Below are 120,318 nucleotides of genomic sequence, written 5' to 3'. Positions count from 1 at the left end.
TGCACGTGGGCTGACCCTCCACTGAGGCCACCGCTCCGGTGTGGAGCTTGATCCAGTTCAGCACTCCTGGGAACTGCTCCCTAGCCTGGGTATTCCGGGTGCCGGGTGCAGTGGCTGGGGTGGGGCGCTGAGTACTCCTTTTAGCCTCCTTTAATCCTGCTCCTTAAACTCCCTGCTGCCATGTCCTTCGAGCATCCTGGCTGACACTCATAGTTTGACCTCAGCGGTTTCAGTGTCTGTGTCTCTTTCCCGATGCTTCTGTTGGCTTTCGAGAGGAGACCACCATATACAACAGCAAGTTCTATAGATGCTTTTTACTTGAAAAGCTTCAGCATGAAAGTTGTTTTTTCCAAAAGGCATGTTCTTGGGAGAACAGTTCATACCTATTTGAAAGTGCAGGGTTTTATTATTATTATTTTTCAAATTATACAACTGGACAGCAAGAGGTCATCACAAAGCAGTTTTGTATTGGAGAAACAACTTCATTGGTCACAGAAAAGAAGTAGACCAAGAGAAGAAATAGAATTAAAAGAACAGTTTATTCATAATCATGCAAATTAGGAGTCCTTTTCAAATGATGGGGAAAAACCTTGTTTTTGTTCCTTTCCAAAATCCAACCACCATCACCGCAGCACAGAACCTGCCGCCACTGCCCAGGGACACGGACACTCTGGGCTATGAAGGTTGTGTTTCTTGACTTTTTGGTTTTTTGTTTTTAACAGCACAAAAGGACATGAATTCAGAGATTTCTTTCCACGGGAAACTGAAGGAGGGAAAGCAGAAATCCACTTGTATTTGTAAATGGGCACTTGCCTTGCCCTCTTCCGGCCCCTCTAGGAGCCTGCCATTCTCATCCCCCGGCCTGGAGGGGCTGTGACCATCAGACCTGTCACATTCGGGGCCTGGGCAGCAGAGTGGCTCATTGGAAGTGTGCTGGGCCCATAACCCAGGGCTCTATGGAGCGAAACCATCCGCGGCTACAGGCTCATCTTTTTCCAGGAAGCAGCCTGCAGACCTCACTCTCCGTGTCCCCTTCTGTCTCCCTGTCAGGGTGTGCAGGGCCCACGGCAGCAGCCGGCTCCACGGTATGACGGTCAGCACTCTGGACTCTGGATCCAGCGATCCGAGTTCAAATCTCGGTGGGACCGACACAATTCTTTTTTGTCCCCCTTCCCTTGATCCCCACTTTGGCGTCTCTTCCCTCAGTGCCCTCAGACCAAGGGTAGCCTGACGGCAGCCCTGGTGTCTTATGGTTCCATGGTGTAACGGTCAGCACTCTGGACTCTAAATCCAGCGATCCGAGTTCAAATCTCGGTGGAACCTGCCTCACCTGTGACCCTTCTGTGTCCTCCCAGTGCCAGGTAGTGGGCAATGCAGCCCTCAGCAGGACAGCCTGGTGCTTCCCAGACCAGGGTCTCCACTTTGGAGCTCACGCGGAGACCCCTGGCTGCAGTCTCCATTTGACGCCACTGGCCCCTCCTCAGTCACCGGTCACCTTTTCCTTGTATGTCCACCAGGACACCCCTAGTCCCTATGCGCTGCTGCCTGTGGCTTAGAGGACATGGTCTGGTGCAGGGGCGAGTCTGCCCTCAGGGTGCACAGAGGCCTGGGGCTCTTACTGCTTCCACTTGGGCACATACCTTTCCAGGGACCCTCCAGGTCCAGACCTCTGAGTGGGGTTGTGTGGGTGGCCCAGCAGGGCTCCTGCCCATCCCCCGACCCCCGCAGAGGGAACATGTTAGAGATTTCCTGATCTCTGCTCTTTTTAACGTGTACTTCCTCTCTCTAGCTTGGCTTTTAAAAAGGGAGACCAAAAGGGGCTCATACTGTCACCGCCAGGAAGCGTGAATTCTTTTCATTATTAAAGCAGATCCATACAAATCCTGAGTTAAGGGCCGGGGGCCTACCTCTGTGTCTGTTCCCACGTGACCTTGGCAAGACCCTGTCCTCTTGAGGGGAGCGGGAGGAGCTGGTCCTTGGGTCCATGACAACTCTGCTGCACAGATGGGATTTCAGTCCTGCTCCTGCCAGCTGCAGAGCCCCGGGGCTCAACCTTCTCCTCATTCCTGTTCCCCCCTGGTCTTTGTGCAAATGGGCTCATGTCTGGTTTGAGGCCCAGGCAAGCACCCCAGAAGAGCCCAGCCCCCACATTTGCTCGTGGATTATGACAGGGGCCTACTGTGAGGGCTCCTTGGTGACGTGCCTGTAGAGATTTCCCTATGTGTGCATAAAAAATCTGTTTTAACTGCTCTGCCTGTTTCCGATTGGGAACAAAGGCAATGCCTGAGGGAAAGGAGGTGATGTTGTAAATACCAAGTGTCCAGAAGCCAGAGGCTCAGCTTTGGGCCAGCAGCTGAGGTCAGAGAACACCATCAGGTCAGCAGCACAGGGGCCGGCACACAGGCACAGGGGCCTGCTCCACACCCTAGGCCAGCATCAAACTGATGGTGTAGACAATGGCTGAGTTCCGATCCGCAGTCCAGCAGAGTCGAGGAAGAAGAACCAGGGTCTACAACGGCTGGGACTGGCCCACGGGCCAAGGCCAGGCGGAAGTGCAATGGAAAAATCTGGGCTCTGCAGGGCACTGGAGAGCAGAGCTATTCAAGACGGCCACCATGCACACAAAGCTGCCGGACACGGTCATGGTCCACAGGAGGTGCTAGCAGCACCACGGCTCCAGTGACAGCATTCTGTAGAGCGGGTCCTGGGTGCAACGTGAATCTGGACTTACTCGGCCCTCCTCCTCATGGTGGGCCCCACCACTGCCCACCAGACACTGTGAACCAGCCCAGTTTGACTGTGGGGCCTCCCCCTCTTCTCTGCACGTAGGGCTGGAGTTAGGACAAAGGTGGCCATAACCCCAAGATGTGCTGCAGATGAGACCCCACACCTCGTGTGATCACACCTGGTCTGTCATCCTGGGCCCTGGCCACCGGGGGGCTTTGCTGCAGCTGGAAGAGACTGCTTTTGAAAAAAAAAAAGTTTTTAATGTTTACCTATTTTTGAGAGAGAGAGAGAGAGACAGAGTGTGAGTGGGGAGGGGCAGAAAAGAGGGAGACACAGAATCCGAAACAGGCTCCAGGCTGTCAGCACAGAGCCCAACGTGGGGCTCGATCTCATGAACCGTGAGATCATGACCTGAGCTGAAGTCAAATGCTTGACTGACTGAGCCACCCAGGCGCCCCTGGAAGAGACCGCTTTTGAAGCGAGAGGCGCAGCCCCCACACCTGACTCGTGGCTTTCTACGCCCCCTGAGAGCAAGGACAGCGCTCCTACTCTGGGCCACGGTGAGGCGAGGGGGCACGTGGCCCAGCGGGAAGGGGCATCTTCTCGACACACTCTCCACACTCAGACACATTCAACTGTTTATTCCGCAGTCAGCTCCGTGGAGGATGACACCGGTCGTGACCAGATGGAAAGGAAAAATGTACGATTTCACGCCCTAGCCGGCTATCAAGCCGGACAGGATACGGAACACGATGAAGGAAATGGAGCCCACCAGGGCGTGACGGCACGGAGGACTCAAGAGGATCAAATCACTCGTGTTTACCAAATCCAAGTGCTTTGAAAAACCAAACCCAGGCCACTCGCAGATGTCTTTCTTTTGGAGGACGAGCCCAGATGTGGAGCGCCACGGTTCTGGAGGTTTCTGGCTGCTTGCTAGCCCTTGTTTGTATTGCGGGGAAACCACATTCTATCCCTTCTTTAAGGCGCTCACAGGAGCGGCGCGGGCCGCAGGATGACAGTCACTCAAACGGCAAAGGTCGGGGGGGGGGGGGCTGTCCCCTGCCAACCCCGCTGGGGAGCGACTGAGGCGAAAGCCTCCCGATCACACACCCTGGCCCGAGCGGGGCAGCCAGTCTGTCCTCCGTCCTTCCGTCCCCCTTGCCAGGCCTCCCCGACCTCGAGGGGAGTTCTCCTTAAAGGCAGAATGTAAAAGTGCAAGTCTGGGGCCCCCTGGTCAGAGGTCTGGTCCCAGGAGGCAGTTGCTACCGCTCTCTGACAACTGCAGCGGCGAGGAACGTGGCCCACTGCTACCAGAAAATCCGGAAATCCAGCTTTGTACACGAGCCCCCCGATTCCGAAAGGATGCAATTTATTCACGTTCTGGCAAAAATGTTTTCAGGAGTAACGTAAGTGGGTGAAGTAAGAGCCAAGTCGGGCAGCCCGGGGACCGTGGCTCCACCACCCCCGCAGCCTGCCCGCCTCTCATCTCTTTTCCACGTCACATCGCTCTGAGGCACATGAATCTGAACTTCTGGGGTCTTAGCTCTTCGCAGGACACTTTTTAGATTTTTTTTTTAAGCCTAAAAGATAGTAGTCTGTCTCTATTTTTGTTCTTTGGGATATTTTTCACTCTTAAGATAAAAGGGTACTTGAATTGGGGCAATCCTCCTCTCTTGTTAAAATATGCCAGTTGAACACACGTTACAAAGATAGCACCACGTCAAACCGAGTGAGGGAGCCGCCTACACACAGGGGGAGAGAGCTCCGGAAAGCACAGTAATGACTGAGAAGCGGAGCGGTTCTCCTCCAGCGTCTCCCTCCCTGGGCGGTGGCGGGGCCCGCTTCCCAGCCTTGCCCACCTTCACCACTTGATGTCTCGGCTGGCGGCAGGGAGCCCCGGGCCCTGGTACACGGTGTGCAGGGCCTCCCGGACCCTGGGGGAGTCGGCCCCGTCCAGCCACTCCCGGTACAGCTCCTGCACGTGGGCGCTGGTCTCAGGGGGCCGCACGGGGACGTCCGCGTACTTGCCCTCCATCTGCCGCAGCAGCGCCTTGTCTGCGCGCCCATCCTCCGCCTGGGCTTGGCCCCTGCCGTTCAAACACCCTGGAAGACAAGCAGGGAGCCTATGCTTTTTCTCCTCTGCGTCGAAGGGAGTGGCTCTGGGGCAGAGGAGGAACGACACCACGCGCGGCGTCCCGTGGCCAGAGTCTGGAGCTGGACTCGACGCGCGGCCCCCAGCTCCCAAGGACAGCAGCTTACAGGCTCGCAGCCCCGGATGCTTCCTAGTCTTACCTACTTATGCTCTCCAGGAAACAGTTTTTACCTAAAACCGAATAGCCTGCCAACCTTTAGAACTGGATGGCTGTACATGCAAATCCGGACCTCTGGTTTCTCCTGAAACTCATCAGAACCAGAAGAGCACGAAAACCGCTAACGGGCAGTCACGCCACTGCTGTCTCGTAAAGCCTCTGGGTGCTGGTCACCGCCCCCCCCCCGCCCCGGGCGGCACTGGGGAGGGGACGGGAACCCGGGAGCCCGCACGGGAGCCTACCCGCCCAAGTACCGCAGCCGGGATGAAGGGCGTGCCTCTCACGTAGGCGTGCTGCTTACCTCCAAATGTGTTAGATGATGTCACGATTTATAGGATGACATTCATGGAAAAGAACTTGGAGCAAACTTCCACCCTGGTCAAGTCCCCTTCCGCCTTCCCTTGGCAGCACCCAGCAGCTGCACTTTTGACCCCAAATCCTGAAGACGCTCAGTGGTGGCGGAGGACCCTGCCCGCTCTCCCAGGGTCTGCTCCTCTCCTCAGACCCCCGGCCCCCGCCCCCGCCCCCCTGCCTCCTCACCTGCACCCGCACCCGTCTGCTCCCCTGCGCCCCCACGTGGCCTCCCCAGACGCTGGCGGGTTCTCACTAGCGCCCCAGCCGCGCCTCCTCTCCGCAGGCAGGTTCGAATCTCGTGGGCCCTCCCCACTCGGGGCACGAGTGGTCCCACTGCCACCCGGAGGCCACAGGATCCTCTCCCCCGACACCCACACCCACTGCACCAGCAAGTCCGTGGCCTCTGCTGTGGGAAGCCGCCCCGGCCCCTCTGGTTGGCCTCTGTTTCTCTGTCCCTCAGGTGGGGCCTAGCCACAGGCGGGGCCTCTGGAACCGAGAGCAGACCCTCACCTGGTGCCACCCCAGGTGCAGCTCTTCTCTGGGACTATGTCCCAGGGCTTTTCTAAGGGGACACCTGGCTTTTCTGCTCTGTGGTGAGAGGAGGACAGGGACCACCGTGTCAACCACCAGGGCGGCACCCACGAAGTGTCAGAGTTGGGCGAGGCCTGCGGGCGGAGCCCCCGTGCCTTACCCCCGGCGCAGGCGAGCACCTCCACAAAGTGGTACGGGAACCTGCCCTTCTTCAATTTCAGAACCACATTCTGGATGTTTCGAAAGCCGTACGCAGCAGCAAAGCGTAACAGAACCTCCCCGTTCTTTTCAAGGGTGACCTCCTGGAAGTCTTTGTTCCTGTAAGATGAACAAAATGGGTTTTCATCTACAGAGTCCTTCCTCTGTAGCTCGACAATTGTTTTCAAATCTAAGTTGGAAACGTTAGCAAAACGAAAAGTCTGCGAACGAAAACAAAGAAGGCTTTTTAATCTTGGCTGTTCTAAAGCCTATACCTAGGACAGCCCCCACCCCAACTCTCACACACACACACACACACACACACACACACACACACACACAGAGGCCTGGCTGGCTTTGGGCAGTTTGCCCTGGACAGCAGCGCTGACCACACAGGCAGACCTCAGGGTGCGGTAGGTGACCTCCCCCACGTCCTCGTCAAACAGCTGCTTGGCGGCGTGTCTGAAGACGTGCGCCAGGTACCCGTCGGAGCTGGCTCCATCATGGCGCCTCACCTCCTCCTCCTTCAGGCCTCCGAACCTTCCCAGGGAGGAAAGAGCATCAGCAAGATTAAGTCAGATGTCCAAAGTCTTATGATCCCCGTGAAGAGAGAAACCCCTCACAGATATTTATATCTGGGGCCACAAACTCACGTTCCTGAGTTTTAACGATCGGACAAAGCAGCAGGCAGAGCCCCACTTGGTGCGCCCACATCAGGCACGTTCCCCTGGAACCCTGACATTTGGGGATAGAGCTGGGAATCTCTGGGCCACTCGGAAGCGTGTGCACGTACCCAGCGGGGACAGGCGACAGGCACCGGCTCTGGCCACGGGCACTGCAGCCAGCTGACTAAACTCTGTAAACCTCAGGACGACCGTCCACGAAAGGGCCTCGCCGGCTAAACAGCCCACACTCGCCCTGCGTGGAGCCCAAGGGAGCCACTCTTCCCAGGAGGTGACCCAGCCTCGGGCAGGTCCAGATGCTCAATGTCGGGAACACACGAAGTTCAGAAATGGAGGGTGCTGGCATGTCAATGTCACCATGGAAACCCCCTTCCTCCAAGTGGCATCTCACACCAGGCCCCGCCCACATCCCATGGAAGAGCCAGGAAGAGCGGGTTGTGGTAAGGGCTGAGCGTCAACACAGGAAGGGGAAACCCAGGTCAGGGGCCCCCACACCCTGTCCCCTGGCTGCACGTGGCCTCATATAGGAGGCTCCACCCACAAGGTGCCCCTCCCTGAAAGTCACTTACAGAGTATCAACGGCAGCATCTTTTACCACGAGGTCGCTTTGCTCCATTATCTGAACGACTTCACCTGCAGACAAAGAAGGGGCATGAGGCACCGAGGAAGCTGTCTTCAGGAGCTGTTTCCCAAATCATCTCCCCACTGGAAACCTGCTAAAGCGACCCCGGACGCCGTCATGCTCACAGAGGCAGGAACCCAGCTCTAGTGCAATGTAATCCCAATAAAATGAAAAACTGATGAAACGCGAAAGAAGAGTCCAGTTCCTCCTTCTGCCCTTGAAATGAGGGATTTTGCCATCTCTCCACATTTCTGTTTCTGAAGTAGAAACTTTTTGCACACAGCCTCCTGTGGACAGATGACCAAGGCGCAGTGGCTGCCCTCACATGGTATCAGGTTGTGTGCAAAGAGATGAGCTGAGAACCGGAACTGTTCTCCTACTTCCCTCCACACAGCGGCCTCCGGAAGGCTTTGTGGCAACAGCTAATGTTTACATCAGCCACCGAGGCATCACGTGCGCACGAGTGGACTCAATGTCTGAGAACGATAGTAAAATGGACTCTGCATCTCAAGAAAACCCACTATCTACCCTTCCTTGGCTGCTAGGGCTGTCCTGTCTCCCTCCCCCGGGGACCCGGGGGTTCTTGTGCTGGAATTTCAGGTCAGGGGACCCACGCCCAGGAGTCCCTGCCCCCGAGAACTGGCCTAAAGTATACCCACGTCGGTTCAGCAGACGTAAGCCACCCGCAGACTGCGATGTTCTGCGGAACGGTCCTGGAGGACACCGAGGAACCACCCCCACCCCAGCACACAGGCTAGAGCAGGCCCAGGGCGCTGGAGCACCGTGGGTCCCCGCTCTGTCTCCAGGTGAAGGTTTGGTTTGTCCGCAGAGCCTCTGGGCTCACACGCGACTTTTCCGCGCTGCGTGAGCGCTGCCTCTCTCCACTTTCCTGCCGTCTGGCCCTCGGGGGCCTGTCGTGACCTCAGAGGATGACGGGCCAGAGGCCCCAGCAGTCCCCAGCTCTGCACCCCCCTCACCTGAGGTTAGTACGCAGTCAGCACCCCGGGAGCCGTGCAAAGCTGTGGGAACGTCTTCTCGAAGGGCCTCCAGTTTCCTATCGTAGCAAGGGGCCACGATAACATGGAAAATCTTGTCTGGGGACAGGTTCTGGGGAGAAAGAGCAAACCCAGGTTGGGGCTGTGGGAAGCGAGGAGGGCAGCTGTGTGCCAGTGCCCACAACACCCCCCGGGGCCTTCCTCAGACCAAGTTCCGACCTGTGCCTGCCTCCCAGCTGTACGGGGAGACCGTGCCCTGGAGACCCGGGCGGATTCACCCAGAGCCCATAAGGCCGATGGCCTGGAGATGCCAGGGAAGAGCTGTAAAGCTGAACCCGTTTCCCCTGAAACCTCTGCATACAGTGACCAAACATGGTTAAGAGTAAGCCACACGGATGGTTGCTCGACGCCTGGCTGGTTTGCCTTTGGACCTTCTGGAAACTTCCCGAGTGACACCTATCGGAGCTGCCCCTCTGGTGCCTACGGCTGAGCTGGAGTTGGTAGCCACGCCAGGAGCTGGCACAGTTGCTGAGTGACCTTTGTGGAGAGGCCTCGGTGGAAACACCCTACTCGGGGCAGTGTGAGGAGGGTGCCGGCCGGCCCTCAGCAGACCCACTCCTGGACTCCCGCAAGCAGTGGGGCTGGGGCAGTCCCACAGTTCATTTTTCTGTCCCCAAAGTGAACACATACGCACTGGCATCACATTTACGATTGACAAGCTGTGGTGATGTCATGAGCGAAGGAATGAAAGGGGAACATTCCCACTGCTAGGTTAACGAGGGTGCCAGGACTGTGTGGCTTCCTGAAACTGGCTGTGTGTCTGGGGGATTCCTCCAGCTCCTGCAGGGCCAGACCTTGAGGGCTCCCTGGAGAGATGTCTAATCTGACTGAGGAGGGCTGTGGGGGCTCTGGCAGCTGGAGAGCAGGCCACGGGAGGGGCCGCATCGTGGATGGCAGGAGAGTGTCAGGGACCTCCGGAAGGACCCAGGCCTGGCCTCCACTAGGCTCCCAAGGCGGCCCGGATGGCATGCAGGGGGTCTGCGTGGGGAGGGACGGCACAGGGACCAGCTGGTGATGGGGCACCGTCCACGGTGGGGGAGCCGGGGCAGGTGAGGGATGTGGAACGGCCTTCAGGGGCCTGGCTGGGAGATTTCCCGTCACGTGAAGGCAGATGCAGCCAAGAGATCAGACACTAGCTGCTCGCTGTGGCGACAGGCCAGGGACTCCCTCAGCAGGATGGCAGCATTTCCACTCGGTCCGGGTCTGACACCACCCTGGTCGTGCGTGGTGGAACACTCCCTATCTCCTGGCCCACGTGCTGCCCTCTGGGAGGAGGCTGGCTTACCTGCCGTCTAGCGAAGTAATCCTTCACCAGAGAGCCCATGATCTGTTGGGGAGACTTAGCTGTGCAGAGGTGGGGGGTGACAGGGTGGCCCAGCACCCGCTCGGCATATCGGACCCAGCCTGGGGAGAGAACGGGTCCCCTGTCAGCTCCTCACAGTGGCTTCCTCCTGCTTTCCGTCACACACAAGGAATTCAGCGCTCCCAGACCCTGTCACTTGGGGTAAAGCCAGACACCTCTCCTGACCCTAGGAGCTGGTGGCGGATCCCCCCCTAGGAGCTGGTGGCAGATCCCCCACCAAGCTGCTTTTCCTCAGCAGCTTGGGCCACGCAGACCCCAGCCGCATTTGCCCCGGACGGGAAGACGCCCCTGCCGGCTCGCCAGAGAGGACGGAGTGGAAGGAAGTGAAAGCTGGTACAGGGGGGTCCCCCAAAAGAGGAGGAGCACAAGCTTAGAGGAGCAGGCACGCGGCAGCGTCCTGGGGGGACAGGGCCCCCCTCCACCGTGCCGGCCACAACACCGTCCTTGCAGCCGGCAGCCATGCTCAGATGCTGCATCGGCCACAAAGCCACCGGCTCCACTCACCTATCAGAAGTTAACGGCCAACTCCTCACTTAGGGCGAGGACCACAGGAGGATTTCACGCCCCAGTGACAGTAAGCGACAGCACACTTGCTCTCCACCTACTACGTGCCCAGCACGGTACAAGCATTTCCTGAGTGGCTGACGGCCACTGTGCCCTCTGGGGTCACCCCTGCTATGGTTTCCAGGGGTGACAGGAGTCAGAGAGATCAGTGAACTACAAGGCCAGAAGCCTGGTGAGAGGCCTGCTGACCCCCAGCTGGGCGTGCGCACCACGGCACACGGGGGAGCACAGAAGCCTGGCGGTAAAGCTGCTCGTCAGACCCTGGGGACAGCCAGCCACTGTCCTGTGACCGCCCCCGGTAGGGAGAAGCGGCAGGCACCAGTTGACACGACAATCCCGTCCGAACAAACTCAAACCACAGCTGTCACCTCCAGGACAGGAAGTGTCTGCCGCGGCCCCCAAAAGCCCCAGGAGAGGGGGCCCTGGAGGAGGGCTCTCCTCGTCCCGGCCTCCAAACATTAAGATGAGAAACTGCCAAACACCGTGGCACCTTGGGGGCCCCAAGGCCCTGCCCCCCGGCCTCAGTGCCCAGGCCAGCAGCTCGAGACACGGCTCCCAGGCAGGTGGCACCTCTGGGCTGCGGGCAGGCTGCTGTGTGCTGGCCCTGGGCGCCCCACAACATCAGGCAGAACACCAGGAGGTAAGGGCCAGGGCCCACGGAGGACACCCGGCCTTGGGTGAAGAGGGCTGAGCAGGGACAGAGAGGAGGAAGCAGGGTCCCAGGCCCCACGGCTCCCTGCATCTGAAACCAGACAGGCTAGCTTTTCCTGAGGGTTCCCTTCACCTCCCCCGGAGACAGAGAGGCTGCTGCCGGCTTCACAGCAGCACAGGTGTGACAACGCGCTACCTGGACGCTGGCACTTTCCTCGTCGGACCACGGACGGGATGGGACGAGGGGAGGTGCTTGGAGAAGTGGCCTGCAGATACGCTGCCGGGTGCCGGGCAAAGGTACACCCAACAGGAGGCGTTCTGTCAGGCTGTGGGCGGCAAGGGTACCCCAGGACCGGGGGGCCCTGTGAGCCAGCAAGGACTGCCCCCGGCCCCGATTCTATCTGCCAGGTCAGATCACCTGACCTTGACATTGCTTCAGTTTCCTCACCTTGTCACAGGGAAGCAAAAATGCCAATGCCAATCGTAGAAAAGGGCTAGGTTTGAACCAAAGCTCACCTCCTCTCCCTGAATTTGAGAGAGGGTATGGAGCTGAACAACTTATAGTCCTGACACGTTTAGGTAGAAAGAACTCCAGAAGGAAAGTGCATCATTATCTAGGAAGAACATTCCAGAAGCTCCAAACCTACACGTAAACAGACTTGAACAGCTTGAAACCCTGAACACAGCAAGTATCAGGCCAGATCGGGGGTGGGGGCCGGTCTGCGTCAGTCAGTGGCTCAGTGAGAGGGGGCTCGGGCGGATGTGCAGGGGACCCGCGGGCACTTCACTCCCTCCTGACCCAAAAGCCCAGGGGGCCTGGGACCTCTGACCTCACCCACCTCCTCTCCTGCCCCCAAGGCAGACCCACGAGAAACGCTGCCTCAGGCCAACGGAGGCACAGCAGCGGGCTCTGGACGCTCACCCGGACAGGCGGAGGTGAGCATGGGCAACGCAGGCTCCTCCTCGCTGTGCTGGCGGAAGCGACGCACAAATTCCTTCTGACTCTCCAGCACGCTGAAATCCGCGGCTATCGTTGTGTCAAAGACATAGTGCACCCCTGCAAGAACGAGGGGAGCATTTAGCTTCTCTTGACCTGCAAGGGTCTGGAGAGTCGAAGATCAGACTCAAAGGACAGACTCCATGGCACCCCTGCACGATCTCCCTCACTCTCGCCTCACAAACCGCAGAAGCCCAGGGCTGTGCTTTAACTTTTCCTTGAAACAATAAACATGCATCACTTTTCACAATAACATACACGTATTTTCTCTCTGGCTTCTTCTTGTTCTCTCTACACCTACATAAACGCTTCATGGTAGCTCATAAAAGTAACGGAATATTGCAAGATACCAGCACCACTCTCTTCCAATCAGTGGCTACGTTTCAGTCTGTGATGATCCTTGATGTCTTGAAAATAAATGAGTAAGTTGGCAGGTCATGCCTTTTTGATGGCTGCAATTGTTATGATTTGTAACCATCTATCTTTTTTCAGCGATCTTTTAAAAATAAATTTTCTTAATACTGGCTCGTAAGGATGATACATTTTTAATAATTACAATAAAGTTAAAATAACTTTAATATCTGCAGCTAGTCTAAATCTTAAAAGCAAAGTTATTCCTGAAAAGAAACATTATAAAGATAAGCATCATCTTATCACTTAAAGTATTACCTTAAATCAGTTTCGCTACAAATATATTTTATTAACATATAATGCCCATTATTTTCTTTCAAAAAATTCTCCCGCAAGTGGAGGCTGGGTGGCTTAATCAGTTGAACGTCCGACTTTGGCTCAGGTCATGATCTTGAGGTTTGTGGGTTTGAGCCCCGCATTGGACTGTGTGCCAAGAGTTCAGAGCCTGAAGCCTGCTTCAGAGTCTGTGTCTCCCTGTCTCTCTCTCTGTCAAAATAAATTTTAAAAATTCCCTCACAAGCAGTGGTGCCTGGGTGGCTGTCGGTTAAGCATTCGACTCTGGATGTTGGCTCAGGTCATGATCTTGTGGTCCATAAGATGGAGTTCCGTGTCGGCCTCTGTGCTAACAACACGAAGCCGGCTTGGGATTCTCTCTCTCCCCTCCCTCCTCTGCCTCCCTTGCTCAAGCTCTAAACCTCTTTGCCAAAATAAATAAATAAACTTAAAAAAAAAAAAAAGTTTCCTCCCAAAATAGGGCCTTTCCCCATGAGAAGAGAGCTCTGGCCTTCGGTAAGGCCGAGCTGACCTGAGGCGTTCTCAGATCACACGTGTGAAGGGGTAGCTAAAGCCGCGCTCGCAGCTGTGGCCCCACCGGGAGCAGGCAGTGTGCGGGGAACCCACTCCACGCCCAGCGCTCCGAGGAGGCGGCCGTCTTTATTCTGAGCGTCACCTTATTCTGTTAGGAATCCCCCATGCGCTTGGTCTCTAAAAACCACTGCAGAAAAACAAACTCGTGTTGGCAAACGGCCCCCGCTGTCCTCTCCTGAGCCCACCTGGCGGTGGTGTGCACGAGGGCACACGGGGCGGCAGATGCTCTGTGCATGGTGGCGTGGGGGGCTGGGGTTGGGCAGCTCTGGTCCGACGACAGCGGGTGACACAGGAGCCTTCTTACCGCCATTTTGCACAGTGCCATTCTAGCTCATTCACATCCGAGCTCCTAACCATGTCTGAAAGGGACCACCTTCCTGTTTTGTGCACAGGACACAGCCCATTCCCTCGCTGCTCTGCTCTTCAGAGCACATCCTGGGAACTCAGATGCCAGTCATCTTGCAGGAATGAGGCTCTACGAAACGCCTTCCGTGGGCCCTGGGAGCCGGGACGAGACCACACTCCTCGGCAAGTGCAGGAACCTCCAGCGTGTCCCCGGCCACCCCTTCCCTTCCATCCCTTGCCACTCCTGGAGGCCAGGCCACACCTGTCTGCACAGCAAGGGGTAAGGGACACCCGCGGGGTCTCCTCTTACATTCCTCAAGGTGCTCATGGAAGTCCTCGTCTACGCTGCGCCCCTGCGAGCTGAACTCTGGAGATACAAAGGGCAGCTACAAACTGGCATCCTCAATGCACAAACAACACCAAGGAGCCTCACCAAGACTTTTGAGGAAGCCGCAGAGTCTTCTGGATGCATCAGTCACACTGAGGCGGAATTTGGCAGCAAAGTAAGGCAGAGACTGAGGACACACCGACACCACCAGCACCTTGTGCTGTGAGGTATCACATTTCTGGAAGAAACAGAGTAGAGTGTCATTCATGGGGGGAGTACGGAAAGTAAGTAAGACATTACGATAAAAAGGTCAGAAGAGACAGAATGTCATAGATGTTCTGTGGAAAGCCTCCTAAATATACAAGCACTAGCAAGTATGATTAAGGACATGGAAAAAGTTAGGATTAAAGAGTAGGACGTCCTGAGATGCCTGGTGGCTCAGTCAGTTAGGCGTCTGACTCTTGATTTTGGCTCAGGTCATGAGCTCACGGTCGTGAGATCAAGCCCCCTGTGGGGCTCTGCGCTGAACGTGGAGCCTGCTTGACAGTCTCTCTCCCTCTGCCCCCTTTCCCCTGCTCACGCCTTCTCTCTAACTAAAAAAAAAAAAAAAGCACATCCTAAGAGATTTCGTCAATTTGATTTTTTAATGTTTGTTTATTTTTTTGAGAGAGAGAGAGACCCAAGAAGTCTCTGTGCTGTCCCACAAACTGTAAGCTCATGACCTGAGCTGAAACCAAGAGTCAGACGTTTAACCGACTGAGCCACCCAGGCGCCCCTGCCAATGATAACCTTCACATCTTCTGACCTACACAGTTCTGATTTCTTTTTCTGATTGTATTGTCTAGGTCCTTTAAACTCAACCTCCGATAACAGTGCTGATAAATGGTACTAACATCTCGATTCAGACCTCGGTGGAAATGCTCATAAAGATGTACTATTAAGTAGAGGTTTGCAGAATTTCTGGTAGATACCCATAGGCGTCAGCATTTCAGTTGCAGCAAATGGGTACGCAACTCACTGGAATAAATAACAAGGAAATGGTTGTTTTGTGAAAGTGGGCTGGTGAGCCAGCCACTCGAGTTGTGGTCAGGGACACGGCAGTTTGTGGAGTTTGAGCCCTGCCTCAGGCTCTGTGCTGACAGCGTGGAGCCTGCTTGGGTTTCTCTCTCACTCTCTCTCTCCCTCTCTCCCTCTCTCTCTCTCTCTCTCTCTCTGCCCCTCCCCCGCTCATGCGGTCTGCCTCTCTCAAAATAAACTTAAAAAAAAAAAGTTATCCCTGGCAGACAACACACCTACAAAACTGGAAGTAACCTAGGAAACTAGGAGAATATCAAGCTTACAAAATAGCTACATACAAATGATACATGAAAACCAAAAGCTTTCCACCCCAACAAAAATCAGTATTACAGAATTTAACAGATAAGAGGCGGTATGTGTAACGAAACAACCACAGAGACCCAGCCACACCAAGAACACATCACAGTTGCAGAGAACAGACAAAGAGGCAACATGAACACTTGGGGGGGGGTCACACAGCCTAACCAGAGGCACAAACCACGATCATGGACGAAAAGATTATTCAGTAAAATATAAACTTCTCCCTCATTAACCTATCGACTCGATGCAACTCGTATCAGAGTCCCACAGTTAATACCCAATAGTACAAGGTCAGCCGAGAGAGGAGAACACAGAACAAAGAGAAGGATGGGGTCTACCAGCAGCTGGGGCCTGTTAAAATAGAATCCAATAAACCGTACGTGCGCCTGGCAGTACAAAAGCCTTCTTATGACAACGCAAATTAAAAGCTAGTGAGGAGAGAGCGCCCTGCACAGCTCCAGAAATCTAGTGACTCAAGTGTGACGGGAGTGCGCACACACACTACGGGAGACGCTCCACCCGGGAGAAAACACCTGTGCCGTGTGAGCCGGGCCCAGGGTGCTGCGAGGGGGTGGGGGGGAGGGGCTGGGAATGGCTGAGTCTGGACTTGTCTACACGAGGGAACGGCCCTCCAAGCTGTTCAACGCCTGGCAGCCGAGTGCAGTCTCGAACTCACAGAGCTGTGAACAGGCGGCATACAATATGGTCAATGAGCATGTTAAAGATGTTCAGCCTCACCGACGATCAAGAAAATGCAAACGGGATCTTCTAGCGATCACACTGGAAAAACAAGGAGTTTGAGAGCAGGTGTGGTCAGCATAGCGGGACGTGGGCGTTCTCACCTATCACTTGCAGGAGCATAAAGGGAGATTCTGGCACAGAGTACCGCCACTAAAGAAGAAAAGCCCGCAGTTGTTCCGTGGAATGTGCCAGTGTGGGGGGGGACCAAGATGCGTCGTAAGTGAGCCGAGTCTGCTCAGTGTAATAAGACAGCTGAAGCCATCTTGCTCGGACAAGGACAAGGGTGAGCAGGCAGGGACGGGCGAGCACGGTGACGGGAGCCGACAGGGTGAGGTCTCCCGGCTCAAAGTCCATCCCGCTGCTTGCCCACAGACCTCCCAGGGAGCCCGAACGCCAGGAAGGGGACGGACAGACACCATGCTGACAACCCAACATGTTATTTCTATCTGAAACTGTGCCCCCAAAATGCTGAAGGACGTACCCAAGAACACGCCACAGGGTGGCAAACACAGAGAACATCGCTTGGCTCTGTCCTGGGCCACGTCAAACCCATGTTCCTCCCGGCCTCTGCCCCGCTCGGGCACACCGCGCATTGCGAGGGGCAGACCCAGGTGTGCCTTCCAGCTCCCCTGCCTCCCTGGCCATTCCTTTCACCTGTCTTCCTGTCAGGAAAGACACTGTTCACAGCTGAGTGACACAGGTCTACAGGGCAGCTGAGGCACCACACACTGGCCCAGACTGATGAGCCCATTAGACCAGAACCCCACCTCTGTGAATAGACCGGGGACCTTGCCTCGTTCCACGTCAGTGGGGGAGCGTAGCCCTGGGTGGCGATCGTTCTGGCTGGCGGCGGACTCTGGAGAGGGCAGAGTCAGGCAAGGGACACGGGGCCAGGGCCAAGACCTATGCCCTGACCCCAGCAGAGGCTTTCACGACTCACCTGCACCGGCCCCCTGGGCCGCAACACCAGCAGGTGCCCCGGAAGCCTTACCTTATTAAGGTTCAGAACTCGAAAGAAGTCCTTGGCGTTCTGCTGGGAGACCTGGAGCCCTTCCTCTGCAGTGACACAGCTGTCACACGCCAGGCAGTCACTCAGAAATATCTTGGCATCAGCCAACTTATGGAATTCTCCCTTCTACAAAAGAAAGATGAGGTAGGTTTTGGTCTGATATTTCAGTAAAAACTCTAACATGTGCTTCTCTAGGGAGCGTGGCAGCATGAGACCAGCACAGGACATGGACTCCCTTGAACAGCACAGAGCCAGGCCTGCAGCTCGAGGGGCTGGAGGGGCACAGAACAGGCCACAATGACACCAGGGAGTCTCACAGAGGACAATCGAGGGTAGGAGCAGGACGGCACTGTCGTGTGGTGGGAAAAAATCTCCATTCCTGTGTCTTGGGAGCTGGCCCGGACCTTCTCCTCCCTGTACCCCTTCTGTGTAGCCCCTGAGGACTCCTGCTTGGCCGGGTGAGCTCCCCATGGAAACCCGTGGCCTGGCCTCAGGTCTGAATGGGGCCCAAGAGGTTGCACTTCTAACGTGCTCCCAGGTGGGGCCAGACCTGCCACTCCCAGGGTCTGGAGCACACGGCCGGTGCCTGGTAGATACTGCTGTGCTCCACCGAGAATACGGCCTCTCCGTGCCTGCAGGGGTGTCTGTGAGCACGCTCTGCACTGTGCCCAGCAGGACCTCCTCCCTGCCCGGTGCACCACCCCGTCCTTTCTGCAGGCTCTCCTGGGCCAGGTCTGGTCCTTCCCCTGCCTCTTGTCTCCTGAACGTGTGCCTGTGCGGAAGACTGCCCAGCACCCCTGCTCTGCCATCAGCCTTACCTTCCAGAGCAGTGCCAGCTTCCCCACCCCCAACACCTCCCCAGCCTTCACCTCCAGCGGGGCTCTCACCCTCCTAAGCTCCAGACGGCCATCCCATAGAAAGCTCAGCGTCTGTGGAACCAGAACTGCCCTCTACTGCCTGCGCTGCGTCCTTTCCTGCTTTTGCCACTCTGGCGGGCCTGCCCAGGCCCCACCACCCTGACTCCCATATCGTTTCCTTCATCCTCCCCTGCTCTAGCCACCTTAAGCCACCTGCCCCCAAACACACATACGACCTGTCCCCTTACCCAGACGCCCTCGATGGCTTCCACTGCCCCTCCCCCAGAGCACTCTGTCCACACCTCCCTTGTGCCTGGAAAGCGCACCCCACCCCTGACCTGCTCACATAGGGGGTACCACCCACCGTGCTGGCAGGGCGTCCACTGAGGCCGTGTGCACACCTTATCTCTGTGTCACCACGGCCCTGGGAGGGAAGTAACTCGACTCTCCAGCTCACTGATAAGGAAACTGGGGCTCCAGGGTTTAGATGTCTGTCTGAGATGACGAGGCCAGCAGGTGGGTGTGGGAGGCACCGGGCACTCCCTGCCTCTTCCACCTTTGTGCCCTGGGTGCCGTTCTCACCTACTGCTTGCCAAACCCTACGGCCGCCGGACCACAGAGGGGTGCCAATACAGGAGGGACGAGACCAGTTCCTGTCGGGCCAGACGTCGAGACTACAGAGAACCCTGCTGCTCTTCGCCCCACGTTGCCAGCTCTCCACTAGTGAGGTCGGTACCAGGACTTTCCAAGGGAAGAGCGACCTCCCCCTACCCGGTAAACACAAACCGTCACTTCTAGCTGAGGAGGATGCAAACACTCAAGAACGGACTTAGAGAAGAAACCATTAGAAAAATAACCTTACAGGATCAGATTTGAATTATTTTATAAGTTACCTACCTAAACTCCCATTTTACAGAATGAAGCTTTTCATTACATAAAATTGGATATTCCAATACTATAACACTCCTTCTAATAAACGATTAAGGAGGACGCTTTTCTCTGTTCCTCATGCAACTTGCTCTGGCTCGGTGTATTCTCGGAAGGCTGGCTCTCAGGCACCTCTGTCTCAAAAGGTCATGTGCCTCGGAATGACGGACCTGTGTGTGTGTGTGGCCCCCGGCAGGGCACCACTTCAGTACCTTCTTTCCTAGAGCATGACGTGCTGGGGACAGGAGCCCTCGAAGAGGACAAAACCGGCCACAGCCGTTCACTCCAGGCGAATACAACACTGAAAAACTACTTGCCTCTCCGTTCTCCAGGGCCAGACTTGGTACGTCGACTGATGCATTCTCTTGGTCATCGGTTTTTGTTTTTTTACTACATTCCTTGAAAAGGCAAAGGAACATATAAAAGAACAACTTTTAATTTGACTCCCTGAATTTGCAAAGATGCACATAGTCTCCGCTCCGTTAACCTCATGTGTAGAAGTTTTTTCTACAAAAATAAAAGCGGCCATACTTGTGGACACACGGAGACAGACAGACAGAGACACACACACACACACACACACCCTCCTCTATCTGTATCTGTATCCCTTTTAGTAACTGAGAACTAGAAACAATGGGGCCTTCCATCCACAGGTAAATCAACACCGACTACCTGCACACATCATATTTAGAACACAATGGACTAGAACTGTACGCGAAGCTCTGAAAACGCACTTGCTGTATGTTAAGTAAAAAAAAAAAAAAAAAAGTGATGGAGTATTTATATGAGCCAATTTGTGGAAAAACAAACCAAAAACCCCATTCATGCACTGAATGGCTATGTATGTTCCGCTGCCTAGAAACAAGTGTGGAAAGCCATCCCAGTTACCATGGTTACGCAGGTGGAGAGGACCAGCCCAGACCTTCCTGCCTGTATAGTTTTGTTACTATAAGCATGTTAGCTGTAGAAAAGCCTCCTCAAAAACATTTTTTGATCATGGTTTCAATCATCCACATCAAGAATGGTGTTTTCCGTGACTGCCCTGAGTGGTTGCAGAGGTTGGTGTTTTGGGGGGTTTTTTAGTATTCTTTTTCTGGCTTCTAAAATACTTTGCGAGCATGGACAAGTGCACGGAAAACTAGAAAGACGAAGCATGACCCCAACTGTAACATTAACTACAAGGCACCTGAAAACGTCACCTGACACGCAGTAGTAGCTCCAGACACCTGGCAAGGTGCAGCGCCTGGAGCTTACCAACCATCTACAGTCTCCCTCCATCCAGTTAAAACCCCAACTAGTTCTGCCAGACACGCGATCAAGGGTGCATGTTGACGCGGACGCAGAGGCGCCCGGAGCGGCGATCCGGAGAACCGGGAGCGAGGACCGCGCAGCGGCTGGCGCTGCCCGCTCTGGGCACCGGGGCTCCCGCATGCCCGCAGACGCGGGCAGCCCCGAGCCCCCGCAGTCCCGATCCCCTGACCCCAAGCAGCCTCGACCCCGGACAGGCCGACCCTCGACTCCCTGACCCGGAGCGGCCCATCTCAGCCGGGCCGGCCCCGGACCCCAGCCCGGCCGGCCCCCGACCTCCTGACCTCGAGCAGCCGGGCCTTTCCCTGCAGCCCCCGGCCCCCCACGCCCAGACCCCCGACCCCGAGTGCGCGGAGCCCACCTTCCGCGTGCAGTGCTCACACTTCATCTGGAGCGGGGCAGGCGGGGGGCCAGGGCTCGGCCTGAGAAGAGCACCGGGAGACGCGGTCACTGACGCCCGCCACCCGCCGCCCTTTGTTGTAGTCGCCCCCGGCCGGCCCCACCCCCGGAGTCTCCTCTCGACCAATGAGAGCGCTGGGAAGGGACAGGCCTCACCACTAAACCAATAGAAGTGAGAAAAGGGCGATGCGGCTCCCTCCCGCACGGCTCCGCCTAGGCCAATGAGAGCACCGGGAAGGGGCGGGCCGGGCCCCGGAGCCAATCGGAGTGCGCGGGGGCGGGGTGCGGCGGCCGCCCTGGAGGCCCGGCAAGTTCTCGCGCCCGTTTTGGCAGCGCGCGGGTCGGGGACGGGTGCGGGGTGGACGCGCGGACCCTCTCTGTAGGAGGCAGCCCCGAATTGTCCTGGGGCGCTGGGCCGTCAGCTCGGCGCCGCCTCACGCCCGTTTCTAGGCTTCGCCGGGCCATCGCCATTGCCGCCCCGAGGCGCGTCACGTAGGCCGGTCCCGGTGGCAGTGCGCACGCGCAGGTGTGCACCACGTGGCGCCTTAGGGCGCACGAAGTTGGGTGTGAAATGAGTCCTCCGGAAGTTCTCGGCAGGTGTGTGGATGCTTGCTTTACAAATAGAGAGCAGTTACTGATTCTGGGAGTGATGACTCCACCTGCGGGGCTAAAATGAAAATGTTTAACTCTTAATAATGAAAATAAACACTTTACAAAATCAGCGTCTGCTCCTTACAGGATGATCAGAAACGAGAGGCATGCCTAGAAAACTTGAGTAGAGAGTAGGAAAAGTAACTGGTGACCTTAAAAATAGAGTTGCCATTTTACCAGAAAAAATGGGTTTATTTGGGAATAACAGAGAATTGCAATTGGGGCTAAGCTAGCTGTACCAAAACCATAATAGGCAAGTCTGGAAACAAAGGAGATGAGCACACTTTTATAGAGGAAAAGGGGATGTTGGCAGAGGCTATTGTAAACAGAAAGTCCAGTGGAGTAAAGTAGTGGCCTCTCAGCACCGAGCTTGACTGCTTCTCCTGGCTGGGCTGTCCTGCTGCAGTAGCTGAGTACCTGCAAGGATCCTGCGGGGTCTGCGCTGGAGACCAGCGGTCGTGGACGGAGAGCGCCCCTGCCTGGCCCCAACCCAGCCTAAAGAGGGTTTCCTTGATTCAGTTTCAGGATTTCTAGTGCTTCATACAGCTTTCCACAAATGCCTCTGTTAACTCAGGAGGTCTTTTTAAAAATGTTTTATTTATTATTTTTGAGAGAGAAAGAGACAGAGTGCGAGCGGGGAAGGGGCAGAGAGAGAGGCAGACACAGAATGGGAAGCAGGCTCCAGGCTCAGCTGTCAGCACAGAGCCCCATGCTGGGCTCACACCCATGAACTGTGAGATCATGACCTGAGCTGAAGTCCCACACTTAACCAACTGAGCCACCCTGGTGCCCCTAAACTCAGGAGGTCTTAAATGGCTCCCAGATTAACTCTGCATTACTCAAATCTAGGTCAGCAGCTCTCAGAAAACACATTCCTTCAGTTTTAAGCATGAATAACAGGGTATTTTGCGGTTGTCACTTGTATATATTTCTCATTATTATTTTAAAAACGTAACCATGATACCATTACCGTAATGTGTGAAAAAAGAAAATTGCAATTACTTAATTTCATCAAATATGTAGTGTCTAGGTTTCCCTAAATTGAACCTTTTTTTTTTTCCAGTTTAAATCAGGACCTAAATAAGGTCTAATATATTCATTGGTTTGAGTGTTTCTTGTGTCTCTTTTTAAAAATTTTGTTTTAGAATAACTTGCAGCTCACTTAGAAGTCGCAAAGACACCATGGAGAGCTCCTGGTCTAAAGGCTTGTGTGTGCGTTTGAATTTGTAGGTTCCATCCACATCCTGCTGGCTTGCATATCGCTTCTTGCATATCGCTATAAAGGAATCCGGTGATTTGGCTGTAGGGCTGTAGGGCTGCCTGTGTCCTTGTGGAGTCCTTTCATATATCCTTGTTGTCTGAGTTTCCAGTAAAGAGTAGGTAGAACATTCTCATGCTTTGATCACGGGTTAAATTTGTTGGCAAGCCTATTTCATATATATTGTAATTCCTTCAGGAGTTTATACTAACCATCTGTTTTGTGATATTAATTAGCGCACATTGATGAAACTGCATGGATCCATTCATTTATTATAGCAATTTTTAACCCTACCGTTTCTTCTTTAAAAAAAATGTTTATTTATTTTGAGAGAGAGTGGGCACGAGCAGGGGAGGGCAAGAGAGAGAGGGAGAGAATACATCAGTGCAGAGCCCAGTGTGGGGCTCTATCCCATGAACCGTGAGATAATGACCTGAGCTGAAATCAAAAGTCAGACACTCAACAGACTGAGCCAACCAGGGGCCCCAGTTTCTTATTAATTTACTAGTGGGAATACTTTCATAATGATAAATTCCTCTCATTCACTATTTGGTTACTCTGTTGTAAAAAAAATTTTTTTATTATTAATGTTTATTTAATTTTGAGAGAGAGGGAGACAATATCTGAAGCAGGCTCCAGGCCCTGAGCTGTCAGCACGGAGCCCGATGCGGGGCTTGAACTCACGAGCTGTGAGATCATGACCTGAGCTGAAGTCAGACACTCAACTGACTGAGCCACCTGGGTGGCCCACTCTGTTGTAAATTTTATAAAGAAAGGCAGGATGAATGAATCTGTCAAAAAAAAAAAAAATCCAAGTTCCTTTCTTAGTATCCTCTGAAAGTGAACGAAGGATTTAAAATTGATCATTATGAATTATGGATTTAAACCCTTGAAGATTTTTGATTCATATTTTTTAAATGTTTTATTTTTGAGAGAGAGAGAGAGAGAGCATGAGTGGAGGAGGGGGAGAGGGAGGGTGACAGAGGATCTGAAGCAGGCTCTGTGCTGACACAAGTGAGCCGGATGTAGGGCTTAAAACTCATGAGCCTTGAGATCATGACCTGAGCCAAATTTGGACGCTCAGCTGACTGAGCCCCCCAGGTGCCTTGATTCATTTGAATTATTGTTCTTGTTGATGCTCAAATCCTTTTTTTTTTTTCCTTTTTTTCTTTTTGGCATAGAAAATCTCTTCAGCTAGGGTCCAAAAATTTTTTAACAAGATGCTAATAGTCTGTTTGTTTTTTGATACATCTGCTTGTGCATTTCTTGCTTTAGACCTGAAATCACTCCTTTCTCCCAAAAGCCTGGTTCCTTTAGTAGCAACTGCTATTTAAAAACCACAAAATCTGTACTAGTATTGTTCATTGCTACTGCATTGGTTATCGTTTCCAGGACTTTCCAGTGGACAGCATTGAGACATTTTTTTTTAATTTTTAATGTTTATTTTTGAGAGAGAGAGGGAGAGGGAGAGGGAGAGAGAGCAGGGGAAGAACAGAGAGTGAGAGGAAGACACAGGATCCAAAGAGGCCTGCAGATCCCGCAAAACACAACCAGGAAGAAAAGCTCTTCCTCCTGCAGTGTCTCTCCAGCACCCTCTACTGGCAAAGCTTAACACCATGCCAGAGAGCACACAAAACTAGGGGTTCAGGTCCATTTTCAGGGATCAGGCAATGAAGTTTGAGTTTAGAGCGGATTTAATGCCTTGGTAATTGGCACAATATACAGGTTTATTCACTCAGTACCCTCTTTATGGATGCTGTATTTCCAGTCTTGCTTTTGCCAATAGTCAGCAGGATTTTAACCAAATTGACTATCATTTGGTTACACATCTGACATTTGTAAGAGTCCGGCGCAGTCTTCATTTTTAAACACCTTATAATCTAGTAGAAAAGGTCAAATTACGCAAATAAATGTAATGCAAAGTAGAATTTCCTAGGTATCATCCCAGTTCTACCCAAATTCTAAGACCACTTCCTGTTGCAGTTGCAGTAAGCAGGACGAACTTAAAGGAAGTACTAACAATTCCAATCAGTCTTCAAGAAGGAAGTCCACTTCAAGAAGGAATGTGAGCTGAGGGCTCAGGTCGGCGAGGCTATGCTCAGACAGAGCCCAGTTTTGCTACAGCTTAGAGGAGACGGTCTCAAAGTGCTCAAGGTGTGGTTCCTGGACCAGCGGTATTAGCAACATGTGTATTTTCAGCCCCACCCATGACCGGGCACAGGTACCAGCCGTCTGTTTCAGTAAGTCTGCCAGGTGATTCCGATGCATGCTCAGGCTCGGGAACCACAGCAGAGAGTGTCTGAAGGAGACTGGTAAAGTATAAAAGTCATCTCCAAATTTTTGATCACGTGCCTATATTGGTAAACTTGTAGGGTTATGCATACTGATGTTCATATATTTCTTTTTTTTTTTAATTTTTTTTTCAACGTTTATTTATTTTTGGGACAGGGAGAGACAGAGCATGAACGGGGGAGGGGCAGAGAGAGAGGGACACACAGAATCGGAAACAGGCTCCAGGATCTGAGCCATCAGCCCAGAGCCTGACGCGGGGCTCAAACTCATGGACTGCGAGATCGTGACCTGGCTGAAGTCAGACGCTTAACCGACTGCGCCACCCAGGCGCCCCTCATATATTTCTTTATAAGGTAATATGCAGTGTTATACTGTTATGCATGTTATAAAACACCGAGAATAGATATGAAAAAAGAAAAACAGGAATACAAACTCTCCTATGGCCTTTCGGCACCCCACATATCGCTTGGCCTTACCACTTTGGAGATCACTGAGGCAGATAGACAGTGACTATACGGTGAAGACATACAGGTAGGGTCCTTTCCTCATCTGGTCAGAATTAGAAAGGCAAGTTAGGATCCTACTCGGGTCCTCATCTGGCCGCAGTAAGGGAAGGTGGTGTTTTGGTGGAGAGGGAGCAGAAAAGGCCACCTATGCGGGCATCACAAGGTTTTCCTGGAGAAAACAGTCTCTCTTACCACAACTCTTTTTCGCAGACATCAGGGCATGTTTATTAGCAATAGATAAACTATCATCACAAACACGTGAGTGTTTCGTTTTCCCAGCTACACTGGGAAAGTTGTTTTGGGGTTAAGGATCTCTGGTTTACACCTACCCTCCCCCACTTGCCTTGCATGGGCTGTTTAGATTTAAATTTTTAGCCTGTTGAGGGGCGCCTGGGTGTCCAACTTCGGCTCAGGTCATGATCTTCCAGCTCCTGAGTTTGAACCCTGCTTGGGGCCTACTTTGGATTCTGTGTCTCTGGCTCTCTCTGCCCCTCCCCCACCTCCTCCCCTCTCTCCCGCTCTCTCTCAAAAATAAATATTTAAAAAATTAAAAAAAATAGCTTAAACTTGTAGTCTGTTAATATACTTGGGGAAGTATAATAAAAGGAAAACTTTAGAGTGGAGTTAGGAGGCAGGCAGGGGGAGCTGTTGGCCCAGCATTAGTTAGCAATTACAGATGTTATGCCCAGAATTCATGATCCCCAAAGCCCACCAGGGAGCCGAGTCCAATGCAAAAGCAAAGAGCCTTTATTCGAGCTAGCTCGAGCTCAATCCCCTACCTGCACCGACACAGCGGCGAGATACCTGGGAGAGAGAGTTTCAAAAGCACAAAGGTTTTACAGGGGTCTAGGGGCAGTTGGTGAGGTAATGGCTGTGGCCTCAGCCGATTGGCTGGGAAAGGGTCGTGGCCTCGGTGATTGGCTGGGGAAGGGTTGGAGTCCTGTTACGCAGGTCACCAGGTGTGTTTTGATCTGGAAATTTGAACGGGTGAGCAGGTTACTCAAGGGGAGGAGGCGTGGTCTGAGGTTTCTGCGATTTTCCCGGAAAGGGGGCATGTCAGGGGCATAGTCACTCAAGGTGGAGGACACAGAACAAGATGGAGTCGGCCGGCGTAGGTCCGCTCTTTCACAGACTCAACAGGAGGAGAGGCACCTTGCAGGTGGACGCTACTTACCCAGCAACAGGAAGGTTTCCTGCTGCTCCGGCAACAGCCCAGCCAATGAGAGGACACTATACTCCCAGCTCCCAGTTTAGTCCAATGGACATTCTGTTTACAACAGCCCCGCCCACCCACCGACTGTATAAAAGAGCCTCCACGTCCTGGTCTCCAGACTTGCTTGTTGTTCTGGGTTGGGATTCTCTGCTATTCTCAAATAACCCCATCTTTACTGGTAAAATAGCTGGCGGTGTTATTTTTAAGGTTAACATCTTAATAGGATACATTGAATCTATAGATCAAAGTAGCAGGATTTATTTTTTACAATAACTTTTCAAACCATGAATGATTTTAGCTGTACTTCAATATTAAAGTTTTTACATTTTTTGCCATAGTCTGTATACATCTGTTGTTACATTAACTTCAGAGACTGCTTTTTATTGACATCGTAAGTGAGGCTTTTTTGAGGCATAATTTACAGACTTTCTAGGGCTCAGTTACCCCCAGTTAGAGTGGTGTCCTTAGCACGTGGCTGTCAACAGCATAGGCGACTGCTTTCTGACTGCATTTGCTAGCTTTACTCCCGCACGACACCTAGGTGCCTTAATGGCACCCCTTTCACTCTCCCTCCAAGCGGTGGAGGAACCAGAGGGCCTGAAGGCCTACCCCAGCCCCACCCCAGCTCGGGAATCAGCCGCCCTACTCCGCCCCCGGCAGTCAGGGAAGTCCGTCGTTCCGCACCTCGCAGGGTGGAAACCTCCCACAGTTCGCGCCCAAACACCGGAAGTCAGTCGCCCCGTCCCCGGAAGTCCGGAAGCCACTCCCTGGTCGTCCCCAACCCCGGAAGTCGGCAACTCCCGCTCCCTAAATCCGGAAGTCAGCCACCCCGCCCGGCCCCCGGCAGTCCAGAAATTATCCCCAATCCGTCCCCTTAATGTCGGAAGTCAGCGACGCCCGCTCACTAGAGTCCGGAAGTCAGCCGCCCCGCCTCCGGCAGTTCAGAAGTCAGCCGCTCCGCCCTCCTCCCCGGAAACCACCCACAGCCCGCCCCCAAGCCCGGAAGTGGGTACTCCAGCTCCCGGCAGTCCGGAAGTCGGTGCCGCCCCGCCCCTGGCAGTCCGGAAGTCAGTCGCCCCACCCCCGACCCCGGAAGTCGGCGGCTGGTTGTCCGCCGCGAGGTCCCGGCCCTGCCCTCGCGCCCGCCGGGTCGTGCGCTCGGTAGGGTCGGGGGTCGGGCCACCGTCGAGGGCTGCGGGCGGGCTGCAGGTGGCGCGGGCTGGCCACGCCTGGGTTCCAGGGCGTCCTGGAGCTGCGGGAAGCGGGCCGAGCGCGCAGGGCCTGGCTGTGGGGGTCGGGGGCAGCCCAGTGGTGGTCCAAGATCTAGGACCTGGGTGTGTCGATTGAATGCACCCTTTACTGTCAGATGCTTGATCTGACTTTCTTGGAGTTTCTGCAAAGCCACTCACGAGCTGGGTCCCTCGAGTAATGCTTTGCGGGCGCTGCGGTCTTCGGGGCAGTTAGGCCGCTCGGCCCAGCATTTACTCAGCAGATGCTTGTGCTCGTCCTGACCCTCCGTTGCATAGCCTGTTGTCCCAGCGGCCGGAGGGGATCGTAGAGTGGCTTTCTCGGCCAACTCCAGGGCGTACTCAAGCTACCGCGAGCCTTCACTTCCCTTTCTTGGTGGAGGCCGGCACAGGGAAATGAGGGCGAGCTGGTGGGTTCTGCTGCGGTGTCAGAAGCTTGAATGCACACTGCGGAGGGCTAACGGTTTCCAAGTTGGACGGGGGCAGGTGGCGGTCAGGTGCCTGTTGACGCTTTGCGAGTCTGAGCAGGGCAGGTAGCCCCAGTCCGGTCGGTGTAACTGGGCAGAGAAGGGCCTTGAAAAAGAAAGGGTCTCTGGGGGCTGCAGAGATGGCCGTGGGCACAAGCTGACTGGTTCCACCGGTGCCCAGGCTTCCTTCCTGGGGAGGAGCTGGGCGCTTGTGTGCAGACAGTGGCGGGAGGACTCCATTTGTCTGTCTGCCCGTCCGCAGCCCGTCTCCTGTTGAGAGTGGTGCCCTCGCGGTCCAGGGATGTACATGCAGGTGGAGTCACGCACCAGCTCCTGCCTCCATCTGAAGAGGGCTCCAGGCATCAGGTCCTGGTCTCTGCTTGTTGGTAAGAATTTCCATGTTTTCCCTCAAGTTAAAACTCTACCTTTAAAAAAAGATGAAAATGAAACTAAATTGTTCTTCCTTTGTTCCGTTACCCCCAAGTATAGCAACTGTTTTGTTGCTTTGTATCTTCCCAGCCTTTACTCTCTGTGCATGCCTTTGCAGAGAATTCCCACAGCGCTTTTTTCACCACCTAGCTTCTCCTACTGTGTGTGTTCTTCTGAGGTCTTGCCGTTCCCCTTTTACTTGCTTTCGTACACCTGCTTGCAGGTGTATGTTGCAGGCTCACGTGATGGGCCACAGTTCATTCCTGTTTTCTCTCTGTCCCTGGCGCCGTCTTTCCGAGGGTCCAGCACCCGACTGTGCTGTGTTGGTGGGATCCAAGGAGTGAGGGCTGGAATGGCTGTGCCATCAGCAGTGGTCTCCGGTTCATCTTTCCCGTCACCCTGCATGTGGCCTCTTGCCTGTTCTGCCTCACGTGCCATGTAGTGAACTTTATATATGTCTTGTGTTCGTTCCACACCACATGCTGTTGGCAGGTTCCTCTGTCTGGTTCCCACTCAGCCCTGGAAACTTGAGTCGAGAAGCGTGTCCAGGGAACACTGTGAATGGCATTTGCCATGTTTCCGAGTGTACTCCCTGGATGTTTCCCCCACTTAAAAACAATTTTTTTTTTAAAATTTAAATTCTAGTTACTTAACATACAGTGTGTTTCCCCCACTTGTGAACCTGGTGGTCTTCTGTCCCCCTGCTCCCCACCTGCAGCCATACCTGGCCCCCGAAAGGCCTGCTTGTCTGGGCCTGGGGCTCCTGGGAGGAGGGGGCTCTGGGCTGGTGGTGGCCCAATACTGAGGCACCTGCTTTCTTTTGTCTTTGCAGGAATCTTGTCTATTGGCCTGGCTGCCGCCTACTACAGTGGAGGTGAGGTGCTTCATCTGCTCACCCCCTGCCCCGCAAAGTAACTTCCTCTGACGTTTGGGAAATAGAGCAAAGAAACAAAACCCTTCATTCGTGACCCACTGAGGCATAGCCTTTGGAATTGGCGCCCCTGCCTCTGTAGCCCCAGCTCTGTGCACTGGTGTGGTTTTCCTAGTATGCCTGTGCCATGAAGCCTGTGCCTTCCCCTTATATCTGGAGCATTTTCCTGTGTCATGAAATATTCTGCAAAAAGGTGCTCTCTTGTGCCAGCCTGATGTTCCGGTGCAGGCTGAGCCATACTCGCAGCCCCCCTGTAAGTTCCTGCCCCTCCATTGTCACAGGCTATGCCAGCCCAACTCCTCTGTCTCCAGTAGACACTGGAGGGGGAGCTGAGGGCACCCAGAGCTGGCTGGCCGTCCTGGGCCAGGGTTCCTTGCAGGCACGGGCAGCCAGCCAGCCAGCCAGCCCCAGACACCACTCCTGCCCAGTGCCCACTGGGGCGGGGCCCCTCGTGGCCTTTGCCCTTCACCTGGCTGCGTCCTGTGTTTGCTCCTCAGATAGTCTGGGCTGGAAACTCTTCTACGTTACCGGCTGCCTGTTCGTGGCCGTGCAGAACCTGGAGGACTGGGAGGTAAGGTCAGCACAGGCAAGGGCGCTCAGGTGTTTCTGCTCCGGGCTTCCCCACGTGGGCATCACAGCAGACGGAGAGGCTCTGAGGCCTGAACTTTTAGCTTAGTGGTTTCTGGTTAGTGGCATTCGGCTCCTGGGCAGGGAAATCTCCTGAAGCTGTTTTTCTCCTAGAAGCTCTTCATGACTGTTTGCGCCGAAATTCTTTACTCTTGAGTGTTGCCATGGCACAGAATAGAATGATGGGCTCCCTTGGTGGCCAACAACCTCCCCTGTGCCTTTGTCCCCTTCGTGAGGAACCACATGACCCAGCGCTGCTCTCTGACCTCCGAGCTTTGACCTCCATGCTTTTGTTTGACAACCTCAGCTGCTGTGCTGACTCCTCTTTTGCTCGCAGAGGGCACCTGCTTTGAGGCCCCTCTTTCTCTCTACACACCCTGGTCCCGTGCTCCCAACAGACAGCAGCACGAGAGCATCTGGCTGCAGGTGTTTGGCTCTGGCAGAGCACTTGGCCGTCACTGTTGGGTTTCAGCTGGGTGTTTTCCTGAGCGTCTGCTCTGGCGAGTCCGGGCCTCCTCTCTGGAAATTTTGTGTGTGGCTGGCTTGCAGAGAGGCCAGCAGCCAGGTGATCACCTTCTGGCCGGTTTTCCAGGAAGCTGTCTTCAACAAGGGCACCGGGAAGGTTGTGCTGAAGACGTTCAGCTTGTATAAGAAGCTGCTGACTCTTTTCCGAGCTGGTCACGACCAAGGTGAGGCACAGAGAGTGCACAGGACCCGGGGTGTGGCGGGAGGCCGGCTGCCCCAGGCTGGATGGAGGGTGGTGAGTGGAAGACAGAGACCAGGCCTAAGGCCTGGAAGTGGGGTGGGTCCAAGCTGGCCATTCAGTGACTTGGGGTTTTGCCCTGCCTGGTGGACACAGGGTGTCCCCAGACATTGCCGGGTAGCCCCTAGCTCGGTGGCCAGCCATCAGGGACCAGGAAGGCATTTTTCAGCAGTTGGGGGAAGATGAAGCAGAAAGATGGGCACAATAGAGCTCAGCTCCTCCCTGAGGCGCTGGAGGGCACGGGTAGAGTTTTCAAGGGGCCGGCAGGAGTGCTAGATGCCCAGACAATGCTAGTGGCCCAACCTTGCGCTGTGGTCACTGACCAGTGATGAGGGTCTCTGTACGGTAGCCTTGAAGTGGCTGGGCCCAGCACACAGGCAGGAGGGGCAGGCGGGAGGTGGGCAGAATGCAGACAGTGACCAGCTCCCCCGCAGTGGTGGTCCTACTGAATGACATCCGGGACGTGAACGTGGAGGAGGAGAAGGTCCGCTATTTCGGGAAGGGCTACGTGGTGGTGCTGCGGCTTGTGACGGGCTTTTCCCACCCCCTCACCCAGAGTGCCATCATGGGTCACCGCAGGTAAGCTGTGGGCGGGGGACTCGTTTGGCCGGGGCTGGCTGCCTGTGCCCCTCACCCCCATCAGGTGGCCCTCACAGTGGACTGCCCAGCACGGCAGGGCACAGGGAGGGGACTTGGGGAAACATGGACTGTCCCTGCCACTAGGGGAATGTTGGGAGTCCCCACAGGGACAGAAGGGTCTCCTTGAGGACAGGGTCAAGTGACCCTCACCTGGGGTCAAGTGAGGGTCGGGGCCAGAAGGCACCAGGTCCTGGAAGCGGGCGGTCCGGCAGGAGGTAGGTGTGGTCTTCCTGGCCAGCACCTCTGCCGGGGTAACTTGCCCCTCCTGTTGTTGCCCGGCCCAGTGACGTGGAAGCCATCGCCAAGCTTATTGCAACCTTCCTGGAACTGCACCGCCTTGAGAGCCCCGTGGAGCTGTCTCAGAGCAGTGACAGTGAGGCTGATGGTCCAGGGAGCCAGAGCTGACGCCCGCAGAGCCCCTGGCCTTGGTTCTGGTGGCACCCTCGTGGGCCTCCTGGGCCACCAGCAAGTCTTCCTCCAGCGCCTGGCTGTGTCCCTGGCAGCCCCGGGGTGGGACCCTCAGCCATTCCTGCTGCTTGCTTCTGTCCTCTGAGGACGCCACAGGCTGGACTTCCTCTGCGGGCTTTGAGGTGTCCGGGGAGGGCATGAGCCTCGGATCTGCCTCTTCCTGGCATCGGACGGCTCCAGCCTGGGCAGCGTGGGGACCGGGTCTCTGGAATGGGAAGGATGCCCAGGCTCCCCAGGGTGGGGAGGAAGGTTTGCCCGCACTGGCTCCCCCCGAGCTGTTCAACCCCCCGGTGCAGCAGGTGAGCACAGGGCCAGCAGCTGGGTCAGGCTCTGAGGATGCCCATGCTGGCGTGTTGTCCCCAGGAATCCCAGTGCTCCCTACACACAACCTCCCTTCCCCGGCTGGATGTCCTCATTGGTTAGAGAGGTCCTTCCTTGCCCAGGGCCTGCAGGGCCCAGGGCAGATGGCGAGGGTCCTGTCTGGCTGTGTGCACTGTGGCCACGCCTGAGACCTCCCCAGCCCACAGACAACAGTCTCCACCCAGGATCACGGCTGGGCTGTCACAGGGCAGAGAAGGCCTCCGCCTAGGCGAAGCCTGCTGGTCAAGAGGAGGCTCTCCTGGCTTCACGGTGGGCCTAAGCCAGGGCATCTCCCTTAAGAATCAGGTCCTAGCTTCTTGAACCCAGGCAAGAGGTGGGCTGGGCCCACAGCTGCCCCTCAGTGGGGCCCGGGGCCGCAGGGCGGCGAGGGCACCTCTGAGCAGGCCCTCAGGAGGCTGTGTCTAGGAATGGTCAGGACACAGAGCACTGCAGTGTCCCCAGGCCCTGGGTGAGTGAGGACAGTAGTTTCTAGGAAGCGAGAGAAACAAGACACTCCCTCTTCTCCATGGTGGCCGCCAACTAGCCCTGATTTGAGGACACAGTCATTTATACAAGCCAAAGTTAGGTTTTTAAGTGGTTAAGTCTGAAAGCCTTTTTCTAAAATAAAGTGTGAAACGTCGTAATGGGTTTGTGGTGTGTTCATCCCAGACGATAGATGCTCTGTACTCTGGAGGCGGCTCCCCCCCCCCACCTTTGCTGGGCCCCCAGGGTGAGGAGGGTCTTGGACCCCTGTGCAGGCCTGACTGCAGCCAGCCAGACCCATGGCAGTTCTAGCTTCCACTCCCTTTATTTCAAAAGAGCTGAAGCTCCCACGCAGACTAGCAAATAGGCCCGGCACATCATGCCTTCCACTGGCCTTTCCAACGACGGCGGTCCGCGCCGTGGGTGCTGCCCGTGGCCGGCAGTCCCAGGCGCCTGGCAGACCTGGGGGGGCCCCAGGGGATGGCTCAGGCTCGGCCCCTCCCCTCAGGGGTCCTGACCCGAGTGTGGGCTGGGGCTGGGGCCGGCGCCGGCCGCCTCCCTGAGGTCCTGCACCAAAGCCCGCAGTCGCTGCAAGCTGGGCCGCGCGTTCTCCTCCAGCCACTCCTCCACGGCGTCCGGGTAGAAGACACGATGCAGGGCGGCCTCCAGCTCCTGCACCAAGGTGCTCCACCTGGCCAGGAGGCTGAGGACCAGAGCCCGTGGTGAGCCCGCCTGCCGGGCACCCCTGGGTGACAGCTCACAGCCTGTGCGCTACGCTCACGTTCCGAACAACCCTACAGGTCGGTATGGTTCTGTGCCTCAGTTTGCCCATCCACGAAACATGGCTATTAGTGCCCACCTCACAGTGTTGTTGGGGATAAATGAGTGACTGTTGTGTTTTCACATCTAAAACTGGAATGCTCTTTACATCTAGCCGGCAGGGTTTTTCTTTATGTGCGAACCTGACAGCGTCTGACGGCATCTAACCCTGCGTGGACACTGAGTTGGCCTTGGCTCAGAGCTGTGAGCCAGGAGAGCCCGGGGGCAGGGGGCAGGCTGGGTGGCTGGGACTCTGTCCCCACGGTGCTGGGGGGGGGGGGAGGGGATGTGGGGCATGCGGCAGCAGCAAGGCCAGGACAGGTCTCCAGCAGGTCTGGCTCCATGATGAGCCCCGGGCCCTCACCTTCTCAGGCGGGAATGGCCTAGCCTCTAACACTGAAGGCACAGCGGTCAGCAAAGCTGACCCACCTAGGAACTCGTGGCTGCAATACCTACAGAGCTTGTCTTAGTTCAAAGCCAGCAGCCACAGAAAGCTGTCATCGGGCGGCAGAGGACGCGCAGCCCTGGGGGTGGGCACCGCGGGGAGGGGGCGGCTACCTGAGCGCCTGGGGCTGGATGTGCTGGACCATGACCGGGTGGATGAGCTTCCGCCCGCGGTGATAGGGGCTGAACCAGCCGGTCACGTACCTGCAGGCAGTCCGCACAGGCAGACCCGCTGCAGCTGACGTGTCTGCCTCACGGTGGTTTCAAGATCATACTTGTAAAAAACTTAGGAGTCTGGGAGGCATTTTAAACAGCTGCTTGCCCCCGGAAGTCTGTCTGTGACCACCCTCACCCTGTCCCGGGGGGAGTGCGGGGTGGGGCTCAGCCCCTGCCTGCTCACCTGTCCCTCTCCAGGAGCGTGTCCACAGAGCTGCGCAGGTGGAGGCCGACGTGCGTGACGAGGGCCAGGATGTCGCTGCCAGGGAAGGAGCCGGCCCCCTCGCTGCACGGAGAGCCACCGTGCTGAGACGGGTCCACAGAGTGCGAGGGCAGAGGCAGGGCTGGGGGTGGGCAGGTTACCTCATAAGATCAGTTATTTCTAGGCTTGAGATCCCAAGAAAGTTCTCCACTCTTGCTTTAACGTCTTCGGTAAAGCCTCCTGCAACCAACCACAGATGGAGGTGGTTGGAGGGGCCTCTGGAAGGGAGCGAGGCAGGGGCCCTGTGCCACGGTGCTGGCCTGGTGGTGGGCAAAGTGGCCGAGGAGGCCAGCATGCAGGTGCCAGCCCCAAGGAGACCTCGGGGACAGATGGGCCCGTGGCTTCTTATTAAACACATGAAAACGGGCTCATTATGCTAAGAACAAGAAAACAGAATCAAGAGCAGCAACACCCCTCGGGAGACCGCCGGCTGTGCCTCCGGCGCCCCCACGGTGCAGGAGGGCACCAGCCGGGAGGGCAGGAGGCCTGTGTCCGCGGAGGGCGGAGGGCTCCACGGTAGCAGTGCCCTCCACGGAGCAGGGAAGCTGAAGCCAGCGCCCAGCATGAACGGGGTGTCCGCTGGGGTGTCCCTGTGCCTTCCTCCTAGCGGTTCACAACCACCGCTTCAGAAGCCATCGAATAGAGCGGAGGGCGGGTGTCTGTGCTTTTCCTGCCGCGTGCAGCCTGCACGAAGTCTGGGAGCCGGGCCTGCTCCCCCCCCAGGGCCTCCCACACCTTTCTGCACCAGCACCACGTGCGCCAAGCAGTCCTGTGGTTCAGGTGCACGTGGTTCTGTGCCACCTGCGAGTCCCCGTCTCTGCCAAAGTGCCAAGTGCCGGGGCCAGCCTGGGCATTCAGTGGATTTACATAGCAAGGGCCCTTTTCTGCACCTCGCCCATGGTGAATTTCCTTCACGGGCTCTCTGGGGGCAGCAGGGTGGGGGGGGGTGGCTGAGCCCCCCTCTGCTGGTGTGAAAGACCAGAGTCCAGCCCCAAGGAGATACAGTCGGAGGCATCAGGCACTCCCGCCACCCGGGAGGAGCAGGAGACCGTACCGTGTAGGAGCGACTGCAGACAGACGGCCAGGGACGGGATTCCCACGGGCAGCAACTCGCACAGCACGGAGAAGTGATCGTACCTAAGTGCAGGGGAGAGGGGCGCTCAGCTCCTGCTTGCACACGAGACAGAGCTGGCTGCTGCCTCTGGAAACATCCCACCCAGAAGGCCCTGCCTGGGGGCCCGCAGCTGCCTCCGCCTCTGCCCTCCCGGGCGCAGCAATGGACCAGGCCTTGGTCCGGAGGAGGGGTTCACGTGCCGCTCCGCTTTTCAAATGGTGTGAAATCCCCAAGGAGCCAAAATCTGTCCCCATGCCCGCCATACGTGAGACGAGTCACGTGTGGCCCCCTGGAGGCGGGGCTGCCGAAGTGGCCCTCTGCAGAGTCTGGGGGCTGGCTGGCCGTGGGGTGTGAGGCGCCCAGGCGCCTCCCCTCTGACTGAGGCCCAGAATGGATGGGCCACGGAGGGGTGGGTGGTCGTCCCGGGCAGCAGCGCTGCGTCGACCCTCCGAGCAGGTCGGCCCGGGAGCTTCCCCGGGGCCTGTGTGGCCTTACCTCTGCCAGCCGGTCAGGACGATGCCCTGCAGCATGTCTGCGGGCCCGCTGGCCGCCACCTGCAGCCACTGCACATTGTTTCTGAGGTGGTGCTCGATAGGGGTCAGGGCCTGGCTCGCCCCTGTGGCCCCCTTGAAGGCACTGGCGGCCCACAGCCGGAGAAAACCGCACCTGCGGTACTTTTCCATGAGGAGAGCTGAGTGAGAGAGTGTGCGGTGTGACCGGCCCGGGGCCCGAGGGGCCGTGGCCGCAGAGCCCAGACACTGAGAAGCCAGGAGGAGCCCACAACCGGGCAGGCTTAAATCTCAGTGAGAGAAGAGACTCGTGGAAAATACCACAGAGGACAGGCTATCCCGGCGTGACCCGCGACGGGACGTGTGCCAGGGGGCTCCCGGGGCTCACGTGGGAGGGGCCTGAGTAGAAGCTGAGGCGGTTAGCAGGATTCTGATGAACCTCAAGCCCCTGGGCCGCCAGGGCTCCAGGGTCTCAGAGGCCGTGGCCAGGTCACTGACCTTTGCCGTGGATGTCCAGGTCGGCCCCGTAGTCCCAGAGCACGGGCTCCACCAGCTGTGGCACCCCTGATGCTGGGGGCAGAGAGAGGCTGTGAGCTGAGGCCCGTCTGGACACATCCTGGCTGCCCACAGGCCTTGCATTACAACGTAGCACAGGCTGTCTTGTTTAGGGGGCGTGAGTTGTTGTTTTTTTTTTTTTTTTTTTTAACATTTATTATTGAGAAACAGAGAGAGATAGAGCATGAGCTCTATGGGAGGGGCTGAGAGAGAGGGAGACACAGAATCCGAAGCGGGCTCCAGGCTCCGAGCTGTCAGCACAGAGTCCGACGCGGGGCTCGAACTCACGAACTGTGAGATCATGACCTGAGCCGAAGTCAGAGGCTTAACTGACTGAGCCACCCAGGCGCCCCAGCGGGCTGTGGGTTTTGAGAACAGACTCGAAACAGTTGAGTTCTTGACAGTAAATGTTGCAACCATGAAGCCAGCCAACTTTGGAAATGACCAGACTCTGGGAGTTCTGTAAAAAGCGAACCCCCAGTCTCGGGGTCCCAGAGCTTCCTACGAGGGGGAAAGGCTCTGTCTGTGTGTGACGGTGGGGGCGCCAGGACTAGTGCAGTAGGAACACATTACTACTTGGATTGAATTCTAATTAGTCCTAGTGAGAACCCAAGTGGCCACACCTGGGGAGGGCTGCTGCCACGGACACACCCCAGTCCTGCAGAAGTGGGGGCAGTGGCTAGGCTCTAGGCCGAGGCTGTGACTGGACCATGGGGTACGTCTCTGTCTCATCCCAGAGCCTCGGCCACGACCCCTGCGGGGCTGGCCACAGGGTTGTGTGAGGCTGAGGCGGTTAGAGGCACCAGACACTCAAGGCCCAGTGGGACCCTTTCGCCCCCATCCCCCATTAGGGCCCCATGGCTACTCTCCATTCAGACTCATCACTTTGTACGCCTACAAGACTCTAAAATGCCTTCTGGAGGAATGGCCCTTTTGTGTGAGAAAATCTGGAAAGTGGCTCTAAGGGGGTTGCCTGGAGAGAGCGCTTCGGGGCAGGGGTCCTAGAGTGCTCCTCCCTCCCCAGACCAGGGTCTGGGAGCCGCTGGCCTCCTTACTCCCTGCTCCTGGCACCAGAAGCCCGGGGGATGGGCCTGCCGACCTGCGAGCTGGTCCTCGGGGATGGCCCGCAGCATGTCGTCCCACACCAGTGGCGTCGTGGCGGGGTGCCGGGCCAGCACGTGGCAGGCCACCGCCTTCATGTGGGACAGACACAGTCTTGCTTTGGTGTTATGCTCCTGGCGCAGCCACCGTCTCGAGGCCTCACCCTCTCCAAGATAATAGACCTGGAAGGAAACACAGGCCCGCCTCCGGATCGCCCGGCCTCGCTGCGGACACACTGGGGGGAGAGCCCGCGCTCGGGCCATGTCTGGCGGATCTCGGTGGCAGCTGCCTGTGGGGTGGGGCTGGTGGGGGGGCCCTCCTGCTACACCGAGACCTAACCCCACCCGAGATTCCCTCTGAACATTCACAGCAGCCTGAAGGCGAGCTAACCTGAGTGTCTGCCGGCCAACGAGTACGCAGAGCACATGGGGGCTGGCTCTGCCCCCGCCGGGGGCGAGGACAGCACGGCTGTTCGGGCCACAGGCCATCCCTCGTCCAGCTCCACGGCTCTGCCCGCATGAGGTCACGGGTCAGCTGGGAGGGACGAGCTGGCTTTATCCTTCGTCCTTTGGTACGTTGACTACTTTTGTACGTAAGAGAATAACCCACAACGTGGGCCCAGGAGCAGGGGCTGCGGCAGGAGGGACGCCCGGTGGGTGAGGCTCAGCAGAAGGACCGTCGAAGGACCCACCTCGTCGCAGCCGACGTGGAGCCACCGGGCGCCCGGGTGCAGCTCCATGACCTGGCTGATCATGGCTCCCACCAGAGCCAGGGACTCCGCCTCATGGGGGTTCAGGGTGTTAGGGAAGAGCGCCACTTCCCGGAGGTGAGCGAGAGCCTCGTGCTTCAGCACAAACTGCGGAGAGATGACAGGAGGTGACAGGAGGTGACAGACGCTGCAGCCACCCTGCGGAGTCACAGGCAGGGCCTGCTCCAGGTCCCCAAGAGGGCGCTGGCGGGCCGGGCTGAGCCTCTCTTTCCTCCCGGTCTGCCCGGGCTGGGAGAAGAACACGAGAACCAGGCTGCACGGGCTGTTCAGTACGGTACAGACGTCAGCACGTCCTCCCCTGAACACGTGCAGAACGGAACACCGGTCAAAACAGCCATTTCAGGGCTCTGGACGTGAACCAAAGGTGAACACCACACCTGAAGCCTGCTAGCACTGTGGTAAGAACAGAGAGTCTGCGGCCCCCCCCCACCACCCAGCGCTGGCTGAGCGCAGACCCCCTGGGGCCACCGTCTGTGAAGGCGGCAGAGTCGCCCGAACTCTGCGGTCCTCATGGTGGGGTGGGGGGGGGGGGCGGCTACCACCAGCCAGAAATGTGATGGGTGACCGTGGAAACGAGAGCCGCGCGCACACACGGCTGAGGCAGGGGACTGGGTGAACTCCCAGAGCCCCCAGCGCCTGCAGCACAGGGTGGGTCCTGACGGCTCAAGCACACGGCTGCCTGGGCCCTGGCTGACCACCAGCCATAAAGACAGAGGGGTGGCCCCTAGGAGGCCAGGGCAAAAATACAAATTAGAATAAAACACTATGGGGTGCCTGGGTGGCTCAGTTGATTAAGTATCTGACTTCAGCTCAGGTCATGATCTCACAGTTCATGGGTTCTAGCCCCGCGTCAGGCTCTGCGCTGAGAGCTCAGCCTGGAACCTGCTTCAGATTCTGTGTCTCCCTCTCTCTCTGCCCCTCCCCCACTTGTACTCTGTCTCTCAGTCTCTCAAAAATAAATAAACTGTTAAAATTTTTTTTTAAATAATGTATAGGGGCACCTGGGTGGCTTAGTCGGTTAAGCGTCCAGCTTCAGCTCAAGTCATGATCTCATGGTTTGTCAGTTCAAGCCCCATGTTGGACTCTGTGCTGACAGCTCAGAGCCTGGAGCCTACTTCAAATTTTGTGTCTCCCTCTCTTTGCTCCTCCCCCTTTCATGTTCTGTCTCTGTCTCTCAAAAATAAATAAGCATTAACGCGTGCGCGCGCTCACACACACACACACACACAGGCATCAGTAGCCACACACAGCTGGGGACACAGGCCTGCAGATTAAATCCAGGCAATTCCAACCACTTGCAGGGGAAAAAGTCAGATTCTCTATAACATATTATCCGAAATGTCCAATTTTCAACCAAAAAATCATGAGATGTGCAAATAAACAGGAAAGTGGAACCCAGGCTCAGGGAAAAAGCCAATTGATAGAAACTAACACTGATGTGGGCCCAAATGTCAGATTTATCAATTACTTCAAAGAAACCATTATGAAAATGTTCCCAGAATTAAACTATAATAATGAAAAATGAAAATCCATTTCGTGGGCTCCACAGAAGATTTGAAACATCAGAAGAAACAGTGATTGGGATGACAGACCAATAGAGTCTCCTCAGGCTCAACAACACAGAGAAAAGGTGGGGAGAACAAAGAGACTCAGAAGCCCGTGCGGTGACATTAGGTGCCCTAACGCACATGCAAAGGGAGCCCTGGCCAAGAGGAGAGAATGGACACAGAAACACTTGAGGACGTGGCCCAAAACTTCACAAAAGTGATGAAAATAATCTACAGTTCCAAGAAGCTCGACGAGCCCCAAGCAGGATAAATGCACAGAAACCCAGACCTAGAAGTCCTACTAACCAAACCACTACAGCAAGGCAAACGTACACAGGAAGTCCTGAAAGCATCAGGAAAAGAAAAAACTTTGGGAAATAATAACATAAGGAAAGGCTGACAGAGCCTGTTCACGGATCGGAGAAGTCAGCAGAGTAGAGGTAATTTCTCCCCAAGTTGACTTACAGACTTAATACAATTTCAATCAAAATCCCAGCAAGGTTTCTTAAAGACATACAGATAAACTTAGTCTAAAATATATATGGAGAAGCATGAGGCGCCTGGGTGGCTCAGTTAGTTGAGCGTCCGACTCTTGGTTTTGGCTCAGGTCGCGATCTCACGGTTGGTGGGATCAAGCCCCGCGCTGGGCTCTGAGGACAGCCGTGTGGAGCCTGCTTGGGATTCTCTTTCTGCCCCCCTCCCCATGCTCTTTCTCTCTCAAAATAAATAAATGTACATTAAAAAATATATATGGTTCAGAAATGGGCCACAAATAATGTCAACTGGTTTTTGACAAAGACACAAAGGCAATTCCAAATTTCAAATTCCAAAGAAAGGATAATCTTCCAATCAGTGGTGCTGGCATGACCAGCCATCTCGAGGGGTCATAGGCTATGTGCAAAACACAATAAACCTCACCCTACACCTCAGGCCTTACACAAGAATTAAGTCAACACGGACCATAACACCAAGTGGGAAGTGTGCAAATGTAGAACTTTAGAAGGAAACAGGAAAAATCTTCATGATTTGGTGACTGGCAGAGAAATGATACCAAAAGTACGACCCATCAGAGCAAAGCTGAGAAACTGGACTCATCAAAATTAGAGACTTTTGTTCTTTGAGATACACTAAGACGATGATGACAAAGTACAGATTGGGGGCAAATACTTGCAAATCACACATCTAACAGACTTGTATCCAGAATGTCCAGAGAACGTTAAAAACCGAACAGTTCAGAAGACAAAATGTGCAAATACTCATACAGCTATGTCACAAAGTGGGTATCCTGGGGCGCCTGGGTGGCTCATTCGGTTGGGCGGCTGACTACGGCTCAGGTCATGATCTCGCGGTCTGTGAGTTCGAGCCCCTCATCGAGCTCTGTGCTGACAGCTCAGAGCCTGGAGCCTGCTTCGGATTCTGTTCTCCCTCTCTCTCTTCCCCTGCCCTGCTTGCACTCTGTCTCTCCGTCTCAAAAATAAATAAACATTAAAAAAAAATTTTTTTTAACCCAAAAAACAAAGGGGGTGTCCTGATGGTACGTAAACACAGGTAAAGGACCTCCTCCAGAAGGAACCAACCTGAGGACACCTTAACTTTGGATTTGTGGCCTCCAGCACAGAGAGAGCACGCTTCCGTAGTCTCAAGTCGCCTGGTTGAAACACTTTACTGCAGTGGCCCCCGGAAACAAATGCACCCTGAGAGCCCCGCAAGGGCCCCCTCAAGGAGCAGGATTGGGGGGCCAGGCTGTGCTCCGCAACGACAGAGAAAGGGGCAGAGGGCACCGCTAGGGGGGGCCTTCCAGCAGGTCAGGCGGTAGTTCGCACAAGGGTGGAGACAGGGATAGCAGGTGCCAACTCAAGAGCCTGAGGAGCAAAGGCACACGATGGCCCGAACTGCAGGGGTGGGAGGGGTGCCCAACAGGGCAGCGGAGACTGGGTCTGGGGGTCACGGAGCACGGGGAGGGGAGGCAGGAGTGGGCACTGCATTGTCTAGGGAGAGCGTGAGGAGGGAGGGTTTCGAGAGAAGCTGTGGGGACCGCCACATCCAGCGGCAGCTACAGGATAGCACGCTGCTGGCAGAAATGGCGTCACAGCCAGAAGTGGGGGGCCGGGACAGCGTGGGGTTTGGGAGGGAGCAGCTGGGGCCACGCAAAGCCCGAGACTCAAGTTAAAGGGACGAGAACCCGTGGCTGCATTTAGTGACTCGGAGGACGGGGTGGGGGGGGGGGTGCTGTGGAGATGCTCTGTGGCCCCTGGTGGTGGGAAGTGAGGAGCTCAGAGAGCGCATCACGGAGCTGCGACAGGAAGGTTAGAGGCCAGAGGCCTGGGCGGTGGGGGGGGGGGTGGGGGGGGGGGGGGTGGGGGCGGGGGCGGTCCCGGGTGCTCAGCTCGAGAAGGGAAGGGCTGCCCGTGGGTCTAGCAGGTGTATCTGTTAGAGGGAAAAACGGAACCTGCAGCCACTAAGCGTTTAATTTGCTTTTCATTTTTGATGCAGACGTGAAAAATGTTTCCGAAGATCACACAAGAGCTTGGGGAAATATTTTCAGTATTGAATGATGAATACAAGTTAAAAAGTAAAACAACTCAGCCCCCAGGGCTCCATGGGAATCATGCATCCCCCACTGGCTCTTTCCCACCATTCCTTGGACAAAGTCGCTCTGATCTAGAGTCCTGTGCTCTCCGGTCGTTTGCAGGGCAGGGGCTTGCAAGAAAGAGCTGCTCCCTGCCTGTGTACCCCTGAGCCCCACACCTGGGTATCAGGAACCTTTGTTCCTCCCACTTACCTCCATGTGTCCAAATGTCTGTACCAATGGAATGACCTCTAGCTCATTCAGTGCAGCCAGATGCAGGATCTCTTTGATTTCAGGGGGGCTAGAGAGACAAACATCGATCACCCAGAGAGGTTCACACCACCTCCATTCACACAAGAGCTCCCATTCACACCTCCCGTTCACACGAGAGCTCCAGTTCGCACCACCTCCTGTTCACACCCCAGCCCATGTTCACACACACACACTCGTGCTCCTGTTCACGTTCCCTCTCCCTTGTCAGGCTCCAGGGGGACTCTCCTTGGGAAACTGGTATGGTCGCCATTGGTCACTATTCCAAAAAGTACAAAAGATATGCCTAAGGTTTCAGAGAGGGCTCTCTAGAATTTTGGAACATGATGCTGTTATGTTCTCAAATAACAGTTTGCTTTTTACTTGCTATTCTTACCCAAACTATAAGAAGCAAGTCATTTTACAAGAAATTAGAAATCATATCCTAGAGCAGGAATGGTAGATGGGCTGAAGGACAAATCTGCCTGCCTGTTTTCACACGCCCCATGACCTAAAAATGGTCTCTGTAGTTTAAAATGGTTGAGAAAAATCAAAAGAGGAATAATATTTCATGACATGTAAAAATTATATGAAATTCGAATTTCAGTACCCACAAACAGCTTTATTGGAACACAGTCATGCTCACTCATTTACATTATCACCCATGACTGCCTGTGCTCCACAGATGGTTGTAACAGAGGCCAGGTGGGCTGCACAGCCTGAAATCCTGACTGTCTGGCCCTTTACAGAAAAGCCGGTGACCCCTTTGATAGAGGAAAGAGAAAAGAGCTTCAAGGTTGCGGTGGCGGGACTCAGCCCCGTGGGGGTTAGCTTCCATCTGTGAGCACGCCTGAGGGCAGGAATGCTCCAGGTGGTGAGGACACACGCAGGAGGGCTAGTTGCCCACTGCGTTACCAGTTGTCGTTCATGAATTTATCTCAAAAAGAAAATGATTTCTAGTTTCTGTATGTGTTTGAACCATTTCTTAAGTTAATCAGTTCTCTGAATGTATTGATTTTAACGTTTTTATTTATTTTTGGGACAGAGAGAGACAGAGCATGAATTGGGGAGGGGCAGAGAGAGAGGGAGACACAGAATCGGAAACAGGCTCCAGGCTCTGAGCAATCAGCCCAGAGCCTGACGCGGGGCTCGAACTCACGGACCGCAAGATCGTGACCTGGCTGAAGTCGGACGCTTAACCGACTGCGCCACCCAGGCGCCCCAGAATGTATTGATTTTAAATAGACCTTTTTCAAGCTTCACAGGTACCCCAGCACTTTTTCCACTTGAAAAAACACACTAAATAAACAAAAGGTGTTCACTGTATGAAGAAAAACAGAATAGTGTGAAAAGACACCTCACTGCAATGTTAACACTCTGAGCATGCGCATGGGGCATGGACATTTTGGGGGAGTTCTGACATAGAGCCAAACCTCCCTCCAGAACGGTGGGGTGCTTCAGAGCCTACCAGTGGGAGGTTTGCTTTTTCTGACCTTGTGAACACAGAGCATTACAACTTTTTAAAAAGTTTCGCCAATTGGATAGCCAAAATGGTGTTTGACTTGTTTTAATTTACTTTATTACTATCGTATGCTTATCGGACATTTTAATTTCTTTTGGGGGATCTGCCCGTTAATATCCTTTGCTCATTTTCCTTTTGGGTTATTTGTTATTGATTTACATGGACACCGTAACTCTAGGGGCGCCTGGGTGGCTCAGTGGGTTGAACACCCAACTTTAGCTCAGGTCATAATCTCATGGTTTGTGAGTTCGACCTCCACATTGGGCAGCACAGAGCCTGCTTCCAGATCCTCTGTCTCCCTCCCGCTCAAAAATAAACATTAAAAAAATAATAAAATGGACACCATAACTCTAAAGCCCAGCAAGGTACACCCACAAGCACTGTATCTACTTTTACGGATTCTGACCCCCTTTCCTTTAATCTTGGTTTTCCTGATGAGGGTCCCAACCATGGCCTTAAAGAGCAGCATCCCCTTCCCCACCCCCCCGCCTCCCCCAATCCTCCACCCTCCCCCTAAATGTTTCCAAATTCTCTTCAGTGAGTGTGTTTTATTTTCGTAACTAAGACAGGCGTTTAAAAGCCAGACTGGGCTGCCCCACCACTGCCAAACCCTCGCCTGCCCTGCCCACACCTCCGGGCGGCCCCAAGCAGCCGCTTTCTCCGTGGCTGGGGTACCTGTACGCGTGCTTGGCCCTCAGCAGCCTCAGGTGGCCCTCGTAGGGAAACATGTCTTCATACTCGAGGAGCAGCCCGTTGGCGCCCAGGGCATGGAACAGAGGAAAGACCTGGGGGAACAGGGATGCCGTGAGGATGCGACTATCTGAAGGAAGGTGACAGCTGTACCCCATGCAGTCTGCCTTCTTGCTCGAGGGCATGGTTGTAGTTGAGATTCACATTTTTCCTGGAAACCTTTAACCAGAATGCATACTTTGTGTCACACCAAATCGAACTCTCTACCACATCAAGTCTTCACTTGACACAGGGTGGGTCTGCACCTGTGGAGCAGAGGCGCAGCTCAGCCTGCGGACAGCGAGGGGCTGAGGGCGTGGCAGGAAATGTTCCCACCCCCTCCTCTACCTTTAGCTCAAAGGGTATGACTTCCTATTCTCAAGGATTTTCAGGACTAGTTCATGTCTGCCATACACAGAACTGAGATTTCTTTCTGGTCTGATGTCAAGGCCAGGGTGGAAAAGAACACATGTTGGGTGCTGCTGGAGGGGCCTCCTGCAGGTATCTGAAAGAGCAGCCCCTCCCTGGATGACGGTCGTTGCGGGTTCCACAAGATTTTAACACTCCTGTTGATGTATCTGTCAAGCTTTCTCTCTCCACAAGTGTGGGGACGTTCTGACGCAAGCTGGATGGAAGGAGCAAAGGAGCCTGGGGCTAAAACTTAGCTGTAGAAAGTTCATAATCGGTAGTAGACTGCAAATTACAAAGAGAGGTAGACAGATTGTGGAAAGGAAAGAGCTCATGCAGGTCAGGCATGTGGATAACGCGACATAATGGTCTCGGTATCTTCCATTTTCCTCGGCATTTTTCCCTCCGGTTTCCTTCTTAGCCTGTCGTGGCCATCTGACCACCACAGCCGTTTGGCACTTCGACCGCTGGGGTTGGTGGTGACCCTCTGTGTTGTGGGTGGTGGGGAGGCTGTGGGGCCGGGCGGCCTGGCTGTCCCCAGCACACACTCCGTCCGGCACTGGACCCAGCTGGGGAGAAGCTCTTCACTGTGAAACCGCACAAGCATGCACACACGTGACAGACTAGGCCCCTGTGTCCTGCTGTCAAGACTCAAAATCGTTTTACCTAATTTCCACTTTTCTGACTAGAATATTTCTAAGCAAATCCCGGACAACACAATTGTTCACCTATAAATAATTCAACACATATCCCCGACGAAGACTTTTCACAAAAGCACGACTATAGCAACTATCCCACCTAACCAAACCACTCTTTAAAATCATCCACGTTCACATTTTCCCATGTCTAGAATCTTTTCACGTGCAGCTTAAGCCCAGTCCAGACGACACCCACACACTGCACTGTTTTAACAGATTTTTTAAGGTTCTCTGATTTTTAACGGTACCCTCTTTTTAATTTGAAATTTATTTGTTGAGGAAATCGAGTCCCTTGTTTCGCATGGTTTCCCAAATTTCGGATTTGATGGATGGTATTCTTAAGATGTCCTTTCGTGTGTTTCCTGTTCTCGTGTGTGCTGGCGGTTAGACATGAAGGTGAGATTAGAGCCAGGTTTCATTCTTTTGGCAAGAGTACTTCATAGATGCTTCTAGAAATCACGAGTCTGGCTGCTCCACTGGAGTGATGTCAGGCTGATCAGTGGGTTCAGGGGCATCAGCCAGACCCATGCCTTGAACTTCTGCCCAATGGTTTCAACTACCACTGACATTACCTAGGGCACCCTGAACAGGAACTGTGAGGTGGTGACTTTCCAATGACGTCACTCCTCATGCCTGTTGGCTGGAATGCTTCCTTAGGGCAGAATTTTCTCTCAGCAATTATTTGGTTACTCCAGTCCTGCCACTGCTGCCGCTGGTGGTTCGTCAGTAAATTCTCTTGGATGTTTACAATAGCTGGTCTGTAGCTTTTGTACCATGAAGACCATTTTGGCTGGATACAAAATCCTTGATTCATGTTTCATTTTCTTGAGTACCTTAAATATGTTCTTTCCTGGTCTTCTGTCATAAAATGTTGCTGTCAAATATCTGATGCCAGCCTAATTTTCCTTCCCTCATATAGAACTTGGGCCTTTTTCCTGTGTGCCCAAAGGAGTTGTTCATTTTCATTTTCTTTAATCTGACACCTTTACCAAAGGATGCCTTAGTGTCCGTCATCCCAGGTATACAGTATGCCCTTTCCACATGCAGACCCAAGTATTCTTTAATTTCACAAAAGCGTTTTTGAATTGTAGTTTCTGAGCATTTGTCCTAGAGCACTGCTTTGGTTCCCTGCTCGGAGGACTGTTGAGCATGGCAGAGACACAGCGTCTTCCTCATCAAGAGGTGGGGTCTACCCCCAGCCTTGAATCTGGGCTGACATGGACTTGCTTTACCAAGAATCACGCAAGGCCCAGGATGGCTTGCAACTTTGGAGCCTAAATGCTGCCCTGTGACTGCCGTGCAGACAGGAGGCTGGCCTACCCTCTGTGAGGCCAGGCACCCACGTGGAGCAGAACTGAGGGGCCCAGCGGACAGCCAGCACTAACTGCTGGACATGTAAGGCCATCTGGGACCGTCTGGCATTCCTGGTCGTCAGGGGACTGCAAACACAGGAGGGAATGGGGGCAGACCGGCAGAGCCACCCACCAGACCAAAGAAACAGACGGAAGGAATTGCTGTCTGAAGCCTCTAATTTTGGGGTGGTCGACCCCCCAGCAGCAGGTCACTGAGGCAGTGGCTCCAGCAGTAGGGGAGCTGGACCTTCTTTGCTTATCTTCTGTATTTATCAATTTGTTACAACGCTTTTTATCTCTTCATGTGTGACATTTTCTTCTTCGTTATTTACTTCCCAAGAGTATGCTTTCCATGGTGTCTGCTCACTTCTGTCCTTCTAGTTTAGTCTCTGACTTTGTTTCCTTTTTTGTCATAACTCATTCCTGAGCCTGGTAAGCAGTTGCTCTGTACCCTTCTGTCTGGCTATTACTTGCTGGGCTTCTCTACTTCTGAATACACTGTTTGCTCATAGCTCCTATCATTTTCTTAATATCTTTTATCTTATTTTGAAATATTACATACAGCTTCATCTGCTTTGCGGTCGCATCTTCCTGGTGCACCTTTGTCATTATGGTGTTCCTGAGATCACGATTCTCTTTTTTCTTACAGTGCCTGTGTATGATAGTTAACCACAATCCTTTTCCGCTACTCATGTTTTTTATTTAAAAAGTTAAAAAAAATTTTTTTTTACATTTATACTATGTATTTTTTTTTAATTTTATTTTTTAAAATTTACATCCAAATTAGTTAGCATATAGTGCAACAATGATTTCAGGAGTAGATTCCTTAATGCCTCTTACCCATTTAGCCCATCCCCCCTCCCACAACCCCTCCAGTAACCCTCAGTTTGTTCTCCATATTTATGAGTCTCTCGTGTTTTGTTCCCCCCTCTGTTTTTATATTATTTTTGTTTCCCTTTTTTTTTTTTTTTTAATTTTAGAGAGAGAGCACAAGCAAGGGATAGGGGCAGAGGGGGAGAGAGAGAGAGAGAGAGAGAGAGAGAGAACCTGAAGCAGGCTACACATTCAGTGCAGAGCCTGACGCAGGGCTCGATCCCACAACCTTGGGATCATGACCTGAGGTGAAATTAATAGTTGGATGCTGAGCTGACTGAGCCGCTCAGGCGCCCCACTACTGCTCAGGTTTTTTTTTTTTTAATTTTTTTTTTTTTAACATTTATTCATCTTTGAGAGACAGAGAGACAGAGCACGAGCGGGGAAGGGGCAGAGAAAGGGGGACACCGAATCCGAAGCAGGCTCCAGGCTCTTAGCTATCAGCACAGAGCCTGATGCGGGGCTCAAACTCACGAACTGCGAGATCATAACCTGAGCCAAAGTCGGACATTCAACTGACTGAGCCACCCAGGCGCCCTCCCTTTTTAAAAAAAAAAAATTTTTTTCCACTACTGCTCAGGTTTAAATGAGATGTGTTTTCTTGTATTTTTAAGAATAGGTTCTTTTTTTAAGGTTTTTTTTTTTTTTTTTAAAGTTTATTTTGAGACAGAACGTGAGCAGGGAAGGGGCAGAGAGAGGGAGAGAGAATCCCAAGCAGGCTCCATGCCACCAGCACAGAGCCTGATGCAGGGCTCGAACTCACGAACTGCGAGATCACAACCTGAGCCAAAACCAAGATGCTTAACCACCTGAGCCCTCCAGGTGCCCCTAAGAACAGGTTCTTGTGTTTGGAATGGAGATGGGCCGGTCCAGGGCTCCCTCTCTGTGGTTACAAGAAGAATCAGGAGTTACAGACACCATGCAGCCACTTCCATAGCACTTGGCCTCTGCATCCCTTCTCTTGGCACTGGAACCTTTCCTCTGCTCCACTTTCAATGTTCTTGCCCAGCTCACTGTGGATTCTCTTCCCAACGCTGCTGTCTTTAATGTGGGGCTGTCTTTCTAGAAGTTTCTGGAAGGTATTTCTGAGAGCCTTGGGCCTCTGCAACATCTTCTTCTGAGTCTTTCTGCACTCACTCTCAAATTGCAGCCAGTGAAACCTCTCCTCAGTTCTTCTCTCACGGAGGACCTGTACTTGCAGGGCCATTTTCTGGCTTCTCTGGTCTTGGCCCTGTCAGAATTCCTTCCTCTGTCCTCCATCACTGCCTGCCTGGTTACTAATCTCACATGGGTGTTACCCTGTTTTGAGGTCTGGCTATACCACTTGGGGTTCATGGGGACACCCTCACACCTACTTTTGTTGAAGAGGGTATTAGTTTTCTAGGGCTGCTGTATCAAATCACCACAAACTAGGTGGCTTAATGCAATGAGGATTTAATCTCTCTGAGTTCTACGAGCCAGAAATCAAAAATCAAAGTGTGGGCAGGGTGGTGCTCCAGGGAGGAACCCTTCCTTGCCTCTTCCAGCTCCTAGTGTCTCTGGCAGTCCTGGTGTTCCTTGGCTTATAGATGCATCCCTCCAATCTGTGCCTCTGTCTTCACAGGGTGCCCCACGTCTACATTTCCCTTTTCTTGTAAGAACATCACTCATTGGATTAGTACTACTCTACTCCTGCAAGGCCTCATCTTATGTCGCTTATAACTGCAAAGACCCTATTTTCAAATGAGGTCACACTCACAGGTACAAGTGGTTAGGATGTGAACATATCTTTTCTGGGGACACAATTCAGCCCACGGCAAAGAAGCTGTGGGTTTCTTTTGTTGTTCCCCCTGCCCCCTTTTGCTATCCTAGTTGCTCAGTTTTACAAAGGGATTTGGGGGAAACTCAAAAGCTGTGCTGCTGCCAACATCATGCCCCAGCCTGGAACCCCGTGGTTGTGCTCTAAATACACATTTCTACAGAATACTGTTTACCACTTTGGAGACCAAAGCCAAGGCAAGGGAGACTGACTAGAGGGAAAGGGGCTCTTACCTCAGAGAGGTAGGAGACCTTTGGTGGAGCTCCTTTAAGGTCCAGATGAACTAATCGCATCTTAAATGGTGAAGAACCTGACATTTCACTATTTGTCATGAAGTCATATGACAAAATCTCTGGTCTGGGCACTTCTTCCTAGTGGAGAAATTCAAAGTTAGAAGCGGCGGAGGCTCCTTTTTGCCCCTTGGCCTCACACTTTGTGTTTCTGTTCTGACACGCCCAGGTGTGCTTTATCCACTAGGAGGAAACTCATTTTACCAACGTGAAAATGAATCAAGAAATCTACCTCATGTTCAGATAAAGGGACCTCTGCCACTTAATCGCGATCTGCCCCTAACACAGAACAGCACTCGTTTCCTTACAAGATGGCTGTAATAACACAAGGGGCCGCAAAATAATTTTGTTTGAAAGACTGTCTTGAGCTGTATGTACCACGCGGGGAAAACAGGCAGGTAAGTGTAAACATTTTTCAGGCCCTACAGTATGATGTTTCTGTGGAAAATTTACCTTCAATTTTATTTTACTTTGAAGAGCATTAAAAATCATTTACATTCTAGAGCCCAAGTGAACTTGGTTACGGAGGAAGAAACTGTTAAAATTAAGTCTAGGTCAGAGAAAACTGTCTAGGATTTAAAAGAGGCCATGGATAATTTGAAAAATAAGTGAGCCACAAGTATATTAGAGCTGACTAGTTTACGTTAAAGTACAGGAAAGATCTAGAAGGTAATGAAGTAGTTGGGAAAGACTGAAATCTTCCCGCCAGTGAACATAAAAAGCACAGAGGATGAGATGCAAAAAGCGAAAGAAAATCTTTACACGGTGGCCATTTTTACAGTTCACTAATTCAAACTACCCATTCTGTGAAAGGGTTCACAAACCCCTAACCTTAAGAAATCTATTATAAAGCAGGCAGGATGAAATTGATGCAACAGAAACCGGTTTGGTTTGTTTTTTTTTTTTTAAGAAATTATATTCAAAACAATCGCAATGACAAAATCTTCGAAGCAATTACCTAAGTTACCAGCTGCCGGGTAGATGAGTTTTGTGAACAAGCATTCTGAAATCCGCTTTTAAAGGTGAATTATTTAAAATCGTACAGACCAATTCCATTCTCCAGGGAACAGACTTAAAAGAAACACTTCCAGGCTGAGGGGTGTGCACCGGTGGTGTGCACATCCCCTCCGGTTCAGAGACAAGCCCTGCTCCCGCCCCTGCAAGCCGAGGTAAGCGAGCACCGACGTCTCACCTGAAACTCACACGGTGGCTTAACAACGCGAAATCTCCGCAAAATCTGAAGGAAAAGAAACAGAAGTCAGTGTTTCATCTCTGAAGAGTGTGCTACTCTCTTTGCTCCGGCTCCCTCCTGCACGAAGTCTACAGAAATGAGACTATCCCGAAGACCGGGGCAGGAGGTCACTGGCCAGCCTCTCCGCTGGGTGTGCACCCGACGCTGATGGCACCCCGAATGGCACCCGAGCTGCACTCCGCTGCCCAGTTTCGGGAGTGTGGGCAGGCCTTTCAGACCAGCAAGTGTGTGAACATTTTCCCTCCGGGTGCTCGCCTTCTCCAGACTCCGTCCTCGCGCATGAACCTCTCTGGTAGCTGCGCTCCTTCGGAACCAGGCTGCTGGCGGGGCTGGTTGAGCGGTGCCTTCTCACCCACCGGACGAGGTCCTGTGCGGAAACGGAAAGCTGCACACCAGCTGGGCCCTCGCGAAGTACGCGTGCGCGGAGCACCAGCCGGGCCCAGCACCCCAGGCGTGGCGCGGACCCCAGGGAAGGAAACGGAGACCCCGGGAGGAGGGCTCGGAGACCTCTGAGAAGGGCCCGGAGAGCCCGGCAGGAGGGCGCGCACGCGGACGAGGACGCACTTCTGACTGCAGGCTCTGAGGCTCAGCGGGTTCCGAGGACGGAGAGGCGGGCGGGGGCCGCGCGGGTGGGCGGGGTGTCCGGCGAGGTGCGCGCCCAGGTCCGCGGCGCCCCGCCCTGCTCGGCGTTCGGCCTCCGATTGCTCGGGCCTGGCCGCCAGGCTCGGGGTCGACGGCCGAGCGCTTCGCTCTGCGTCCCAGGCCGCGACGGCCTCGCGCTTCCCCTCGCGGCGCTCGTCCCGGGCTCGGGGCGGCTCCCGCGTTCGGCCCGGTTCCGCAGCGGCCTGGCCCGATGGCGCCTCAGCGCAGGGGCGCGCTCAGGGCGCCCGAGGGCAGCGGGGCGTCGGAGCGCCGGCGCCCGTGCAGGTACAGGGCAGCGTGGGGAGGGGCGAGCTGCGGCGGGCGGGGCGGGGCCGCGTGGTGGGCGTGGTCTGCTTGGGGCGGGGCCTCGGGAGCGCGTGCTGCGCAGCTGGGTCGACTCCTCCTCCCCGCCCCGGGGATACCTATGATCCCTGTTTAAAATAATCAGGTATCCACTCAACATGGTCTGACCATGCTGTGCCCACCTTGGGATTTATTTAACTGGATTTCGTTTTCTTCATATAGCACTGCAAAGGGGGGAGGCACATATAAAAATAAGTCAGATTCCCTCCTTTTCAAGAATTAATTACATATTTAAAGCAAGGGTGCCTAGATCTTTTTTCTTATTTTTTTTTTAATTTTTTTTTCAACGTTTATTTATTTTTGGGACAGAGAGAGACAGAGCATGAACGGGGGAGGGGCAGAGAGAGAGAGGGAGACACAGAATCGGAAACAGGCTCCAGGCTCCGAGCCATCAGCCCAGAGCCTGACGCGGGGCTCGAACTCACGGACCGTGAGATCGTGACCTGGCTGAAGTCGGACGCTTAACCGACTGCGCCACCCAGGCGTCCCTCTTTTTTCTTATTTTTTGCAAGTTCTTTAAGCCCTACAGTCACCAAGTTTTTCCTAGACAACAGAGCACACAGTTTCTCAGTTACACACGTGCACACACACATGCATGCAACATCAGTAATTACGTTAGTTAGACGTACAGTTAACCCAGGTTGTGCAAGAAGTGTCTTAATTATGAATGATTTTCATTGTTGCTTGTACTGTCCTCTTGGCTGGCTTGTGGGTGGACTCACACCTTAGTTACGTCCACCAGGGGCACATGTGTGGTTCTGGAGGGTCACTTTCGGTTTCAGGGAACGTGATTGGCATTGGCAACATAGATTCAGGTTCTCCATGAGCCTGGCTGGGCTGGGAGGGACACTGGCCGGCAGCTCATCTGGTTGCCAGCACAGGGCACAGTGGGCCCTGCCTGGTCAGATGGGGCTGGGGGCCACACTCCCCACCATATCCTTCCAGGCTGGCGAGTGCTTCTGGATTGGTTGGGAGTAGCTCTGACCTCTGTTAGGGCAGGAACAGTTTAGGGCTCCCTGTGATTAAGTGTGAACATGCTCCCTGGTCATCGTGGCCCACTTTTCAGCACATGTGAGTGCAGTTGTGTTTTGTCCTCAGCACAAAGAATGTCCGGGCACCTTGGGAGGTGCGGAGGAAGTGGCTGAGAACTACCGTCCTGGGGGCCTGTGCTGTGCTTACTGGGCTCCTGCTCTGGAGCAGCCTGGGGGGTGATGATGGCGTCACTGAGGTCCTGGCTCACCGTGGGGAGATCCTGCCTGGCAGGTTCATTGAGGTGCCCTGCTCGGAGGACTATGACAGTCACCGAAGGTTTGAAGGTAGGCGATGCAGCCTTGGTCTGGGAAAGAGCCTTACGCGAACACCGAACGTGGTGCGTTTGAGATGCGTGGGTCTTTTGCTGCAGCGACGTGGTGTGGGGGTCAGGGGGGTACAGTCAAACTTTCCCTCCTTCAGGTCGGTTAACCCACACGTGGGCTGGGAAGTGCAAGGGCAGGCCTGCTGATCACCGAGGTGCCCCACACTGTGGGTACTGTCTGTTGGAGGAGACTGCCTGAAGGGACATAACAGAATTGGAAAGGCAGGGATGAAAAAGTTGAAGCCAGAAAAGGCGTTAGCTGTAGAGTGTCATTAGGTGTATTTGCTGCAGAAAATGTTGCAACGAAAAATGTCCCTACCAGAAGCCCTTCCTGGTGTCGTGTAGTGTGTCCCTGTGTGTCCCCTTCTGGAGGGGAGGAGGGGAGTGCTGCCCAGAGGCAGCGGCCGTGGAGTTCAGCACCCTGGAGAGCCCCCTCCCCCCCTCCCCCTCCTCCCAGCCCCGCCCCGCCCCGCCCCGCCCCGCCCCGCCCCGCGCCTGCCCCGGCACTGGGCACTGTCGGCTTTATTTCCTGCACGTTCGTTGCTGCCTGGACGCTTTCTCAGTTTTAAAAACCTAGCCTGCGCCACTGGGTTTTAAGGACAAAATTCAGTTAATTTTTTAATTCGAAGCAATGCTTCGGACCTGAACTGGAAGAAGATTGCCGAGTCTTTCCACTGAGGGGCGCTGTGGTGACGCACACCAGAGGGGATTACCTCCCCCTGACTCCCTCGGCCTTTCTCTCTTAACCTGTGTCCCAGCTTTTGAGAAAGTATTTTTCAAGTAGTTAGAAGTGAAGTTTCTTCTTGCCCATTTAATAATTTAGCCACATTAAAACAGTTTGCGGGGAGGGGGCACGGGGTTCCAGTTTGGGATGATGAAGGCATTCGGGAGATGAATGGTGATGTTGGCACAACAGTATGAATTTGCCTCATATCCCTGAACTTGTACACTTAAAAATGGTTACAATGGGGGGCGCCTGGGTGCTCAGTCGGTTAAGTGTCCAACTTTGGCTCGGGTCATGATCTCACGGTTCGTGAATTTGAGCCCCGCATTGGGCTCTCTGCTAACAGCACGAAGCCCACTTCAGCTCAGGTCATGATCTCAGGGCTCGTGAGTTTGAACCCCGTGTCAGGTTCTGTGCTGACAGCATGAAGCCCGCTTCTGATCCTCTGTCCCCCTCTCTCTCTGCCCCTCCCCCATGCACGTGCATGCTCTCTCTCTCTCAAAATAAATGAACTTAAAAAATGGTTAGATTTTTTTTTTAAATTGATTTCTAACCTAATTGCATTGTAGGCAGATAAAATAATGTGTATGATATAGATCCTCTGATTTTGGCTCAGACTTTCATTTTGTGTTTTTTTTTTTTTTTTTTTTAACGTTTATTTATTTTTGAGACAGAGAGAGACAGAGCATGAACGGGGGAGGGTCAGAGAGAGAGGGAGACACAGAATCGGAAACAGGCTCCAGGCTCTGAGCTGTCAGCACAGAGCCCGATGCGGGGCTCGAACTCATGGACCGTGAGATCATGACCTGAGCCGAAGTCGGACGCTTAACCGACCAAGCCACCCAGGCGCCCCTCATTTTGTGTTTTTGTAAATGTTCCATATACACCTGGAAAAATGTTTCCTAATGGTTGTGTGCAAAGTTCTATGTAATTCTCCTAGTCTCCTACCATGTATACAAACCATCTATATCCTCATGGATTTCTGCCTCCTTTGTCCGTCGAGTACTGAGGGAGGTGTGCAGGAATCCCCACTTCGACTGTGGGTCTGGTAGCTTCTGTCATGTTGACTGTTTCGCGTTTGAGATGGTACTATCTAATGCTGTTTGTCACACCTTCATCTTCGTGGTAAACTGTTCTATCACCTCTAAATATGACCCTCTTTTTCCCTGTAATGATTCTTTTGGCTTAAAGTGCATTAGTTATACAGATCTCCAACTTTTCTTTTGGTGATCATTGTATTTTCTTTTATTATTAACCCTTCTGTGTCTCATATTTACATTTTTTATGAAAAGCATACATCTGGCTTTTGTTTATGATGAAGACACCTGTGTCAGTAGGATTGTATTCAGCCTTCTGGCACTGAAGCACCCCTCCCCCGATGGTCCTCCAAGTAGAAGTTTATTTTCCCCACACAACAAGGCCCAGAGAGAAGCCCCCCCCCCCGCCCCCCGCCCCCAGGCTGGCCTGGTGCTCTGTGAGCCCCTCACCACTTGTACTCAGTGTGTGGCTCACACGGTCTCAGGACATTCTCTGACCTCCAGGCACCAGGCTCACGTTCCAGGCAGGAAGGGGGGAGAAAAGATGAAAAGTTAAAGGTCAGCCCAACAGGTCCTGAGTGTCCCAAGTCTCCATCTCATTGGCCAGGACCTGTTGATGGCCCACCTAGTACAAGGGAGCTGGGCCCACCTTAAGCGCTGAAACACAAGGAGTTTGCAGAGCCTGTCCGCCTCTGATGCTCTGCCTCTTCCTGGCCTCATCCACCTGACCCTGGCTCCATCCCCAACTGGGCTTCTTCACCCTCATGCCCCTAAGCAGCTGCACCTCCTGGTTGCAGAGAGGCAGAGGGAGCTCAGGGTGGGACATGTGGTAAGCACATTTGGTGGCAGCTCTTGCTGGGTCCCTGGGATAGGACAGTGGCTAGAATTACAAGCACAACTTCAGTCGTCCTGGAAGGACTTTCTCACGGGGGCTTAGGAAGGCTGGGTCTGTGGTCATGGATTGTCATGGATGCCGCCTCTGGGGTGGCTCAGGGCTCTCTTCACAAGGGTAAGCAATGAGCCAGATGCTTCCCAGCGTCCTGCCTGGTGTGGGACCACCAGGAGTGTGCTGTGCCCAGTGGGATGTCAGCGTGTCCTACACAGGATGCACTTACGCTGAGGAATCATTGTCGCTTCTCTGAAATTCATACCTGTTTAGGTGTCCTTTATTTTATTTTATTTTATTTTATTTTATTTTATTTTATTTTATTTTTTAATGTTTACTTATTTATTGAGGTGGGGGGTGGGCTGTACTGTCAGCACAGAGCCTGATGCGGGGCTTGAACTCATGAACTGTGAGATCATGACCTGAGTCGAAATCAAGAGTTGGACGCTTAACCAACTGAGTCACCCAGGCACCCCTAGGTGTCTTGCATTTTATTTGCCAAATCTGTCCCCCCAATCCTGTGGAAGGCACAGCCCACCCCACAAAACTGTCCCTGGGGAAGGCCAGCTACAGGTAAATCCTCAACAAATGCAAATGGCTCTGTTGGGATTCAGCATGGGGTCAGCATCTCATTCTGGCTATCTCTCTCCAGGCTGCTCCCCTAGGAAGTGTGGGCGGGGCATCACCGACACCGTCATCACCAGGGATGAAGCCCGGAGGATTCGCAGGTACCCAAGCCTCTTCTGTCCTGAACAAGTGTGAAAGTGGGGCTGGGGGACAGGAAGCAGACAATTACTACGAAAAAGATGATTTAAGGAAATTCATTTAGAACTCCCTAGGAATTTTCTTGTATGCTTCCAAGGGCAAAGGTAGGCTTTTCCAATTTCCAGGAGCGAAGGCTTTTGCCCTCAGTCATGTGGCTGCTGATGGAACCTGCCTGAAGCCTAACCACTCTTCACGGGAAGTGGTTCTGACCTGTAGAGGAGGTCGGGGCAGTGCTGCTTCCTTGAGCTGCTGGCGGAGCCCTGGGACACCTGTGGAGAGCAGGTGGTCACTAGAGAGCAGTTCAGTCTCTGTGCCGAGACTGGCTAGGAATTGGCCCTTTGGCCAACTAGCTGTGACTCAGGGTGGGGCAGGAAGTCTTACTCAGGTACAGTTGACACTGGCTTTTCCTTTGTTGGGATTAAAAAACTTTTTTTTAATGTTTATTCATTTTTGAGAGGAAGAGAGAGAGAGAGAAAGAGAGAGCGCACGCGTGTGGGGGAGGGGGAGAGAGAGAGGGAGACACAGAATCCGAAGCAGGCTCCAGGCTCCAAGCTGTCAGCACAGAGCCCGACACGGGGCTTGAACTCACAGTGTCTGTGAGATCACGACATGAGCTGAAGTTGGACGCTCAACCGACTGGGCCACCCAGGTGTTCCTAACAACAAGATCTTAAGGCTTTGATTTTCCAACAACTTGTTCAGACACAAAAGCTGTTTAGACACACACGCCAAGTGCCCAGTGGAGCAGAGTCTGACCCTCGAGTTGCCTTTTGCCCATGTGCCCAGCCGAGGGTCCCGGCTGCCTTCTGCCCGTGTGCCTTGCCCAGGGTCCCGGCTGCCTTCTGCCGGTGGTGTGCCCAGCTGAGGGTCCCAGCAGGGAGACGGTCCCCATGCTTCTACATAACAGTGTAGGGACTTGTTGGGCAGGAGTCAGTGATATTTCAGGGGCTGATCTGTCCCCAGTACAGCTTCCTGGTAGGCTGTGATTGGTCTGTAAAATGCTCTTGCGTCTCCAGTGATGTGGATGGTCCTGTGAGATGCAGCACAGGCCACCATGGGGCCTCTACCTCCTGAGCTGGGGATTGCAAAGGTGTCCCCCCAGCCTTTGATGACCAGAGGGGGACACGTCAGCCCAGAGGGACCCAGTGGGGGTAGTTCAGCCTATTTTAGTGGGCACCAGCTCTCAGTGCCAAAGGTGGAAATTAAATTTAAGCTCAGTAGTTTCTAAACTGTGTCATATATAATTAACAAGACCATGATGAAATATTGCCATTTTCTCATTTGCCTTTGCAAATTGAGTCCTTTGGTTTGAATGTGTTTTTGTATCATAAACAGTAAATGATCTGTTAACATTGCATTAATCGTGCTGGTTGTTACTTGCCCGGCTATATCATAGACTATTCTACCGACTAAATCCTGACTTACAATGACCTTTCCCCACAGCATAGCCGAGAAGGGGCTGTCCCTGGGAGGATCTGACGGAGGGGTGAGTTCCTGCTTTAGTTTTCTTTCTACCCCTTTAACTTGCTCACCATCCGAGGGACAGCGGCACTGGATTTGCAGGGCTCTTGGGTACCCCCCTCCCCCCACGCCACATTTGGTGGACATGGGAGTGTCCCCTCTCTTCAGGGTGAGTCACAGCAACCTGCTCCAGATCTCATTCATATTTCAGACACCCAGCTGGGGGCAGATGGACCTGGTCTCAGGCAGTGAGCTTAGGGGGAGTTAGGAGCCCAGTGAGGAGGGTGACAAGCCCTGGAAACAGGAGAGGCAGAAGTGGGAGGGCTGCTGGGAAATGGTGGCAGACACACTCCCCAGGCCCCAGGCAGGAGGTGCCCACAGACACGGTGTGGGCACCGTCATCTGTGAGGTGCAGGGGGCTCAGGGCTCGCATGAACGACTCACCCCCCCAGAACCTGGGGATAGGACCTTAATTGGGAAAGGGTCTTTGCAGATGACACTAAGTTAAGGGACTCAAGAGGAGATGGTTCTGGACTGGGGTGGGCCCTAAGTCCAATGGCGAGAGAGGCAGAGGGAGATCTGAGGAAGAAGAGGAGAAGCCACAGGAAGATAGAGGCAGAGGTGGAGGGATGCCACCACAAGCCAGGGGATGCCTGGAGCCACCAGAAGCTGGAAGACGCAGGAGGCACTCTCTCCTGGGGCCTCTGGAGGGAGCGTGGCCCTGCCCACACCTGGATTTAGGACCTCTGGCTTCAGTAGCTGTGACAGGATAAAGTTCTGCTGGTTCAAGCCCCCAGTTGGTGGTGATTAGTTACAACAGCTGCCGGGAACAGGCGGCCAGCACTGTGTCTCATCTGCCTCCTGGGCAGCCTCTGTCCCTGCGAGCCCTGCACGTCAGCTTGCCTTCCCGTGTGGTGTCCTGAACGTGGGTCTCCTCACCCAGTGAGTGGAGCTGTGGAAGATCAGTCCCCTCTGCATTGTTTGGTGATCCCTGGATTATCGCCATTACACGGACCTGAATCAGTCTACATGTTTGAAAGTCCTGGGAAGATTAGTTTACAGACTTTGGTAGAATTTCTAAGTATTTCTCTGATGATCTGCATGGCTTTATTTTATTCTGCAAACTTTTACCTGGAAATTAAGCTCCTTTTATTTCGGTTTGATTTGATTCAGAGGGAGCATTTATTAAAAACCCATTTGTGCATGGACTCATTTCTTTTTTTTAAATTTTTTTTTTCAACGTTTTTATTTATTTTTGGGACAGAGAGAGACAGAGCATGAACGGGGGAGGGGCAGAGAGAGAGGGAGACACAGAATCGGAAACAGGCTCCAGGCTCCGAGCCATCAGCCCAGAGCCCGACGCGGGGCTCGAACTCACGGACCGCGAGATCGTGACCTGGCTGAAGTCGGACGCTTAACCGACTGCGCCACCCAGGCGCCCCTCATTTCTTATTCATTGTTGGGCATTCCCCCAGGAAACTGTCTTGTGGCAAATTATCAGATTTGATATCTTTAAGCTCAGTTAACATTTATTTTTTTTTAATTTTTTGTTTTTACATTTATTTATTTTTTGAGAGACATAGACAGAGCACAAGCGGGGGTGGTCAGAGAGAGAGGGAGACACAGAATCTGAAGCAGGCTCCAGGCTCTAAGCTGTCAGCACAGAGCCCGACACGGGGCTCAAACTCACAAACCGTGAGATCATGACCTGGGCTGAAGTCGGACGCTTAACCGACTGGGCCACCCAGGCACCCCTCAGTTAACATTTATTAACCTCAAATTATGTTCAAACCTCTGGGCTGGTTGCTGTATCAATGAGGAAAGATATAGTAGCTTCCCAGACAGCATAAAAATGATTTGTGCTGGTGACCACTTCTCCTAGATATGGGGAAGGGCCCACAGAAGGGAGTTCACGACACTTTGGCCATCCTGTAGAGAGGTATGACTCACTAATTCCACTCCTAGGGATTTCCCAAGAGGATGAAAGCATCTGTCCAAACAGACTTGTCCGCCAGTGCTCAGAGCAGATTTGTAATAGCCCCAAACTGGAAACAGGCCACGTGGCTGTGGCATCCCGGACCACGGAGTACTCCTTAGCAACAAGGATGGTGGACGTCTGTAGACACGAAGGCAGAGCAAACCACAGAGAGGTGATGCTGAGTGGAAGGAGCCAGACCCAAAAAGAGCGTATCCCACATGATTGCATTCACAGATAATTCTAGAAAGGGTGAATCAGTCTGTCATGGCAGGAAGCGCATCAGTGGTTCCCTGGGTGGGGAGGGGTGGGTGGAGAGAGGCAGGAGCAGGATGGTAAAGGGGTGCAAGGACATTTTGGGATGTGGTTGTTATCTTGGTGATTGATGGTGGTTCATGGGCGTGTGATGTGTGGTCCCCTTACACCTCAACAGGGCTGAAGGAGGGAGGGTGGGTGGGGTGTGATTCAGCTGCAGGAGTTCACAGACTGTGGACTGTTTTCAGAAAATCGGACTAGGCAGGAGAGAACGAGATGTCCTATACATACCCTGGGCCCAACTTTCTTGAAACCCAGCACTGCTCCCTGGCCCAGGCTGGATCTCAGTGGTCTGCGTTTACCTTTGGCGACTTTCAAACCCCGTCACCCTGTGCTCTGTGCACGTCTTTTCCAGGCGTCTATCCTGGACTTGCACTCAGGAGCCCTGTCTGTTGGGAAGCACTTTGTGAACCTGTACAGGTGAGAGCCCAAGAGGGGCTGCGACCCTCTCTGTGTGGTATGACCTTGCACCCTTGTGCAGTTCTTAGCTGGGAAGTGGGAGGTGTGGCCCTTCTCAGGCGCAGGGTCCCTGTTCACCAGCTGCAGGGAATAGTTTAGCGCTACACCCAGGGAGCGCTTCTTGGGAAAGCAGGACCTACCTGAGGCCTAGGGACAGCTAGAGGAAGGAGGGGGGGGGCGGTGCCCACCAGGCTCTGGGGCCAAGGGGAGCTGGAAAGAGTCAGGGGCACTCTGATCCTCCCTGAGGCCAGGGAAGGAAAGGGATTCTCCCAGCCTTGCTGAATGTCACCCTCACTCTGCTGGTATTGACTTCCCTGCCTTTTAATCACATAGTTGTCACTGTAGAGGGAGCAGTTAGGACAAGCTAGTTTTCAGGGACCTACTGGTTAGTTGGAGGAAACACTGAGTTTAAAGGAAATAAGGAAAAGATTTAAATGTTATATAATAAAACGTTAACAATAAACGTTTAATGAAATGTTGCATTTGTTAACACTATGTTTTTTCGCAGATACTTTGGAGATAAAATACAAACCGTCTTCTCAGAAGAGGACTTCAAGTTGTACCGGTGAGGAGGAAAGGGGTGAGGAGGTCAGATGTGGAGGCAGGTACAGCGGGCTGAGTGGGGAGGGCCCAGGGTCGGTGTGCCCAGAAGCCCAGCCCAACCAGGGGTGGAACCCAAGTGTGCCCCGCCCACCGGCACTGCCCACCCACCACCTAGACCACACCCACCCCGCCCACCAGTCAACCCCACCCCATCCTCGTCCCGCCCACTAGCCCCGGATCCACTCCACTCCATCCAGTCCACGCCCACCCACTGCCCCCACCCTAGGCCACACCCACCCCGCCAGCACCGCCCACTCAACTCAATCCAGGCCACGCCCACCCCTGACCTCACCCACCCCGGGCCTATGCCAAGCCCTCCCCACCATTACCCTGGCCAGGCCACGCCTACCCCCTTGGTCCTGGTCACACTCACCCCATCATCACCCTGTCCCCTTCCCCCTGTGGTGTGCCTATCCACTTACACCGGCCTAGTCCAAGCCTGCCCCTGACCACACCTCCCAGTCCGTGGCCCACTGGTCACACCCATCCAATCCATGCTTCGACCACGCCCTCAAAGACCACCACCCATCCACGCCGGCTGACCACGCCCCAGCAGCGTTCCCTTTCAACCCCGCCCCCCCCCCCAACAGCCCCTGGCTTGTCGTGGGCATGTTGTGAACAGAGGGTCTCACGAAAGGTGAAATGCACCGTTCACTTTGTTGGAATCCGGGCAGGTGGATGAAGGGGTGGTACCTCTCTGCCCCCAGGAGGCCAGGGAACCCAAAGACCCAGCGAGTGGCCGCAGAAATACTGAAGGGAGGCGGGGTTGTGCGGACTGGTCTACTCTCCCGGCTCCGAGGTTTCCTTCTTCCCCTGGCTCCTCTGCGGCCCTCTGCGCAGTCAGGGCAGACGTGCGGAATTCACCCGAGCACGCTTTGTGCTGGTGGGTAGTACACAGGGCAGCCGCCTCCGCAGCTGTGGGCCTAGCCAGGCCATCGCCCTCACGCCACCCAGTGGAGGCTGCGTGTGCCCCTCGGCCCAGGGCTGTTCTCTGGACAGCTCATGGATACGGAGGCACATCCAGCCTCAGGGGGGTCCAGCAGCTCTTGTAACCGCCGTGCAGGGCTGTGCCCACTCCCCAGCCACACCACACATGCCAGTGCCACCCCCACTTGGTGCCCTGTCAGACACAGCCCTCCTGTCCTGGCAGCTCCCCCGCTGGGGCAAGGTGTTCGTTTGTTTTTGTTTTGTTTTGTTTTTTATCTTGGGGGGAGGAGAAGGGCAGAGAGACAGAGAATCCCAAGCAGGCTCTCCGCTGCCAGCACAGAGCCCGACTCTGGGCTCCTTCCCATGAAGCGTGAGATCATGACCTGAATCCGAAATCCAGAGTCTGGCTCTCAACCGACTGAGCCACCCACGTGCCCCAGGAGTGTTTTTGTTTTTTACTTAAAACTTTTAACTTTTAGATAATCAAGACTTCCATACTGTTTTGGGAACTAGCACAGGGAGACCCTGTTGTACCCTCCACCCAGGATCCCTGACTGCAACTGCTTCGTGTGAGAGTAGGGTGTCGCCCCCAGGATGTGGCACCATGCCACCTATTTGTTCAGATTCCCTGCTTTCACCTTATTTGTGTGAGTGTGTGCAGTTCTGTCCCCGTGTAGGTCATGTAAGGGCCGCCAGTCACGCCACCGGGCATCCCGTCCCCACGCGGCCCCCACTTTGCCCTTGTGCGCCCTCAGCTCCAGCACCCATCCCCAACCAGCAGCCAGCAGGCCTCCCGGGCTGGAAACACAGCTGCCGCTTCCCCTTGGTCACGTCTCCAGGGAGACAGCTGGAAAACAAAGCTGGGCTACTGGTCCAGAGAGAAGTGAGGGGTCGGATGAACTCTATACATGAATAGTAACGGCAGTGAGTGGTGCACTTGATCCCTGCCATGCGCTAGTGACCTCACTTGGTGGCTGTGAAGTCTGGGCCTGAAGCGCGACAGGGTCTCCTGGTGCAACCAGCCAGGCACTGGTGGTGCAGGAGCCTCAGTCTGTGATTACCCAGTGACCAGTTAACGTCATTCACCATGTTACCGTTTAGTAAAAAGTGTGGGTCGGTATTTTCACGTTCATAAGGTCGATGAAACATATGAATGAACACCGTGAATGAAGGGAAAACAGCAGATTTCTGTCTCATTTGAGTGTGAACATGCAGAGAGGAAGGGTGTCGGTCACCTCTGTAGTATGGAAGGGCTTGCGGTCGCACACAGAACCCAGGAAGGGTTGCACAAATGAAAAAGAGTTTGTATTTCTGGAGAGAAAACCCAGTCGGTGGTTGCACCCAGAAGCATGCATGCTGTCGCTGGGCACGTGGGCACTGGATATGACGGCTCCCAAGAGGCAGGCGATGCCCCCTGTGTTCTAGCAGCTTAAGGTTTAACAAATGAGATTGGTAATTATCAATGAAGAAAGAGGGGAGGAGCCAATCAGTTTCACACAATAAACCAATTGTTAAAATAATAATAACTAAAAAAATAATGAAAACTTTTCAAAATATGTTGTTGAAGAGTCTTGTCAAGTAGATGGCAGTGTTTAGAGAAATCTTCTTTCTCATCTTGTCTATTCTATGGTTAAAAATAACTGAGCATTTGGAGACATGACCAGAATATTACCAGCACGAGATACCAGTGTGATCTAATTTATGGTCTAGATCATCACAGACCACATCTGCAGAGTGACAGAGCAGGGTTTGGGTGACATCTCCACTGCTGTCTCCCACACAAGGATTCCGATAATTCACAGAAAATGCAACGCTCCGTCTGTGGGTCTCACAAACCTGGAAGGAGAATGGTGGCTGAGATGGGCTATCTGGCCAATGTTCAAGGCAAACATTTGGTCTGAACCGTTCCCCGCACCACACCTCGGGCTGTTACACTCAGGACCACGTCCACGTCGTGTCTTGGACTCTGAGTCACCAAACCGCCTTTTCTGGATGTGCCGAAGGTAAAAACCACCAGATCGCTTCCAGACTTTTCTCAGCCGCCATCTGTGCGCTGACATCAGGGAGAATACGCAGCATGATATGCACAGAAGCCAGAACCATGAAAGCTGAGGACTGTCTTGGTGGCCTCGTGGGAGCCGTCGCCACAGCGGGAACTGTCGCCACAGCGGGAGCCATCGCCACAGCGAGAGCCGTCGCCACAGCGGGAACTGTCACCACAGCGGGAACCAAGAAGTGGAAGGCCAGTGTGCCCCAAGTGGGCGGGCCTCTTTCTGGCTCCAAGGTGGAAATGTTAAGTTGGTGAACATAGAATAAAAGTGAGGAAACCAGGAGAGAGAAGCAGAAAGTACTGCAGAAGCTGAGAGAGGAAGCTTGTGCGTGGAGTGAAGCTGGGATTGATTCCAGGAGCACCATCGCATTGTCAACGCGTCATCCACACCGTGTGCTGTTTGGTGACAGATGGAAGAATATCATGAGTCTCTAAGTTCTTTCAGTTTGTTGGACTCTGACATTTGGCTAAACTCTGAAATGCTTTGGGCCTTGAAGGTGAACAAAGTTGAAGAAACGGAGCCCGCTGGATAAGTGATGTGCTCATAAGTACTTTTTATGACTTGGGTGATAAGAGCTACTGAATGCATATGTCCCTCCTACCCCATGGAGGAGTCTGAAGAATTCTGAACATAATTGTTGGTCCAGCAGAAGTTCCATGGGCATCACTAATGTTAGAATAACTGCTTACTGAGATGAGTTTGGGGGAGCCCCACCCCAGGAAGGGTCTAGCGCACCCCCAGTTAGTGCCCTGCCTTGTGGGAGTACCCTTGAGCACGTGGTGTGCATGTTGAAGCATCATCATCAGTGGTTTGGAAATGTTGGAATGATTTATGTCCTTTTGGGCTGGAGCTCCATCATTTGTGGTCCTAGACCTAGTTTACCAAATATTCTGTAAGTGTGCACACAGGTAGGTACCTGTGTGTGCACGTGTGTGTGTGTGCACACCTGTACATGTAGGCGCGTATGGGGGTGTACACGCATGTATGTGTATATGGGAGCAGGTATGTGCATGCGTAGTTATGTCTTGCAGGCATGTATTGTGCATGTGTATGGGAGTTAGTGTGTATGGTTTGTGTATGTGTGTGCGCATGTGTGTGGGCATGTATGTAGGTAGGGACGTGTGTGCACGTGTGTAGACGTGTGTAGGTAGATGGACAGCAAGTGCATGTGTCCGCCTCACAGGTGTGGCTCAGCCTGTGTAGCGCTGCTCCCCTGCATCCTGGCCTCCCAGGAGTCGGCTCCCTGGGGCTCTGTGGAATGGGCCGTGCAGGTCAGCAGTGGTCCAGGGAGGGTGGTGCCCCCACCATGAATGCCCGTGTGGTGAATTGTGCCCCGTGGCACCTCGCCGCACAGCCGCGTGTGTAGGGCTGGGAGCCCAGACCCCTGGACGTGCCAGGGAGGGGCTGGTGTCTCCGGGGGTAGCACCCCTCTGCCGCGGCAGGAATGGCCCGAGCCCCTGACCACGCACAGTGCAGCTCTCAGACAGGGTCGAGGTCGTCCTCCGGGCCTCTGTCGGGAGCACGTGCACCCTGTGCAGAGGGCCACTCGCCCCGCAGCTGCCTGTCTGTCCCCGCAGACGGGGCCCCCGCCCTTGGCCATGCCCCAAGGAGCCGGTCCTCAGGGTTCCTGGCTCTGCACACGATGCGCCTTCACACGTGCGTGGGCCACATGTACGTCTGTCCATCTTGCTGCTTTCCCACAGCCGTGTCACTCTGTAGCGTGGCGCTGCGTGGGCTCCGTGGGGCCCGTGGAGAATCCTCTCCTCTGAGGCTGCGCTGCTCCTGGGTGACGCCTGTGTCCTCTCTACAGGGACGTGCGGCAGAAGGTCCAGCTCACGATCGCCCAGGCTTTTGGCATCAGCGCATCTTCGCTGCACCTGACCAAGCCCACGTTCTTCTCCCGCATCAACAGCACCCAAGCCCGGACGGCACACGACGAGTATTGGCACGCGCACGTGGACAAGGTGGGCACTCGCTCTCCAGCATGGGCCCCGGGGCTTGTTCGTGGCTGCCCGAGCTGCCCGCCCGGGTTTCTGAGTGTCCACTGCGGCCTTTCTGTGGTTGGGGTTTTACACATCTTTGTCTCTGATGCTCAGGTGTGTCCCGAACCCCGAGGATGTAGTCGGGGGGGGGGGGAGCGGGAACCTGTCCCCAAGTGATGGTGAAAAGTGCTTTAAGAAGTGGTGGGCACTCTGTCCTCTGTGGCCGTCTCCACTGGCGCCATAAGCTTCACCACGTGCCCCCTGGGCAGCCTTCTGTTGCCCCCGCAGCTGCAGGTGGCCTTTCCTCGGGCCTGCCTGCCCCTCCCCCATGTTCTTCCTCTTCATGGGAAGATCTCTTGACCACTCCGGACCCTCTGGATTTCCCGTCCTTGCTCTGCTCTCGATCCGTGATGTTGACCAGCTGCAGGAGGAGCCCGTCCCTGCCTGTCCTGCAGCCACCCCACCCCCCACCGCCCTGCACACCCACGGTCTCGGCATGCTGCCAGGGGAGACCTGCCTCGGGAGACACCCGAGGGCTGCCATGTGCTCAGGTGATCCAGGACACCCCTTGTGTCCCTAGATGCTAGAACAAAAGAAGCAAGTGGAAAATACCCAGAACCGGGGTGAGTGATGAGGCAGGTTGGGATGGACGCTTGCAGATGTGGCCTTGGCTTCAAGACCACCCAGACGCCTAGTGTCTGTTTCATCTCGACTGAGCTGACGGAGGAGGCAGCATGCATGGCTGCGAGCACTTGCGTGTGGTTAGTGAAACTGAGGACCCGATATGTAATCGGCTCAAGCCAGTGTAAACAGAAGTGGCATCTGTGGCCAGTGGCTCCCGTGTGGGCCCACGCCGCTCTGGGGCTCCACCAGATTCAGGCTGGGAGTGTGGGGTTTCTGGCCTCCAGGTGGCAGGCACCATGTGCTCAGATCCGGCTGTGATGGAGCGCCATCCCCCTGCACCTCGTGGCATTGGCAGCTATTGACCCATTGGTAACCACTGTCAGATCATCATTCGGGGACAGGGTGAGACCTTTGGTGTAAGGTGATCGCGGACACTACAGAGGCAGAAGAGGGTGTTCTGGTGCTGAGGGAAAAGACGATGTATGCGGAGGACAGACAGGTACTTCCAGCACACGGAGAAGGGGGCCCCACGCGTGGGCTGGAGTCCAGGAGGATTTCCTGCACGAAGGAAGGACAGCCGTCCACACACCAGGAAGAGTCGGTTCAAGAGAAACACGCCCTGGCCGCGTTCTCGAAGATCATACTCTTCAGGCGGGAAGAGACAGGCCCCGGTGACAAGTCGGAAGCTGCAGGCTCCCCAGAGGGGTGCTTAGAGCCAGGAGGCCACAGAAGGGTCTGCAGGAGCCAGGGCAGTGCGAGCAGCCAAGGGCCGCTCACATGTGGGCATGGCGAGAAGACGTCCTCAGACACAAGAGAACTGGACCGTGGCACCTGCTCGTGATCCGCGGGGCTCCTGTCTCTAGCTCAGGACAGACTCCCCAGCAGAGCCCGCTGCTTCCAGTTTCCTCCTTACCCAGGTCCCCGGTTTTCACGTGAGCTTTGGGGGGGTTCCTGTGCAGCATCTGGGGATGGGTGGGTACGAGAGGGTCAGGCTCCTGGACCCTCCTGCTGTACCTGGGTCTCTTTTAAGCTTAGGTGGCTCATGTATGCTTTCAACTCATGTGAGGTTCACTGCTGAAGGTGTTCTAGAAGCGGACCCTGGGAGATCATGGTCTCCCATCACCCTGGTGTTTGTTTGGTGAACGAACGTCAGTTAAGGCGAAGCCGAGATGGGCTCTTGGTGGGGTTGTGGAGCCAAGCCCAGGTGTGTAGAATCCAGCTTCACGTGACCTGGTGCAGAGGGCACAAGGTGATGTTGGGTCTCCGTCACCACAGCAGCCTTGCTGGTTGGCCACCTCATGTCAGGAGATGACTGTTGTCATGGTGATGGGGGTAAAGATGGTGGCAGGGGAGAAGGCTCTTCAAGCTGTGGTCAGACATGTCGCAGGAGGTTGGCCTGGGGCTTCTGCGTCCCGTTCCCTTGATGCCTACAGGTGTCAGTAAAATCTTGTAAGACTGGCTGTCAACCCAGCAGCTTAGAGGCAGGGGTCGGGCTGCGCGTCAGGGCTGGCAGGGTGACGTTTCAGACTAATTCTTAGACTCTTCCGTTACTGTTCCTCTCCTACCCCAGACTTGCTAATTGAATGGTTCATCAGCCTGGAATACGTTATTATGTGATTAAAATTCTTTGCACGAGAAAAGTGCATCTCTCACTAATTCCGTTTATTAATTATTAAAGCTCTTTGTTCTGATCTGTGTCACTGAAGCCCTTGGAAATTACATCTTCCTTTCATATTACAGTTAGCTTCTCGGCAGCCCGAGGTTTTAAACCAAACCCTGAAGGTGTCACATTGAAAACGACGTGTCTGTGCGGCAGCCCTGGCCTGCAGTGGCTTCCAGGGGTCCCTTCCGTCCCCGACTTCGGGGCATCTGAGGAAACAAGTGATAGCTGCCCCGTTTCCGTTCTTTCGTCCAGGTGGGAGTGGGGGTCGATTCTCAGAGGGTCCGTGCTCAGACGTACCCCTCCTCTGCAAACGAGCATCTACACAAAGAGGGTCAGACACAAAAGGACAGATCCCGTGGGATCCCATGGCTATGAGGTCTCTAGAGTTGTCAGAAGGGTCGGCACCAGGGGGCGGGGGGCGGGGGTGAGCGTGTAATGGGACAGTTTCCATGTGGGAGGTTGGAGTTCTGGAGACAGACGGGGGATGGTGGCACAACAGTGAGAACATGCCTGCTGCCCCCCGGGCTGCGCACTGAGGTAGTTAAAATGGTAAGTTTATGGCACGTGTTTTTACTGGAGTTAAGAACAAAGGTTGGAGTCGCCCAGCATCTGAAAGAGCGACAGCACTTGCCGTTGCTGCTGGTGCAGGAGACTGGCCCTGCTGGTCAGCAAGGACGCTGCCACCGTCCCAGGAATCGCTATGGTGCTGGCTTGTCTGCCCTGCGTCCCGCACACGCTGCCTTTCCGGAAGACAGCTGTCCGGGGGTTTGAGCTGTGCCAGAGTCCCAGCAAAAACACACGACCGTGGGCTCAACCAAGGTGTTTCTGAAGTCAAGAAGGCAGTGAGAGGCCTCTGTTAGGTGCACGTGTTGTATGCTGACCTCTGAAGGCTGACAGCGGTGTCCTGGGCTTGCGTGCCCCACGAGCACCTCGATGGTGACGCGCTCCCTCCGCTCTGCCCACAGGTGACCTATGGCTCCTTTGACTACACCTCGCTGCTCTACCTCTCTGACTACCTGGACGACTTCGGCGGAGGGAGATTTGTGTTCGTGGAGGAGGGGGCCAACAAGACAGTGGAGCCAAGAGCAGGTAGGGCCCTCACGCGGCAGCCCCCGGCATGGGCAGGTGCCCAGCGATGCTGCGCTTGCCTGGATGCGTCTGCTGGTCCTGGACACCCAGGGGCCCCATCGCCCACGGTCGCTGCCGCCATGGCACAGCGGTTCCCAGAGCCCTCCCCTCCCTACCCTGTAGTGCACTCCCCAGAGGGACTCAGCAGCTCACGTGAGGTGATACTCCCAACCTGACGGTGTTGATAACAGTGCTGAGCACTGGGGCTTGCCTCCCCGGACACAGTGCGGACACTCAGAGCTGCCCAGTGAGCAGGTGCTGGGCAGATGATGTGTCCCTCCCTCTGGCACTTGTGGGGAAGAGGGGGGACTCACAGACAGACCCGGCCACTTGGCTCCAGCCCAGGTACCTCGGACAGCGCGCCAGTGCCGTCCACCTGCTGCCGCGTCTCACCTGTGCCTGTGGCATTGTCCTCACCTGCTCACTGGGCTCCTGCCCGCTGGGAGCTCGGTCAGGCCAGTGAGGGTGCCCACCTGGCTTGGCCAGAATGTTCCTGTCAGCCATGGGGCAGTCCCCCAAGCCGGTGGGTCCAAACTGCTCCTTGTAGTAGCTCTGAATTGGACACCAAGTGGCTTGGAAATCAAAAGGCATAAAAAGGAAATTAAACCGCTCGGGGTTTGCTCTCTTCCCTCCATGGAGTGAGCACAGGAAGAGGTGTAGACCTCGGCTCAGTCAGTGGGCAGGAGGGGCCCTGGACACCCTGCAGTTCCAAGGCTTTAATGGATAAAGAACCAGAGAAGCTTCTGTCACTGAGGCTGGGTGTTACATGCACATGCTTTTGAGAGGTGCCCTTGTTGTCCCAGAGAAAAAGAACACGCAGGATTACAGACACTGAGTTTCTCTCACACGCTTGGTTACTCAGTTGCTGAGCTCAATATCTAAGTTGTTTACTGAAGAGTGTAAAAAGCCAGAAAGTACCTTTTTGTGAATCCTGAAATGTTTTGTGTTTATAGAATTGGGTGGGCAGTACAACTCGATGCACCCCTGGAGGACATAGTCCTGGAGGATGTGGCCTTGGGGCACACGGCCCTGAGGGGCATGGTTCTGGGGGTCGTGGCCCTGGGAGACTCTCCCCTGGGAGACCCACTGCTGGGGGACGCAGGTCTGGGGGATGTGGCCCTGGGGGATAGGTTCTAGGGGACGTGGTTCCGGGAGACATGGTCCTGGGGGACATGGCCCTGGGGGACAAGGTTCTAGGGGATGTGGTTCTGGGTGACGTGGCCCTGGGGGGCATGGTTCTAGGAGACGTGGCCCTGGGAGACAAGATTCTGGGGGATGTGGCCCTGGGAGCCCCACCCACCAGTGTAAATGTTACAGGTCTGTCTTGCTCTTTGCCTCGTGTGGTGAGTTAGCAGCGCTGGTCCCTGGACAGATGGTGATTTCATCCTCTGCTAATAATTTCCTTGTGGTTCTGATACGAGCGGCCTGCCACTGGGTTCTTCAGAGCATTTCTGTGGTACCTACTCTTACTTAATTACTGTGGACTTTTCACCAGTCAGAATCAAGTGTAGGGCTTACCTGCTGGTTGGACAGGACAGAGGGGCTCAGGATTGTGCAGCCGGTGCCGTACTTTTCTCTAGTTACCACACCGGCACTTGATGGGGTCTGAGGGCCTCTTTCCAGGTGGACAAGATGAGAGGCAGCCACACTATTTTATACGATTGACTGTGTGCTGTCCCTGCCTGGGGCTCAGCGAGGTACATTCGTCCCCACAGACATCGTGGGAGCTGTCGTTTGACTCTGGAGAGACGCACAGCAGCTCACCCACCAATGAGACCAATTTATTTATTTATTTTTTTAAATATTTTTTTTCCAACGTTTATTTATTTTTAAGACAGAGAGAGACAGAGCATGAACGGGGGAGGGGCAGAGAGAGAGGGAGACACAGAATCGGAAACAGGCTCCAGGCTCCGAGCCATCAGCCCAGAGCCCGACGCGGGGCTCGAACTCCCGGACCGCGAGATCGTGACCTGGCTGAAGTCGGACGCTTAACCGACTGCGCCACCCAGGCGCCCCAATGAGACCTATTTAAATGTTATGGTTCTTGTCTTGGACAGTCTCTCCTCTCTTGTGGAAATTCACAGGAAAATACACACAATAAAATACACACTTACATTTTCCCACTCATTCGATCTTTCCAGAACCCTCACTCTTTTCCGTAGACCCGGGTTTCCAACGGGACCATTTTTCTTCCGCCTTAACACTCCCAGCCCCATGGGTCTGCCGGCTGTGGCTCTTCTGTAAATGCCCTCATTTCACCTTTTCTAGCATATTTCCACTGGCTGTGAAATTCTGGAGTGATAGAATTTTCCTTTCTCTGTAGAAACATCATTTTATTTTCAGGTTCCATTCTTGCTGAGGGAGAGTCGTTGTCAGGGTCACTGTCCCCATGGTCACTGCCTTTTTTCTCTGCTGCTTCCAAGATTTTCCCAAATGACTCATTTCATCTGTTTGACTGTGATGGGCCTCCGCGTCCCACTCGGGGTTGGCTACACCGATTGGATTGGATTGGATTGAAAGCCAGGTTTTCACGACTTTGGGGAAAGTTTGGGTCATTGTTTCCTCAAGTTCTCTTTTTCTGTCCCAATGTTAACTTCTTCTGAGGCTCCAACAGCATGAATGGTGGAAGGCCCTGTATTGTCCCAAGGTTCTTTTCTCTGCTCTTCAGCACCTCTGTCTACAAACTGTGCGGAAACGCTGGAAGGGACACGGAGACCCCTACTCTTACTGTGCGTCCACAGACACTTGAGAACTGCGTCTGTCTACATGGGCGGAGGGGGTGGATGGGCACGGGAGGCCGGCGGCCGCTGTGCAGACAGGCCTGGCTGCTGTCCCATGTCTCAAGTTTGAATCAAGAGACCAAGGACAAGATGTGTTTTAAAAATGTAAGTCTCGGGGTGCCTGGGTGGTCAGTTGGTTGAGCATCCAACTTCGGCTCAGGTCATGGTCTCACGGTTGGTGGGTTTGAGCCCCGTGTCAGGCTCTGTGCTGACAGCTCAGGGCCTGGAGCCCACTTCGGATTCTGTGTCTCCCTCTCTCTCTGCCCCTCCCTGACTTGCACTCTGTCTCTTTCAAATAAACATTAAAAAAATAAATAAATAAAGGTAACTCTCAGAAAGTGTGGTGGGTCCGGATTGCTCTGGGAAAGCGTTTCCTTCCCATGGGGGTGGCTGGGTTGGTCCAGAGGAGGGGACTGCACTGTGTGTGAGTTCCAGGAGCCCCCAGGCTCACACTCATAGGTTTCCTGTGTGTTCACCATTTCTTTTGCTCTGTTGTTTCCAAACAGAGCCCGGTTCTCTGTTTACAGCTAGAAAGCAGGGCGTGTCTGAGGTGGCTTCTCTCCTTTGCAAAGATTACGGTCAATTTGCAAGTATTGACGGAAGCAGTCAACTGTCCAGCAGTGGCTTTGTGGGTTTTTTTTATTGTTTTTTTGTGTTGTGGGTTTTTTTGTTTTGTTTTGTTTTAATTATTTTTATCTTAGAGAGAGAGACCATAAGCAGGGGAGGGCCAGAGGGAAAGGGAGAGAATCCCAAGCAGGCTCCATGCTTATGCAGAGCCTGACACAGGGCCCAATCAATGCCACAACCCTGGGCTCATGACATGAGCTGAAATCAAGAGTCGGACGCTCGACCGGCTGAGCTGTAACTGTGAAGGGAAATGTGGTTGTCATGGGGCCCGGCCACGCGGCCAGAGCATAGTACCTGCTGAATCTCAGGTTCCTCCGTCATGGCTTGGTAATGGTCAGCTCGCTTGTAGAAAATTCTATAGTGCTGTGTGCAAGGCCAGTTAAAGACAGAAGCAGTTGAACATGGAATTGTCTGAAAATGGACAGGTTGGAAGGGCCCCTACTCTGGACTCCCAGAAGCTGCCTTTCCCTAGGCAGAAAGGTGAAGACCTTTTATCTCAACTTGAAGGGAGCTGACGAGGCATTGGGTGTTTTGTCTTGACATATCTTTCTTGATTCTTTGGTAAGACATTGCCATCACTCTCCACGGTTTGGTTTTGTCTGACATGGGAGTAGAACCTGAAAGCCTGTGAGGGGTGGGCCTGGGGAGGCCACGTGGCCTGTCGGGGCACCCTGGACGGTGCTGGCAGGACCTGGCCCCCACATCTGGGCCCACCCACCACAAAGAGGGCCAGGGCGGGGGCTGGGGTGCCCCTCACGCATGGAGGTGTCCTGCTGCAGCCGTTCCCATGGTGGGTACACCTGTCCTATTTCCTGGTTTGCTGTGTCAGGGCCGGCCACGTGTGTGACCTCCGGGTCACTTCCCTCTTCTCTCTTCTGTCCCAGGCCGGGTGTCCTTCTTTACCTCAGGGTCCGAGAACCTGCACCGTGTGGAGAAGGTCCACTGGGGCACCCGCTACGCCGTCACCATCGCCTTCACCTGCAACCCCGACCACGGGATCGCAGACCCTGAGTTCACGTAGCCCTCCTGTTCACGGCGCCCTCCCGCTGGGAAGCAGCCACACGGAACAGAACGTCCTCCTCTCCCCATTTCAGCCCGTTTCCTTTGAACAAGGTGCCTTATGAATCACCCTGGATTTTGATTTCCTGATGTTTCGATCATTTGTCGTCCGTAAGTAAATTAGGGGGAAGCAGCTTTTCACCACCAAGCACTGTGTGTTTGCTTCGGCGTGCTGTTGACATCAGGCCCAGAAGCTAGCAGCGATCCTTCCTCAAGAGGGGATCCCGGGGCCCTGGGTGGAAATTCCCATTTGTGAACAGATAATCATTTGCCTGGGCCTCATCCAGATTCATCCGCCGGAGACTGACTTTTGAATGTGGATGATGCCATGACCTGTAGAGAAGGTCCAGTGAGTGCACGGCTCTGGGAGACACCTTGGGGGCCGAGGACCTGAGACATCAGTGATGTGAGTCCCTCCTGACACGGCATCTTCCAGAAACCAAGCTGGTCACACCCTGCAGGAGCCCCGGTGATGCTCTGCATAGCAAGGCAGGGTGCGGGGTAGGCCAGGTGGGGCAGCGGGAATCGATTCCCCAGACGGCACGTATAATCTGGGGGAGCGCCGGCAAAGTACAAAGCAGCAGATCAGACATCCTGACAGTGGATTGAGGCCAAGCAGAGGACAGGACACCAATAAACTAACCGTCAGCTGAACCTCAGGCCCCTAGGCTCCAGGGGGCCGCGGGGAAGGAAGGAGCGTCACTGATTGCTCGTCCGGACCCTTTTGGACTGACTGACGTAAATACCGGTGTTCAACTCGATCTTGAATTTCAGAAGAAGTGAGTGTAGGGCTGGCCCACTGCCCTCCCTGAATCCGGGTCGCCCCTCCCTGGGCAGGGGCTCTGCAGGTTCCTGTTCACCGTCCCAGCCTCCCACCTGCCCTCCGTCCCCCACTTCACCCCCACCAGGTGTGTGCTGTGCCCCACAGAGTGGCAGGGGAGGGTCCGCAGCCGGTGACCAGAGCGGGTGCCCGAGCCCTGTTCCCCCTGCAGCCCTGCCCTGACATTTCTTCTGGGTCCACACCTTGGAGGCCAAGCAGACCCAACAGAGCTGGGGGTACAGGCAGTCCCTCATCCTGAGAAGGCCTCATGGTGGGCATCACGGGTGACGTCCCAATCCCTGTGGACACAAGAGGCGGGGGCTCGTGATCTTGCCCCAGTCACACAGCTGGCCGGTGCCAGCTTGAGCTCTCTGGGTTTCCGGGCCCAGGAGCATTCCCTGTCCTCTCGTGCCCCTTGCTAGAGAAGACAGATGTGAGGGGGGCCTATTCCCGGAAAATGCCCATGAGGGTGAGGAGGGGATGGGCGCCATCCAGGGTCTCCACGTGCCCAGGGTGGGTCACTGGACCAAGGCTTTCTCCCCAGGAAAAAGTGGGCCATATGTTTATACCTGCCCCCGCCTCCTGGGTCCCCAGTCCCCAGAACAGACCCCAGCCACACAGCCGAGACCCTCCTTACCTGTGGGGCTGCCGGGGGCTGGCAGGTTTTGTGGGGCAAGGGAGCATGGTGGTGAGGTACTGGCCACATGGCGGAACTCTCTGTGCCTGTCTCTGTGGGCCAGCGCAGGGGGGCGGGTGGGTTTGGCTGTCCGCAAGCCATTGCCGAGGCCTCGTGCGGGTCTTGGCTCAGACACACTGTGTTCGGGGGCCTTGGGGCACATACCCCTCAGAAGGAAGCCCAGACCCCTCAGATGGGTCAGGACCCAGCTGTGAGACCCCAGCTGGTACCCCGACCTCAGCCACCCCTCCGTCTCCTGCCCAACACGGGTGGGCACACCTGCCCATGCCGTTGGTCAGCGCCTCCCTCACCCCTAAAGTCACCCACCCCAAGGCCCCCTCCTGACCGTGCAGAAGGCTCCTGGCTACCAGCCGCCTGCTGCCCAAACTGGCATGCAGTGGGCACGATCTGTCCACCTCCATTCTGCCCAAAGGCCACGGGCTGGGGGAGGGAGGGCGCCGAACAGGAAGGGGGGTGCGTTGCTAGGGAGAGGGCAGAAACGGAGGCGCCCTCCCCGGTCAGGCCCCAGGCCCAGCCCTCACTTGGCCCCAAGCCCCTTGGCCCAAGGCAGCCTCGGGATATCAGGCTGACACATAGCTGTGGGGTGAGACACAGGCTCTGGGCTTTCTGTCCTGCGGCAGGGGGCCTGAGGCCCACAGAGGGCAGAGAGGGGCTGGGGGGCAGGTGTTCCTGGCTCAACCCCCACCTGGGCCCCACGTGGCCTGGCAACCCCCACGTCCGGGTTTCTCAGGTGGGAAAGAGGGATAAGAACTTGATGAAAAAGGGGAGCAGTGGTGTGCTCGCTGAGGGGGCGGCCCTGGGGACCAGGAAGTACACACATGGAGGGAGGGCAGGGTGGGGCCGGACCCGCCAGACAAGAGTTCCCCAGGCCACGGACTGCCTGAAGCCACCCACCTGCTCTGACCCCAGTCAGCATCCGGCCGGGGGTGGGGAGAAGGGGGCAGGTCCGAGCTGTCCAGCCTGGGGGCATGCCCTGGGCAGCTCAGGGCACGGGGCTCCCCTCTGGGGCCTGGGCCGGTTCCGGGAGGACCGGCCCCTCGCCCCCCACGTGGGGCCGGGCACCGGCCGGTCTGGAAGAAGCAAGTCTGGGCTCCTGGCTGTGGGCCGCTGGCAGCATCGCTTCCTGCTTGCGCGTCATCTGTCTGGAATTCCGGTGGAAAAATGTGCCCTGGCACTGGGGCTCTTGGATTCCTGGTTTGGTGGTGTGTGGGTGTCGGAGGCCCAGGCTGGACTCTGGCCACCCCTGCCTCCCCCTACACGGGGATGAGGGCTCCCAGCTTCTGCTGGCTGCGCTCCCCTCCCTTCTCATGCCTGGTGGGGGTTGGGGGACGGTGGCCCCACGGCTGGGGGTGCTCTTTGGGTGCTCTCTCCAGGGGACAAAGGAGCCCCCGCGTCCTGCCCCCCAAGGCCGGCTCTTTACCCGACGCAGATCGGGAACACGGGTCAGCTGGGTGTGCACAGGTGTTGAATCCCGTGAGTTCAGGCCTCTGAGAGCCGCTCAGGCTGCCCTCCCAGACGGGGCCACACGCGGCACCCCACGAGCACGGTCACTCCCCCTCCCCCACCCCCGCGAGGGTCCGTTAGCTGAGCGTGGTCTCCAACAGCAGAGAGCTGCCAGGGCAGGTGACCAGTGGTGCCCGCTGGTTTAGGTGCAGCTCGCTTCCCAAAGAATGAGTTCCTGGAAAGATGAGGAACACAGGGAGGCACTTTGAAGTGTGACTTTGCTGTTGATAAAGAACCTCCAAAGTGCAGCAGCCCTGGGCGTGCCTCCCGGTGACACGGACTCCGTGGGCGACGCTCCCTGGGCCAGGCTGGCTCTTCCTGCCCTTCCCACTGGGACGCTTGGGAGGTGGCACGGTGGGACTCCCGCAGGCCGGCCTCCGGGGGCCGGGAGCGCCTGAAAAAGCCCCACCAGGCCCTGTGGCCCGGCCACGGAGGTGATCGGCAGCCAGTCCCTGCCAAACCGAGCCGTCTGGAGACCGAGGGGCAGGAATGTGCCTGTGCCTGGTAAGCCCATCATCCCCACTGGGCTCCGGAGCCCGGACGCCTGCCCGCCACCTCCTGGGAAGCGAAAACTCTGCTTGGCTGTGAAATCTCCCAGCTTCTGGTTTCTTCCCCAGCTCCCACCAGCCCCCTCCACCGCCTCCTGGAAGACAGAAGATAATGGAATAAGGAAGGGCAGCAGGTCCCCAGTCAAGGAACATAGTTCATTCATTTATTCATTCCTCACTGGAGGGTGCCGGACCCTCCCCTGTCCTGTTCGCAGGGGCCCACAGCCTGCCTGGGATACTGTCCCCTCCCCGTATTTGCTCCAGGAGCTGAGTGGGGCCCGGGGCGGGGGGCCTGGGGAGGGATGCCGGGGGATGAGACAGGGCAAGGAAGAGCCCTGAGGCCTGGCATTCGACCTCGCTCCTAACGAGCACCCCATCCCAGCCAGTCATTGTTCCGGGGGGGGGGGCATGAGCCCCCACCTACAAGGTCCTCTCCCGCCCCCGCCCCCCCTTAACCCAGGTTCAAGCCAGCCCTGCAGACCAAAGTCCAAATTCATGAAACATTCAATCTGCGGGCAGACGTGCTTCACAGAGATTCTAGTACCTTCCCCACATGCACCCAAAAAACAGCCAGTCCCGGCGGGGCACAGACACAGGACCACTGGTAGCTGCTGGTGACGCACCGCCCAGCAATCGTGTGTCTGGGAGTTTCTCAGGGAGACGGAAGCAGCATGGTCTGCCGCGGCCCGAGACTGGATGCACGAGCCCACCCGAGGTAACAGGTGGCCGTCCCTCCATCACAGTGCTCCTCAGCGCCAGAAAGTAGCGATGACCGCGGCATGGAGGCCCGGGCCAGCTGACGGATCTCCTCTGTGAGAAGTCCGAGAAGCAGCGAAACCTGTGAAAACGAGGGCGAGGACATGGCTTCTGGGGCCCACGGCAGGAGGGTCCGCACTCTGGGGCGGCCGGGCCCCTTCGGGACAGGGGTGGGGCGGCTCGGCCGCCGGGTCCCTGCCCTGGGTCATGGGATAACACTGTCGGTTTTCTCAAGCATCTGTGCCAAGATTTTACGAAAATGGCTGCACGTGTGCTCACACACCCACACGCACGCTCCCGTTTGTTTGAAGGAAGACCTGGGATTACATTAGACGGTCTCACCCTCTGTTCTCCCCGCCATTCTGCCTTTGGTCTACTCAGTGATGTCACTGCTATTCTCCGAGACCACAACCTTCTCACCTCAATGCCATGTCATCACTACTTAGAACCGTGGTACATTCCGTGGGATCTTTGACTTTCAGCAACGCTGAAATGAGCATCTTTATCTACATCTGGCTTTTGGATTTCGGATAAAATCCTGAAAGTGGGGTTATCAGAGCGTGAGTTACAAACGCTTACTTGCCTCTTGATGAGTCATGCCACTTGGTGCTTGAGGATATCATTTCTGCTTGACCCTTAAATGTATTTTTCTGCATCAGAATTTTAAATGATCTATGTAATTGAATCCATCTGTCTTTTCCTTGGGTTCTGGGTCTACGTCATGCTTACAAAAGCCTTGCCATTCCTGACTCTAGAAATATATTCACAGTATTTTTCTCTTCATTTTTAGATGCTTTTATGATTCACATTTGCACGTAAAATTCCACCTGAATTTACTTTCCTTGGGGCCCCAGCCCATGTTCTCCCAGTCCCGGTGGACCTTACCTCCATCCTGTGTTGGACGCCTCATTTCCTGGGTGACCCTGAGCTCGGGGCTCTTTCATTTCTGAGCCCAGGCCACCCTGTTAGACTGGTTACAGCCTCAGAGGACGTTTTAATGCCTTGGAGGAAATCATACTGACACCTTTGTTCTCCACCTTCCTGACTGCTGTCACCGTGTTTCTAGGTGAACTGCAGAGGGATGTTTTTCCAGTTCTGTCCCAAACCCTGTGGCCCCAGAGCACAGACACCCTGAGCTCAGCATGAACAGAGACCCTGCCTCCAGGATGGGCAATCACGGCAGGTGATGGGTCAGCACATCCAGAAGGAAAACCAACACGGCAAAGTGTCCTGGACGCTTCTAGAGGCCCAGGGGCAGCCCAGAGCAGTCTGTGGTGGATGGCAGGGTGGGAGTGGTCTGGGCAGTGGTGAGGTGACCGAGGCGGGGCGATAGTGCTTTTCCAGCCGGCACGACAGTACGCTCGATGTTGCCACAGGCCCAGGCTGACCTTGGCGGTTTGTTTCTTCATTTGCAGGTCAAGGTGCTGAGTGGGTGGCATTTAAGTGCCCAGGGACCTCATCATCACCCTGAGTGTCCCTCAGTCTTCATGTGCTCACCAGACAGTTCAATATTCCTCCTGTCTCCACTGCTGACCCCACTGCTCTGGAGGTCAGGCTGGGCCCAGGCTGGGGTCCTCCCGGCTCGTGGAAGCCAGTGCTGTGGCCTCAGAGCACCTGCCACTCCCCCTCCATCCCCTTTCTCCTCCCTGCCTCCTCTTCCTCTTCCTCGTCTCCCATGGGCCCCCCTGCCCAGGAAGGAGGGTGCCCCCCGGTGAGGCCCCCAAGCTTCGGGATCTTGGTTTGGTCTGATGGGTTCAGAGTGGACCTTGACACTGACATAGAGTGATGGCCTGGGCCCCTCCCTCCCCCTGGTTTTGTGTGAAGCGGCTTCATGCACAGCTTGGGTGGTCCCCTGCTCTGTGTCTGGAACCGGCTTCCTCTGTCCCCAAGGACAAGCAGAGGCAGGGCCTCCAGTGCAGGCTGTCGGGGCCCTGGGGGCACTGGCTGCAGGGGAAGGACACCCAGATTCCGAGCCATCGAGGCAAAGCAATAGGATGAAGGCCGGGTGGGTGTGGCCACCCAGGCCCGAGAGCGGGTCAGGCTCTGGTCATTATGGGGCACGTGGGGGCCAAGCTCAGAAGGCCCCGGCACCCAGGGCTGAGCATCCCTGATTTCCTGGCTCTCTTCCCCAGGCCTGCTCCTGAGGCATCCACACTGCCCCCCGGCTCTGGTGTGAGCGGGCTGCCGTCTGTGAGGTGCTGGGGGCACGTGTGGGGGCCCCAGCCGGAGGTAGGACCAAGTCTGTGAGGTCCCGGGGACATTCAGCAGGCAAGGGTCGGGGGTCAGAACTGCAGGTGGCAGGGGGGCTCAGGAGGCTTCAGGATACAAATCTGGCCCCCCAGAGCTCTGCTTCTCCCGGGGACCCCAGGGCCAGGGCCTCTGTCCTTGCTGTTCCCCTTGCTCAGCCCAGGGAGCCGGGCAACCGCTCAGGCTCTCTCCGGGCCCCCTGCTCTCTCTGCGGGCAGCTGGGAGTCATCCCCTGGTTCCAGGGCCACCCAACGAGGCGGCTGCCATCCACCACGTCCCGCCACTTCCCCGACACCAAGTGGGGGTCAGTCCTGTGTGGGGGCTGGGTCTCATCACCAGGAGCCCCGACTCCTGGGACGTTCCTCTGTGCTGGGCAGACCAGGACAACTGGTCACTCGGGCCGGGGTTTCTGGCTGGGCCGGCACACTCCGCTGCCCTGGGGCTGCCCAGGGGAGGGATGCTGGGGCTCCTAGATGCCTTCTCAGGTGCACCTGGGGCATCCTGGGCTCCTGGCCCCCGGGGACCCCTTCAGAGCTGTTCCCCCGTGGCTTTACTCAGCTCCCAGGAGCCTCCTGACCCCAGGCTGACCCTGTTGGCCTCTTGTCCCATTCCCCGAGGTCACTGGGCCCCTCCAGACCCCACTCTCTGAACAGGACACTGGGCCTGGCACCCATGGAACGTCTGCCTGGTTGTCACAGCGTTTGGGTGCTTAGGCCTCCCCACGTCCATGCCTCGCTTTCTCTGGGGGCTTTGGCCCCCGGATAGGTCTGGAGCTTTCTGGGGGCACTTGTGACCCTGAGACGAGCAGCCTGAAGTGTGACCAGAGGCTCCTGCACACCCAGGGATGAGCAGAGAAGCTGCGTTGACTGTGGCCAAGTTTGCAACCCCAGCTCATCCACCCGTGGCCCCCGGGGCAGAACCCCACACCCGCGGGCACCATAAGCCCACCCCATCCAGGCTCAGGTCTTGGGGTCCAGACCCTGCTGGCTGCATTCTGCTCCCTCTGGCAGATGGCCTGGGCCCCTCCCTCCCTGTGTCTGTGCCTCTGTCTCTTTTGCTTGAGGGCCCACGGGGTGGGGGTGGGGCCTGAGGCGCACTGTCCCTCCCTGGTTCTGCCTCGCCTGCAGCAGCCAGGAGCCTGGGGGCCTCACCCAGAATGCCTGCTCAAGCAGGAGGCTCACACAGGAGGCTCCCAAGGCAGCAGCCTTCTCTCTAGATTAAACTCCCCTGGAGAGGGGGAAAATGTCATGTTTCAACTGGCAATCACCAACATCCCCCCGAAAGGACACAGTCCCCTGCGTCCCCAGAAACTGGCCAGACAAGCAGATGGGCCCCAGAGCCTGTGGAGGCAGCCTGGGCTGGGTCACCGAACCCCCTTGGCCTGAGCTGAGGGGGCTGTCCAAAGCCCTTCTGCTCCAGGTGATGTGGGCTCACGGAGAAGGCCCTCAGCTGCGGGGCTTCCTCCCTCCTGGGAGCTGTTGGAAAAGCCTCAGCCTGTGGGACTGCCCTGCAGCCCCCCAGCCTGATCTGAAGGCAGCCAGGCTCAGGGACGTGCCTGGTCAGAGACTTCCCTGTGTCAGGGGACGGAGGCCCTGGTCATTGTCTTCCCAGGGACAGGGGCACGGAGGGACCTGGTCAATGTCTTCTCAGAAACAGAGGGAACTGGCCAAAAGGGGCTCAGACGATCCATAGACCCAAGATGCTACAGAACCAGGAGGGTCCATAGTGACGACGGCCGTGAAACCACCTGTCTCCCGAAGGGCCTGCCGGTGCCGTCTCCCCCCATACACGTGACCAGGTGGGGAAGTCCAGGTTCCCGGGACAGAACTCCAAGTATGAAGCCCGGCTCCCTTTGGTTGGAAGTGGCCCAGCCTCCACCACCCACCCCTCCCTGAGCCCCTGAGCAGCCCTGTCCCGACACGGACCTCAGCCGGTCTACCCGGAGCAGCTGCTCTTTTGTTATAAACCAGCGCGCCCCGGGAGGGAGGACGGCGGTGGGGGCCCCCGGGGCCCGCGGGCGCGGAAGCTGTGCGGCCCGGAAAACAGTCCGGCAATTCCTGCAATACCATAGGAGCCTCCCCGCGGGATGAGAACATCTCTGCACACAGACGTGCACACGCCTGCTCAGAGTAGTGCTGTCCCCGCTGGGGGGGGGGGGGGGCGGTGCTCAGGACGTCCCTCAGGTGACCCCGCAGTGAGTACTCAGCTCTAAGACAGGACGGGGTGCTGACCCCCGATGCGACGTGGACAGACACCTGCAATCAGCTAACTCTGAGCAAAGCAGACTGTTCTCCTTAACGTGGGCGGGTGGGCCTCAGCCATTCAGTTCAAAGCCTTCCGGGCAAAGGGAGGAGGCTGCCCAGAAAAGCAGGAATTCTACCCGAAGCTGCAACTTGAACTTGGGTCCACACCGCGCATTTCAGACTTGCCAGCCTCCTCATTGCATGAGTCATTTCCTTAAAAGAAATCCTTTTTTGTTTTTTTAATGTTTATTTTCTTTTTGAGAGAGGGATAGAGAGAGAGAGAGAGAGAGAGAGCGAGTGGGGGAGGGGCAGAGGCAGAGGGAGACACAGAATCCGAAGCAGGTGCCAGGCTCTGAGCTGTCAGCACAGAGCCTGACACGGGGCTTAAACTCGTGAACTGTGAGATTGTGATCTGAGCCGGAGTCGGACACTAACTGACTGAACCACCCCGGTGCCCCGAAAGAAATCCGTTATGCCTTATGTCCTACTGGTTTCCTGGGCCACCCTGACTGACGGATGTCCTAACATTGGACTGGGTAGTGGTTGCACCGCTCCGTAAATTGACTCAGAATTACTAGTTGCACTTTAATTGGTGGATGTCACGGTGTGTAGTTTTGCCTCAAGAAAACTGTAACTGAACAACAGAAGCCCGGGCGTGTCGGAGCTCAGCTCTAGCTACCACGTGCTCGGCCCCGGGCGACCGCACACCCCGGCACCTTCCCAGTGCAGCCCTCCCTGGTCCAGGCCGTCCTGAGCTCCAGCTCCTGCCCCGGCTCAGAAGGCCTAGACCCTCAGCAGCCTCGAAGCCCTGGGGGCCCAGACTGGGATTTGAGGCCCAGGCGAGGGTGGGGGGCACAGGCAGGATCCAGCCTGGCCTCCGAGCAGCAGAGAAGCCTGGTGAGGCCATAAAGCCGGGCACCGTGCCTGACGGGTCGTGGGTCTTGAGCCAGACGAGGCCTCCATAAATCACCGGGCCTTGACTAAGTGGGTGCTGGGTACCAGGGGTGAGGGACGGGGAGTGTCAGTGGGCCCAGAGAGGCCAGCGAGGCCACAGCAAACCTGTTGGGTCTCCACGTGGCAGTGTGGGGGCGAGTGCACGTTAGGAGAGGGTGCACACGCGTGTGTCGATCGTGTCCACATGTGAGCCCCTGCCTCATATTTTAAACTCTGAAGCACCCTGGATGGGTCGCCTGCCGGGCAGGAGGTGGGACGCCAGCCCCAGCAGAGCGCCAGGCAGTGGTGTGCCCGGAGGTGGGGGCAGCAGTGGGGGGACAGGGGAGAGGGGAGGGGGTCGGCCAGGGGAGGCCGCGCTGGGGGCTGGAAGAGTGCGGTAGCGGAGAGAGGATAATCGATGGACACCACGGGTGGGGGGGTCTCTCGGGGAGGCGGTGAGGGGGCTGCTGGGAGGCAGGAGTTTGATTTCATTTCTTATCGGACCTAGGCCGGTGGGTGCGAGGCCTGTGAAGCCGGCAGCCTCTGGCCGTCCTGTCCTGCGCCTGAAGCTTCAGCCCTTTGCCAGGCAGTCCCTCCCTCCTGGATCCCACTGCCTCAGGGGAGCCCGCCCTGCTGAGCCTGTCTTGCCCCGGTGGAGGCTGGGGCTACCTGAGGTCCCAGCATCGTGGGGTTTGGAGACCTGGATGGAATGGACTGTCCCGGGGCAGCAGACCCGCGCCAGTCTGTGCTCAGGGTCTGGACCGCGAGGCTGGCAGGGCAGGCTTGGCCCTGAGTGACCAGGAGAGACAAGCACACAGGCAGGATTCCCAAGTCCAGCTTGTGCACAGGGCCAGGGACCTCTACCTTGTGTTCCCAAAGGGCCCCTGGGCCCCAGCTCAGCCTGCAGGAACCTGGCCCACGGGTCTGCCCTGTACCGACTCGGCCCTGACAGGGGACTCACTTTTCCTGGAGCTCTTCTCCCTCCTCCCTGGATGAGGCCCCTAGAAACTTCTGCCCTGCTTCTGTGCCTGTGTGTGTGTGTGTGTGTGCTTGCGTGCGCAGGTGCCTGTGTGGGTTTACGTGTGTGTCAATCTCTAGCCTCAAGTCTCCTAGGACCTGCGGCTCCCATTCTCTCTCTCTCTCAAGGATGTGCCTTGGCCCCCGCAGTCAGGACTGTCCTGCTGGCTGTCCCCCCACCCCATTGCCCTGGGGCTACTGCCATTGCCTTGCTCCTCCTGACTCCGGAATCAGGGGCTTCCTAGCCTGACCCCCCAGCCTGCTGGTGGCCTCACCCCACCAGATTCCTCCATGCCCTCACTACTATCTTGGAAAAACCCTGTCCCCACCCCTGCCACTCAAGGCCTCTGGGGTCAGGACACTGGTGACCCCGGTCTCATCTGTGTCCCCCAAGCCCATCTAGAGACATGGTGCCCCCTGCCTGCCCTTTGCCCCTGCCCTTCCCTCTGCGTCCCTGGAAGCCGTGTCCAGCACTCCTGGGAGCATTACGCAGGACACTCAGGTCCCTTCTGACACAAGATGTGTCAATCCAGGTCTTAAGTTTGGGGTCGAAAATGGAACTTTCTCAGTACTGCTCCAAGAAACGATGCAAAAAGCATTCTCATGTGCAGATGAATGGGGGCTGCAGGGACACTTTGGGGGCATCTCTGGTCTCCAAGGCTGGGGGCTTCCTGGCACATCCTAAAATCAGGATTTGGGAAGCGGAGACCCGGGGTCTTGGTCAAGGTGCAAACCTAGGGCCATTCTCTTCCAAAAGCATTTGGGGTCCCAAGGGGGGCCAATGGCTGCAGACCCCACCTTCAGGGGCTGCCTGCAGGGGCAGGAGCTGTCCACCCCCACATTAGGATCCTAGTGGGGCCTTGAAAGGGATCCGGAAGGGCCTGGATGGTACTGAGTCTGACATGAAGCTGAGGCTGGGACCTGCCCGTGGGGTAGGAGCCGGGCCCCAGGGTGGCGTGTAGAGGCTGCGAGGGGTGGGGACAGGTCTAGAACCCTTCCCTGTGGGCTCTCTGTGGACAGAGCCTGGTGGCCTCAGTGTCCCCAGAAGGCCTAGCTCAGACACGGCACGCAGGAGGCACGAGATAAACTCCCACGCTGCAAAGGGGTGTGATCCGAACCCCCCAGTTCCTGCCCTGGAATGCCATCCCCCAGCTGCCCCCTCCTCCCCGAGCAACGTGGGGCTGTCTTTTCCTACCCTGCGGCAGGCTGGGTGGCACGCGCCCACCACGTCAGGGCAGCTGGACCAGGCCCCTGCAGAGGAAGACGTGCGTCCCCCCCAAGCAGACCGACGGGCCCCGCCCCGTGCTGTGGGAGGCATCCTGAAGAGGCTTCCTACCCCTCCACAGCCCATCCCCGCTGCCAGGCCGGGACAGGGGTACAGAGCTCAGGGCTTATCGTCCCAGTGCTGACACTGTGCGGAATGGAGCCACGCGGGAGCTGGGAGGGTCGGGGACAGGGATGGGCCACAGAACAGCGGCGCCACAGGGACCGCACCGCAGCCAGGAGAGGAATGTGCCTGCCACGGGTCCCAGCAGACCCTGGCCGGGCACTCACTGTGTCTACGGCTGTGGGTGGTGAAAACTCTGTGGGCCACGGTCTTCAGAAGCTGGTTCCGGGCCTGACGGACCCCCCTGCCCCTCCCACAGACCCTCCTAGATGGTCTGGGCACCAGGAAGATGGCTGGGCTGCTGATGCTGAACTGAGCCATGCAGAAGGGAGAGCAGGGAACTTTCTGGAAGAAGACTAAGTGATGGGGGACAGTGGGGGCCTAGGAGGGGCTCCAGGGGGCAGACTGCATTCTGGGGCCCTTCCCTGCAGGACTCAGGCCTCCCCCACCTCTCGACCCCGGCGCTCACGTGGGGCCCCGGGACGCTCAGGCGCAGACCGCTCGAGAGGCCGCCGGAGACAGGGTGATGGTCTCGGTGGCCTGCTGGCTGCTGGAGCACAGCGAGTGGCCGGAGCCGCGCTGGAAGAGGACCCGGCACGGCAGGGAGTGGCCGGCGCCGGCGGGCCCGCGGGCACTCCTGGCGCCGAGCGAGCGCCGGCGGTACTCGCGGTAGTTCTTGGTGAGCAGCGTGTAGAGGAAGGGGTTGACGCAGCTGTTGCCGTAGGTGAGGCAGGTGGTCAGGTAGTTGACGATGCGCGCGGTGCGCGGCGTCAGCGTCTGGGCCCCGCGGTACTGGGCGAGGAGCTGCCACAGCCAGAAGGGCAGGAAGCAGGCCCAGAAGAGCAGCACGATGCCCAGGATGAGGTAGAGCACCTTGGGGTTGGGCAGCCGCCGCGTCTGCGCGAAGGAGGCCCGCTGGGACAGCCAGTAGGCCCGGGCCAGGCGCACGTACAGCAGCCCGATGACCGTGCCGGGCCCCATGATGCTCGTCCCGAAGAGCAGGGTCAGGTAGGCGCGGTGGGCACGCGGGCCCCACACCGGGAGGCAGAGGCTCTTGTGGCCCCTGTGGACCAGCCGGATGGCCAGCATCATGGGCAGCGCCAGCAGCAGCGCCAGCAGCCACGTGCCCAGGGCGAGGACCTTGCGGTAACCCTTGGAGCGCTGCACCGTGTCCAGCGGCCTCAGCACCGCGGCGTAGCGCTCGCTGCTCATGACGGTCAGGGTGAAGATGCTGGCGTGCATGGTCAGGAAGTCCAGGCTGAAGAGAACTCGGCAGCCCACGTCGCCAAAGTGCCACTCCTTGGTGACGTAGGTGGCCACGATGAAGGGGATGCTGAGCAGGTAGAGGAGGTCGGCCAGCGCCAGGTTGACGACATAGACAGACATGGAGGCTGAGGTGTGCAGGACGCGGCACATGACCACCAGCGTGTACGCGTTGCCGGCCACGCCCACCACGCCCATGGCCGACAGCACTGCCCCGATGGCCCCCGTGGCCACCAGGTCCTCCAGGGAGCTGGGCTCTGTGGGGCTGGCCCACGAGCGGTTGAGGGATGCGTTGGGGGCAGCGGACGGCTCGGGGAAACCGCTCACGGGCGCGGGGCTCAGCGCCATCTCACGCGGGGCTCCGTGCGGGGGCGTGCTGCTCCTTCGGACGGGGAGGGGGCATCTGTGGGCAACAAGCGAGCTCTGTGGGAGAAGACGCTCATTAAAGATGCAGCTGAGGCAACCACCAGGCTCCCAGGAGGCTGTGTGAGGGCACAGTCCCCACCGGGCTCAGGGGCCTGCAGAGGGACAAGGCTCATCGACTCCCGATGCCCCTTTGGGGACTCTCTGTTCAGAGCCCTACGGCTCTGCCTCGTTTTCCCCAGCTTTCCAGCGGGCCCAGAGAACCACCCGGACCAGCTGTCCCTAGTGCATGCCTCCGCAGCACCCCCAGCCCAGCCTCAGAGCAAGTCCAAAGGCCTGTGGGGTTGACTGGTCTTTTCTGCAAACCAGAACCCGGCAGGGCAGCCCCAGGGGGTGGGGGCAGCAGTGGGTGGAGCCGGGAGTCCTCCCCAGGCCGAGGGCTGTGCTATTCCCAGAGTCCTTTCTCCCAACTGTCTTCTCCTGCACGCTTCAAAAAAATGTGTTTAGGGGCGCCTGGGTGGCGCAGTCGGTTAAGCGCCCGACTTCAGCCAGGTCACGATCTTGCGGTCCGTGAGTTCGAGCCCCGCGTCGGGCTCTGGGCTGATGGCTCGGAGCCTGGAGCCTGCTTCCGATTCTGTGTCTCCCTCTCTCTCTGCCCCTCCCCCGTTCATGCTCTGTCTCTCTCTGTCCCAAAAATAAATAAAAAACGTTGAAAAAAAAAATGTGTTTATGGGGCGCCTGGGTGGCGCAGTCGGTTAAGCGTCCGACTTCAGCCAGGTCACAATCTCACGGTCTGTGAGTTCGAGCCCCACGTCAGGCTCTGGGCTGATGGCTCGGAGCCTGGAGCCTGTTTCAGATTCTGTGTCTCCCTCTCTCTGCCCCTCCCCCGTTCATGCTCTGTCTCTCTCTGTCCCAAAAATAAATAAACGTTGAAAAAAAAAATTAAAAAAAAATGTGTTTAGATTACTAAAGTAATATTCACTGATTTTAAAAGTTAAACCAGGAAAATATTCCCCCTGGCGAACAGGGGGAAGCACCTGTAATCTCTCTTTATCCACAGGGGGGAAATGAGCCTTGATTCCTACCTCATGCCATTCACAAAATAATTCAGGGTGGATTGTGGACCTGTGTATAATAGGTTAAATCAACCAAGCTAGCTAGCTTCTGGAAGAAATGCAGAATACCTGCGTGACCACGGGCAGGCGAAGATTTCTCAAAAAAGAACAGAAAACACTTGAAATAAAACAGGAGACCAAGCAGGTGGACTTCATTAAAATCAGCGACTTCGCTGAGAGTAAAAATGTAAATTAAATCGTGAACCAGGAAAAGACTTTCAGAAGACAAAGAACTAGTAACCAAAATATATGAAAGAACTAAATAGACACAGACTAAGGACTCAATTGGAGGGGGAAAAGAAAGAGATTTGAACAGGAACTTTTCAAAAGAAGTATCCAAATGGCCCAGAAGCACATGAAGAAATGCTCAACGTCCTCAGTCGTCAGGGAAGCAGTTCAAAACCACGGTGCGCCCAACCTAATGGCGACGATCAGAAAACAGATACAGGTGTCTGGGCTGACGGAGGAGCCGGCGGGAGCGTGAAATGGTGCAGCCCCTTTGGAAAGCAACGTGGCACCATCAGTAAAGCGGGACACGTCCTCTTCCTGAGCCTGGGTCTGCCCCCGAGAGAAGTAACTGCAGTTCTCCACTAAGAGACAAGCGTGAGAACGTTGACAGCAGCTTATTTCTGATACCCAAGAGCTGGAAACAGCCCAAACTTCCATACGTAGAAGGGTGGATCTGACATCTCCCTAGAAGTGCTCTGCAGCAGTGGAGTGGGTGGGGTTGCCGCTTGAGTCGGTAACTTGGAGGAAACTCGCCCATGCTACGTTGAGCGAAGGAAACCGGACAGAAAACACAGCTGTGTGGGGCCCTTCCAGGACGTTCACGCACCGGCAAGATGCTCTGTGACAGGGGAGGTCAGAGTAGTGGCTACCTACTCTGTCAACTGGTAGGGGCACTGGGGAGTCCTCGGGGGGTGGGACTGAAGCAGGCTATGTCCTGATCTGGGTGGTGGTCACACGCATGGGCACAGACACATGTACTTAAGACCTGTGCTTCCCGGACGAAGATTATCCTCACAAGAAGAAGAACGGCCCCCCCCCCCAAAAAAACGTGGGATACTTAACTGCAGGGGGCGGGGTCTGTGTCACCCCACGTCCCGGTGTCCAGGGATAATAATGGCTTCAGGCGTTCTCCCTCTGCACGTCCAGTGGCGGTAATAACAACGGTGAGTCTGGACTGTCCCACCCTCAGTGACCAGAGCCCCGCGTGCTCTGAGGACCGGCCCAGCCTCCGGTCGGATGCCCGGACAGGGTGCCCCTGTACCCCCCCTGCTGAGGGCTGCAGGCCTTGAGGGAGGGACCACCAGGAGGGATGCGAAGCGCCCGCCCAGATCCTGCGGCTTCCAAGAGGGCCTTGCGCTCACAGCCCGCAAGCAGCCCATGCCAGGCACCGCGGGGCCGGCGGGAGGGCGCCCCGACACCCGGACGCCCCTTTGCCTCGACGCCCCTGTCCTGCTCCCTGACAGCCCCACGCCCCCAGCCCCGGCCGCGCACTCGCGCTGGTGTCCTGCTCCTCACTTACCAAGCGTGGGGTCCGTCCCGAGTCCTGGGTCACCGAGCACGTCCCCAAGTTCCGGGGTTGGCGGAGGGGCGCCCGCCACCAGGTCCCACCGGGAAAGCCGCACTCACGTCCGGACCCGGACCCGGGTCGTCGCCGCCACCTGCCCCGCCGCCAGCTGAGAATGCGCCGCGCGGGTATTAATAACCCGGGGCCGAGGGGGGCGCTGGAAGGAGGGGACGCTGCTGGGGGCGCTCGGGGGCGTGGGGGCGGTGCTGGAGGGAGGGGGTGGTGCTGGGGGCGGTGCTGGAGGAATGGGGGCGGTGCGGGGGAGGGGGCGGTGCGGGGGCGGTGCTTGGGGGAGGGGGCGGTGCTGGGGGCGGTGCTGGAGGAATGGGGGGGCGGTGCTGGGGGAGGGGCGGTGCTGGGGGCGGTGCTGGAGGAATGGGGGGCGGTGCTGGGGGAGGGGGCGGTGCGGGGGGCGGTGCTGGAGGAATGGGGGCGGTGCGGGGGGCGGTGTTGGAGGAATGGGGGGCGGTGCTGGGGGAGGGGGCGGTGCGGGAGGCGGTGCTGGAGGAATGGGGGCGGAGCGGGGGGAGGTGCTGGGGAGGGGGAGGTGCGGGGTCGGTGCTGGAGGAATGGAGGCAGTGCGGGGGGCGGTGCTGGAGTGAGGGGGCGGTGAGGGGGGCGGTGCTGGAGGAATGGGGGGCGGCGCGGGGGGGTGATGGAGAGAGGGAGAGGTGCGGGGGGCGGTGCTGGAGGAATGGGGGGCGGTGCGGGGGGCGGTGCTGGAGGGAGGGGGCGGTGAGGGGGCGGTGCTGGAGGGAGGGGGCGGTGCTGGAGGAAAGGGGGCGGTGCGGGAGGGGCGGTGCTGGAGGGAGGGGGCGGTGCGGGGGGGCGGTGCTGGAGGGAGGGGGAGGTGCGGGGCAGTGCTGGACCAAAGAGGGCAGTGTGGGGGTGGTGCTGGAGGGAGGGGGCATGGCAGGGGGCGTGGCGGTGTTGGCTAGAGAAGAGTCCAGCACAAGTGGGATCCTTCCCGCTGGGAGAGAGGTGAGGAGGCGAGAGGGGGTGTCGAGGGGAGAGGCAGACGGGGTTAGGGGGCGCCTCCCCGGGTGGGAAAAGGCAGGAACTGGAACACTAGGGCCAAGGACCACAGGTCGCGGTCAGTGGCCGGCAGCACAAGTGGGAGTCTGAGCAGGGCTCACCCTGAGTGAAACAGATGCCTCACCCCTCTGTGCCTGCTCCCCTCAGTTTCCCTGAGCTCCTGGGACTCTTGGTTGTCAATCAGGCCCTGGACCTGCGTGCAAGCTGCAGGGGGACAGTGGAGGGGGGGGTGTTGAGAGACTGACCAGGCCATGACCCAGTGGCGTTAATGACATTCACATTGTGCAACCATCACCATCTCCAAGTTTCTCCTTTTCCCAATCTGGAACTGTCCCATCAAACAGTGTCTCCACCCCGAATCTTATGTCTCTATGGGTGTCACTCCTCTAGAGACATCCTGTGAGGGCCGTCATACAGAATTTGTCCTTTAATGTCTGGTTTCTTTCCCTTACTATAATGTTCTAAAGGGTCATCCGTGTAGTGTCTGAACTTCCTTTTCACTGCTGAATAAGGTTCCATTGTGTGTATGACCCACGTTCTGTCCTTCATCTGTGACCACTGGCTATGCCCCCTCTGGAAGCTGTTTTGTTTAACAATTTCCCGCCCCTTTTGTGGATGCTATTCTTTCCTTTATCGCTGAAAAATCTTAACCATCCTTATTGTCAGGTCTTTTCAATTTTTTTTTTTAACGTTTATTTATTTTTGAGACAGAGACAGAGCATGAACAGGGGAGGGGCAGAGAGAGAGGGAGACACAGAATCTGAAACCGACTCCAGGCTCCGAGCCGTCAGCCCAGAGCCCGACGCGGGGCTCGAACCCACGGACCGTGAGGTCATGACCCGAGCCGAAGTCGGACGCTTAACCGACCGAGCCACCCAGGCGCCCCTTGTCAGGTCTTTTCAGACAGCTCCATCATTCTCAGGGAGCCCGGCACTCTATGAACACTGCTCCCCACTCCTCGCTGGCAGACGGAGACCCGAGCCTGTGGATCTCAGTACAGGAGAGTCTCACTGCTCTTAGACAAGTGGACTGACTCATACACGGGTCTGACTCTCACCCTCTCCCTCCATGGGCAGGTGACTCAGTCTGATGGGGCTTAGCATGTTGGGGCTTATCTGCCGCCTTTGGTCCAAACACCCCCATAACCCAAGAGTGTCCGGTCACAGAAACCTCCAGGATACAGCCCTTGGCCAGCTGCCAAGGTGGCCGAGCAGCTCAGCCTGAGGCCTGAGCCCTCAGGGCCACAGACTGGGAGGTACAGATGACCAAGGACAGTCATCATCAAAAACATGGGTCAGCTCCCTGCCCTTCCAGGATCCACCTTTGTGTCTCCTCTCCTGGTCCTGCAGAGTCACAGGCCACACAGCCCACGGCCCTCTCTCCATTTGCACCACGAGGAAAGGACAGGCGCACATCCAGCGTGCTTGCTGGACAGACCCGCAGACAGTGGGGAAGGGGCTGGGCAACAGGAGCCAGGCGTGGGGAGAGGAAGGTAGGGAGGGGCCCGAAGGTGCTGGTGGCCAGGGGCAGCCCTTGTCGGTGGGGGACACCGAGAACCTTCCTCTTCTGCGTGGTGACTCAGCCTGGATCTGAGAGGCTCACTGCTCAGTCCAGAGCCAGGGGCAGGGGCACGGGGCCAGGGCTCCTGCGAGAAATGGGAATTTGGGGCTGTTGCTGCCCTCAGGAGTTGTGGGGGCCCCACAAATCTATTGTGCTCTGTGCAAAAGTAACCCTGCATGACTGTGATTCACTATATGGACCATTAAATCATAAATTATAATCCTAAAACCCTCACTTCCCATAGATGTGAATTTAACTTTGCTTTTTGGGTTCATTATATTTTGAAATAATAAGTTTTCTGTAAGAACTCATTTCCAATTGCATTACTAAATTCTGTGGAAAATGAGGTTCCATAGACAGAAATCTGGCTTCTTTACAGGTGCCCCATTCAGCCCCAGCACAGACTTGTCAAAGAGGCACATTCTTGTCACTGCCTCCTTTCCTCCCCTTAAAACAAACCGGCCAGAGAAGGATAAAGGGGAGGAGGCAGGACTAGGGGGTGGGGAAGCGCACCCCTGGCAGGGTCCAGGCAAAGGCTGTCTGTGGGAGGAGGCCCACCTTGGCAGAAACGGCCAGGCAGTAGCCCCACCCGGAACTCAGACAGGGCCATGGGCTCCCTGCACAGCCCACAGCTGAGGACGCCTGGCCCCAGAAGGTCCCGGCAGCGATGTACCTGCCTGGCTGCCCCGCGGCCTCCCCAGGACCCCTCTGTAGTCAGTGGCTAACTGCACTTTTCCAGAAGACCCTTCCCTTGGTGATGCTGCTAATGTTGCCCTTTGCTTTCAATTGAAGAAGCTGCACATTTTCCAGTCCTGGTTCTAAACAGCTCAGACAAACACAGGTCTCCAGTTGGGGGTGACCCCGGTTAATCAGTGGAGAGCCTCCAGCATCTGAGCAAGCACTTGAGCTCGCACAGAGCAGTGTCAGGTGCAGAGTGCTCCCCTGACTTAAAACGTCCTTGGTGGGGGCGCCTGGCTGGCTCGGTCGGTTGAGCGTCCGACTTCGGCTCAGGTCACGGTCTTGTGGTTTGTGAATTTGAGCCCCATGTCGGGCTCTCTGCTGTCAGAGCAGAGCCCATTTTGGATCCTCTGTCTCCCTCTCACTCTGCCTCTCCTCCGCTCGTGTGCATGCGCTCTCTTTCTCTCTCTCTCTCTCAAAAATAAATAAACATTAAAAGAAAATGTCCAAGCTTGGGAAAGCTGAGGTGCAGGGTGAGTGGGGAGAAATTTCAAGTGCACGAAACAATGTCTTCTCCCAGTCCTGACCCTTCGTCCCCTGGGGAAGGTACGTGGGTCCCCACCTCTTGGAGAGGTACCGTGGGTCTGAACACTGCAGCCTCCCCGGTCCCAGTGGGGCTACTCAGGCTTGGTGACCTGCGGAAAAGGCCTGATTAAGGTCTACAAAACCTCGGTTCTGAGTAAAAAGGCCGTTTACAAAGCCCCTGAGAGCCATTCTGGGGTCTTCAAAGGTGGGACTTGATGTCCAAGTGAGGGTAGAAACTGCAGGGGTTCCAGATTTCTCCCGCAAGCAGTTTAACCAAGGCCATGTGCATCCGTGGAGTGCAACTCCTGACAATGTCCATGCAGCAGTGTGCAGAGGGTCCTTTCCCTCAGCATGGTGGCCCTACTCCTCCTATCTCCCTCCGAAACAAGTTCAGGAGCTCCGCTTCCTTCCTGAGGACAATCGACCCCATCCATGAAAGCGGCAGTGGGGTGCCCCAGCCCCAAAACTAATGGAGGGGCCTCTTCAAAGCAGTGGGTGTCCTGTCCCTGTACATCTCTCCTGGGAACTTCCTTCACCATTACATCACCATCACATCACCATCACCATCACCATCACCATCACATCACCATCACCATCACCATCACCATCACATCACCATCACTATCACCATGGTCACTGTAACCACCCGCCAACATCACCACTAGCATCACCATCCCCATGACCGTCACCACCGTCCCCACCACCTCCACGACCAGCATCACCGCCACTATCATCATTTTTACTCTCGCTCAGTATATAACACGTAACTGTGACCACCATCTAGATCAAATGACTGTATTTTCAGTATTTGTTTCAGATTGTTGTTTTAGGAAATAATATACCCGTAGCCCTCACTCCCCTTCTCCCCCCCCCCCCCCCCCCGAGCACCACTGCCCCGACTTTGGAGCAACTCGCAAACTTTTTTTTTGGCCAGGTACTTCCCGTGTGCAATTCATAATGTGCTTTAAAATGTTCATAAATGGGACTGTACTATACTTATCCTTTTCCAATCTTCTGTTTTCTCTCCATCGGAAAAACAAGAGCTCCTTCACCCCTCTGAAAGGCTCTGGCGTATTCCACCGCATGCATCCCGGCTAGTTTCCGGGGACCCCCTCCACCCCACCCCAAGGGCCAGCAGCTGACCAGACTGACTCCGGCAGGGCTCCGGGCCAGACCTAGAGGCGGTCAAGGAGATCTGGACTCCGGCTGCGTCAGTGGGAATCGGGTGCCTTCCCTTGTCGACTGGGTGGCCTCGGGGGAGTTACCGTACCTCTCTGTGCTTCAACGTCCTCGTCTGTCAAGTGCCGCTGAAAGTAGAAGTGGCCTCATCAGAGTGCCGTGAGTTTTCAATGAGCTTAATGCGCGTGAGTGCTGCACGACGCAGGTGCGCAGGTGGTGCTCAGAAACCACGGGCTGTTAGGAGGATGATGGTGATGAACATGAAGGCGATGCCACGGTCCCTGCCGTCAGGGAGTTTTCTGTCTTCGTGGTGAGAGCGGCGCTCAGCATGCACACGGCCGGCCACCCGGCCCCGGGGGACCTGCATCTGGGCAGCACCATTTGGCTCTTGGCAGTGGGAGGAGAAACCTCCCAGGTGGCAAGGGGAGCGGGTCCGGGAGGGTGTCCCGGCCGAGGGGCTACCTGGGCTGTGGGGCTGCTGGGGTGTGGCAGGAGGAGGTTCTGCTAAATCTTAGGGGCCCGTGCAGTGTGACCTGCCAGGCAGCAGGCTGAAGACAGAGACTGAGATGGGACAGGCCACCTCAGTGTCCCAGCTGAGGCCGAGGAGGCCGTGTGTCCCCTGCTCCGGGGACCTGGACATCTGCCCTGTGCAGGATGGGCTGTGCTCCAGCAGCAGCTGCAGCAGCAAGGCCCAGAGGCCCCCAGGCCTGAGTCGCCAGAAGGTCAAACTCCAGAGGGGAGCGCCCCCTTCCTTGCAGTGCGTGGGCCCTCTGGGGGACAGGCTACATCTGGACTCAGCGTCCCCTCCTCGTGTCCTGGCGGTGACTACAGCCCAGCCCTCAGCCTGTGACCCTGAGCACCTGCTCTACCCTGGGGTCGGGGGAGGAGAGTCTCAGACACCATTTGTCCTCCTACCTAAGACAGAAAGTGCTAGAGAATCCTGAGAAACATAAAGGGTTTCTGTCTGTAGATGGGGCAGGTCTCCTTCCCTGAAGCACCGCCTCCACCCACGTTGCCCCCCAACAAAGGAAACTCAGGGGCGGATTGGAGACACTCTGTTTTTCTCTGCTGTGTTTCCTCCAAGCTCCTGGGGTCCAGCTGCTGGAGACCACAGGCCAGCTCAGAGAAAATCTCCTCCAACGCAAAGATGCCCCTCACACCCTGGGGCGGGAGGGCTCAGACTGGCGCAGGCCCCTCCGGGGAGGGAAGAGACGCAAGTGTGCTTGTGGTCAGCCACATAGACGTACGTCCCAATGGTGTCCATTGAGGTCTTACTGGCGTAAACCGTCAGGAGAGCTGGCCAGTCCTGACCTCCTGCTTCTCTTGGAAACGCAGCAGCTCTGGGGTCATGGGGCCCCCGCCTGATGGGCAGCTGCCCCGGGGGTGGGGGGATGTTCCGGGACCTGCAGGGATTCCAAGCCTCGCTGGCCCCCTGCAGGAGGCATACGCTCGGTGTCCACCGCCCCTCCCTCGGGCCCCCGCCCTCTCTGTCCTGCGCTCTGGGCCTGGTTCCTATGCCACACGCGGGTCTGTCCTCGGGCTGGTGCAGCGGCGCCTGATAGGATACAGGGCTCCCAGTTAAATTCGGTTTTCTGATCAACAACAAATAATTTTTACTGCTGCCTGGACATCGGACAGGAACGACCCTCCACGGGGACCTGCCTGAGCTGTGAATGCAAGTGAGTGTAGTTGTTTGTGGTGCTGATTCAAATTCAGAGAGAAAATCCGCCCTGTGATCTGAGGCAGCGTGAGGGCCAGCCGTGCCCTTAGCAGCCTGAACGGATGCAGCTGTTTTCAGTGGAGAGAATAATTCACATTGGAGCCCTGTCTGGGGGCGTTCGGGGGTGGGGGTTGTTTTCACGGGTCCCCTGGGACGAGCACACAGGTATCTCTACTCTGGACTGATGTGCTATGACTTTGACATTTGATTTTTTAAGTTTGAGGTGAAATTCTCATAACCTATTATGCAATTAACTACTGTGCAACTGTCACCTCTATCCAGTTCTAGAACATTGTCAGTGTCTCCAAAGGAGACCCTACACCCGTTGAGCAATGACTCCGCTTCCCCCTTTCCCCCGGTCCCTGGCAAGCATGATCAGCTCTGTCTCTGTGCAGGTGTCTATTAGACATCCACGTGACTGGAGTCCTACGGCATGGCCTCCCCCCACTGGGCGTGACACTCTGGGAGTTCGTCCACACTGTGGCGTGCGCCAGTGCCTCACTCCTCTTATGGTGAATAACGCTCCGTTGCACGAACGTGCCGCATTTGTTCACCCCTTCATTGGCCATTTGGACTGTGAACGGTGCTGTGACGAACACGTACCTACGTGGTTACCTACTGGGCACGTCATTCAGATGGTAGCTACATATTTCATTTTGGGAGGATTTCATTTTTGTTTTGCTTTCGCCATCACCTGGTGAGTCGGTGTCTTCTCTGTTTTCAGGTGGGACGTGCTCAGGCACTACCGGCAGTCTGGTATGGAGGGGAGCTCTCGCCTGGGCGCTGCCGGAGGATTGCTGGTCCTGACCAGGCACCCCCAGTACTGCAAAGAAGCCTGGTCATTGAGGGAAAACAAAAAGAGGCTGCCCCAAACAAGGGTTGGCTGGAATAATGCATGAATGGACTGTTTAACCTGGAGGGATGGAGAGGGGACGAAGGCAAGACCAGGCTGGGTTTGTTTGGGAGAGGAGCCAGGCACGTGTCCCAACGGACTCCAACTCACTACACTCTTGTAGAATTATCAGGGCTGTTGAAGTGCAGGGTTGCAAACTCGTGCTGCATGATTGCTTTGTCACCACTTAATTAGCATCAGAGGCCTTCATGATTTAACCAGGAGCCTGGCTTCTGCACACACAGGAGGGAGACTGCCCTCAAAGTTGCTAGGGGTAACCCTAACTCACAGTAAAACCCTCCGGAGTGGACCTGTGTCTGTCACCGAAAGAGATACAGCCCACCCTTGAATCATGGGAAGGCTGTGTCACCCAGAGACACCAACAGAGGGCTTCAGAAACCTCCAGATCAGTCATTTCCAAGGAGAACTGACTGCGTCACAGCATCTTCTCTGCCCACGGCGCCCTGTGTCTGCTAGAGCACCCTACTCCTGGGAAGGAGCAGCACCCTGGGAGGCTGGTCCCTGCCCCTGCCATAGCCATTATAGTTCAAACACGGCCCTTTATTTTCAGTGTGCGTGTGTTTGTTTATAAATAACGTGAGAAGCACCAGGGAACCAAACTCTTACCAGGAGCCGAACTTGACTCACCTGCCCTGTGCTGTCCCACTTCTGTCTCCTACTCTGGGAGATCGAAACCTGCCAAGGACTCATCCAAAGCACTGAGATGACAAAGCCAATTAACAAGGACTAACTGAAAGATGACTCAGCCCACGGCTTGATGCAAAACTCTTCTGACTTCATTTAGTTAACGACACACAAAGAAATGGGTACTAAACGGTCAAGCCGCATAAAATAGCCAACATCCGAAACCAGGCCTCTCCCAGCGCACACCAGCGTCCCCACTGCCGCGACAGGGTCTCCCGGAGCCCCAGAGACCGTCCGGGCGGAGGCAAGCACACATCCCCGTCGCCCCCACCTCCGCACGCTCCGGGGCGCGCGTGTCCCACTCGACACACCCCTGCGCGTGGCCAAGGGCGGGGCCGGGGTCCAGACGCGCACCCTGCACCCCACTCCACGAGCTGCGCGGCAGCAACCGTTGGCGAAGCGCGTCGCCCAGGGCGTCGCGTTCCCGGCTCCGTGGCATTTGGCGGAGGAGAACCTCTCTCCCGCTTACAGGCTTTTAAAAGGGTCCCTTCCACGGAGGCAGAGACGGTCCCGATCCTCAGTCCCGACGCAGCTCCCCATTCTTCGTCCCCAGGCACCGGCCCCCCTATTCTTGGCCGGTGGCTCCCCTGGCTGTCGTGGGGAGGGGGCAGCCAGGACGACGGTGGCCACTTGGGCCTCGGGCCCTCAGTTCTGGGGCCCTCGGCCGAAGGGCTGGAAGCGGGCCAGCTCCCCCAGGGCCGAGGCTCCCACGGCAGCCAGGCTCCCCCCACTGGGCCCGCTGCTCCCGGGCTCGGTGGTGCCAGGATCCCACCCGTGGGAGGAGGAGGCCGGGGCCCGGGTGATGCGGGGGGAGGGGCGGGGGGGCCCCCTCCCCCGCCCCCGCCTTGGCCCAGGGGGAAGAAGAGAGGATGGCGAGTCCCCTCTTCAGCAGGGCTGTGTCCGCAGGGACCAGCTCCTCGTCCTGCCCCGGAGGAGAGGACTCCAGAAGGCGCAGCTTCCACCGGCGCAGGTCCTGCTTCTGGGGTGCGTCTTGGGGGTCCCACCGCCCACACCTCATCGGGCTCCAGCAGCACTTTCCGGGACTTTCCGCGGGACCCACCCCGGCGTCGTCTTCCGGAGGTAGACGGCATCGCAGCAGCCCGCCACGGAGAGGCGCTGCGGGTCCCTTAACCAGGCCTCGGCCTGGGCCTCGGCGGGGTCCACGGCCCGCGTGGTGCCCCGCTCCAACACCGTGGGCTCCCCCGGGGGCAGGTCCACTCTGAGAAGCCCCCGCCACGGAGGAGGGGGCCTCGGCCAGCGTGCGCAGGCGGGGGCCCCCCCGAGCCTCCAGGGGAGGCTCTGGGTCCAGTCAGCGTCCTCAGGGCCCAGGCCCCGGGGTGCTGCGTCCTGATGCTCCAGCTCGGTGGGCGCCAAGTGGTGGTCCGGGCCCTCCTCCTCCGACCCCGGGGGGGGGGGGGGCGACCCCCACTCCACAGACCCCTCCTGGGCGGGGTGACCCTGGCCCTGCCCCCAGCTCAGCCCCACCCCCGGGCCCCAGCCCTGCTCAGGCCCCGCCCCGGCGGGGTCCGTCGTTGGCTCAGGGTCCCAGTCTCCCTCCTCCCAGTCTTCCGGCTCCAGCGAGTCTCTGAGCTCCAGGCAGGCAGCCTTGAAGCACGCGAAGCAAGTCCCCAGCTGGTCGCCATGTCGAAGCTGATACATCCAGGACGCGCGGAGGTAGGACACGCCCTCGTCCCCGTACCGCACGCTGACCGGGGGGCACGTGGCCACGCCGCCTGCCTCCTACCGGGGTGGGCAGCGAGGGTGGGACGCGCCGGGCACTTCAGGTGGCCTGGGCCACAGGTGGGGGGAGGGGCGGGAGGAGGAGGAGGAGGAGGAGGAGGGCGAGGATCAGGAGGGGGACAGAAAGAAAGGGGTTTCTTGTGCAGGTATTTGGGGAGGGGTGGGGGTGGGCGAGCTGGGTCCCAGTTCAACAGAGACCTGCAGAGGTTGGGCAGGTTGGACTTCCGGAAAATTCTTCAGCTCCGGCGGTGGCTCTATTCCCTGGGAAGCTGCAAAGGGAGGGAGAGCAAGTGAGGTCGGGCGCCCCTTGCAGGCCGGCGGGAGGGTCACGGGGGGGGGGGGGGGGGAGCCGGGGCAGGGGGCCGATGGGTTGAGACCTGGCCCTTTGAGCTCTGCCCTGCTCAGTGCAGCTGCTCCCGAGGCCTGTGGGGCACACGGCCCCTCCCCCACAGCTCCCCACCCCCCCACAGCCCCTCCCCCAGTCGGCCTTGCCCGGCAGCACCTGAGAGGGCCTCAGGGAAACCGAGGGGATCTGATGGGATCCGAGGGAAACTGCCAGAAGCTGATGAAACTCAGAGCACCTGGTGGGAGCTGAGGGAAACTGAGGGAAAGTGCCAGAAGCTGAGGGAACCTGATGGGATCTGACAGACACTGAGAGAAGCTGATGGGATTTGACAGAAGATGAGAGAACCTGACAGAACCTGAGGGAACCTGACAGTCAGTAGCTGAGAGGAACTGATGGATCCTGATGGAATCCGAGAAAACTTGAGACAAACTGACAGAACCTGATGGAAACTGCCAGATGTTGAGGGAACATGGGGGAACCTGAGGGAAACCTGCTGGAAGCTGAGAGAACCTGACGGGATCTGAGGAAACCTGAAAAAAACGGAAGAACCTGATGGAAACTGCCTGATGCTGAGGCAACCTGCCTGGAAGCCGAGGGAAACTTATGGAAGCTGAGAGAACCTGACAGAACCTGAGGGAGCCTGACAGAATCTGAGAAAACCCGAGGGATCCTGATGGGATCTGAGGGGAGCTGAGGGAACTTTGGGGAACATGAGGGAAACTGCTAGAAGCTGAGGGAACCTGAGGGGATCTGACAGATTTGAGAGAATCTGATGGGATTTGAAGAAGATGAGAGAACCTGACAGAACCTGATGGATCCTGAGGCGACCTGATGGAATCTGAGGAAACCTGACGGAAGCTGAGAGAATCTGATGGGATTTGACAGAATCTGAGAAAACCTAAGACAGAACCTGATGGAAACTGCCAGATGCTGAGGGAACATGGGGGAACCTGAGGGAAACTTCTGGAAGCTGGGGAAACCTGATGGGATCTGAGGAAACCTGAAAGAACCTGAGAAAACCCGAGAGAAACGGACAGAACCCGATGGAAACTGCCAGATGCTGAGGGAACCTGCCTGGAAGCTGAGGGAAACCGATGGAAACCGATGGAAGCTGAGAGAACCTGACAGAACCTGAGGGAAACTGCTGGAAGCTGACAGAACCTGATGGATCCTGATGGAAGCTGAGGGAACGTGGGGGAACCTGAGGGAAACTGCCGGAAGCTGACAGAACCTGATGGAAGCTGATGGACGCTGAGGGAAACTAACAGAATCTGAACGAGCCTGAGGGAACCTGATAGAAGCTGAAAGAATCTGATGGAACCTGATGGAAACTCAGGGAGCCACCCCCAGCCACCTCAGCCTCTCACCCCACCCCACCCCGTGGGCCCGTGTCCCCTGGACCCTCTCCTCGGCCCGAGGGGCCCTCACCCTGCCTGGCACCTCCCTCCTACAGGCACCCCGCCCCCCCAGAAAGGAGGGGAGGCAGTGCACCTGGGAATATACAGGGCCCTTTCCCATGATGCCCTGGGCTCATCTGCGTATCTCCCATGAGCCTCGGCCCACCAGCAACTGAAACTGCGGAGTCACCCACCTCCCTCCCAGGAGCCCCGTGCAGCCCCCAGGCGGGGCAGGCTGTCCCCCTCTGGCCTCCCCAGCACCGCCGGGGCTCCGTGTGTGTGTGTGTGTGTGTGTGTGTGTGTGTGTGTGTGTGTGTACGTGTGTGTACGTGTGTGTACGTGTGTGTGCTCTGGCCCATAGAACTCTTCTCATTGTCCTTTCCGTCTGAGGGTTTCTGGAACTGGGCAGGTGGACGCTTCTCCGATGGCCCTTGTCCCTTCGTGGGTGACCTGCCGGCCCCGGGTCCTGTCCCGTGGTTTAAAGTGGGTTTTTTCTAGTTGTCTCTTGATTAAAGGTTTTTTATGAATTCCAGAAAATGTTCAATTCTCAATTATTTACATTTGAAACACATTTCCCACTTTTGTGCTTTATCTCCCTTTGTTTAGACTCTGTGGATGAGGTCGAATGTGTCAATCTCTTCCTCGAGAAAGGATCTTTTTTTAAAAAAAATTATTATTATTATTTAATGTTTATTTATTTTTGAGAGAGAGAGAGGGAGACACAGAATGAGAAGCAGGCTCCAGGCTCTGAGCTGTCAGAACAGAACCCGACGCGGGGCTCGAACTCATGAACCGTGAGATCATAACCTGAGCTGAAGTGGGACATTTAACTGCCTGAGCCCCCCAGGCACCCTCTATCTTTTTGGTCAGAATCTTTAGTTCACCAGACCCTAATGTCAGTTTCTTACACTTTCACCTTATTCTTTCACTTTTTTGCTTGTGTCCTTTGCCTCATAACTTTTTATTTAAATGTCTTTTGTAAAAAATGTAACACGAGAGTATAGATACATGGCTGTTTAAATAATTTACCAAATAATCAGGTCATTCAGCCCTCCCTTCCAAACTTCCAACCAGTGTGTCCAACTGCACCTGGCACGTCCCCCAGGACATCTGATGAGTGTCCCTGATGAACAAATCCGCAGCTGGGCCTGGACGGGGCAGCGCCTGGAGGAGAAGACACAAGCTGCTTCTGTCATTAGGTGACAGCAAAGTTCCTTGGATCAGTGTTTCTTGAATTTTGCTGCAAGTCAAATTGTCTCGGATGTTTGAGAAGTCCCCGTTCCATGTCACACCATGTGGTGGACCCCCCAAGGTGATCCCCGGTCAGTCATGCCCTCCCTGTGATTGAAGGTGGAAACTGTGACTTGTTTCTTACCAATAGAAGGGGCAGAGTTGACGGATGTCACCCCCTCGATTGCATTATTTTACATGTACGCACATGATTGTACACGTGTACGTATTATGCATGATTAGGTTATGTGATTGCATCATATGCACACATTGTATACACACGTACACTATCATATATTGATATTTATACTTACACACCTCATGTATGTGTGCGCACACGTGACCGCACATATGCACGTATGTGTGCCCCAAATCGACTTGCTCCCGCTCTCCCCTCTGACGGAGGGGGCAACGGCCATGCTGTACTGTGGGTGGGGGTTGGAGCCTTTGGTCAGTGGGAGGGCAGGCGGCTGCCTCGGGAGAGTGGGTGGGGGGACCTGCCACGACCTGCAGGGATGCAGCGTCCCCCTTTCCGGCCCCTCCCAGGCTGGCGCGCTAATGAACCAGAGTGGCCCTCCTGGCGAATCCTCACCTGTCTGCTAACCTTGCAAGCCGTCAGCGCCCTGGCATCGCTTCTGCTGCTGATACAAGCCTTTATCGACGCCTCTGTCACGATGTGTGATCCCTTTGTTCTCTAGCTCCCCTCCCAATAATCCAGAGCGTAGGACGGAGCCTGACTCGGGTCTCCATTTGACACAGAGAGAAGAAACTCAGGGCACAAAATGAAACAATTTGGGGAGACATTTTTCCATTTCCCTTCTCAGTACCCAGGGTTATCAAGCTTCTGCTCCGCCAGGGACATCTTGGTGGTAGAGGCCATGCCTCCACCCCTCCCCCGCAGCCCCGCTCCCCTCCAGCAGATGAGCAGTGCTGAGGACTGGGGGGCCGTGCCTGCAAGCGTGGCCCTGTGTCCCCGCTGTGAGGACCGGCAGACCGGGCATCTGAACCCTGGTGGGTTGGAACCACCACCCACGTGTCTAGTCCCTCTTGGCTACCTCGCGCTGGGTCTCCCTTGGAATGTGGACCCTCCAGGGCAGGGCCAGGTCCCACCCTCCACACTTCCAGACCCAGGGGCTGACGCTGGGTAGACGTCCCCACCTCCTTCCCCGGGTCTGCTGCTGCCCAAAGCCCTTTGGGAGAAGACTCGACAGCCCCTGGAATCTCCCTCAATTTCCTTCATGTCAAGCCTCGGGAGTTTGTGGTGCTCCTACATAGCCAAGGCCACCATGTCCACCCAGACCCCACGTAGCTACGCGGGTGTCCATCAGCCATGCCACTTCCCGGCAGTGGAGGCTCCGTGCCCAGCCAGCGCAGCCCCGAGAGGGACCAGATTCAGGGTGAACGTCTCTGCAAGGAGGGAGCACCGTGTCTTCCCCAAGCCCCCACATGACCGCCTCCTTGTGTGCTGTCCGCCTGCCCAGCCCTGGTCACACTCTGTCTGGGAGGCACCTGTGCCCCTGGATGGAGAGGGGGGTGCACTGGAAACAGGGCATCCCCCAGGTCCCCCAGCCAGAGACACGATCATCCTACGTGAGCCGAACAGATTACCACAGACAGATTTATTCCCTTACAGTTCTGCACGTCTGAAGTCTGAAGACTGCAGGGCTGGCTCTTTCTGGAATCTTCAGGGACAATCCCCTCTCTGGTCTTTTCCAGCTTCAGGAGGGCATGCACACGTCGGCTCACGGCCCCTTCCTCCATCCCCAGGCCAGCAGCACAGAGCCCTCTCTCCTGGCTGACCTCTATTTCTGTCCTCACACCTTCTCTCTCTGACTCCGACCCCCTGCCTCTCTTGTAGGGACCCTTGAGATGCCATTAAGCCCACTTGAATCCAAGCTAACCCCACCCCCACCCCGCCTCAAGGTCCCTAACTTGATCACACCTGGAAAGTGTCTGTAGCCGGGTAGGTGATATACACCCAGGTTATGATATTAGGACATGGACATCTTTGGGGACATCATCGAGCTGACTTCAGACCCAGCCCATGCTCTCGATGGCCCTTGACCCGCTCTGGAGTTTTCGGAAAAAGCCTTTCTTCTCTCACTACACGTGGGAAGTGCCTGGGCTTTTGGACTCCAGCTTCTCGCATGTGTCTATAGGCCCTCAGTCTGTGAGGCTGGGCTTGCCGCCCCTGACACCAAGGCCTAGAAAGATCCCGCAGGCCTATTTGACCCGGAGGAGGAAAACGGGATGAGGACTTTGGGCTGAGGGAAACAGCTTCTCAAAATCTCAAAACTGGATTCTGCAACAGCTGCCCAGAGGCCAGCGGTCAGAACAGGTAAATGAGGAGGAGCTGTGCTGCCTACAGCCGGCCGCTGGGGCCCACGCCCGCGCAAGCCTCTCAAAGCTCAAAACCGGGTCGGCCCGGCCTTCCCAAGCGCTTTGAATTTCTGGATAGACAGAGAAGTAAAATTGGACCACTAAGGTGTTACCAACAGCTTATTTTTACAGCCAAGGCATCTTTCCATAAAAGACATTTTTCACACCGGAGGTAAAAAGTCCACACTTCCCGACAAAAGGATCTTAAATTGAATAAATTTCACTCCATGAAAAACTCCCTCCTACTTTTCTCATTAGGCTTCAGAGCAAGGGGACTTCCTGGCCTGCAGTTGCCCCAGAGGCCTTCTGAGTAACCAAGACGAAAACGGTAGGGCACAGGAAGGAAAGAACTTACGCGTGGATTAGAAAGAACCCGTAAAAACGGAAATGGACCATCTAGGTCCGAAGCTCAGAACCTTCTCTCAGGCTGTCACACATGTAATGCGGATTGGACACCGCAGAAGACAGCCCCGGTGAAACCGAACAGCGTCAATCTCCAAGTCCAAGCATGAAAGGAAGAGGGAGAAAACAGGACTGAGCATGAGGACAGAGGCACTCCGGCCGGAGCCCTACAATGGAGGGGCTATCCCTGGGCGGAGCGCCTGAGGGCGGGGTCTTGAGGACAAGAGACAGGCTGCCCATTGTCCACCCTGGGCTGCTCTGGATGCAGGAGCAAGTCCAGAATAGTCCATCCCCAAGGTCAGGGGAGGCCAGAGCACGTTTGCGGAAGGAAAGTGTCACCCAGATGGCGGGACCCTGGCTCTGGGCCAGGTCATTTCCCCTCCCAAGTGAGTGTCCAGGTTACTGTCACCCACCCTGATGACAACCCGCCACCCTGAGGGGCTGTGGCCTCCGGAAGGCGCCCCCTGGAGCTGGTTCCTCTTTACCGAACCTCGTTTGCCACTGAATTTAGCAATGCAGTGGGAATGAGTTCCCTTGGGAAAATCGTGGTTCCCCTGCACGACCCCGTATAATCATGCTCATTATTATTATGTGTGGAGCAAGGCTTTACAGTCACTTTTAATGAGAAATGTGACATTTTTCTGGTTACTTCTCAAAGTGAATCGCAGGCACGCAGAGTTACTTTTGCACAGAGCACAATAGACTTAGGGCGTGGGGCCCCACAACTCCTGAGGGCAGCAACAGCCCCAAATTCCCATTTCTCGCAGGAGCCCTGGCCCCGTGCCCCTGCCCCTGGCTCTGGACTGAGCAGTGAGCCTCTCAGATCCAGGCTGAGTCACCACGCAGAAGAGGAAGGTTCTCGGTGTCCCCCACCGACAAGGGCTGCCCCTGGCCACCAGCACCTTCGGGCCCCTCCCTACCTTCCTCTCCCCACGCCTGGCTCCTGTTGCCCAGCCCCTTCCCCACTGTCTGCGGGTCTGTCCAGCAAGCACGCTGGATGTGCGCCTGTCCTTTCCTCGTGGTGCAAATGGAGAGAGGGCCGTGGGCTGTGTGGCCTGTGACTCTGCAGGACGTCCTGACCAGGAGATGGGAGCCAAGGTGGGTCCTAGAAGGGCAGGGAGCTGACTGACTTCTTTGAGGTTCTGATCCCTTCATTCCCTGGTGTCCACAGACGCTTGAAGCCCACCCCTCTCCAGGAAATACCCTCGGAAGCCACAGCATATGGGGACAGCCCAGGTTCTCATCCCCCACTTGAGGCTTTGCGTCCTTCCCAGCCCAGCATCTTGTTCCCCCCTACACACAGCGAGGAAGAGCATCCCATGGGCCCTATCTGCAGGCTGATGCGACATTTCTGTGTTGTCACCCAGGGGTGATGAGCTTGGGGGTCTCAGGAGAAGGGCATGGGCCTGGCTCTCCTCCCTGGATGCCAGTCCTGTGTCTCCAGTACATTCCTCCCCTGAACACCAGGCAGTGAGACTCCTGCCTCACAGGGCTGCGGGGATGCCGTGGTCACACCCCAGCGGGAGGGACTGAGGCTGGGGAGAGGCCTCCACGTGTGCCCCATGGCTCTGTTTGGACGTTGCCAACAAGAAGCCACGGCGAAGGCGAGCCCTTTTACAAGTGAGTCTCGGGGCCCCTTCTCCTCCCAGCACTGCCCTCAGGGGGACTTGTCATAAAGTCATCTTCTCGAGGGGCTAAGAGAGGTCAACTTTCAGAGCAAATGTTTCCTTTCTCTCTTGTCCTCGCCATCTTCATGCCCCCGGGAACATCTCCTTCAACAGAAGGCTTAGGAAAGCTAGGCCATCCCCCATCGTGGCCCGTGGCTTCTCTCCACAAGCCAGCGCGGCTCTGAGGGGTCCCAGGAATGCTCCGGAAGAAAGGAGCTCCCGGCTCCCCAGGGAGACCATCCGTGCACATTTGCTGGGAGAGACAGTGGCTGAGGACAGAAGGAAGAGCTCAGCCGGTTTCCAGCGGGTTCTTGTCTGCCGGGATGAGGCCCCACGCCCAGTCCTCCTGCCTCCCACCTCCCGCACACAACGCCATCCGCAGGGATCCCGGCACCGACTCCCCACGCACCACCCCGGGGTCCCACAGCCCAAGCTCTCGCTGAGATGTGGCTCATCAGCAGCACCTTTTAACCGTGGGATTTCCTCATTCCAGTGAAACACAGAAACTTCGGCCCCAGAAGGGACACTGGCAGGCAGACCTGGTCTGGAAGGGCCGGCGCTTTCCCCATCACGGAGGTCCCACGGCAACGCCACGGCAAAACTGGGACACTAGAGCCAAGGGGCCGTTCCCACTGGGACTTACTGTCACTCATCCATCCGTTGTGCCCCATCGTCCCTCTGGCAGATGTCCGCCGAGCGCTCATCCTAGGTTGGGGAATTTAGTGGTTAAAGAAAAAAGACCGTTCCCTGCTCTGGAGGCTACATTTCCATGGGAGAGATGGACAGTAGTCTCCTGGGTAGACAAGGACCATAATTTCAGACGGGAGCGAGTAGGACGAAGAAAATCAAACAGGGACGGCAGGGAGAGTGGAGCCTCGCTGCAGAACACACTGTGGGTGGGGCGAGGAGCAACTCTTATGCCGGGCGCCCCCAGGAAGCCTCCCGGGCTTGCGCTGCCCAAACACCGGAAAGGGCAAAAGGCAGGTTTCGGGGAAGAGAGTCCTTTGCAGTCAAACCTGTAAAGAGTGGCAGCTGGAGGCAGGTGACTGGGCCCCTGACAGGAGAGCGGGCAGCTGGATGGGGAACGGGCCAACAAGGAGCCGTCTTCAGAACAGACGGGGAAACAGAGGCAGCCGAACTATTTGGTTCTGTAAACTCCAAATGATAAGACGAAACCGAATGAAGACAATTAGTTGTACGCACCGTGTGCACATAACATGGACGTCAAATCCAAGACACTGCGCTGACGGCAGACTTATTACAGCACTAAACTTAATGTCCCCGTAGAAGCAGTGCCTCTGACGGAGACTGGAATACGGGCTGGAGACGCCCGCTCACATGTGACCCGGGGCGCCCCAGGCGAGTGCAGGGGCAGAGACACCACTGGCTCTGAGAGCTATCTTATAGAGAACTCGCGACCCTTACTCATTTTCACGGCTTACTCGGAGTCATTAGCCTTGTCGTTCAGAGAATTATTTGTCCTTGTCTTCGTGCCTTTCTGTTCCTTTGGAAACACAACTCTCCCTTTATGGGGCAAGTCAGTAAAAAAATCGGAAATCAACGGGCAACTTTGAGAGCGCATCTGTCCTCCACGGCCACGGGGGTCCCATCCCCGTGCCCGCGTCGCGTGCCCGTCCCGTGGAGGCGGAGGCCCTCCTTCCCGTCAGCAGGCAGGGTCTCCCTGAAGACTCTCTACAGTGAAGCTCTTCCTCTCCTGGCTTAGTGCCCGTGAGGAGGAATGAAAGAGAAGCCGGTAGAAACTCCTGCATCTCGGCGGAGCTGAGGGCGGCCTTTCCTTGCCGTGGAACAGCAACCGTGCAAACGTTCGCTCAGACCCCAAGTACTCGGTTCCATCAACATGTGCAGCCTTCCCGTCGCGGTGGTGATTACAATAACAGTTTCCAAGAAGGTTTTCTTCGGTGAATCACTTGATTATTTAAACACGCTTTCCTTTCTTATTAGGGCCTGACTCCAACTGGGTCACCTGCCCTCAGATCTAAGCCCGTGTGGGCTCATAGGCTTTTTGGGTCAGGTGGTTTCTCTGGGCACAACCGACCGTGCTCAGGTCAGATTCCCGGACACGCTGGCGGGGTCTGTGCCCGGGAAAGGCGCCAGGCCAGGTTGGCTCCGAACCCATCCAGGGGATGCTGTGCCTGGGAATGAAGTAGGTCAGCAACACTTTGATGGTCATCCCGAGGACGGAGGTCACCAAGCCAGCCAAGAAGCGGGAATGTGTCCACCCCACAAACATCTCTGGAATGTTCTCTAAGCCTTGGGAGCCGCACAGTCCTCTCGGATGAGACACAGACAAGCACCGTAGCAGGCTCGAAGGCACACCGGGCTTTGGCCTCTTTCGTCTCAAGGGCCTCGGCCCTTGGGGCAGCGGGGGGCTCTTAAGCTTGACCAGAGAGGTCATCCTGGCCCTCTTCTAGTCTGACAAGCCTTGGCCACACTCACTCTTTTGGGCTTCTCCCCCTTCATCCTTGTCCGTAGAGCTTACGTGTCCTGGGCCTGTGGACATGGCGCTTTGGAACGCGGGAAGCTCTGGGGGCCAGGGTCTGGTCCCTGCTGGCCTCCAGGTCGTGGCTTTGGTTAGGAACATGAGGCGGGTCCGATAACACACTATGCAGTTTGTGGCAGGTCACGGTAAGCTGCCTTCGTCGCAGGGTGGTGTGACTTGGGGGTTGGGTGGGCCATGGGTATTCGGGGATCGTGCAGAGCCTGGCTTGGGCATCAGTGAGGCTAAGGCCAGGGGAGGGTGGAGGGTTAATGACCCGATATCTGTGAAAACTTCTAAGTTCACCCAGGTGTCTAGGCACTGGTTCTCGAATTGTACAGCATATTGGAAACATCTGGAGAACTTAAGAGACACTGATGCCTGGGGCCCATGTGAGAATTCTGATAGAACCATACGCACAAATGTTAGTTTTCTGTTGCTTCATAACAAGTGACCAAGCTTACTGGCTTAACAGAGCACACGTGTACTTTCTTCTGGTTTCCATGGACTGGGAGTTGGGATTTGCCTTGGCTGGGCCCTCGCTCAGGGTCTCACACAGGTGCAACCCAAGTGTCGGGTGGATTGTGCTCTCAGCTGACAGAAGTCCTATCCTGTGGTTGTAGGACTAAGGGCCTCGGCTTTCCTGGCTGTCAGCTGGGTGCACTTTCAGATCCCAGAGCCTGGCCACAGCTCCCTGCTTGGCTGTTTCCCTCTTGAAGGCCGGGAGGAGACAGCAAGAGCTGGCTTGGGGTCTTATGTAAAGTAGTGTCATTGCAGTCGGGACACCCCTCTGCCACATAATGTGACTTCATCAGGCAGCAGCACCCACCCTCAGTACCCTTCTCGGTTGGAGGGAAGTCGTAGGCTCCCTCCAATCACAGGGAGGGCGTGGCCTCTGGGGGTCACCTCGGGCCTGTCTGCTACATGCTGTGACGTGAGTTCCCAGGAAAATCTTAATGTGCAGCAAGGTTTGAGAACCGCAGACCCCAGGAACTTTGCAGCCGTGTTCCAGAGGCTGGCTGTGTCTTCTCCAGGTTCACCAATTATGACAAATGTACGACTGGTGCCGATGCTGACAGCGGGGAGGCTACACACGTGAGGGGCAGGGTGCATAGAGGAACTATGTACCTTCTGTCCAATTTTGCTGTGAACCCAAAATGCTCTAAAGATAAAGTCTATGTTCAAAAAAGAAAGTGTTCAAAGAATCTTTATTTTATTTTATTTTTTATTTATTTTTGATTTTTTAATGTTTATTTTTTCAGAGAAAGAAAGAGAGCGAGCATGAGTGGGGGAGGGGTAGAGAGAGGGGGAGACACAGAATCCGAAGCAGGCTCCAGCCCCCAAGCTGCCAACACAGAGCCCAACATGGGGCTTGAACCCACGAACCGTGAGATCATGACCCGAGTGGAAGTTGGACGCCAAACCAACTAAGCCACGCAGGTGCCCCAGAGAATCTTTATTTTATTTTATTTTTTAAAAATTTTTATTTATTTTTGACAGAGAGAGAGACAGAGCATGAGCAGGGGAGGGGCAGAGAGAGAGGGAGACACAGAATCTGAAACAGGCTCCAGGATGTGAGCTGTCAGCACAGAGCCTGACGTGGGACTCAAATCCACGAACTGTGAGATCATGACCTGAGCCCAAGTTGGATGCTCAGCCGACTAAGCCACCCAGGCGCCCAAAGAATCTTTATTTTAAAAGTGGAAAGATGGGGCGCCTGGGTACCTCAGTCATTTAAGCATCGACTTTGGCTCAGGTCATGATCTCACGGTTCGTGTATCGGGCTCTGTGTTGTCAGCTTGGAGCGCGGAGCCTGCTTCGGATTCTGTGTCTCCCTCTCTCTGCCCCTCCTCCACTCATGCTCTGTCTCTCTCTCTCTCTCTCTCAAAAATAAATAAAAAACATAAATTAATAAAAAATCAAAATAAATAAATAAATACAAGTGAAAAGAAGAGCCAGACTAGGGGAAATGTGTTTCAAATGTAAATAATTGAGAATTGAACATTTTCTGGAATTCATAAAAAACCTTTAATCAAGAGACAACTAGAAAAAACCCACTTTAAACCACGGGACAGGACCCGGGGCCGGCAGGTCACCCACGAAGGGACAAGGGCCATCGGAGAAGCGTCCACCTGCCCAGTTCCAGAAACCCTCAGACGGAAAGGACAACGAGAAGAGTTCTATGGGCCAGAGCACACACACGTACACACACGTACACACACACACACACACACACACACACACACACACACACACGGAGCCCCGGCGGTGCTGGGGAGGCCAGAGGGGGACAGCCTGCCCCGCCTGGGGGCTGCACGGGGCTCCTGGGAGGGAGGTGGGTGACTCCGCAGTTTCAGTTGCTGGTGGGCCGAGGCTCATGGGAGATACGCAGATGAGCCCAGGGCATCATGGGAAAGGGCCCTGTATATTCCCAGGTGCACTGCCTCCCCTCCTTTCTGGGGGGGCGGGGTGCCTGTAGGAGGGAGGTGCCAGGCAGGGTGAGGGCCCCTCGGGCCGAGGAGAGGGTCCAGGGGACACGGGCCCACGGGGTGGGGTGGGGTGAGAGGCTGAGGTGGCTGGGGGTGGCTCCCTGAGTTTCCATCAGGTTCCATCAGATTCTTTCAGCTTCTATCAGGTTCCCTCAGGCTCGTTCAGATTCTGTTAGTTTCCCTCAGCGTCCATCAGCTTCCATCAGGTTCTGTCAGCTTCCGGCAGTTTCCCTCAGGTTCCCCCACGTTCCCTCAGCTTCCATCAGGATCCATCAGGTTCTGTCAGCTTCCAGCAGTTTCCCTCAGGTTCTGTCAGGTTCTCTCAGCTTCCATCGGTTTCCATCGGTTTCCCTCAGCTTCCAGGCAGGTTCCCTCAGCATCTGGCAGTTTCCATCGGGTTCTGTCCGTTTCTCTCGGGTTTTCTCAGGTTCTTTCAGGTTTCCTCAGATCCCATCAGGTTTCCCCAGCTTCCAGAAGTTTCCCTCAGGTTCCCCCATGTTCCCTCAGCATCTGGCAGTTTCCATCAGGTTCTGTCTTAGGTTTTCTCAGATTCTGTCAAATCCCATCAGATTCTCTCAGCTTCCGTCAGGTTTCCTCAGATTCCATCAGGTCGCCTCAGGATCCATCAGGTTCTGTCAGGTTCTCTCATCTTCTTCAAATCCCATCAGATTCTCTCAAATCTGTCAGATCCCCTCAGGTTCCCTCAGCTTCTAGCAGTTTCCCTCATGTTCCCCAAAGTTCCCTCAGCTCCCCTCAGATCCCATCAGGATCCCTCGGGTTTTCTCAGATTCTGTCAGGCTCCCTCAGGTTCTGTCAGGTTCTCTCAGCTTCCATAAGTTTCCCTCGGCTTCCAGGCAGGTTGCCTCAGCATCAGGCAGTTTCCATCAGGTTCTTCCGTTTTTTTCAGGTTTCCTCAGATCCCGTCAGGTTCTCTCAGCTTCCAGCAGGTTTCCCTCAGGTTCCCCCATGTTCCCTCAACATCTGGCAGTTTCCATCAGGTTCTGTCAGTTTGTCTCAAGTTTTCTCGGATTCCATCAGGATCCATCAGTTCCTCTCAGCTACTGACTGTCAGGTTCCCTCAGGTTCTGTCAGGTTCTCTCATCTTCTGTCAAATCCCATCAGCTTCTCTCAGTGTCTGTCAGATCCCATCAGGTTCCCTCAGCTTCTGGCACTTTCCCTCAGTTTCCCTCAGCTCCCACCAGGTGCTCTGAGTTTCATCAGCTTCTGGCAGTTTCCCTCGGATCCCATCAGATCCCCTCGGTTTCCCTGAGGCCCTCTCAGGTGCTGCCGGGCAAGGCCGACTGGGGGAGGGGCTGTGGGGGGGTGGGGGGCTGTGGGGGAGGGGCCGTGTGCCCCACAGGCCTCGGGAGCAGCTGCACTGAGCAGGGCAGAGCTCAAAGGGCCAGGTCTCAACCCATCGGCCCCCTGCCCCGGCTCCCCCCCCCCCCCCGTGACCCTCCCGCCGGCCTGCAAGGGGCGCCCGACCTCACTTGCTCTCCCTCCCTTTGCAGCTTCCCAGGGAATAGAGCCACCGCCGGAGCTGAAGAATTTTCCGGAAGTCCAACCTGCCCAACCTCTGCAGGTCTCTGTTGAACTGGGACCCAGCTCGCCCACCCCCACCCCTCCCCAAATACCTGCACAAGAAACCCCTTTCTTTCTGTCCCCCTCCTGATCCTCGCCCTCCTCCTCCTCCTCCTCCTCCTCCCGCCCCTCCCCCCACCTGTGGCCCAGGCCACCTGAAGTGCCCGGCGCGTCCCACCCTCGCTGCCCACCCCGGTAGGAGGCAGGCGGCGTGGCCACGTGCCCCCCGGTCAGCGTGCGGTACGGGGACGAGGGCGTGTCCTACCTCCGCGCGTCCTGGATGTATCAGCTTCGACATGGCGACCAGCTGGGGACTTGCTTCGCGTGCTTCAAGGCTGCCTGCCTGGAGCTCAGAGACTCGCTGGAGCCGGAAGACTGGGAGGAGGGAGACTGGGACCCTGAGCCAACGACGGACCCCGCCGGGGCGGGGCCTGAGCAGGGCTGGGGCCCGGGGGTGGGGCTGAGCTGGGGGCAGGGCCAGGGGGTCTCACAGGAGGGGGTCTGTGGAGTGGGGGTCGCCCCCCCCCCCCCCGGGGTCGGAGGAGGAGGGCCCGGACCACCACTTGGCGCCCACCGAGCTGGAGCATCAGGACGCAGCACCCCGGGGCCTGGGCCCTGAGGACGCTGACTGGACCCAGAGCCTCCCCTGGAGGCTCGGGGGGGCCCCCGCCTGCGCACGCTGGCCGAGGCCCCCTCCTCCGTGGCGGGGGCTTCTCAGAGTGGACCTGCCCCCGGGGGAGCCCACGGTGTTGGAGCGGGGCACCACGCGGGCCGTGGACCCCGCCGAGGCCCAGGCCGAGGCCTGGTTAAGGGACCCGCAGCGCCTCTCCGTGGCGGGCTGCTGCGATGCCGTCTACCTCCGGAAGACGACGCCGGGGTGGGTCCCGCGGAAAGTCCTGGAAAGTGCTGCTGGAGCCCGATGAGGTGTGGGCGGTGGGACCCCCAAGACGCACCCCAGAAGCAGGACCTGCGCCGGTGGAAGCTGCGCCTTCTGGAGTCCTCTCCTCCGGGGCAAGACGAGGAGGGGACTCGCCATCCTCTCTTCTTCCCCCTGGGCCAAGGCGGGGGCGGGGGCGGGCCACCCCCCGGGGGCGGGCCACCCCCCCCCCATCACCCGGCCCCCGGCCTCCTCCTCCCACGGGTGGGATCCCGGCACCACGGAGCCCGGGAGCAGCGGGCCCAGTGGGGGGAGCCTGGCTGCCGTGGGAGCCTCGGCCCTGGGGGAGCTGGCCCGCTTCCAGCCCTTCGGCCGAGGGCCCCAGAACTGAGGGCCCGAGGCCCAAGTGGCCACCGTCGTCCTGGCTGCCCCCTCCCCACGACAGCCAGGGGAGCCACCGGCCAAGAATAGGGGGGCCGGTGCCTGGGGACGAAGAATGGGGAGCTGCGTCGGGACTGAGGATCGGGACTGTCTCTGCCTCCGTGGAAGGGACCCTTTTAAAAGCCTGTAAGCGGGAGAGAGGTTCTCCTCCGCCAAATGCCACGGAGCCGGGAACGCGACGCCCTGGGCGACGCGCTTCGCCAACGGTTGCTGCCGCGCAGCTCGTGGAGTGGGGTGCAGGGTGCGCGTCTGGACCCCGGCCCCGCCCTTGGCCACGCGCAGGGGTGTGTCGAGTGGGACACGCGCGCCCCGGAGCGTGCGGAGGTGGGGGCGACGGGGATGTGTGCTTGCCTCCGCCCGGACGGTCTCTGGGGCTCCGGGAGACCCTGTCGCGGCAGTGGGGACGCTGGTGTGCGCTGGGAGAGGCCTGGTTTCGGATGTTGGCTATTTTATGCGGCTTGACCGTTTAGTACCCATTTCTTTGCGTGTCGTTTGTTAACTAAATAAAGTCAGAAGAGTTTTGCATCAAGCTCTTGTCCTGAGCTCTTCCTCAGAAAGCCCATTTTTTGCCTTGTCATCTCCTTCTCTGGGACAGATCAATCCTGGCCACACCACTTCTCTAGTCACAGGTGAAGTCTCCATCTTCCTCCTTAGTGACGATGGGAAGCCGGAGGGTGACCCCTCTGGGACTTCCTGTTTTAACTCCCTAGAAGGATGCAGGACTGGGCCAGAGACTGTGTCTGAGCAAGAGTGGGAAGCCATGCCGGCAGTGTGTGGCCCCCACCCCCACCACTGCCGGACACCCTAATAGCCCAATAAACATCCAGTCGAAATCCCAGGCATGGTTTATGGGACTTGGAACCTAACATACACCCCCCTCACATTCACACTGTCTCACACCAATGTCCGATGTGACATGGGCTCACGCCACGCTGCCCTTTGGGTGTATAGAATGTCAGTAAAATGTGACGCTTCACATTGTGTGATGACCCTTCTGTGACTGGCGCCGGAAACCATCAATCGCTGAACATTTAATGAGCACCTACAGTGCTCCGGGCTTCGGGATACGTCAGCACACAAAACAGAGCTCCAAGGGGTGGGGCTTCACTCCAGGGACGGAGACGGATGAAGAAAGATGTGGCGATGGAGAAGGCTGTGAGGGAGGCGTGTCCGACCTGCCAAAGGAGGTGGGGCCTCCTGAAAGTAGACCGTGTCCATGGGACCAGTCTCCTACCGGAGTCACGTCCGGCCCACCCTCCTTGTCTTATTTGCTCTGCCCACCTGCTGAGATGCGGACCCGTCGGTGGCCCCTGTCCTTCCAAAGGGCCAGGCAGCTGCAGGGTGGACGTGTCAGGTGTCAGCAGTGCTGTTGAGACCAGAGCCCCCGCAGACACTGTGATCACAGCCGGGGTCATAATGCACTTAGTGCCTGCCCTTCCAGAAAGGACTTCCAATATTGTTTGCTTATTTCAAAATAATGCATATTCATTGTCCACAATTTAGAACACAGATAGGCAGATTCAAGGGGAATGAACATGATCGGTAGCCCAACCCACAGAGGACGGTCGCTATCTGGCGGGTATTGTTCTATTCTGTTTTCTGTGGATATTCAGAATTTTTTGTTTAAAAGTTTCTTCTACAGTGTGGTGTCTGTGAGTTAGGGTTGAGTACGGGGAACAGCCGCGGGGCGGGCGGGAAGGGGAGGGCCCGGGCACTGACGCCCCTGTGGCCAGCACGGTCCTTAGTCCTTCTGGGGTGGGGTCTAGGTGAGGGGGGCCCTACCATCTCCCCTGGGCAGGTCCAGAGCCTGGCGCAGGCCCAGCGTCCCCTCTTTTCCCTCGTGGCCAGGTGTCCCCCCTGCGTCCAGAGCCCACGAGTTCTCCCAGAGGACTCGTCGGTGAGTGCAGGAAACAGTCCCGGAGCAAGAAAGGGCCGAATGCGCGCTGGGGTCGCAGGGCCCCTCCGCTGAAGACCCGGGGGTCTCGGTGCCATAGGCAAGTCCTTGTGGTGGCGCTGAACACGTCTGCGAGTTTCCAGGCAGCTGGGGACCACAGCAGGGGCAGAGGCCACCCTGTGGAGGCAGCAGCAACCCCGCTTGGGGAAGGGTCTTGACACAGCTCCCAGCAGCCCGTGGGCAGGGCAGGGCTGGGGTGGTGTCTGCTGGGGACGGGCCTGAGTGGCAGGCGGCAGGCCGGTCAGGAGGCTCAGACCTGGGGAACGCTGCCCCCAAGCCGGTGACCAGGACGGGGTCTGTGGGGATCAGGACGCCCCTCGTGCGCCTCAGCCGGAGGGGGGCCAGTTCCGGGCCCCACAGGCACATGGACAACCTGGGTTCGCCGAGCATCGTGTTTCTAGAATCTTCTGTACAGCAGACTGGGTTTGTTTCCTGGAGTGCAGCAACACTGGCTTTTTTCTTTCAGGCGGTAAGCAGCTGTGGTCCGTACATCTGAAAATGCCCATTGTCACCTCACCGGCCAAAGGCCGCCTCCTGCCCACAGAGATGCTGGTCTCAGACCACCTCCCCGCCGAGTTCGTCCTGAGGAACACCCGCCTCGGCACCTGGGGTGGGGGCGACCGCGGGTGCACCCCTTCTCTCGGGGGCGCCTGGAATACTCGATGCCGCGGAGGTGGGCAGGGGGCCGCGGGTTGAGTAGTTTTGTGAAAGGAAGAGAAAGACATGTGCACTGCGGGGCGAGTGTGGGGACAGAAGAGGCTTGCACATTTTTGACACCCTCAGCTTTCTGCACCTGCTGGTGGCACAAACCTCAAGGTCGTCACCTCCAAGCCCAGTGAGTCCCGGGGGTGTTGGGAGGGTCCCCCCACCTCCACTGGTCCCACAGCACTCCACCTGGTTTCTGTGCCAGCTCTTTCCAGAGACTTCTGGGTGCCTTTGGAGTTGGGGCTGTAGGCTCCCCAGCGGGAAGATTCCGGCAGGCAGAGGCAGCACCACATGGCCGGCTCACAGTCGCTCTGCTCCGGGAGGGGTGGGTAGTACA

General features: G+C 56.3%; 5 protein-coding genes across 15 annotated transcripts; 2 read left to right on the top strand and 3 right to left on the bottom strand.

The window, feature by feature from the left end:
* Positions 1-520: 520 nt before the first annotated feature.
* Positions 521-20,701, bottom strand: NARF (nuclear prelamin A recognition factor). Of its 6 annotated transcripts, none has more exons than XM_047093984.1 (12): positions 20,586-20,701; positions 19,234-19,314; positions 17,115-17,258; positions 14,111-14,243; positions 11,980-12,114; positions 9,765-9,883; positions 8,402-8,531; positions 7,372-7,435; positions 6,522-6,659; positions 6,082-6,239; positions 4,587-4,830; positions 521-2,961 (listed from the first exon to the last, which is right to left on the bottom strand). In XM_047093984.1, the coding sequence occupies exons 1-11, from the start codon at positions 20,610-20,612 to the stop codon at positions 4,589-4,591; spliced, it is 1,371 nt and encodes a 456-aa protein (XP_046949940.1). In that variant the 5' UTR covers positions 20,613-20,701; the 3' UTR covers positions 521-2,961; positions 4,587-4,588. The 6 variants fall into 6 exon arrangements, 5 of the variants coding, with proteins under 5 accessions (XP_046949940.1, XP_046949937.1, XP_046949938.1 ...); XM_047093981.1 differs by lacking the exon at positions 521-2,961 and adding an exon at positions 3,354-4,307; XM_047093982.1 differs by lacking the exon at positions 521-2,961 and adding an exon at positions 3,354-4,116.
* A 6,896-nt stretch (positions 20,702-27,597) lies between these two features.
* On the top strand, positions 27,598-33,118 carry LOC124522487 (cytochrome b-245 chaperone 1). The gene is made up of 7 exons (XM_047093936.1): positions 27,598-27,704; positions 28,520-28,643; positions 29,519-29,560; positions 30,115-30,188; positions 30,837-30,933; positions 31,442-31,586; positions 31,931-33,118. The coding sequence occupies exons 2-7, from the start codon at positions 28,559-28,561 to the stop codon at positions 32,049-32,051; spliced, it is 564 nt and encodes a 187-aa protein (XP_046949892.1). The 5' UTR covers positions 27,598-27,704; positions 28,520-28,558; the 3' UTR covers positions 32,052-33,118.
* A 148-nt stretch (positions 33,119-33,266) lies between these two features.
* On the bottom strand, positions 33,267-52,428 carry HEXD (hexosaminidase D). 5 transcript variants are annotated; one of them, XM_047093929.1, is made up of 13 exons: positions 51,974-52,428; positions 50,725-50,862; positions 45,309-45,418; positions 43,076-43,163; positions 38,669-38,833; positions 37,976-38,159; positions 36,820-36,891; positions 36,308-36,503; positions 35,753-35,835; positions 34,800-34,878; positions 34,621-34,722; positions 34,335-34,424; positions 33,267-33,660 (listed from the first exon to the last, which is right to left on the bottom strand). In XM_047093929.1, the coding sequence occupies exons 2-13, from the start codon at positions 50,821-50,823 to the stop codon at positions 33,462-33,464; spliced, it is 1,467 nt and encodes a 488-aa protein (XP_046949885.1). In that variant the 5' UTR covers positions 50,824-50,862; positions 51,974-52,428; the 3' UTR covers positions 33,267-33,461. The 5 variants fall into 5 exon arrangements, with proteins under 5 accessions (XP_046949885.1, XP_046949889.1, XP_046949886.1 ...); XM_047093933.1 differs by lacking the exon at positions 50,725-50,862 and having other exon boundaries at positions 51,974-52,018; positions 52,289-52,381; XM_047093930.1 differs by lacking the exon at positions 34,335-34,424.
* A 360-nt stretch (positions 52,429-52,788) lies between these two features.
* Positions 52,789-76,112, top strand: OGFOD3 (2-oxoglutarate and iron dependent oxygenase domain containing 3). 2 transcript variants are annotated; one of them, XM_047093934.1, is made up of 9 exons: positions 52,789-52,960; positions 54,137-54,354; positions 57,692-57,767; positions 59,247-59,289; positions 61,910-61,974; positions 62,522-62,578; positions 67,405-67,558; positions 70,829-70,952; positions 75,283-76,112. In XM_047093934.1, exons 1-9 carry the CDS (start codon positions 52,887-52,889, stop codon positions 75,417-75,419), a joined length of 948 nt encoding a protein of 315 aa, XP_046949890.1. In that variant the 5' UTR covers positions 52,789-52,886; the 3' UTR covers positions 75,420-76,112. The 2 variants fall into 2 exon arrangements, with proteins under 2 accessions (XP_046949890.1, XP_046949891.1); XM_047093935.1 differs by lacking the exon at positions 75,283-76,112 and adding an exon at positions 73,660-73,841 and having other exon boundaries at positions 52,875-52,960.
* An 11,982-nt stretch (positions 76,113-88,094) lies between these two features.
* Positions 88,095-89,219, bottom strand: UTS2R (urotensin 2 receptor). The gene has a single exon (XM_047093960.1). It carries the CDS (start codon positions 89,217-89,219, stop codon positions 88,095-88,097), a length of 1,125 nt encoding a protein of 374 aa, XP_046949916.1.
* Between the last annotated feature and the right edge of the window lie 31,099 nt (positions 89,220-120,318).

The sequence above is a fragment of the Lynx rufus genome, unplaced genomic scaffold, assembly GCF_022079265.1.
Source record: "Lynx rufus isolate CCGP_SWC_20201006 ecotype Redwood Valley unplaced genomic scaffold, mLynRuf1.p SCAF_37, whole genome shotgun sequence".
Taxonomy (NCBI): domain Eukaryota; kingdom Metazoa; phylum Chordata; class Mammalia; order Carnivora; family Felidae; genus Lynx; species Lynx rufus.
The sequence above is the reverse complement of the archived record's forward strand: the minus strand, read 5'-3'. Positions and strand labels throughout refer to the sequence as shown.

Excerpts from the sequence above, each read along its gene's own strand:
- NARF (XM_047093984.1), bottom strand. The coding sequence starts at position 20,612 with ATGAAGTGTGAGCACTGCACGCGGAAG. Across the intron at positions 6,240-6,521 it reads GTCACCTACCGCACCCTGAG|GAACAAAGACTTCCAGGAGG; the intron begins GTCTGCCTGTGT and ends TTCATCTTACAG. Across the intron at positions 4,831-6,081 it reads GGTGCTCGCCTGCGCCGGGG|GGTGTTTGAACGGCAGGGGC; the intron begins GTAAGGCACGGG and ends CTTGTCTTCCAG.
- LOC124522487 (XM_047093936.1), top strand. The coding sequence starts at position 28,559 with ATGTACATGCAGGTGGAGTCACGCACCAGCTCCTGCCTCCATCTGAAG. Across the intron at positions 28,644-29,518 it reads GTCCTGGTCTCTGCTTGTTG|GAATCTTGTCTATTGGCCTG; the intron begins GTAAGAATTTCC and ends TTGTCTTTGCAG. Across the intron at positions 30,934-31,441 it reads CCGAGCTGGTCACGACCAAG|TGGTGGTCCTACTGAATGAC; the intron begins GTGAGGCACAGA and ends GCTCCCCCGCAG.
- HEXD (XM_047093929.1), bottom strand. The coding sequence starts at position 50,823 with ATGACAAATAGTGAAATGTCAGGTTCTTCACCATTTAAGATGCGATTA. Across the intron at positions 36,892-37,975 it reads CCCCGAGGACCAGCTCGCAG|CATCAGGGGTGCCACAGCTG; the intron begins GTCGGCAGGCCC and ends CTCTGCCCCCAG. Across the intron at positions 33,661-34,334 it reads ATCCAGCCCCAGGCGCTCAG|CCTCCTGGCCAGGTGGAGCA; the intron begins GTAGCCGCCCCC and ends TCTGGTCCTCAG.
- OGFOD3 (XM_047093935.1), top strand. The coding sequence starts at position 52,887 with ATGGCGCCTCAGCGCAGGGGCGCGCTCAGGGCGCCCGAGGGCAGCGGG. Across the intron at positions 57,768-59,246 it reads GAAGCCCGGAGGATTCGCAG|CATAGCCGAGAAGGGGCTGT; the intron begins GTACCCAAGCCT and ends CTTTCCCCACAG. Across the intron at positions 59,290-61,909 it reads TGGGAGGATCTGACGGAGGG|GCGTCTATCCTGGACTTGCA; the intron begins GTGAGTTCCTGC and ends CGTCTTTTCCAG.
- UTS2R (XM_047093960.1), bottom strand. The coding sequence starts at position 89,219 with ATGGCGCTGAGCCCCGCGCCCGTGAGCGGTTTCCCCGAGCCGTCCGCT.